Here is a 107,633-nt window from a genome sequence, read left to right on the forward strand (position 1 = left end):
GGCAAAAATACCAGTAGGTTGGCAACCTTGCTTTATGCACTGTAAGACAAGCCTCAAGCAAGGTTGCCAGCTCCTTGCTTTATGCACTGTAAGCCGAGCCTCAAGCAAAATTGCCAGCTCCTTGTTTTAGGCTAGGTTAGACCCAAAAAAACCTTGGTGATTTTTTTCGAGTAAAATATTAGCAACACTGCGAGAAAATAAAGCTTATGCCTTACAAGAAAAATCCATTAAGGCAAGCCTCAAGCAAGATTGCCAGCTCCTTGCTTGAGGCTACGTTAGACCCAAAAAACCTTGGTGATTTTTTCGAGTAAGCAGCTGGCAACACTGCCATCAAATGAGGCTCATGCCTTACGAGACAAATCCATTAAGGCAAGCCTCACTGAGCCTCAATAGAGGTCCGTCAACCGGTCCAGTACCTCTACTGATAAGATCAGCTATCAAATAAATAAGCTGCAACTAACAAGCCTACTTGTAAATAAAACATTCATTTAATTTCACTAGTAAAATATACTTAATTTTACATTTATTGCATTATAAACTGTCAACAAACATAAATTTTCACATGAAGCTAGGAAGCTTGATATGCATGATAGATTTCAGTCTTTATTGTAAAGTTTCACATGGAATACGGCATGAATATTTCTTACAACTAATATAATTTATGTATTTCAAAAGACTAATTTGGCGTGTGGTGCCAATACTGAATGCTGTTAACACAAAACTACAAGCAGCTACATTTGACAAAGCAATGAAGTCAACACACCATAAATTGCTTTAATATTGTTAGGAAAACCATACTGTTTGTTTTACAACTGATCCAAGACTAATTCACGCAAAGTGAAATTTACTGTAGAGACAATTTTTATTTGAACCAGGTAATTTTTATTTTACCTTGACTCAAAATATACTTAATTGTTTTGCGTCAGTCAAATTTACAAAATAATTGCAATTCGAAGGAAGACATTTTTGTTCTTTGTTAGGAAAACACATTTAGAAACTAGGCCAAACAATGTCTTTATAACTCTCTCAGTATGAAGGGAAAGTATCAGCCCACGGTCATGTAGATGTGAAAGAATGCTCTCATCAGGCACGTATTACTGTGCTATCTGAAATATGTTCTTCAACTGTACTATCCAATGTCTACAAGAGATATAACGGGCTGCCGACACAACACGTCTATGAACGGAACAGCATAATGAGACTTTCTCTTTGTTTCTTGAATGCAGTTTTCACTCATTACAGATTGCAATAAGAAGAAAAGAAACCTAGCATTCCCTTATGTAATTGTTGCAGAGGAAATAAGCGGCGTAATCTCTGCTCCACATGCTGCGTACATTGGTAAACAAATAACGCTTTCTCTTATATAAATTTACAAATAATATGACAACTTATACAAATCAAATAAGTTAATTACGTAGATTCACCAATCCAGGAAAATCAAGCATGTATGTGCAGTTTCAATGCATAAGAATTAATTTCCTTTGCTGCTGTATTTCGCACTATAGACTGTTCCGAATTCCAATCTGTTGATTGATGATTTAGGTTATTTTACGTCGCTTTTCTTCTGATTTTGGCTAATCGCGACGATGAGGATGAGTGGTGATATGATGAAACTGATGATGAGACCCTCACAAAGAACACCCATGTCCAGGCCGGGATTGGAACCTGGGACCCCTGGCGTCGTAGCGCGCTGTGCTAACGATTCTGCCACGGAAGTCGGCTCCAGTTCCAAGTTGTGTAATACCAAGATTTGTCAGGTATGTTCTGCATATCACCCAGAATTTCGTAGCGAGGTTGATTGCCGAAAAGAGGGGGAAGAAATGACATGGTTGTCTTTTTATCGGCAAATTAACATCAGATTTTCCATTGCATCACATATTCGATCCATCACGAAAGGTGGTCCGACAAGGAATGGTTTTCACAGCTGTCTTTCATCCGTCGCAAAAGGACACAGGTTGAAACCCATCACATACAACACATTTCGTTCCTTAACAACCCCAAAGGACATTTCAGAGTTAAACATAGAATGTGTTAGACAGATGAAGCATTGGAAAAGAGCCAACAGTTTGCCGTTTTTGCGCAAGTAACCTAGCTGGCAATAGAATCCTCAACTCGATCCAACAGGAACACAGGAATGCATACACTAAGAATATCAACACCTCAAGTAAGTGCTTTGTAAAACATCGTAGTTTCTTCGCATTGCATTTAAGAGAATTGTTTCTGCATTTTACTTAGTTCTAAGATTCGGTTCTTCAGTAAACAAGTGCTTTTTAGCGAAAATATGCATTTTTTGTATGAAAATTAGGTATTTTTTAACTGCGACTGATCCCCCCCATAAAATATTCTACCCCTTAACACCCTGCTCATTTTTTTCCGGTGCCGTCACTAGGACGTCAACATTTCTGGTTAGTTATTGTATGTCTGAAGTGGGAAGGAATCGCTTAATTTCAAACGTCCAAACAGTGTAATTGTCAATTTATTGTTATTGTAAAACTAACACAGAGGTATAGATGATTAGTTAATTTTAAACGTAATAGTGGTCGTGGTCGACTATTTTTTCATACGTCTAAAAAGATTGGAAACGATCACCGTACTTTCATGTTAGTTCATGATTACACGGTTCGCTTTAGACTTCAAGCGGAGATACCGTATCATATTTTATTTATATGTTAATTCACAATTATATTTTTAGCTGCCTCGGTTCTTGGTTCAAGTCCTGGCCTGGCTATGGGTGTTACAGTTCATCAATTTCACATATCATCATTCATCCTCATCGATGATGTTAGCCTAAAAGGGGCAAAAAAGGGATGTAAAATAAGATTAGAATTTTTGTCAGACGGCTCAAAGGTGACCGCTTATTCAGACGTAAAACCACATTAGACTGAAAGGGGCAGACGATCAACGTTTACACTTTCGTTAATTGACAATGGATTGTTAATTTTGGACATCTTGGGAGAGAGGAGGGGGCAAATGTCCCTCCACCCTATCTGGCTTGGTTCCATATCTGGTGGGAGCACATTTCTGTGGTTCGGCTCTTTTAAACTTTATATACAGTTCCGATTAGCACATATGTGCTAATGCTACAGAAATTCACAAGAAACTTTCTTCAAATGAACCTGAAACTTTACACAGAATTAGAAAGTGAATATAATGATTACATTTAGAATATATGCATGAAGTAACACAAAATAGTCCGATCATTACTGGGACCAACATGTAAAGTTTTCGTAATACCGGATCAAAAAATTGAAAGGGAAATTTAATCTTCGAAACTGTTCATCAGACATTCGAACCTTCTTTATTTTAAGAATTTGATTACTATGAAGTATGATCTGTTCATAATTGCTATTAATTTAATTCACAAAATTAAGGAGGTGCCTGATATTAACAAGACATTAAAAATGACGCAGAGTAGTGTACGCAATACAGTCTCCCTTCATAATACTAACAACGCTGTTAACACATTCAAACAGAAAGGAAGCTGTCTTTTAAACCTTTTCTTCCATGGTGGTAAATTGCACAATGTAACAAACTATTCTTCCAGTCAAGATAGCTAGACACAGGAAGCATTAATAACGGTTATATAAACATTTCTTAGTTTATATTTGCACATTGCTAAGTTCTTTATCAAAAATGCTTGGTAAATATTTTATGAGATTCTATGGCATGACGATATATTCCTGTACATGTTGCAGAAAGACAATCTACAAGTTTAATATTCACATAGTAGGCACAGATAGGTGGACCTGTTCTCAACTACACTGACACTATGACAAAGTTACACAGAAACAAACAAGCATCTAATTTATACACTGGCAACGACATCTTCCGTTTTCGAAGGAAGATTGCCTTCTTTGACTTCGTTCACTGGAATTTCTTCCTCTGTTTTTGAAGATACTTTATCCTCGCTTGCAGACTTTTCCTCTTTCACTTGTGAAGGCACGGTGCCTTCAATCTCTGGGCTCTCTTCCGAAGCACCAGAGTCTTTAATTAGCGACTCCGAAGGTGCAGGATCAGGATCGGCAGACTTCTCCTTCGATTCTGAGGAACCGATTTCATTTGGTGCAGGGTCGTTCTCTGCCTTCTCTTCATCGGCATGCGTAGGTTCATTCGTGATTTCCGTTTTGGTAACTCCAATGGATTCTTGTGTTTCAGTTGATGCTTCTTCTTCTACATGGTTATCCGTTACTTCTCCTCGAACTGATTCCTCAGGTTTCACCTCTCCGTTTTCCTCTGGAAGCTCTGTTTTGGGATTTGGTTCCTTCGCTTCTTCTTCTGCTGCTGCGACGTCAGGTTTGCTATTTTCTGTGGCGACACTTTCTGCTTCTGGTTGCATTGGTGCATTCGACTCTGATACCTGAAAGGACAGGAAAAAAATATGAATTTAGAGCAGTTGCTCACTTTTAAAAGGCTTCAAAAAATTTTCGACATTAAGTAATACAATAAAAATTAACATTGTAACAAGTTCAACTGAATGCAGCGAATCACCAGAAGTCATGACACCGAAGAAAAACAAAAGCCTCGACTATAGTTCGCTCCAAGGTGTAGTGCAGGTGTTGCACCGTGTAACCAACTAGACGCAGAGAGAGTCAAAAAGTGCAGTGAACTAGATGGGGCTAAAGAGGTAAATCGTAACCATTCGTGGTACCCAGGGTGCGAAGGATCGGGGATTGCATCGGGGAGGAAGATCTTAATCTAATACACACACACACCCATGGACACTATATACCTATATTAAGTATTTAGGAAATATATATAAAATATACATTTATTACGGTTACTAAATATATAATAAATCGTTAAATAATATCATTTAATATATAAAGGAATTCATTTCTCACTTTTATATAGGCTATACAGTAATCCCTCGGTAATCCGGCAGATATCAGATCAGAGGACTGCCGGATTAACGAAAACGCCGGATTAGTGGAGGTTCATTTCAAAAACTCATTGTTTATTGCACAAAATATGTACGTATGTACATATACGAAACAAGATAATATTGCATTTACCTGTAGTTTACATAACCTTAACTAGGCCTGCGTTAGGTTTAAGTTATAAAAAAATAAAAAAAAAACTTACATTTTTGCACTGTAGTACAGTGTATTTGTATTATACCTTTGAGGGAACAGGTCTAAAAAAAAAAGTGTCAAGGTCTCTGTAACCGACCCTTTCACGCTCCCCACTCGCTCAACGCCGGACTACTGGAGGGGCCGGATTGGGGAAATGCCGGATTACAGATATTTAAAAGGTAAGAAATTCATTCTTTGATCAGCTAGATCAAAATATCAATGAATTTCAAAATAGTTGAATTTTTTTAAGTATTATATTTTATTTAATGATTGCTTTCTACGAGTATTAATACGATCACTACGACTTCATACTTATAAAACTCTTGCATATTTCTTTCTATTGGCGCACATCTACTATTAATGGTCTCTCGAAAGGAAATATTTCCTTATCAAAGATGAAGCTAGAGATTTCAGAGCCTGATACGAGAATAGACTTTGGCGGCGCCCGGACCGAAATCGGAATATTCCCGACATTCGACGATTTTTTCTCCATTAATTATGCTAATTAAAATGCCAAGGCTTCTTTGGTATTTTGCAACTCAACATAAGATAGAATGTAAAAGAAAATGAACCTGCAAAAGCCTTAGAAGGAATAACATTCATAAATGCAAAGTTATTATAAGCTCGTTTGCTGAACTTTCTCTGCATAAGCGATCGAGCATTTTTTTTTTTAAAAAAGTGAAAATCTCGTTAAAAGACTATCTTAACGAGAAAGAACATGTAAAACAATGATAAGAGTGCACATTATAAACTGCCATCTATGGCCAATCTATGAGTGATTTTAACACCAACAAATAGTTTGAAAGCACAGTGATAAAATAGGCCTATACAATTTTAGAATTTGAAAAAGATTAATTGTTAGAACACTCAAATTTAGGAAGCAATATTTCTGAGATCATTGTTGGAAGTTTTTGAAGCGCAAATTTCAATATAAGGACATTCGTTCAAATTGAGAACTACCACTAACCCTAGAGGTCCTAGCTCTTAAACACATTATCGATGACGTTATAGTTTTGCTCTCAGTTAAACTATAGCAACAATTCGTGTACTCGTTTGTCGTCCCTTTGTGTGTAATTGTTCCTTTATCCATTTCATCTTCTCACCATCAATTCTCATCGTCGCGATTAGTCAAGCGACGCGGAATTCTAAACTATCATACATCAAACCACATCTGATAATCGCGGTGTCCTAGATTAGAGTGATGCTATTGTTTCTTTCTTTCTATTTCAGTGTGGATTGATTGATTGATTTTATTTCGCTTTTCTGCCACTTTTGGGTAATTGCGAAGATGAATGGTGATAATACGAAATAGATGAAGGCGCAATCACACACATAATACAGAATGGACGACATAACACGAACGATCCCAGCAGAGGATGATACTGGCTAGTGCAGGGTGTCCTAGTACACTAGGAGCAAGTGAGGTTCACATTTGGATGTCCCCAGGAAGGTTTCCTCCTTACAGCCCTATTTCGGTTATTTTACGTCGTTTCTCTGCCTCTTGGGTTAATCGCAACGATAAGGATGAATGAAGAAGTCGTGAAAATAGGCGATGGGTCAAACAGAACGATACATCCATGCCTGACCAAAGCTCGAACTTGGCTTCGTAGCTCTCGACACATCCATGGAGGCCAGCGATTCTATTGTTGAATATACATCGAGCGCAATAACTGGCTTATTGCTATAACGTTTGATAAATAATAGTCACTAATATTTCAGCAACGGATTTAGAATACAACATTTACAATAACAGTGCTATAGGAGAAAGTTGGGCAAAAAATCGACACTTCACGCAAGTCGCCTTGCAACACTGCTTGCCAGAAACTTATGTGCACGTGACGTAGTCAGCACGTACGTACCTTCTGTTCAGTGAATAAGTAGTCAGCCAGATGTCCTTGTTTACGCTTCGCTTATCTTCTTGCTCTACATTGACGTAATACAATACCTCAAGTTGAACGTAAACAATGTGAACATACACTTGGAAAGGTAATCTAAACAAAATGCCAACTTCCTTTCGTGAAGGGACAATGATACAACGGTTCAGTAGATAGCAAGCAACATAACGGGATGTAATATGACCGCAATTATTGATTTTTCAAATTGCGACTAGTTGTGTAATGTAAGGACACGTAAGTTCTTGCTGACGTAAGCGACAATGATTTCTGTTTGCGACGGCCCTCCTCTAAGCTACACCTTGGTGCTGTCTGTTGCAATTCCCTTTTTTTATACATCACTAGATATTATAATGAGTCATTTTTCAGATAAACTGGAATCCACATAAAAATCCACTTTCAGCACATGACTGCAGTAATAGTTGCAGCAATGGATGATATTCACAACTGCAGATTCATGTGTGTAAGGATTGATAAACCTTTTTTAAAGCGAGAAAATTTGCATTTAACCACCTTATACATTTTTCACGGTTTGTGTAGGGCTTCGGAAAAGGTAAAAAGTATACATTTCTCATACGATCACTATAATCATATCATACGGACAATGCTTACCTGGCTTGTTTTCAACGCGGGATGTGACCTGCTTGCCCGAAATATGGAGCAATGAATTGTGGGGGAAGTTGTTCACTGAATATCATCCATCCCAATATCAAGATGATTACTATTACAAAATTCAATGTCGTTCATACGAAAACGTTTTAGGTCTGACACGAGCGCACATAACAAGTGCACCATCACGTAGAGTTTCTTCATATTAGTTGGCTATAGAAGTTCAAGCACGTTCATGTCAATCTTCATACAGTTCTGTAACATGAAATTCGAAACATATTTCCACCGGCGCGTGTAAAGTTTCTCCTTTATGCGTTCCTTAAAGATATGAGTGTTTATTTAAAATCGGTTTCATTCGTTTTAAACAGTGCTCTACGCAAGTAGCTAAGAAAATGGTTTTTTTAATTATTATTTAAGAAAAAAAAACTGTTCAAAAGCAAATGTTAAGAAAATGTATCTCTGTAGATGATTGGATAGCATCTGAACATATTCCGCGAGGGAGTGGTTAGCGCAGCGAAATTCTAAGCAATGGCTCTATGTTCGTATCTTTGGAAAGGCACAGGTTTCATTGGTTGGCTCTTTCAATTAATTGATCAATTTATTTGTCTCTCTCATTGTAGTGATTAGCCAGATAGAAAAGTGGTGTAAAATAACAAAAATACAAACATATGTTAAATATCTAATTATCAAAGGAAGAAGAATTCTTATCTTCATGAGCTGTAATGTATATTCTTTAATTTTTTTTAAAACACTTAAAGTATGCTGTTTTAAACACAAAACGTCGTCTCATCAGCCCGTAAACGATATTTCTGGAAATTCAGTAATCCACCGATAAAATAAAAAATGTGCATTACGAGTATTTTATTTGAATAATTTTCACTTTAGAAGTGTTTTAAATAACTCTGTAAGCAATACAAACACACAAAAGAAAGAAAGAAACCGAGGAGTTGTTTGAAACTAGTTTTGTCGAAATTACAGGCACTGAGCATCACTGTGCTGCAAATGCATTGTTTCAGACCTGATAATGTTGACGGGATTTTTAAATTTTATTTTTTGAGTAGACTAACTTTGAGTTACTATACCTAATATTTTAAAATAAAAACCACATCTTGACGTGCTGTCCAAAAGGTCATATTCGATAAGCAGCGTCAAATAAATGCTTCAACTTGAGGAACTCATTCCAAACATTAATAAGAGTGCATGTCCGGTCGGTCTTAATGGATTATTCAGCGAACAACTTCCCCCACAATTCATTGCGCGAAATCACGCCCGATGCCATGATTTCGGCAAGCGTTTCAGAGCGCGTTGTAAACACAGTTGATAAGCATTGCGCTTACAGTTTTCGAGGTAGTGATTCAAGCTACAAATATAACGATGATATACTAAATGTAGTCTTTCGCATTTTGCTTAGTCTCGTAACAATGACCAAAGTATCTAAAAAGATGTTATTTGCCACAAAACAACACTGTATAAAGGTATGTAACATCCGAAAGACATGCAGGACTAGGGAGCCTGTTTCTCATGGAAGTAATCGGGTTATCCCATAACGTAACGCGGCTAATGCTGTCCCCTTATAATCGAGGATCCAAAACTCGATTCCCGGTGTAGGCACATTTTTAACCATACTAGTCCATCGGAGTATAAATTAAATTAAAAACACACTTTGTGTCGTGAAAACGAAAATGTATTAGAGATCGTAGTCTACAGCAAACACACGCGTTGCAAAGCACCAGGATGTAAAGAGTAGCATAAAATTCAAATAACGCTAGCCATAAACACAGTAGTTGCTTTTCAAATACGATTTATATTTCACCCTGGATTGAAAAAAATCACGCTATCTTAGCCAACGGACGAAACTGTACGCAGACGCAGGTATGACGTTCTCTCGCAATTAATACATAAACAATGGCATGCACAACACACACACACAACGCATTAATTCACCAAATGGAAACTTCATTTGAAAATCTCCAATTATACTATTATAAGTGGTAAACACCGGGTCATTTTCATGCACGCAGCATTTGCTTTGCATCCACGCTTGCTGTTGTTTGCCAGAATGCCGGACCGCGTGCGTTTGGGCCAGATTTCCCATCATGCTCGGCGCCGCTGACGTCACATTGAATATCATCCATTGGTTTATGCAATCTATAGAGTACGAAAATGTTAATACATTAATACATTCTGACAAAAAAAAAGAAGCAGTAGCAACCATGAATCTCTGTTGCTTACTTGCATAAAGATTTAAAAGAATACAGATTTTCGAATGTTCATTGAAATGAAGGACTAAAACAAGCAAAAGTTTACTAAGAAAAGTTGTACTGTACGCCGTATGTACAAACAAACAAAATACTCCTTTAACATCAAATATAGCTACATCAAGGTCTATGCTTACACATTGAACGTGATTCATAAATGGTTTGCTTGTAATTTAGCCCAAAATAAACCGAGACGAAGGCTTGCCAAACTACTATCCGTAAAACATTTGTTTTTGTTTCAGTTTTTTTTTTTTTTAAGTTAAGTAGGACCACGAGTTTCACATGCCTAATGGATGCTTAAATATACGAACCACTTCCTTCAATCGAGTTAGTCGTGCATGCACAAGAGAAGAATTCTTATGCCTGAAGTATTTTTACGCATGAAGTGCTTTGAAATATGGTGGGGAGAATTTCCCTGAACTAATTGCTTAGGAGTATTCGATACATTGAAGGTCGTTTTTCGTTTTTGTTGTTGTAGAAGCATCAAAACTCTAACGTACTTCGTTTTAAGTTCGTTTATAAACTTGCTGATGATGTACTGTACTACTGCCTATATTGAGAACATTTCCAAGTTTACTGTGATGCAAGCTAACGGTAACTGAATCTACTGCTCTAAGTGAAATCCGAAACAGAAACACGGCTGACCTCTGTGGCGAAGTGGTTATCACAGCGCGCTACGACGCCAGGGGTCCCAGGTTCGAAGCCCAGCGTGGGCATGGATATTCTTTCCGAGTGTCTCTTTATTAATTTCGTCATATTACGTATCATTCATCCTCAATGTAATTTTAACGATTCAGCTTTCAAAAATATATTTATGATACACGCGTCTGCAATTTATATTATCTAACTTTATGAATGATAAAATATAACAATTTAAATTATAAAAACAGTTACGTCTCGTTTTTTGTAAATTAACAGGCAATCAGTTAAATTTTAATGGTAGAAAATTGCAAATTTTATGGTAGCTTGTAATAGTATGCCTAAATAGCAATAATTAGTAGAACAAGCTCTTTAAGGCACGCGTTGCTCAACTATAATTAATTGCTTCACAAACAATTTACCACCTAATTCAATTCGAGGTATAACGTGCAAGCGTTAAACGCAAAAAAGTGTTAACAATCACGATAAATAAAACTATCCACGAATGTGAGTCTGCAAGTCTATGGAACTTTTAATTCTGTTTTCTTGCTACCAAGGATGGTCATTTTGGAGTTACAACTCGCATATTATTATTATTTAGTTGATGAGTCGTATTTAAACACGAAGTATGTTCTAGGAATAGGCTTAACTTCAAGTGAGTATTCTGCTAGATTATATTTCGAAATCAATCACCACTACTAAGTAGATTATTCCCAAGAAGAAAAAAAACTAACTCGTGACTCATGTCTTTGTAGCACCAAAGTCAACGTTAGGATCGCATTCTGCATGTGAACTCTATTCATCAATACAATAAAAGAGCTGTTATTCACATCTAATGAAGAATGATTAACCAAATTGTAACGTGTAGCAGTGTTCACGTTACAAGGATTATATAAACTTAATATTTTCATTTGTTTGGTATTTATAATTTTTGGGTGTTAATGGTTAATTACCAAGAAAAGTGAAACACACCTCGTATATAGACTATACATCCTGATGTTAAATGTAAGTTCAAAGAGTTTGTTTCTTTCTGCCAGCAAGCTGAACTGGAATTTCTTTATCGGTGACAACAATGCGAGAAAGCAATCGCTATTGTGTAGAAGCCAGGCAGACTCAACTTTAAGTAAACGTTGAAACCGGGGAAAAGACGAAAGATTAGGCTGTCTTCCCCACGCTATATCTGTCGTGTCCCTTGGCGGACAATAAGTTAACTAATATCATATTAATCCCTGATTCTTTTACTGCAAGACGGTGTAATCAGAATTTAGTTATGTTAAGGTAAACGAAAGTTATGCCCGCGCAAGACAAAACCTGTATTTAAAGAAATTTTGCTTAACACTTTAACGTTGTAAACTTTCTTTCTTTTCTTTGTTGTCTTTTCGCTTGGCCGTTGCAGGGAGAGAGGGGAGTTGGAAGAAGCAATACTCCCTAGTCAAGTTAAATGCTGAGTGTAACAATTAAAATTATCTTGCATATTTAATATTCACAAAAGGCTAAATATAGTAATTTCTGTATGTAGATAATTATGTTCCTCATTGATATTTTATTAATATGTATTTTATTGTAATGTAAAATTGATGTTAAGATAAAAGTTTGTAAATCCTTCACGGCACCGAGAAATCCTATATAAGCAGCGAAGCTCGGTGGCCCGTGGCCTTTTGTATTCGAACTCCAGATAAATACGAAACTCGTATTACCGTCTTTTCTTTTCACATCCGTATTTCTGCGCTTACTTCCACGTCGCTACTAGGAATTAGTTCATTCTGGATTATCGTTAGGACAATTACTTAGCTCTTCTGGTCAGAAGGCTTATGTTCTCTCGGTTCTATGCTTCTGGTCAGGAGATATAATTGAGAGGATTGTGATTGTCGTAGGATACACCAGAATTCGGGATCGGTCGATAGACTGTTAGTAGTCAACGTTTGTGTCCCTGGTCAGGGAACACCTTTTCTTATTCTGTGGTCACGGATTAATTTTCAGTTCTCTGGTCAGAGGCTGAAAAGAGAAAAGGAAGTTGGGTGCTTAACTGAATATCGACAGAACCTAATGGGAAAAAGGATTGTCGATTGCTTATAGAATCTTGGTCAAGATCTATAAGTACATTGAGAACCTTTGACCTAGAATTACGAGGGACCTTACATCGAGGATTGAAGAAGCCGGAATAACCCGAACCTTGAGCCGAGGAGACTCAAGCCCCGAAGCGATACTGAGTGTGAAGCCGAGGCTCTATAGACCCATCGAACCAAGTACGATCCAGGGCGGACCGTTACAAGTGGCGCTGCAACGTTTGGGGCTCGAAGTATATATCCGGTGGTTTTTCTGAAATTACGAAACATCGAGATGGCAACAAGAAAGTCTAAACGCAATTCATTGCCGACGATTGTAGAGGAAGACGGAAATTTGCACTTTGATTGTTGCTCCGATCAAGATGAAGATAAGGGGGCATTTCGGTGCATTTCCTGCAGCCAGTGGAAGCATTTCGTTTGTGAATTTGAGGCTGAATCCGTGGAAGGGCAAAATTTAGATGTCGTCCGGTGTAAAGGTTGCCAGGGCGATGACGATGAGAATAAGGAACCTGATATTGAACTTCCTCCGTGGTTGACAGTTTGGTCCGAAATGGAAGAAAAGAAAAGAAGGAAAGAAAAAGCCGCAGAAGAAAGAAAGCGACGTGAAGAGAAAGCAGAAGAGAAAGCAGAAGAAGAAAGAAAGCGACGTGAAGAGAAAGTCGAAGAAGAAAGGAAACGTCAAATAGAAAAGGCTGCAGAGGTGAAAGCTCGGAAGGCGGAAGAGAAAGCTAAAAAAATCGCTGAAGAGAACAGGTGGCAACAGTTCTGGAGTATATTAAGAGAAGAGAAAGCAGAAGAAGAAAGAAAGCGACAAGAAGAGAAAGCAGAAGAAGAAAGAAAGCGACAAGAAGAGAAAGCAGTAGAAGAAAGAAAGCGACAAGAAGAGAAAGCAGTAGAAGAAAGAAAGCGACAAGAAGAGAAAGCAGTAGAAGAAAGAAAGCGACAAGAAGAGAAAGCAGAAGAAGAAAGAAAGCGACAAGAAGAGAAAGCAGAAGAAGAAAGAAAGCGACAAGAGGAGAAAGTCGAAGAAGAAAGAAAGCGACAAGAAGAGAAAGCAGAAGAAGAAAGGAAGCGACATGCTGATAAATCGGAAAATGAAGAACGGTGGAAACAGCTGCACGAAACTCTAAGCAAGGAACTGTCCCAAAATAATGAGAAGTGGGAGGTACTCCACACAACGCTTACAGTTGAGCGAGAGCGTGAAATGGAAGGAATTACTCGTTCCATGGAAACTCTGGGAGTGAGTGTAACCGAGATTAAGGAACAGATGACTGCTTATCTAGGGAAAAATGAGGAAGTAAGTTCTAAGGTTGCTGAATGCTTCGAGAGGTTAGAGAATTTTGGTGAAGAACTACGTCAAGGAGAAAGTAAGGTTTCCTCTTTTTGCGAAGAGATAAATACTAGTATTTCCAGCTTCCGTGAAGAAGTAACCCACAATATAACCAGCGTTCGTGAAGAAGTGGATAACATTGCAAAGAATAACACTTGTGTGGCCACCGAGTTACGTCAGCTGAAATTAAACGTGGAACAAAATATAAGCTCCCTGAGAGGCAGGCTTCAAGGACTTCACATAGATCCATCTCAGCAGGAAACCGCTGTTAAGTCACCTTATGGCTTTGATAACCATCAGTCAGCTGGAGAGACGTCAGATTACGTTGAGTGTGAGGGTGCACGCGGATCTCCGAGTAAGAGAAAGATCTCGAGGAAGAATAATGTTAGGCCCACAGTGGAAGATCTAATTGTTCGAGGTATGGAAGAAAGAATTCATCACAGTAAAGTTGTGACCTCTATTGGAAACTCTGATGCTGGTAGGTTTGGGAAAGCCTCGAAGACAGAAAAAAATCGGAAGAGACCTTCTTGTGATTCCTCTTCCGAGGACGAAAGACCACTGACAAGGATTCGTCGGAAGAGGCGGAAACCCGGAAAGAACTCAACTCCATCTTCAGATTCGGAATTAGATAAAAAAATCGGAGGACGATATGTCAAATTACCTCGAATATCTGACTTAAATCAACTCCCTAAGTTCAGTGGTAATATTGAAGCTCAAAGTGCACAGAAGTACTTGAAGGAACTAAATGTTAACTTTGAGCTTATGCAAGTTCCAGAGAAATATCGTCTCCAGTTACTATCCAGATTGTTTACCGGACAAGCCGAGCATTGGTTCCAGGCCCATTATGAAGAGTTTAGGGACTACAATGGATTTTGTAAAAAGTTTACTGCTACATTTGCTTCAGAGGAAGCAAAACAAAGACAATTGGACGCCTTGAGAAATAGAAAGTACACTAAAGGCTCCAATCAAACCATGGAAGAGTATGCGTGGGGAATCTATGCTGGGTTTAAGAATCTTTCGCCAGTACTCATAGAAAGTGAGGTCTTGAATTTGATAATTAAACAGATGTCTTATAAAGTCAGACAACTTTGCCTCGTTAACCCACCAAAGACAATGGAAGAGTTAGCGGCATTCCTGAAGAGATATGAAGTGAATGAGGAGGCCGAAAGCTGGAGAGCAGATTGGTTCAAGAGAAATGAAGCTGGGAACAGTAATAATGGAAGGTTTAGAAATCAGCAACCAATACAGAGAAATACAGCAGTGAGACAAGTCATCCGAGAAAACCACGGACCTGCGGGAAGAAATATTAACAACAACGTCCGTAACCATGAGGAACCAAGGACAGGTAATAATGGTTACCGTCAAACTAGGGAGTTTAGAGGAAGAACGTGGTATAGAAGTCGTCCTAATAGACAAGAACCCAGATCTGATCCCGAGACGAGAGCACCAGAAGGAGGTTACGTCGAGAGAAGAAGAAACTCTGCATCTCCTCCTCGAAGAAGAGTCTACAATTCTCCTAACCGGCAATTCGTGACTTCAGGATCTCAGACATATGAATCCGAGTTACCGAGGACCTTCGAGCAACAACAAGCTGTTGATCAGACTCGTCAGTTCTATTGGAGCGCTCCAGTGGTTCCCACTAACCAAGGTTTAAATGGGAATCTTGCTTAAGTTCCGTTCCGCTTGGGCAAGGAAGTAGTAAGGAACGATTAGTATCCAATGGCGAAACTTTTAACAGGGCTTACGAAATCCATTACAGCTACTCCTTAACCAAAGTAGAAGAGAAAGCTGTGGAAGAAGGGATTAAGAGATCTGTTGAATTAACTACTTTCCATAGTACGCCCAAAGTTAAAGCTCAAGTTGCAGACATTCCTGTCGTTTGCTTACTCGACACTGGGAGCGAGGCTTCGTTGTTAAATTTCGACATTTGGATGGAACTACTTGAGAAGTACAGGGGAATGAAACTACAGAAGGATCCAGAAATTCGAATAGTTGGAGTAACCGGTTCGAATCGGATAAGGATTTGTGGGAGAAGGAATATTAGCATTAAATTTAAAGACCAAGAATTAAACACTGAAGTATTTGTGATAAAGAAGTTAGGTGTTGATGTTTTACTGGGCATGCCGTTTCTTAAGCCCTATGGAGCCAATATCTGTTTGTTGGAGAACGAGTTGACACTGCAAAGTAGCTGCACCCCGCTCACTGTTAATATAGATTACGACGGAGGCAAGGAAGCCAGAGTAAACGTCGCTGTGTTGGATAAGTGGAGTGCCAGTGAAGATAAAATTAGGGAAAAGGTTGAAGAAAATCAGTTCTTGTCCAAGAGTGAACAGGATAGTTTGTTCCATTTGCTTATGAAATATCACCATGTATTTTCAGAAAGACCTGGCTGTGCTAGAGACGTTCAGTGTGAGATATGGTTGAAGGATTTAGAGCCAGTGTTTAGGAAGCCTTATCCGATCCCTGTTGCCAAGCGTGAAGCTTTAGAAAAGGAACTAAATCTATGGAAGGAATGGGGAGTCATTCAACCTTCGAATTCTGCCTATTTGAATCCTTTAATTGTAGTGGATAAACCTCAAGGACAAATACGCCCGTGCATTGATTTTCGCCAGCTCAACAACAAAATGATAGTTCCAAGAAGTTCCGTCGAACCCATCCATGAGTCTTTGCAACGTTTCCGAGGATCCAGGTACTTTTCCAGCTTGGATCTCGCGTCTGGCTACCTTCAGGTAAAAATACACCCTAGCCACAGAAAATACACCGCTTTTTCTTATCGAGGTCGCTTATATGAATTTACTCGGATGCCTTTTGGACTTTCGAATGCGGTCAGCACTTTTGTCTCAGTCATGCACAAATATTTTGGTCCAGAGAGTGAGGAGTATCTGACCGTGTATCTGGATGATTTACTTGTTCACTCCAAGACGCTTCTAGAGCATTTACAGCATTTACAATTGGTCATAGAACGACTGAGAGAATGTGGAATGACCATTAAATTAAGGAAATGTGAATTTGTCAAAAAGGAGATTCGCTTTTTAGGGCATATAGTATCAGGAGAGGAAGTAAAACCTGACCCCGCTGGAAATGAAGCCATTTTGAGATTTCCTCGACCGACTTGTAGGAAGGACCTCCGGAAGTTCTTAGGTCTTGCTAATTGGAGAAGAAAATTTTACCCTGGATTAGCACAGGATGTAGAACCCTTAAGTCACCTCCTAAGGAAGGATGTTAAGTGGAGCTGGGGTGAAGAGGAAGAACAGGCGTTCCAGAAAATTAAGATTACGTTAGTTACCACTGGTGCATTGTCTCAGCCAGACTTTAATTTAAGCTTTTGTCTACAGTGCGACGCCTCTGCTAAAGGGTTAGGCTGCATATTGTTCCAAGAACCAGAAGGTGGCGAGAAAATTGTAAATGTTATCCAATATGCAAGTCGAAAGTTGAGAAACAATGAGAGACACTATTCCATCCATGAACTGGAGTGTCTGAGCATCATTTTTGGTGTGGAGAAATTTTCGGTTTATTTAAAAGGCCAATCATTTAAAATATACTCAGACCACAAGGGACTCGTCTGGTTAAAAAACCCTCAGGATCTTAATAGCAGGTTAACTAGATGGGCTTTGAAACTACAGGCTTACCAATTCCAGATTATTTACGTCAGAGGAAAGGATAATGAGATAGCTGACACTCTTTCCCGGTATCCTGTGTCCGATTCACCAGAAGGAGATATTCCGAAGACACTTTTTAAGGTGAACTATATTTGGCAAGAACGGGAAGAAACTGAGGAACTGGAGAAGTGGATTGAAGCTCAGAGGGAGGACTTGTTTTGTCAAAGCATCTTGAAGATCTTGGAAGCTCCAGAAGAGACTGATAACATTACTCAAGGTAGAACTAGGAAGAATTATTGTCTACATGGAGGTTTATTGTTCAGAAGAGTTCAGGGTGAATCCATTATTTGGAAGCTTTGTGTGCCGGCAATATTTGTTTCCCAGCTACTTAGAGAAAATCACGATAACCTAGGACACTTTGGCATTACAAAAACCAAAGCTAAAATAAAATATAGATATTTTTGGCCCAAACTATCCGGAGATGTTATTCGGTATGTGAAGGACTGTGAGATGTGTGCCAAGACAAAAATGGATAAGATAGGAATCCTGAGAGAGAAGCTTCACATTTCACCCAAGGATCCTCATGAGATGCTGTCTATTGATATTATAGGCCAGCTACCAACTTCCCATGGGTTCTCCTACATTTTTACCGCCGTTGACATTGGCACGAAATTCGTTTCGGCCTATCCTCTGAGGAGAGCTACATCTCAGGAGATCGTGAACTTATTGGAGAAGACGTATTTTGCTCACTATCCTCGAGTAAAAGTCATCCTCTCAGACCGAGGTACCCAGTTCACTTCGACAACCTGGAGCGAGTATATGAGAAGGAAGGGCATTACTCATGTCTGCACTACAGCCTATCATCCCAGCAGTAATGTGGTAGAGAGAATTAACCAAGAAGTCGTCCGTCTTTTGCGGCTGTTTTGCTACAGAGAGCATACTCGTTGGGCCACCTTCATCAATGATGTGGTTTGGTTATTGAACAATTCCGTCTCATCTGTTACGGGATATGCTCCTTCTGAACTTTTCTTCAATAGAGCCATCCCGGAGGAACCTCATGAAAGGTTTTATTGGCCTGTACCACAGGATGAGAAGACGACTTGGGCCTTCAAATTATATCAAGCTCAAGGGAGAGAAAAAGCCCAACAGAAGAAGAGAAGAGTGAAGAATCAAGGACAAGCATTGATCTTGAAGGAAGGAGATCTGGTCCTAGTGAAGAACCGTAAGCTGAGCTCCAGTCGTCTCCAAACCATCTCCAAACTCTTCGAGGTGTACGTCGGTCCATACATCGCTACCCAGATGAGGGACAACTCCGCACTTCTCCTGCAGCCGTCTACAAAGGAGCCTGTAGATCGGGTTAACTACCAGAACCTAAAGAAGTTCACCTGCTCCCAGGAACGACGGAGAGAAATACTCGGAGAAAGCCAGATTTCTTGTGACTAGTGTGGAACGTCAAGAGTTGTCAGTGAATTGTTTATGAACATTAAGTGAAGTTTTGAAAATTTTCACAATTTTTCTGTGAAAGAGAAAATTGTTCAAATTTTCTCGTAAGAGGCGGGGCAATTGTAACGTGTAGCAGTGTTCACGTTACAAGGATTATATAAACTTAATATTTTCATTTGTTTGGTATTTATAATTTTTGGGTGTTAATGGTTAATTACCAAGAAAAGTGAAACACACCTCGTATATAGACTATACATCCTGATGTTAAATGTAAGTTCAAAGAGTTTGTTTCTTTCTGCCAGCAAGCTGAACTGGAATTTCTTTATCGGTGACAACAATGCGAGAAAGCAATCGCTATTGTGTAGAAGCCAGGCAGACTCAACTTTAAGTAAACGTTGAAACCGGGGAAAAGACGAAAGATTAGGCTGTCTTCCCCACGCTATATCTGTCGTGTCCCTTGGCGGACAATAAGTTAACTAATATCATATTAATCCCTGATTCTTTTACTGCAAGACGGTGTAATCAGAATTTAGTTATGTTAAGGTAAACGAAAGTTATGCCCGCGCAAGACAAAACCTGTATTTAAAGAAATTTTGCTTAACACTTTAACGTTGTAAACTTTCTTTCTTTTCTTTGTTGTCTTTTCGCGTGGCCGTTGCAGGGAGAGAGGGGAGTTGGAAGAAGCAATACTCCCTAGTCAAGTTAAATGCTGAGTGTAACAATTAAAATTATCTTGCATATTTAATATTCACAAAAGGCTAAATATAGTAATTTCTGTATGTAGATAATTATGTTCCTCATTGATATTTTATTAATATGTATTTTATTGTAATGTAAAATTGATGTTAAGATAAAAGTTTGTAAATCCTTCACGGCACCGAGAAATCCTATATAAGCAGCGAAGCTCGGTGGCCCGTGGCCTTTTGTATTCGAACTCCAGATAAATACGAAACTCGTATTACCGTCTTTTCTTTTCACATCCGTATTTCTGCGCTTACTTCCACGTCGCTACTAGGAATTAGTTCATTCTGGATTATCGTTAGGACAATTACTTAGCTCTTCTGGTCAGAAGGCTTATGTTCTCTCGGTTCTATGCTTCTGGTCAGGAGATATAATTGAGAGGATTGTGATTGTCGTAGGATACACCAGAATTCGGGATCGGTCGATAGACTGTTAGTAGTCAACGTTTGTGTCCCTGGTCAGGGAACACCTTTTCTTATTCTGTGGTCACGGATTAATTTTCAGTTCTCTGGTCAGAGGCTGAAAAGAGAAAAGGAAGTTGGGTGCTTAACTGAATATCGACAGAACCTAATGGGAAAAAGGATTGTCGATTGCTTATAGAATCTTGGTCAAGATCTATAAGTACATTGAGAACCTTTGACCTAGAATTACGAGGGACCTTACATCGAGGATTGAAGAAGCCGGAATAACCCGAACCTTGAGCCGAGGAGACTCAAGCCCCGAAGCGATACTGAGTGTGAAGCCGAGGCTCTATAGACCCATCGAACCAAGTACGATCCAGGGCGGACCGTTACAAAATGCGTGCACGTGGTCTCGACCAATCTTATGATTTGAGTGTGATTGGAACGAGTCATCTTCCATTGTGTGAAGAGAACGATTGCAAGCAGAGAAGGAGAGAATGCTCTGATTTGCAGTCATTAGCGTTGCTGGACTACTTGGCATAAATGACGAAAATGCAACTGTTATCAAAATGCTTTTGTCAAGATCTGTGAGTTAAAAAAAAAAAAATCCGTTGTGGACGCAAGTCAAGGACTTGTAATACGCTTGGTTCAATGATACGTGGTCAAGTGTCCCACCGGCCCCTAAAACCAGGTTTTCAAGGGCTTGAAAAATGTCCGATTTTTTCCTCATCTGCAGAAAAAAGATTCTGTTTCCGCGTTTCTAAATGTACTATATGTTCCATTTTACGCGAACGAAGCATTATTCTAAAGAGAGACAAAATCCAGCAATGTGATAATTCATCGATATAGTTAGTATCTCTAAGTTTCTATTCTATCTACTGTTGCGTAAATTATACTCTTTCTGCAGTTAATATCAAGTAGGCCTACGGTGTATTATGTAGTCAAAACCAAAGTAGAAAGGGATTTTTATGTTTCTGGAACTAAGTAATACAGAAGGTCGTTTCACGTCCATGGTAACAAAGTTAGAACCCACCTCACCTTAAGAAAAACCGTGACGTCACGAGCGGTGGTGCTCCACGTCATACCCCTCTCTTGCAGCAATGGTCCTGCAGCGGAATTTCCATTGGAGGAGACTGTGTTGAAGAACACATTGGTCCAAACGATCATTTTCCTCCTGACAAGCTTTCCAAAGACCCTGAATTGTGCGGGCCCGTCTGCTTCCCATGGCTCGTTTCAACAACGGAAACCCACAAAAATCCATGGAAGAGGCATCGGGGGATTTCACAGGGCTGTATGTAAAGGGGATTGTATGAATGCCAGTTTCACGTGCCATCCGATCTATGTATGCCTGCTGGACTTTGCCGTATGATTGGAAGCCTTGTCCTGGTGGATGACAACACGAGATGTGTCGCTGCCATAGAGAGAAGGAATATCATGTCTGTAAAGTGGCTCCAAAATATTCCTCTGGTAATAGGCTGCATTTATTTTAGCCTTTTTTCCACTCTGCGCAGTGGAAGTTTGCCGTTATGACAGTAACCACCAACAACCATAAACCCGCGTGGAAAACTTTCAGCACATTCACGTACCCACTAAGATCGACCTCTTGCATCACGTGGACGATAGTAGATGGCCCTTTTTTTACCACATCCCAACAGATACACCCATGCTTCATCCAGGGACACCACATACGAGTACTTCCAGCGGTCCCCTGCCAGATGGCGATCGTAGAGCTTCCGATTGTTGGTCTTCCTCTCCTGGACATGTGAGGCACGCAACTTATGAACTTGAGCCTTGTGCTTCCGCACAAGTTGTAAATCTTGGTCTATGATTCGATTCACAGTTGCAGGGAAACATTGCACTGCCTGTGCAATCACTCTTTGCGTTGCAGGGTTTTCACATCGCACCAAGGATCTCACTTTCCGCACAACATCGGAGGAACGCTTGGGCTTCCGATATGTTCGAGGCCCACTTTGACTGGTTCCAGCAACAGGTACGGTTCAAGCTTTATGGCGCTTCAACACTGCATTGATGCCCTTCTTTGACACATGGAATGCTTTCATGTGGCACTGTTTAATTATCTGGCTATAACTATAACCAACGTCGGAAAGGGCACAGATGTACCCCTCCCAAAAGACTGGAATTTTTGGTGCCATATAAACACTCACTCACACACCAACCATCGTCTTTGAAAGTCAACACACAGTACTTTCGTCCTACTGGCTCTGGCTGCTCTGTGCTGTGCCTACGTGCTGCTCCCTGGTGATCGAAATCGTTACCATCAACGTGAAACAACCTTCTGTATACTGTTGGTGCCTCTGCTTCACGCATAATATATAATTTAATTTTATGTTTTGATATACTAATTGTTTTATTAATGCTGTTTGACCTAGCGAGAATGGATGAAACCCATTAACTGTGGCAGAGCTATAGGCCTATATAGACTCTAAAATTGGGCCTTTTTTTGCAGATTTCAAAATTAACGGTTCTTGTATTGCGGCATGACATTTTTAGAGAGCACTTTTTCGTGCTATTATTAGTGTATGTGGGCTACTGGCTATAAAAAAATCCATTGTTGATGCTCTGCCAGTTCCTGAAAAATAGTTTTTGCAATATAGAATTAGAGCCGCGCTGGTCTGGTAGGGTATCTGACTGCCATGCGGGTGACACGGGTTCAATTCGTGGGGTGGGTGTTCCGAGGTCGGAATTTTACCGGCCTAGTTCCTTCATAAAGAGACTCTGGGGCTCACCCAGCCTCAAATCAATGTGTACTTGGGGGCAACCATGGAGGGTAACTGATCACATCACCTCCAAAATGGCAGAGATCGAGAATATGCAGTGGGGGTGTGGGGCTAAATGTGCCTTCAAGGCATGGTGCTGCATGCAGGGGGAACCTTACCTTTGACCTTACCTAATATGGAATGTTTATTTGCGGCAGTCTATATATAGATTTTTACCTTAGCTTCATTTTGCGGCAAGACTTTTTATACTCTTGTTAGTTTTTACATATTTACGATAACACGATTTGCGATTGCATCTAATGATCTATATATAGATGATTTTTTTTGTTTGGTCGTACTTCCCTTCAAGGTCGTCACAGGGAAGGAGTTAAAACAGTTTTAGATACTCTTATGCTCACAATCAACATCAGATACAGACATTACTTAGTTATTTACAGCTGCAAACTATAATAGTTTAAGGTAAAGATTCATAGCTATTTCACCATTCGTCATTCATATGAATCAATCATGTCTTGTAGTTGAGTGTCAAAATTATATATCCAGTAAGCTACAGAGCTGAAGAAATTTTCTCTGAAATATCCACAATATAAATACTCTTGTAAGATTTAATTAAAGGTTTACAAATATAATGTGATTGTGCATAAAACTATAATTTATTTCCTACTAATCTGCCTATAAACCTGTTCTGAAATCTAACTTATCACGATTTGAATTGGTCTGGTATACTGCATGTCTATATGATGCAAAGCATTCTTCAGCGATAGCTAATCACGTTAGCAAGCAGCCGAGTTGTCTTGACAGGCGCTGGGCAACAAGAAGCATGCAGAGCGATGAGCTAGTAGCCAAGGCTAAAAAGAAACAGAAAAAATCTACTTGGCGCAGCTGCATCAGTTAAAACTGAGATCATAATTTTTACCAATGACCCATTTGGCAAGCAGAAGTGTGGGCTGATCTACCATATGGTTATATCCTGTGCCTTACTGAATTCAGTGCTGGCCATTTCCTGCTTAAAATCTGCATCCGCGATTCGGTGCTGAGAACGGACGTGGTCAGCTCCCTTGCACATTTATTCAAGGCTCGTTGCAGTACGTGCACGCCATGTACAGACGCATTTTGCTACGTCACTTCTATGTGCGTCGCATGCCGCGAAAATAGCCTCGTATCATCTCCATAGTCTTATTGCATATCATCGCTACAAGGCACTGTACTTGACAAGCCAGATAGGGTTTTATAAATCTTGTAAGGAGTATTCGAATTGAATGAATTGTTGTTTTAAGTCCACTTTATGCACAGATAGGCTAATCCGGACTGCAACTACCAGTTTAAAGTTGGATCCGAACCACTGTTCAATGTGCCTCCACCGGGTATCGAACCCGGGACCCCTTGATTACAAGGCAACGACATTACCACTACGCCATCGGGAGGAAACTTCGAATTGATTCGCAACTTAAAATGAACTCTCAATGTTCAAGAAGTCGTGAGAAAATGATCTTGTCTCGTTTCTCAGATTTATGCACACATAACTTAATCGGCTCTGGAATTATTGTTTAAAGTGGGATCCGAACCACACTGAAACTAGAACCTGATTTTTCTTCATTACAAACGTTTGGTAAAGTTTGTTTTTATGTACAGTCACCGGCAATAAAAATGGGACAGCCAGATCCTGAAATACTACCTTCCCTGCAATGCGTTATGTGTGTTGCCTAACTCTGAGGCCATAACAGAACTTTCTATTGAAGTTGGATAATTCCCGTAGAGTTAGGCAACACATATAACCCTATTTTTATTGCCGATGACTGTACGTTTATACTCACGTAGGCTAATCTACGGTTTAAAGTGCAATCCGAACCACTGTGTAATGTTACAAGGCGACAGTTTAACCCCTATGCTATCGATGGGGTACGATGGAGAGTAGAAAAACACTTCTTAATAATGGCTCATGCCACAAGTGGAGGATGATATTCCGAATTTCATCTTTCAACAGGATGGTGCTCCTCCTCACTTCCAAAACCTTGTTTGTGAGTACCTCAATGCCACCAGACCAGGTCGTCGGATTGGCCGTACCGGGAATCAAGATTTGGCAATGCTGACCTGGCCTCCACGATCCCCAGATTTTGTTCCATGCGACTTCTTTTTATGGGGGGTTGTGAAAGACACTGTGTACGTTACTCCATTACCACAGGACCTGGATAATTTAAAGCAGCTCATCTATCATGCAGTGGAGCTGATAACTGAGGATTTGTTGGAACGCGTCTGGCAAAAAATGGATTATCGTTTTGACATCTGCCAAACAACCCAGGGTGCTCATATCCAACATTTGTAATTGCCCAGGTAAATTTACAACCTTTCTCTCTTCTTTCCCACCAGAATTGCTTTTGTATCTCTTTTCACTTAAAAATAAATTAACTTTACTTTTGTACCATTCTTTTTGAATAACCCTGCTATTAACGTACTCGTATCTGAATCTATAGTTTACTTGCACAGTAAATCCACCCTAAGCCTATATATATTACTATGTCAAAATTTTGCACAGATACGTTAGCCTAAACGCAGGTCCATTAAAATAGGCGAGTGGCAGAAGTTCGCGCTGTTTTCGCGGCGGTGCGGAACCCCGTGTGTTCGGAGGTTTAAGAGATGAAAGAGTCGTTGTAGAGTTGATCTTTGTAATCCATGCGATACAAACTGACCGTATTTGCTCGAAAGGTCAGGGATGACACAAAAGTGCCCCTGAGAGAGGTCGGTCTGGCGCTCGAACTAGACAACGAAGCCCGGTCAACATTATCACACAGTGCGCGGGAACCCGTTACTTTTGTTCCGCTCTCGCTTTACATATGTGGCACCAGCGCAATTCTGCCCAGCCGCCTATTATCATGGTCGTGCGTTTAGTCAAATTCGAGTACCCATCAGGAATTGAACTGACCTCTGATAACAATGTACCTTGGGCTGTACTTGTTACGTCACTAACTTGTAACGGTTTCTTGACCGAAATGGTAAACCGTATTTTTCTTCTGTCTGACCATTCGTCATCTTGGAAGTTTCTTCAATGTCATGATTCTTGTATCATAATTCGTCGTGGTTAGTCAATGGTAAAAAAAATCGTGACAAGATATAAATTAGATAAAAAGAAACATAAAATACAGGCCTTTCGTCACGTGGTGTAACGTGTGTAAGGGGAATTAAGGAACAAAGCTCGCATTTTCTTTAAAATCTTAATATTCGAAGAAAAGGGGTGCACTGCAGAAGTGCCCTACAGCTCGATATATTGCGATTTCTTGAAGTCAATGGAAACTGAGGTTGCGATTTGTAACCGTATTACAACTTCTATCACCAAACTTAAAATTATTCAATTTTCGAACGCACTCCCCTAGCCCAAAGGATACATTAAATTTCGAACCTAATAAAAATATTTTGACAGTTTTTGGTCATTGCCATAATATCGAGAAGGGAAGTTTTTCCTATAAAAAGAAAGGAATGCATGTAATATTTTTTGTGTGGTGTGATATATTTCAGTGGTACATATCAAAATCCAAGCTATTATCAATTAGTTCTGTGTTATTACGTGAAAACTTATATTTCTCCGCCATTCTTATAATATGGCGAACTTAGCGAAAGGGTGATTGCCGGGTACTTTTGATATGTTGTTATTAACGTTATAAAGAAGGTACGTACCAAATTTCATCTTGTTATGAATAAGTTCCTTTATTTCGAGAAAATTCGTCTAACGTGACTGCAGTATGTTTAAGTTCCGTGACCAAGAGATGCCTGCTATTCTGAATTCCCAGTCCACGTGACATTTGTTCTTTGAGAGGACAGCGAGACTAAAATCGATAGGATGTCGTTACTGCCTGACCTTCAAACAACTTGCTCGGAGCTGGTTTCTTCAGCGTTGAAAGTTTATCCCTCAAACACAGAGTTTGCACTCTGTCAATACATATTCTATGGGTGGTGGTCAAAAAGTAAGACAGGGATATATTTAAATATGCTTGTTTTACTAGCCACCGTGAGTTCTGAGTTGAGAATCGTGTTTCTTTAATTATTTATAACTAGAGCCCGGAAGTTCAGGCATTTATTTTCGTTAAAATAGGCAGGCAACAAGGCATTTATAATGTGGAAAATAGGCACTAAAAATGAAAAAAAGGCAAAATATACCGAAAAAATGGCACATTTGGAAGTCGCTTACTTTTATATATAATTTCTGGCAACATGTTAAAATCTACATTGGGAAGAGCATTTCAATTTTCTCCGTCTTGATTGCACATAACTACAAGGTGTTTTTTTAAGTTCTCAACATTTATTGATAATCGTCTGTGAGAGAGAATGTTTTTCATAATAGAAAATGATCTTTCTACTTCGACAGAAGTTATTGGAGCATACATAAAACAAGCTAATGTAGCTGGACTCATTTTGGTAACAGCATTTTCATCTTTTAGAATATCACAAATTGTTTTCAATTGTTTCAAGTCCTTATTTGCACTCACTACCCGTTTGCACTTTTCCGCAACAGCTGACCCCTTTTCTCCTGGCACTTCCATCATCTGCTGCATAGATTCCTCGAAGATTTTCATGGATGCTACAAGAGTCTCGCCTCTTTTTTCTAGCTTTGTAATTGTCTCTGGCAATGCACCATAATGTGCAAAAATAAACGACAGTTCATTCTTCAGTTCTGAATAGCACAGGAGTTTTTCACTTCACGAATTGAAGCCGCTTCATTTTCTGGATGAGCATCGATCACCTCACTGATTTTTTCAAGGTTGTTAGCATAATATATAGCTGCTGATATCCAGGTTCCCCATCTTGTCAAGATTGGTTGCGGAGGAAAACTAAGCTCAGGCGTAACTTCCTGAAATTTTCGGGTTCGAGAGGGAGATTTCAGAAATATCTTCTTTGTGTTCGAAATCAACCTCTCCACTTCAGCAGTCCATCATGCACAAGGAAATGTTAACCGAAAGGCAATATCCTAACTCAGCATGAAATACTTTTTTCTCACACTTTTCTCCTTCAGCAATGTTGAAATATGCGTGAGTTCAATATTACTTAAATAAGGCGAAAATTATTCACATACTAAACGGAAGAAAAACAAATGCCAACATTTTTTTTAAAAAAAATGGTCAAATTTCATTGAAAAAGGCAGAAAAAGGCATTATAATTAAAAATAGGCAGTGGGGTCCCAAATAGGCAAAATAGGCAAAATGAAAAGGCTTCTAAAACATTCGAAACAACATAAAAAACGTATATCCGGAAAAAATTTTATCAATATATGCAGTAAATAAAAAGAGGCATTTTGCCAAACTTCCGGGCTCTATTTATAACCGTTATCTAGGCTAATCGAACGATTTATGTGTTTGGTATTCAAGAATAACCGGTTCAATAGAGATGAAGTTTCCTCCAGTAACTTATGACAAGTCAACAACCTTTCAATTATAAGAAGAAACATCTGATATCCAGTTCAATCTACTACACGAACACAAAAAGTAGTATTCAAAAGTAGCATTAAAAAATGCAGACTGTAGAGGAAGTTGTACTCTCTGTGCAGGGTGCGAAATTCTGGGGGGAAATCCCCCACCAACAATCTTGGCCTCAAAAATCCCCCCCAACAAAAATTCCCGAGGGGGGGGGTGAGTTTTTGTTATAACAAACAACAGATCAGGAATATAATTTCCAATATACTTTACTAAGAATAATATCAAAAACACACACAAAATTAGTGTAGTTGTGAGTATTGAATGCATTCTTTCTCAAGCGTACACCTTGCCATTTTATGCTTGCAGCAAGCTAACTGTGCTATCTGGGAAGTGTGATGTTACTGTCTGCCAGCAAGCAGTATGCTATTAAGCCACTGAAAATGTACATAGATCTTTCTTCTAATGTAAAAAAGTGCCATACAATGTATATCAAGCGTTAACTGAATGCTAACATTTATAATTTAATCTTGGTTTTGAATTTATAGTAAACTTATAGATCTTGGAATCAAAGTACATGATTTCAAACAGTATCAAATAACTTCATACTATCGAAGATAGTGGACAAGTTGTCTTACCTAAGCCTAAATGTCTACTACTAACGGTGAAAAAACTTGGAACTAAAAAGGCAAGAGCGGAAGTGACCTGTTGGTTTTTGTCTTTAAACTGTGGATAAGTTGGTCTCAAAGGACAGGCTTCTCGCGGAACAATTCAACTAAGTTCAGCACTTGATCCTTTGACCACTCCATCTCACTCAAAAAGATTTTCCATGATATATAAGTTACAAAACAAAACACACCTAGCACGAAACGATGCTCTCGCACTGGCTAGCTGGCTGTCACTGGCGTAATGCGTAATGGTGGCGGGAGGGGAAGCGGGGGAAATGTTGCTAACATCGAAAAGCCACGCATGTGTTTGTAACAAATGCTGCTAACATTCTTTGATCCTTACCGACTTCTTGTGGATAACAACATTTCTGTTGGCAACACGGGAAATCTGTTGCTAACATGAGATGCTGATAAGAAATTCACAAGCGTTTTTCGAAATGTTAGCAACCCTGGTGTAAACTCGGCTGAAAAATAAAAGGAAAAAACTAAAATAAATTAAAGGTGATGAAATGAAGGCAATGCGATTTTTTTTAACTTTCCACAAGCAGAGGTGAGGTGTCCCGTTCACCGCTGGCGCCCATGATTGTAGTTTGCAAGTATTGAATTGGCCCTGCATGAAAAAATGCGTATTTAAGGTCAATAGCGCCAACTTGTATTGGCAAGGGGGGCCCGAAACCATTCAATAATTTGTTGTTGTTATTATCGTTATTAATGTCGTTATTGTTATTATTATTATTCTAGGGAGGGGGATTTATGAGATTTTTTTGTGAACTTATAACTCAAGTGTTAATGTTTCATAAGCGTACGGGGTACACTGTTTTCAATTTGCAACGACATATTATTTCTTCGTTTAGTCGCCCCCCCCCTTTCCTCCTACACTTATGTGATAAAAAATATCCTAACTAGGGATAGGATTTTTATGACCTAAAAATCACCAAAATATGTAAAATAAAATATGCTCTTATTGACAGAAAATTTTACAAAATATGCATTATAATTTGAAAAATATGCCCTTTTAACTAGACTGTTTCAAACATCAATATCTAAGTTATGCTGAAATATTTTCATATAAATACTATTTTTAGTTCACTTTATGGGCCCTGATGAGTTGAAATGCACAATGAATACTTTCTGTAAATTTTCAATTAAAAATGAAAAAGATTTTACTGCAGTAAAGAAAAAAACTCGAGTGAACATGGGAGTAAGAACGAATCCACTTAGAAAATAACTGCATATTTCTTGAAAAAGCGAAAATATGCTGAATATGACCGAAAATCCATCAAAATATGCTTCACCACGTAGAAATGGCCAAATATACCAAAATATGCTCTTAAAAGCATCTTAATTCAATTAGTTTCTTCACAATATGAATTTCTATATATTTAGGGAACACATCACCCTTACCAAATAAAAATATGCTAAGTCATAAAAATCCTAGCGCTACTAATAACAAAGGTAAAGAATAAGTAGTACTTTTCTTTCACCTAAGGTCTCGTTTGCCAACCTCTTCCGCGCATAAATATCTCGGAAAGGCTAATTTTGGAGCAACGCATGTCGTAAAGAACAAATAAACAAACAAAATCGAAGGAGACTTACCTCTGGAACGGGTGCTGCCTGTGGAACACAAGGGGGTGGCGGAGGTGGTGCTTTGCGCTTCTTTTTGGGCTTCGCCCCTTGCCGGACGTACTTGTCATCTTCTGGTCGAGGGGGCACTGGAAGAAACCAAATTATATAAATTACAATTGAATCATTCTTACAATTTTATGTTTCTTTTACTGGTGGCATTGATCGCTTTTCTTTGCAATTTTTTCACGTGAAAGTTCTAAATTACCGTAAACTCTAAATAATATCGCCGAGCTACGTGACGGAGTGGTTAGCTCAGCGTGCTTCAACGCCAGCGGTCCCGAGTTCGAATCTTCGACTGGGTATGGATATTTTTTGTGAGTGTCCCTTCATCATATCATCATTCAATCCTCGCATTCGCGATTAGCCAAAAGGGCAGAAATGCCAAGTAAATTAAACCAATACGTATAAATCAATCATGCGATCAGTGTTTCCCAAACAATTAAAAATACAATCTATTTTACAAATAAAAATACGTTTGGTTTTTAAGACAGGGACTGCCAAGCAATTTTTATTTGTGCTCCCCAATTTATGATCGATTGATCTGTTGTTTTAAGTCCACTTTATGCACAGAAAGGCTAATCAGGACCGGGCCTACAGTTTAAGGTGGGATCCGAACCACTGTGTGCCTCCACCGGGTATCGAGCCCGGGGCCACTTGATTACAAGGCGACAACGCTACCACTGCACCATCGGGGAGGTCCTTTCCCCTTTTATGGTTATTCTACAAACTTTAATATAATTATTACTAACTAACTAACTCTCTAAACCCGAAGGTTCATGGTTGCAGCAACACAAGCCTTCCATCTGTCCCTATCTTGAGCAAGATATATATACTCTTTTCCATCCCTACCGATTTCCCTTAGGTCCATCTCAACGTTGTCTCTCCATCTTCGTCTTGGCCTTCCTACAGGTCTCTTACCATCAGGTTTCCCAACAAGAATCCTGTAAACTACTCTTTCCTCTCCCATTCGTGCCACATGGCCTGCCCACCTAAGTCTTCTTGATTTAATCATTCTAATAATATCTGGACTTGAATACAAATTATGTAGTTCTAAATTATGTAACCTTCTCCACTCACCTGTCTCCTCATTCCCTTTAGGTCCAAATATTTTCCTTAGGATCTTATTTTCAAATACTCTCAATTTATGTTCCTCTTTCAATGTAAGGGACCAAGTTTCGCATCCATATAATAACTACAGGCAAAATTACTGTTTCGTATATTTTAACTTTTAGTTTCTTAGATATTAAACGAGAAGACAAAAATTTATGAAGAGAGAAGTAACATGCATTTCCTGAATTAAGCCTACTTTTAATTATTACAATTAACTTAATTATAATCATAACGAGAGTCGGTCTTTCTTAGTTTTATTGTGTGGTAATTCTTTTTTTCATCATTTCACTGTTCTTATTTTTAAATTACATATGATTTGTAGTAGCATAAGAAACTAAAATAGGCCTGCTTTATTATTATTATTATATATACTACTGTAACTAATGTAGTAATATTTTTTGCTTTCGAGTCATGTTTAAACGGACCTCCCCCATGGCGCAGTGGTAGCGTCATTGCCTTGTAAACAAGGGGTCCCAGGTTCGATACCCGGTGGAGGCACAAGTGGTTCGGATCCCACTTTAAACTGTAGGTCCAGTCCCGATTAGCCTTACTGTGCATAAAGTGGACTTAAAACAACAACTCAAACCAAACTCATGTTTAAACGCTATAATAATAAAATATTCAGTTGACGCTAGTGATTTTAATTGGAAGGATTGTTTGGTAGTATATATATTTCTTGGTCAACAAAAACTTTATATATATTTATTATTTTTGTCTTTAACGCACTTGCAGTAAAATAAAATTTGAAGTAAGATGCAATTAAAAATATATTTTTATCTTCTATCACGTTTCTTACCTCCGTTGCTTGTCACCTTTTCGCCATTCGTCCGTGGGGTAATTTCTGGCGCTGCTTTTCTTGGACTTCGAAAAGGCCTGGAATGCAAAGGAAACAAATTTCAAAATGTTGTTTTCATACTTACTTTCCAACACAAGAACTGGAAAGCAACAGATTATCAGGAAGTATATCATCAGGTAGCCTTGAGTTTATCAGCTGCAGCCATTGAGGACCTTTCAGCCATGAAGCAGTCACGCAAGTCATTCAGTTTTTCAAAGGCAACCACCGTATATCTTCAAAACGGGAGCGATTTCCAAAGACATTTCTTGCGTGGAAAGAAACCCATATAGGCTAAATCTACACAACACGCTACGTTAACAGAACCCAAGTAGGTAATTATTACTACGGTTAATACTTTCTATCGCGATGTTTATCCACGATCACATCTTGAAATATTCTTGCTGCTAAACACAAAAAACTTCAAATGTTCTTTGAGTTTGACAGTCTGAAAAAGTTCCACTTTCAGATTAATATTACTATAATAACCGGGTGCGAACTTCTGGCGGGACAGGGAGATTTTCCTCCATTAACAATCTTGTCTTAAAAAAATCCCCACCAACAAAAAATTCTGGTGAGAAAGTTTTTTTGTTCTTACAACAAAATCAAATAATTAGTTTTGACTTCAAAATTTTTACTAAGGATAATATCGAAAACACACACAAAGAAAGAAACATAGTGTTCATCTCTGTGTTTGTGAGTGTTGAATGCTCTATTTTTCAAGAGACCATTAACAGATCTACACCAATAATATATACACAATATAAAAACAAGAATGCAAGACAAATACAAGTAAGAATATAATTGTTTTTAGCAACAGAAAGCAAAAACTTTAACATGATAGAACCATTTCAACTATTCTGTAATTCACTGCAATTTCTAATCACTTGCTAAAGAAATGAGTTTGCTACCTTACAAATATCTGATCTGATATACGTATATAAATTATATGTAGATATAAATATTTAGTACTTTACTTTTCTATGAAAAAAGAAAAAATATGTATAACATATAATAATTCATACAAAAATATGTGTTGGGGGGTGTTTGTGTGTGTTTTATGTAAATTTATATCTTCCATCCCCTCACTAAATAGCACTAAAGTAAAAGGAAAGTTATCCCTTGTGCATTGCATCATGTGGAGTTAGAGCTCCTTGCATTCTCGATCCCGGCCATAGTTCAATTAATGTGATTAGCCCACTTTCCTGTCGCCTTCATCTAGAACCACGGAGCCTCTATGTAAGGACATGTAAGATAAAACACCTGCCTGAGACAGAGAATCGAACCTCAATTTCCCATGTGGCAGTCAGACACCCTACGTGCCGGACCTGTTGATATCGGGTTAATCAAATTATACTTGAATTCTAAATTTTTCAAAAGGTGAACTTTATAAATCGAAACAACTGTAGCCTATAAATTTCACAAACAGGGGCCGATTAAATTATTTACTTTTTCTCACTACGTTGTATCTTTTATCTTTGGACAACCCGAGGCTCCGATTCTCTGTGACTATCGCAGTGTATAACTTAAAGATCATAACGCTGCCGGAATAGGAGCCGAGATCGATGGATAGATGAGTTCAAGCATGTACAGGTCTGCACTAAACATGCAACTTCCAGTGGGATGCACAAGTATTACCCTGCAAATTCTCCATGGATACTTTCATTATTTTTTCTCTTGCAGCTTACTTGTTTTTAAGGAATTGATTATCACGTTGCTGCAAACACTGATAGACGAACGGCTAAGGAAAAAGGGGTAAACTATACGCATGTTTTGTCAACTTTCGTAAAGCTTTCGACACAGTAAACAGGGACAAACTATGAGATAAACTGTGACATATGGGAATGTCGGCGACTATGGTGAACGCGTTAAGAGCGAGTTCTGCGTCAGATGCCAGGCTGGAGGGTGTGAGAAAAGAAGAAGCGATCAAATTAGTTGTGGAACGGAGTGCAGCAAGTGTGGAAAAGTTGGAGAAAGTGGGAATGTTTTTGGTGAAAGTGAAGGAAAAGAGAAGTGAGGAGAGGAAGAAGGAAGAAAGACTGGAAGAGGAACGAGTGGAGTGAATGAGCTGTTAGGGGAGGGGAAAGAATGTGTACATAGGGGACAAACTAAGAAACAGCATATAAGATAAACTAAATGCAATATATATATATATATACGCGACTTTGTGCCCACCCTGTATGTATGTATTGTAGAAAAAATCCAAATGTTATGTAGTGCGTACAGCTTATGGCTCGCACATGAAAGAATACATCTAAATCTAAATTACAGTAGCTTCTTTGACGTTGTGTTTCAACCCTTGAGGCTCACATTGCACGTTAAAAAGAGAATAAACATTGTGGTGGACAATTTGCTTGGTGATACTTGTGCACACCACGGTCCAGTCACCATCAATAAAAATGGGACACCTATATCCTGAAATGGTCGCTTCCCTGCAAGGCGTTATGTGTGTTGCCTAACTCTACGGCAATAAGTGGATTTTAATAGCAAATTTTCAATGGCAACTTCTACCACCGCTATTTTTATTGCCTGTGACACTACATCAAGGCAGTGGTTTATCCAAGATTTTCCACCTTGAGGAATGCGTTCGTATTCAGTAAGAGTAAATTCAGAGCCAAAATTACCAAATTTGGGCCGTTGTGAAAACTTTTTTTTGGGGGGGGGGGGGGTTGAGGATGTTAGGGTTCGTATGGATATATCACCATCTTAACGTATGGAGGCATAGTTTCCAATATTTATTTCAGTTCTGCCAAATTTGGCACAGGTATTGAAAATGGCAACTTGGTATTCTAAATTGTTTTCTCCTCACATTCCAAGTGTAATCGTCTCTCGTGGAACGATGATTTATAGAATACAAATAGAATAGAAGAGATGGCATGACAGCTAAAGAAGAACTTCCCTTTGAGGTCATACTCCCTACAAATCTCTTAAGATACGCCACTGGCCGGATACAGCAATAATGTTGCTCTTTGCTACTTTCTTTCTTCTTTTATCTTATCGTGTTTCTAAGAAATGCAATCGCAACTATGTTGGTTGTCAACTGCTTCGCTAGCTAGCAAGTCGAAACTCGCATTGTATAAAACAAGGTGAACGAACATGCTATTACACAATTTGCCTCCAATTAGCACTGTGTTCAACTGTACCCACACGGGGATGTTGAGAAGAATTCTAGGGTTTGTAACGTAATTTAATATCGAAATACGAGAAAGTAATTATGTGTAAACAAGAACGAGTAGGTATCCTGTTAGAAGACCAAGACAGTGGAAGGACAATATTGAGATGGACCCAAAAATGGAACGATTGGGGTTATCTTGACTAGAAAAGGGGCAGCTGCGGCAATAAATATTCGGGTTTAGGAATGCCAGAGAAGCATTTAAGGAATTAATTTTGGTACAGACTAATATGATGATACACGGAAGAGAGGATTTATAAGATTATTTTCATGAACTTGTAACTTAAGTGTGAGCCCATCCAATGTTTTTCCAATATTGACGCCCTTCCTCCGAACTGCGCATATCGTCGCCTTCCTCCAAAACATCCTGCGTTCGGGAACAACAGACGGGTCTCCCTTATAACACAACACTTGAGCAACCTTGTGTTCTGACGTCACGGGAGAATGCTTGTAATTTTAGGCTAATTGCCTAAGTTGTTAGGTTAGGCTTCCTAGGTGTAGTTCTCTTAGCATAAATAATATTTTTTCAGTGTATTTATGCTGATAGAACTAAACCTAACGTAACAACGTAGGCATTCCTCGTCTGACGTCGGAAAGAAATGTTGCTCAAGTGTTGTGCGATAAGGGAAACCCACCACAGACCGGACATGTAACAAGATAGCAACAAATACGCCACCCTGAGGAACAGAAGCAGTCTCTAAAACATTGGTTCATAGAGAAACAAAAGACAGTGGCTAAAAGTCCAAAACAATTCAACATGAATCAACTATCACTGTTCAGCTACAAAGAAGAATCCAACCTGTTTCCTGTCTAACGTTGTCGCTGTAAATATGTGACACATAAGAAGCGACAAAACAAACAGACATATTGAAGGAGGTCTACCCTCTGATGCACCCATGGCTCGCAAATGTCGGCTTAAATCATGCCTTCGCTGCCTTACCCCCTCCTCCACAGATTCAGTGACTTTTATGTGAACAGATGTCCCCATAAAATAAAGACTACGTATAAACAACTTCCTACCATAATCAATTTACCCATTTAAATATGTAATTGAAAATTACACGTTAACATGTACTCCCTCCGCTCCTAAGCGAAGCCGCTGAATTAGGGTTGATTGTTACAATGGTACCGCCATTGGCTTTATGTGCCATATGGGTCTTCTTGATGTGCCATACACCATCCGCCCTTAACGACAAACAAACAGCGCCCTCGAACACGCCACAAGCCCAATTCTTAGCTTCTCCTTTTCGGGACAGTTGCCGGAAGTGAAGCCCCAATGGACAATAGTTAATATTTATCACGAGGTCTGGGCGTACTTACATTGAGACTGGACTGCCAATAACGCTTCTGTGAATCCTGGTGTGAATTCTAAAACAGAGCTCCGATGCACGGCTTCCGTCCTCAGCTACAACTTCTAAAAGACGGTCTGTGCATTCAAGGAGCGTCGGAGCTTATGCTCCAAATGGTTTCGGTCATAGCAATTACGCTATGGCTTTAGTTTCCTGTTCTGTCAGGGTTGCCAATTTCAATGGGAAAATATCATTCGTCTGTTTGTCCTTTTAAGCATTATACGTTCTCATGACTTGCTGGAAATTACGGCTTAATCAGGGTTAGAGGCTAGATTCTTGACATTCTATGTCAATGCCTCACCACTGAGCTACCAAGGCAACCTCAGGCCTCCCCACAACGTTCACATATTACGTATCTGTGTAAGTGTTTTCAGTGGCGTGCCCAGGATTTTCGAAAGGGAGGGGTTATGTACAATTTTTCTAGTAGTCAGCTCTCATTTCGCCATCTTTTCCTACCTTTGATGTTCCTTTTTTTAGGAGTAATGAGCCAAAGGGGGGTTATAACCCCTCACCAACGCCCCCTTGGGCACGCCACTGAGTGTTTTGTACTGTCAATAGCATTAATTGAAGGGCTCGGATGTAAACATGGTGACATTTTGGTCTTCCTGAGTTCATTAAGAAAAAAGGTTATTAGAAGCCATACTGTAAATAAATTGTTTTCGTGTTGTGTTTACCAATTTCACAAGCCTTCACTGAGTCCAATGAAAATTGTATGAAATTGAAGGATGGTACATTTTACTTTGTAATTCAAAAATTACCAAAATGTCACTTACATATTTTACACCCCAGTCCTTCAATTATAATGAAAGCGGACCTCACGATACAAATAAATCAAAATAAATACGACAATAATTTACGAACGAAATTTATTATTATTATGTAGAAAATGTATGTTATGTAACAACATCTAACTAGTAATTATTTTCTTCATACCCGCTGCTTACAACGATTATACAAAATTCTCTGATCTCATTAAATTGTAACAATGGTGGTGGACTGATGGAAACTCAAAGCATCCCCCAGCTACGATAATGTGCATAAATCCCGCCCACATATCCCGAAACTCGACCATGCATTCCCTTAAAGTAGGAATTTCTACTTGGAAATGTGACCTAATTGTAGAAATACAGTCAGTGTCGCTGCTGTCATTATAATTGTTTGTGGGTACAATATGAAACTTATGCTATTTTAATATTACAAAGTATTGCTGTAAGGGTGTAAACTAGGATGTAAGGGTGGCCTTTGCAGAAGGAACCAAACGTTAATCTCTCTTCCACGTAGTATACCCTGAGCTGTACTCTTACAGGTTAACGAGGCTTTGGCGTCTTGTTCTACAATTAGTACATTCCTCTTTGCGAGTTTGTTTTGTGTCGTCCACGGTGGTTGCGTTTCGGGGATAGTTTCTGCACTTTTTGCCCACCTACTATGATCCTCTTACCCCCACCAATCCCTCTTCGGCACGCCACTGTGCATTCATCCATCTCATCTATGCATGCATTCCCATCTTGTCCAAAACTGGCAGAAAAGCGACTTCAAAATTAAATCAAATCTTGAAAAACTGAACAACCCCATCAATTCCCACCCTGTTCACATCCCTGGTAAAATGCAATTGCAATGGAACACTTTGCTTCGGCACTCCAATGTAACTTTCAAAGAAGCACGTGTGCACACATGAAGCATATATGACTAAGCTTTCATTAATTACGGTGTCTCTCGCACATTGTCCGAATTCTCGGCGATCCATTTGCTAATTCTTAAAAGATAAGGCGCACATTTCAGTCGGACATAACTTTCCACTGCAAGAACCGCGTCATGCTCTACCGATGCGTAACATCGTCGACGACTGCAATTTCCATTGCGAGGGTAAAGGAAAAGTTGTCTCCGCTGTTGCCTCTGCAAATATTATTTCCCCAAATTTTCTCCCAGTCAGGAACGATGCTGAATTGGAATTAGGAAACAGAGTTTAAGCTTTCGCGTGTTCATTGGCGCTAATAGTTACTTTTCCTTCTTATTTATTTTTCTTCTTTGTTAAGCCTAGGAAGAAAGTTGTGCATGTATTACATGTAAACTTTCTATTTTTTTGGCAATTATTGTTAAAATATGGCAAAAAAACTGCAGAAAACATCTCATTGTAATTGATTTGGTTTATTTTACTCCACGTTTGTAACACTTTTGGCAAGTCAATAATATGAGGATGAGTGATATGATTAAATTGATGCAGGGACACTCACAAACACCCGTGCCTATGCCGGAAAGCAAACTCGGGACCCCTAACATTGTAGCGCACTGCGCTAACCACTACGCCAAGGAGGTCAGCAGCTTATGCGTCTCGTTGGCCCAGCATCCCTCCTCCCTCTCCGAAAGAAGAATTGTTTTTGAATTATTATTTTTAGTTCACTTTATGCACCGAAAGGCTAACCGGGACTGGACCTACAGTTTAAAGTGGGATCCGAACCACTGTGCTGTGTGCCTCAAAAGGATGTCGAACCCGGGACCCCTTGATTACAAGGCCACGACGTTACCACTACGTCATCGGGAGTCCCGAAAGAAGAAATCAGATACGTGAAAAGATGGTAAAATACGACAATGACAGTAACAAAAATTAATCACTCTTAAGAAATTCCTGGCCATGCTGCTAGGCATGTGGTATGTGAACGCCCATACAACGAGAAAGTGAAAAGCATTTTATTATGACACCGATAAATCACGGAGATTGACATTCACACCTATTCAGTGCGTAATAAATTGCTCTCTCAGAACGCTAAAACTTTATCTTTGGACATCAGCACGCAGGTGAACATAATTTATATTTTCAAATTCATTTTAAAGAGAAAGATAAAAAATGCTTACATGCCCCTCCATCTCCAGCAACGCCATCTTTCTCCTCTCCCCAAACTACATAATAATTTCCTTCCGCCTGCATCGTCTGGCACTGGCGTACGCAGAATTTTTTCGTGAGGAGGGGTGAACTTGTAAAATTGGATATTGCATAGCTGCGTTCAGTGGCGCAGAAACTTTTCTTCATTTGGGAGGTACACAATTCAACCTCCATGGCACTAGGCATGTTCATGACTCAAACGCAGAACTTAGGAAGACTCATAAACATGACTCCCATACCAGAAAGTGGCTTCCCCAGGATTTTGCAAAAGGGAGGGGGGGTACGTATACTCTTTTCAATAGCCAGCCCTCATTTTGCCATATTTTCCTGCCTTTGACGTTCTTTCTTTTGGAAAAGTGAACCACTGCTATACATTTTCAGAAATCTTTCCATGGACGTCCTATAATTGTGTGGTCTTGCATTTGGTATCTTCAATACGATATGGCAATTCAGTTTCTTGCAACTTTGTTTCATGGTTGGAGACAACAGCGACAATTCTCAAGTCTTGCGAGCTTCCCAGTGTCTTCCTTAACTCCGGCCCCGACCTTCACGCTAACCGGCCATTACTGCAAATAACATAATGAGAGTATTTAATTAGAAGTAACCAAGCAGGAAAACGTCTCGTTAATTGACAACTCGAACAAACAAGGTTTTAATTGGATTAAAGAGAACGACATTTTTTTCTACTTGGTTTAGTTGCCTTGATTAGCGAAGGGTTCGTCTTGCCTTTGGTCTCAACTGTAGTTTGGTTGTGTTGGTTGCTTGCAAGTTGCTTTGCCTTGCAACAATGGCTAATTGGATCTAAAATGCACGCCGCAATTGGTAGAACAGTGAGTGCTGTGTTCTGGATGGCCACAAAAAGATTAAGCACTTAAGAAGTAATTTTGTACCGCTGGTAGACTGGATCCTTTCTTCTCCTCACAACAAAATGACTGTTACTCCTTGTTGACTGCAAATATTAGGGTACATTAAGATTTATTTTGATGAAACCAGCTCCGAAATGTAGACTAGAGTGCCACAAGGCTGTCATTCATTTTTAGATCATGGAAATCTTAGCCCCATTTATTAATAGTTTTAGACGGACTCTGGGGGAGGGGTGATCGCTTAATTTTAGATGTAAAGGAGATGAAGGCAACGAAAGGAAAGCGCTATTTACACATGTGCTAATTCGCGATTTATTGTTATTTTTAGACGCCTGGAAAGGGGATCGCCATGTTTATTATTCCGATGTTTTGGTAACATATAATAAAGCACATTTCGTACTTAAATCTTTCATTATCATTAATGTCATGTAACCTTAATGCACTTTATTTAGCTAAGAAAGCCGTTTGATTAATGAAATTGTCACAATTGTAAGTTCATATTTAATTTCATATTTTGATTAAAATAATTGAATGGGGCATTCCATGTTCAAAGTGTCCCTGAATCTTGTGAATGAACAATCTAAAATTGTCATTTGCATAAGAATTCAAGTATTGTACATAATTGGTTAGAATTGATTGATTGATTGATTTGGTGTTTTAAGTCCACTTTATGGCTAATCGGGACTGGACCTACCGTTTAAAGTGGAATCCGAACCACTATGGGCCTCCACCGGGAATCGAACTCGGGACCCCTTGATTACAAGGCAATTAAGTTAGAAGGTATAACATAATTTACATATTGTTCGTTTGTATTAACTTATGTTTTCTATTGTGTCCCACCCGTGACACCAAAAAACAATTAATTTATCCTTTAACTATTACATTTCCCATTCAACTCCACTAGAATATTCAAAAGGTCAATTACCCTCTCTCTTTATGTTAAATAAGTAATCATTTGACAATTCACAGAAATTAAAATAGACATCTTATTGAGTGAAGAGGCAGTGTTTCGTCTCTCCCACCCGTGACACAAAATTGTACACTTGTAACTATAAATCTGTGAAAGTATTTTAGTTATGTTTAGTTTCATATTTCATTGCATAGAATGGGCCTTCCCAATGGCGCAGTGGTTGCATAGTCGGCTTGTAATCGAGGGGTCACGGGTTCGATACCGGTGGAGACACATAGTGGTTCGGATCCCACTTTAGACTGTAGGTCCAGTCTCGATTAGAATTACTGTGAACAAAGTGGACTTAAAACACCAACTCAATAAATCAATCAAGTCAATCAATACATAGAAACTGGAAGAAAAATGTAGCTTAACTATTAGTAGAATAGTTACTTTAATATAAAAAATGTAGTTCGCGTGTCCCACCAGTGATAATGGAATGCCCCATATATATATTTACATATCGATAGATAGAAAAGTTGTTGGATATGTTTGAAAATGGGCACCTTGATAGATACTGAACATAACCAATTTTGTAATTCAATATAATGAGTAGGGAGCGGAAGTTGATGACCTAAAAGGGGTGTGAGGGGTACCTTCCACGTAGGCGCCCAAAAGTCAACCTCACTTCCACGTAGTACACCCTGGACTGAAGACTAACGAGGCTCTGGCGACTGGCACTGTGGCTAGTATAATTTTTTGTGTTGTCCTGTTTTTTGTCCTTGTGTGTGCTGAGTGCCCGTTTACAGCCTCAGCTTTTAACAGAAGTCAGAAGATTTTAAGATTTTTAGTTATGCAACGTTAGAGTTGTTATTTGTAATGATAAGGGGCTGGCCCCCGCATAATGTGAAGGGTGCAAAATAGCCTAAGCCAAATTGATGGCCTAAAAAATATAGGTATATGACCTATAGATTGTTCTAAAAAATTGGAAAAAATGACGTAAAAAATTCAAAAAATGACCATTAAATTTGTTAGTTTCAGGTTAAAAATTGAAACGGAAAGGAAATTAAACAAAATGCAATCTTGCTTTCAAAAAAAAAAAGGGGCACCAAATGATACCACATGCACATTCAATTAAAATATGCAACGAGGATTTCCAATTGAAAGAACCGAATAATTTTAAAACAATTTAATGAAAAAGTCTTATACACTGAATGAATTGGTGTAAAATGCATTAATTTCCCAGTTTGAATGAATTGGTGTAAAATGCATTAATTTCCCAGTTTGCACCTGACGGACACCTGGTGGTTTCCCCCGACACAACAAAGACTGTCACCAGTTCAGCATTTCTTTTGCTCGTAAATTGCAATCCTGGGATTATAGGCCTATGTTCACCTTGGTGAAAAGACTCAAGTATATTACCAAAGTGACAAAATATGAAACAATACATCGAATATTGAGAAAAATGCCGAAAATCGGGGGAAATAAACCTAAAACCTGAAAATTGGAAAGAAAAATGCAAAAGAATGCACTTTAAAATGACCTTTTTTGGGTTCTAGACGAAGTGTAATATTGTGTATATTTAATGGCCATCGTGTCCGAGATGTCGGAAAAAAGATGACATTTCATCAACTTCCGCTCCCTAATAATGAGCATCGTACAATACAAGTGGCACATCCGAAATGAAAAGATACACAAATTTAGAAACTTTTATTAGTGGCCCGTAGTTCTTGGGTTTTAACCTTCAACATCTGCTTATTGCTCTTTGTTAATAAATGCGAAATATATAAATTAATTGTTTATTAATCGTAATAATGTTTAAATTGTGATCATAATGAACAAAAATTTCTCATTTCGTAATTCTAAACAAATGGGGCATATTTCGTGGTAGTTACTGAAATAAGAAAAATGGTGCTGTTGAAACAATTATTTGTTTGTTGCCTTAGCTACTTCATTCCTATGTTACGTTATTCATGTTACAGAGACCACCTTCGAACTGCAGTCGTCTTCGAACAACTTTGACCTGCTCCGTAGGCCGAACTAATTTTCAAATCTTGCCCATGTGGAGGGTTGAAGGGTTAATATGGAGGCCGGCTCACGGAATGGGGTGTGACGGGTGTTGACTAATGGATGCGGCCAAATGGAAGATGGGGTTTCGGGATGAGGTGAATTAACCATGGATGTCTGAGGCTTTCACTGTCTCGCTTTTGGAAACGGACGAGAGTCTGTGTCCTCCCCCACCTCTCTCTGTCCCTGCTCTTACGGACCGTGTGACAGGATTCAAGAATGAAGCAGAGACGGAATAACAAACGGGAAGTAGTAGATTGTTCCCTGCTAAGGAAGGAATTTCCTCCCTCTCGAAGTAGTGACAAGCAAATCCGGAAAGTTTTTTGACAAGACTCGTGGAGTGCACGGAAATAAGGCATTAGGTAATGGAGACCTCCAAATCCACTTCCTTTGGTTGTATTGAGAAACAAATCTGTGTGCGAGAGAAAGAGAATGTGGGTGGGGGGAGGGAATATAGAGAGAGATACGGAGAAAAAGAGAAATTGAAAGAGAGAATGAGAGAGATAGAGAATAAAACTAGGGCTCAGCCGATGCAGCTTGAACCGACCATATCAATTCCCACGGATATTGATACTTGAAACTTGTAATAATTAAAAACGTTTTTCAAAATATTGATCAATATTTGTGTAAGTATTCTTCCCCGATTATGTGCATCAACTTACCAAGTAGCTTACTTTAAAATATTCAAGAATTACAACAGAATATTAAAATAGATGTTACGTAATCACAAAATCAATTTTTCATGAAAAATCGGTGCAAAATAAAGTTTGAATTTTGCACAATTTCCAGGATAATTAGGCCCGCGAAAGTGTAGCGCGGCATTTTTGCGGACTCTGTAAGAAACCAAAATGACGGAAAAGTATAGGCTGGTATCGGTGAATTCGATAACGATACATCGGTATCGACTCAGTCCTGTATATAAAACCATTAGGCAGCTTTCAAGCTTAAGTGAGAAGCGACACATATCCTTTGGAAACGAACCTTCAGAAAGATATCAAAACTTTCGTACCGGAATGACACGACGTGTACGTGTATCTTGTCGCTTGCGTGTTGCTCGAACTAGGTCGTTTTCTCAATATCGTGCAGTGTGTTGCCTCAACCTGTTGCGAATGCGCAGTGCATCTTTTATTTTTACAGATTGCGAGATTGGAGTAATCAGTGTCTCTTCCGCTTGCCACTTCGGTGCGAAATTCTCACGTCGTATGCCACTTGTCGCCTTGGATCCAGAATAACGCTTAAGAGGGACGAATTTCAGTCCGGCATTTCATGGAGCAGAGAATATACAATTAATATGTAAAGTTATCCCTGTGCATTTCACTGCCCCGTGAAGGTGCATAGTGGGTGTGGAGGTAGAGCCTCGATCTCGGCCATATCAAGGGGAATTCATTCATTAGAGGCCGGGTAAGCTCGAGACCCGCTTTGTGCAGGCACATTGTATGAGAAATTCCCACCTCAGATCAGTTATCCAAAGAATGGTTTGGTTTGGTTTGAGTTGATAAGTCCACTTTGTGCACAGTAAGGCTATTCGGGATTGCACCTACAGTTTAAAGTGGAATCCGAACCACTATGTGCCTCCACCGGGTATCGAACCCGGGGCCCCTTGATTACAAGGCGACGACGCTACCACTGCGCCATCGGGGAGGCCGTTATCCCAGGAATGAAATGTAGACATGGTAGTCAGACGCGCACTTTGCCCTTATTGCAATGGCATATTTCTCATAGACGTCTGTTTGGTTGATCAGATAACGCTAAGCTGCTCGTCAAGTCAACCTTGCAGCAGGTTTTCGCATATGTAGTTCCAAACGTGCGCGCAAGAACATAGTTCCACTGAGACGGGTTCTATTCCGACACAACTGCATACTTGCAAGAAAACAGTTATTTAATTTGTAATATACAGACAAAATAGTACATCCATTAGCAGGTATGGACTTAATTGGTTGCAATCACTGTGCAGACGAACTTAGAACCGTAGATTCGCCAACTGCAATGTGTAGTGCGTTGAAGAGACACTGAAACTTTAGAGAGAGTCGAGCGAGACTGAATGCGTTGCAGAACGCGTGCAATCGGCGATACCAGTGTTGCACATCCCACTATTTTAACCCTATGTTTATTGTAGAGCGGCGAGAATGGCTGAATCTACTGTTCAGCGCGCGGTTTTACCCGAATGTTATTTTGGACTTCGTCCGAAGGGAAATTTTCTTCAAAGACAAGCAAGTTGTTTTGAATGCATAATCCTCCTTGCGGATACATTCCACTTGACATGCATGCGGGTTTTGATGTATTGTGCGGTTGGCAATACTGTGGATTTTCTCAGTGTCTGCGATGTAAGCAGTTCGGCGGTTGAGGAAAGACTGGCACGGAAGATTCTGAGCTCAGTTCTCGCGCGGATTGATACATACAACCTGCTGCAAGGTTGACTTGACGAGCAGCTTAGAAATATCTGAATCAGCTCCCTCAACTGCATTCTCTTCCATCAGAACCCTGGTGATAAACTGAGCATGGGAAAGAGGGAGTAGGGGAACAGGTAGCATAACGCCCGCATTAGACGAAAGCACTTTCCTCAGCATTTTTCTTAACATTTACGCCATGACCAAAATGCTACTGTGTAATGTGAAAAATCTTATGGCATTTCAGATGCCATGGCATATTTCATGGCATTTTGCAAGGATAGAACCCGTCCCATTTTGATTTGATTTGATTTGATTTGATTTATTTCGCTTCATGTGCCACTTTTGGCTAATTTGCGAAGATGGGGGTGAATGATGATTGATGAAATTGATTAATAGACATCACAAACGTCCATACCCAAGCTAGGATTCGAACCCGGGACTCCTGGCGTCGCAGCGCGATGTGTTAACCACTCCGCCCGTCCTATTTCCAGTAGCATTTTTTGTAGCATAACCAATCCATTTTAAAACACGATAACTATTCAACCAAGAGGAATAAGGTTTTCTTAAATGGTTTTAGGTACAAATCAATGGCGCTACTTAAATACAGTATATGCTTTATATCGTTTACTAAACACGTATGGAAGAATATTTTAGTTGTTTCAATTGTAATCAATGTGAACTCACTATGGTGTAACTCGACGTGCCTTTCGCCAGCCACTGTGGTGGAGTGGTTAGCATATCGCGCTACGACGCCAGGGGTTCCGGGTTCGAATCCTGGCCTGGGCATGGATATTTGTGAGTGTCCATTCATCAATTTCATGATATCCATCACTCATCCCCATCTTCGCAAATTAGCCAAATGTGGAAGAAAAAGCGAAGTAAAATAAAGCAAATCAAATCAAATCGACGTGCCTTTCGTGCTGTATATATTATACATTCTAATCGCAAAAGCTCACCGAAATTTACATGAAATGCTTTCCTTGTAAAATACTATCTGCTATATCTGCTATAAGATTTTTGGAAGCATTTACGTAGCATTTATGCCAGCAGAAATGTTAAAGGAAATGCTTTCGTCTAGAGCCGGTCTAAGAGAGGATAGAAAATAAATGAGAGAGACGGAAGAGAAGTGGCAAGGAGAGTGGAGAGAGAGCGAGATAAAGGAACAAATAGGGGGAAGGAGAGGGGAAGAGAAAAACAGGACATTTCTGCCGTAATGATGTGCTTAAGGTTTTTATGAGCACATTATTGTTGGCCGACTGTGCCAAAGGAGAATTGATTGATTGGTTTATTTTACTTCGCTTTTCTGCCACTTTTGTCTAATCGTGAAGATGAGGATGGGTAATGATATGGTTAAATTGATGAGGGCTCACTCACAATTAACACACACGCCTAGTCCGGGACCCTGGCGTCGTAGCGCGCTGTGCTAACCATTCTGCCACGGAGGCCAGCGTGCCAAAGGAGAAAACGCAGTATTGAAAGGAATTAAATTTTCGTTATTTAGCGCCATTTTTCTGGCACTTTTGGCTAATCGCGAAGATGAGAATAAGTGATGATATGATGAAATTGATGAAGGCACACTCACAAAGGACACCACGGCTGGGATTCGAACCCGCGACCCCTAGCGTCTTAGCACGCTGTGAGCTGCCACTGGGGTCTGTTCTTTCTTTTCAAGAGCAGATAGAAATAATTATCGATGAGTCAGTTGTTGCACGTACCCGTGCAACTCATCGTAAGATAAGTCACTTCTTCGACCAAAAGCGTCTGTTTTCCACTCGAAGAAGGAAGAAGTGCGTGACATTTTGAAACACTCTGACGTAACAAACGCCCACGAACGGAAGTTCAGATACCGTATCTCTTATTTATAACGCAAGACGCGTTTCCAAACACTTAAAGAAAAAAATAACCTACGACTCTTATCTTAAATAGGATATAGTTTCCGACAGTTTTAACAATCAAGGTAATGTTTTCTTCCCTTCTTTTGTTATTTCTTATCTCATGTCAAATATGTGGAGCATGATGGAGGCAATCAACCCGAAAAAAATCTCTAGATACATAAACGTGAAGACGAAGAAACCGCCGAGTAGCTAAAAAAGGAATTCTTCTGGTCATATTGCCGGACCCTGTGGCCGAGTGGTTAGCACATAGCGCTGCGACGCCAAGGGTCCCGGGTTCAAATCCCGCTCGGGCTTGGTTGTTTGTGAATGTCCATTCATCATTTCATCACTCATCCCAAAATCTTCGCAAATTAGCCAAGAGGCACAAAACGCGAAGTAAAATAAACTAAATCAATCTTCTGGTCATATTCTACCGGCTATGAAATACATAACTGGTTGTTGGCGTTTCGAATGTGTTAGATGCCATTCTAATCAGAATATGTCGGAAAACAGCAATCCGCATACCCTCAAGCATCAAGGCTTTGCATGTGCAGGGGCGGCTTAAGGGCCATGGGGGGCACAGGCCGCCCCCCTTGATTGGCACCAAAATCTTATTTCTGAATACACAAGTGTGTATATTTGTTTGTCTTGAGTTTATTTTTAAGTGTACTTTATACACAGAGAAACTGGTCCTAAAGTTTAAAGTGGGATCCGAACCAATATGCGCCTCCTCCGGGGGTGTGGTTATTTATATTAATAAAAGTTGGATTTATTGTTAACGAGAATTAATTGAAGTTGCTGCTGCATAACATAATAAGCATATTGCAAAAGCATGTAGCAATTTAAGGTAAGAGATTACTGTTATTTTGATGACATTACGGAGGTATTAAATAAACCCATACCTACATCAAACATGTTCTTCAACAGTAACAGTCGAAGTATTTTAAAAGTAAGGCTATTATTTATCGTCATTAAAACTGTAAATATGCAACATGGTCCTCTTTTTTATTGGAGGAAGGTGGAAAGTAGGAAGACGAGAAAAGAAAGATGGAGGGGAAGGAGGATAGGGTGGAAAGTAGGGGTGCGCCAAAAATTCACCTCGCCCATGCGAAAATTTTATCTTTAGCCCTCCATGTGCATATGAGGCGTTGCGGATACGAAGGGCGAACTCAACAAACGAACATTTTGAGAAAAATGTGTTTCACGTTGTGAGGCACAGGGCAAACTTAACAAAAAAGTTTGGAAATCACACTGGAAAACTTTCCGATATGATGGTATGACCTATTTGTTGAGTTAGCCTGCGTCTCGCAACTTGAAACGCATTTTAATCAAAATGTTCATTTGTTGAGTTCGCCCTTCGTATCCGCAATGCCTCATATGTTACACTGAATTTCTGCTTAAATTTTCTCAAGTGTCATATTTCCATAAATTATTGGTAAAGGTAAACGCAACGAAGGACAAATGAATGCAACCTTTCACTTTATATACATACAGCATCTAAAATTCCACTTTCTCCCTAGTATCGCCTCGCTGCTTGTTAATTTTAGCTGGAAGAACATACTCTTACTTGGTGCAAATATGCGAATGAAAGGAACAGTGCAAAAATTCAAGGCCTCCATTATCCTAACGGGCGCCAAGAATTTCCGCAGTCCGGCCAAATCTCCCTACAGTCAACGCAACGTATTTTCGGAAGCGCCGAGTCAACACTTTCTTCCCCGTGACGTGGCACCGGGTGTCCATTAGCCTTGTCATCTTTCCATGTTGTTTCAGTAAATATGCTTAGCAGCAGAGAAGCAGGAGCTTAATTTCTTTTTTTCTTCGTGGAAAACGTAGGATGCAAGTGACTTCCTTAGTTGCCCTTCATAACGGCATGAAATACAATCAGAATCGAACGCTATGTCTCATGGTTTCAAAGGTTGTAAGCAGGGGCGGTGCCAGGGGGTTGCACAGCACCTCTATATGATTAATCCTGGCGCCGCCGCTAGTTGTTAACAAGTGATATCAGGTTCCTGTACAGGTGATTGTATTCCACTTTAAACAATTTAGGCAAATTAGTGCTGAAATAACATTCACTTATGTATATCAACTGTAAGTGCTCATTTCATAAAATACCATTTTAACTAGAATACTGTAGACAGGACACGGGTTTATATATAACTACCAAAAAGTGTTCGATATGTAAATATATATTTACTTCTCACTGAATTTTGACACTAGCGAATTTGCATAGTTTCATACAAAATGATATTTTCACTACATTATATCGTTCTATAATTAAACGAATAGTGTATGCATATTAACAATTTTGATTGACATATTTGAGTACTTTCTTCAGAATATGATTTCAATAATTTTGGATATTTTTAAGCAATTGTTGTTATCTGAGTGTCCTGGAGTGTCCGAGTTGCTCCTCCCTAGGACCGGCTCTGTGAAATATTTTATTTAAATTTACTAAATCAATTATAGGCTACCATATATATTTGCAAATTAATTTTGTTCTGTGTGATGCTATACAGGGACTGGGTCACAAGAACGATTTAACTGCTTCAAATACTATTATATAGAAAATATCTCAATTAGACCCTGAACATAAGGTGGATCAAATTTGGTCTCAGGAAGTACAATAGTATATCCCAGTACCAATATGCAGTTTGATCTTTCTGTCTGTCCAGCCGTATCAAGTTCTCACTTCCTATGAACATCTGGGTCATTCCAACGTTAAGTGTGTTAAACACAAAATTTAAGGTTCTAGGCATGAGATTGGATTAAAATATTCATAATGAACTAATTTCATAGAATTATGAAGTACTTCATGATGTCGGCTAACAAATAAAAAAAAAAACTTGAGCATAATGGCATGGGCTGAATGCATGAAAATCATTAACAAAAGTGTGTTACGTGTCTGACGCTTTAAAAATGTATCAAATTCTATCTTGATTTGTGTGTGAAGCATATAGGCTGGAGATGTTAGTAACTTTCATTGGTGAAATGTGTAAATTATATGCATTCACAAACATCTAAACCATAGATCATAAGCTTAAACGCAAACGTAAAAATTATTGTCGCATTTCTCATGTATAATATTTACGCAAAATTTCACGATAACATTTTTATTCACTTATTCTTTTCTTGAATAAAAAGCACGTTGCCTTGAATTTTTCTATTTCCCTTGACTTTCCACTCCCGATTTTAATAAGCTAACAATAAAGCACCTCCAACTGCCAAGAGGCAAGTGTGAGGCATTTAAATGCTTGCGTTGTTTCCTTCCTTCCTATAGCAGGCCCATATCAAGGATTTTTTTTTTTTTTTTTTTTTTTTTTGCGGGGGGAGAAGATTCGAAAATGTGGAACAAAGGGATGATCCGAAATGCTGTTCGATTGATTGAGTTAGGTTATTATACGTTGATTTTCTGATACATTTGGCTAATCGCGATGATGAGGATGATGAAATTGATAAACGAACACTCACAAACAACACCCATGCCCGGGCGGGACCCATGTCATCGTTACGCGCTGTGCTAATAACTTCGTCACGGTCATCAGCGAAATGCTGTTGGGAGTCCACAAATTAGCAATGTTTTCATTTTATAAAAAATTTTCTTGCACCAGCAGCATTGAACAGCCATGATGATTCTATGGTTAGAAAATAACATATTTATAAATTAAATGATATGTATTAGCAACGATTATTAAAATAAAGAATATGTGTAAATGTGAATGAACCCTCCCAAAAACGAAACATTTTTGCGACACGACTGCATTTAGAAAAAAGTCGGGACAGGGATTAAAAAGAATGGACTGTCCCGACTAAATCGGGATGTTTTGCATCAACAAAAATTACTCAATGTTGCAGACTGCAGACTTCTGGAGCCTGCGTCTCTCACCAAACACCCAATTCATATAGGCAAGGACGAAATTAAAATTCTTGCACAATCTGAAAAATCGTCAATGTTATTTTCGTAGATTTTTATACCTTCACATTATAATATTTCATAGTTCGAGGAGGGGCATGGCCCCCATTGTGTCCGCTGGACATGAGCCTGTCCTACAGCTTCAGATTCCAGCTCCCGGAAAACAGAGAAATATATTTTTAGGGTGAATGAAATTATTAAACAATTATTAAACATGACTTTCGTCATTAATTTATTATCATTATTTATATAAAAAAAATGCTGACGTATCCATGAAGATTTTGTATCGATTTCAAATTTAAAGAATGGATGGGGCCTCGCGATATGTTGCTACGCCACTGGCTGCAAGAGGGACAACTTAATAAGGCACTAAGTGCACAGAAACGAATTATTGAGAAGAGAAAATGTTTTTTTAAAAATAAATAAGCATGTTACAAGAAACTAAGGAAATCTTCAAGTGTTTGGAATCTGATTTGTCTGAACAGCTACATAATTTATCTGCAAAATCTTGTGAATTCCTCCACAGTGTAATGTTTAATTCGCAATTGAACTATATAAAATTAACTGTCTTGTGCCAACCTCCGTGGCGGAGTGGTTATCACAGTGTGTAATACGCCAGGGGTCTCGGATTAGCGTTCGTCAATTTCATCATATCATCACTTATCCTCATCGTCGCGATTAGCCAAAAGTGGAAGAAAAGCTACTCTAAATAACAAAAATCGAATCAAGCGTCTTTGAATCGTGTTTTCTGATTTTAGATAGTAAGCAGTATTCCAGCAGAAAAATCATATTTGTGATTTCTTCCTAAAGTAGCTTTTCTACCTCTTGGGTCGATCATGACGATGAGGGTGAATGATGAACAGATGAGATGGATGATGGAACAAACACGATGATGCCCATGCCTTGGATAAGGACGCAGTGTATTCAAGTTTCTTACGCTATGATTATTCTGGGTATACATTCTGTTAATGACAAAAGACCCTTCATCCTGCATTGACATGAACTGAAAGGTTTTGTTCGGAGATAACCAAACGCCCTCCTGATGACCGCGTGTAAAAAACTTTGAGGGAAACCGGATATATTCCAGAAAGGTTAATCTCCTTGTGGGAATTAATGGTAAGCTGTTGACCTTCATCCTCAAAAATCAATGAAGTTGTCCGGACTCGGTCTTGACTTTCTGGCAATACGAATTCGATATCTTCGTTCGGGGATTTACCAATTCTAAGGTTTATGGAATGAAAATGGGTGATTTCCAAGACCATAGAAGTAGAATTCTGTTTACTGTAACCAAGGCCCGTAGCCAGGCAGGGACCAGGTGGGCTGAGCCCCCCTTGGAACTGGAGTCAGCCCCCTGGCACTGCCATCAGCCCCCTTTGACACCAGGTAAAAGTATTTTGTGTAATTTGTTTGCAAGAGTGAAAATGTACAGTTCACAACTTTAAGGATAAATGCACAGAACATGAGCAGCAGCTATTCGTTCATCTTGTTTATGATCTGAAGTCTAAGTAACTGCAAGTATTTAGAAGATTATCTAGACTTTCATAGGGGGGCTTCTTTATCTGTACCTCCACTGTCCCTGTTGCGACCTCCCGTTTAGACAGAAATCTGTGACTTTGATATCATCATGCAAATTCCCTTCGCATCTTGATTATCAATGTGGATTTAAACGTAACAGATCAACAACAGATCAGTTTTTTCACAGACACTTGAGAAAAGTGGGAATAGCTAAAATCAAAACGTCCATCAGTTTTTCATTGATTTTGAAAAAGCATATGATTCAGTCAAAAGAGATAAATTATATAATATATTAGTTGAGTTTGGAATACCTAAGAAGCTTGTTAATATGATAAAAGTATGCACCAGTGAAACAAAGTAAAATTCGTGTGGGTATTAATGTGTCTGACAAATTTACAATTCATGATGGGTTAAAACAAGGAGATGCATTATCTCCATTGCTCTTTAATTTTGCCTTAGAATATGCTGTTAGGAAGGTAAAAGAAAGTAACGAAGGACTAGAATTAAATGGTGTGACTCAGCTGTTAGCATATGAAGATGATGTAGACTTACTTGGGATGATGTAAATACAATTAAGAATAATGCTAAAATATTTTTCAGAGCAGCTAAAGAGATAAATTTGGAAGTTAGCAAAGAGAAAACTAAATATATGCTTACAGGCCGAAACCAAGTGTTAGGTAATAATCAAAATCTAATTATTGATAACAACTCGTTTGAACCAGTTTCCAAATTCAAATACTTAGGAGTAATATTAACAAATTAAAATGATATTAAAAGGAAATAAAAAGCAGGCTAAATTCAGGAAATGTATGTTACTTTTCTCTTCATAAACTTTTGTCTTCTCGTTTAATATCTAAGAAACTAAAAGTTAAAATGTACAAAACAGTAATTTTGCCTGTAATATTATATGGGTGTGAAACTTGGTCCCTTATATTGAAAGAGGAACGTAAATTTAGAGTATTTGAAAAGAAGATCCTTAGGAAAATATTTGGCCTAAAAGTGATGAGGAGACAGGTGAGTGGAGATGGTTACATAATTTAGAAGTACATAATTTGTATTCATGTCCAGATATTATTAGAATGATTAAATCAAGAAGACTTAGGTGGGCAGGACATGTGGCACGAATGGGAGAGGAAAGAAGAGTTTACAGAATTCTTGTTGGGAAACCTGATGGTAAGAGACCAGTAGGAAGACCAAGACGAAGATGGACGGACAACGTTGAGATGGACCTAAAGGAAATCGGTAGGGATGGGAAAGATTATATAGATCTTGCTCAGAATAGGGACGAATAAAAGGCCTGTGTTGCTGCAGCCAAGAACCTTCGGGTTTAAGAAGGCTAGAGAGTTAGTTAGCTAGTTATCAGCATCAAAGGTCAACAGATCACACATTTTGTGAACTAAGGGGAATTTCATTGCTACGGCCAGGGGTTGAATGTACTGTACGCACTGTGATTGAATATTGTGCATTTTGTTCTGTATGATATAAATATCTGTCATCTAAAGTAGTATGGAGTGCGTAAGGGATAATTTCAGTATCAGTCAATTAACACCTCAAGAGATGTTTTAAAAGATGTAGAAACATGTAGTATTTCTATGATATTTATAAATTTTATATAACTTCATGACCACCCTCCGACACACACACACACACATAATTTACCTTCATTCAATACTGTTAAATTTTTTAAAAATGGGCTTGGTTTACAAAGCCCCCCTGATAACCCGTGAGCCCCCCCCCCCCCCCCTGGAGATCAATTCTAGCTACGGGCCTGCTGTAACCTCTAACAATTCATTCATATTCTTTTACCTTGTGCTGCCATCTGAGTTTCTTTTCAGAAAACTTATTTCTCTCCATCTCGTTTGTTACAACTCTTTTTTTAAACAAATAGCCAGACACGCCTATGTAATCAAAATTTAGGATTTTGGCGCTACCCATGGAGGACCCTCTGGTTTGGCGACCCGGACGGTTACCCAGGGCGCTCGGCCGTTAAGCCACCCCTGTTCCTATTAGTATATAACCGCTTTATGGAGGGACGGGATACACAATAACATATTTTAAATATTTAGAACTTTCTACTCTCAAAAATGGCAAAGGGGGGCATTTTAAGGTGAGTCTTCATTTATCATTCTGGTTTCTCCCGAGTTCTTGGCTACTTTTATTTCCTCTCAAAGTTTTGGAGGGGGCTGTAGCGCCATCAGCCCCTCCTCTGCATACGCCAGTGGCCTATTGTGACCAAATAATAATTACGCCATCCGGATGGAAGAGAAGCTGCAATCGGGACAGCTGGAGGCAACCACTTTATACGTTTCTATTCTTCAGCTTCCTCTTAATAATTGCTTCGTTCGCTCAAACTGCTTCGCTGTATGCGGGATTGAGCAGTTTGGCGTTAGCGGCGCTCAAACGACCCAATTTCTCAGGATCTCACTTATCGCACAATACTCTAGCAATGCGGAATGCCCTTTTGATGTTAGGTTAGGTTTGTAGGTTTAAATCTCTTAGCATAAAATACACTCCAAATGTACTGTATTATTTGTGTTAAGAGAACTTAACCTAACAAGCCTAACCTAACAACGAAGGAATTTAGCCTAACAATGGTTCTGTCCGAAAGGTACAGTCACCAGCAAAAGAATTGGGACACTTAGATCCTGTTAGGTGTGTTGCCTAACTCTAAGACGGCTAATAATATCCACTTATCGCCGTAGAATTAGGCAACACACAGCGCCTTGCAGGGAAGCCAGTATTTCAGAATCTAAGTGTCCCATTTGTATTGCCGGTGACTGTACAAAAAGCAGTTTTGAAGTATGGTATTGTCGGAAGTGACGTCACCTAGTGCAGTTCGAAACCTCCAAGTAAACGAGCAATCGAGCCCATTTCGCGCTGCACGCGAGATTGTAGTATTCTGTACTAGACTTCTGCACTAGTTCTTCATTTGTTTGAAATCGTGGAAGTCGAAAGTCAGTCAGATGTTGGTTGTAGTTCTTCTGATGTGTGGAAATATATATGTATAAGAACTTTTTAAAATTCTATGTGATTTCTATGGTGAAAAACAAGTGTCGTATTTAGAGGGGGGGGTTAGGGTTCAACCCCCCCCTCCAAACTTCTGGCATGTTGGATTAGTGGAAATTCAGAAACCAAAATTTGTTACGCATTTTCAAAAAAATATTCGAAGCTTCACAAAAATACATCAGGGAGACAATCTAGGACGATAGAGATAGAATTTTCAAAAATTTGGAATTCCTGAAACTTGAGCGAAACAGGAATCGCAGCCCACCCTCGAACCTTCCATTTTCACTACTGGTGTCCTCTTTACAGTATTGTTCCTGGGTCAGACTGACAATTCCTTTTCCAACTGTTAAATTCTCTGTTCACGAACGTTTTAAATCCTTACTGATATGATTTCAAACTTAGGATCTTCAACTTCGTAGCGCGTTATGTTCACTATGCTTCACCCAGTGGTCGATCTAGTACATACAATTAACCAACATGCGGTCTTGTAAAACACATACTTGTATAGTGCATAGTGGTTGTATATAATGCTGTTTGGTAAGTATAGGAACAATTATAAGCGTCGAGAAGTGGGACTGAATCAGTTCGTAGACCCCCTCCCCTTTCCCTGGAATTGTCATCGTTTATTGCAAGTTGCAAGATAGCAGAACGTTTGTTATCAGGGTTGCTACTCAACTGAATTTCCATTCCTAGAATTATGCGTGAATTATTGGCTCCAGTTATTATGCGTGAATTCTGCTTGAATTTTTCTCCGTAGACATGAAAAAGTGCAACTTTTATTAATTCAAATCCCTTTGAATTTATACATATTAATTAATGTCTTGAGGCAAGTTTTTCACAGATTAGCATTTATTTTTCTCGAGGAAGGATAAAAGAAAGCTGTGTAGAAAATAAAATAGAATTCTCTCAATTCGTTTCGTTTGTTAGTCTCCTGTGCAGGACATTATCTATCTGACATGCGGAAGATTGTTCCAAGATAAAATGCCTTGAAGTTGATTTGTTAAATTGGAAATTCTCATACAATTAACAATTTCTCGTAGATTACTATACCCCGCGACAGGTTAAGTTTGCAGCAGGTTTTATGTATTAATCCGCGCGAGAACGGCGCTCAGCATCTCCCGTGCGAGTCTTGCCTCGACCGCCGAGCTGTTCATATCACAGACATTGAGAAAATCGGCAATATTGCAGCGGAACTATATTCTGAGCGCACGTTTGGGTCTACATGGGCGAAAAGTTGCTGCAAACTTAACTTGTCGCGGGGTACATCCCGTAACATTTGTGACTTGTGCCTGTAGATGTATTTCTAGTCTTGAGTATGTGAAATGGCAAATATAAACTTCTCATTTGATACATTGGAATCGCACAGACCCTTTACGTTGTTCATATATTTGTGTGTGTATGTGTGTGAGTGGTGAGAGGCGATAGTACGCAAATGTTGAAATAGAGAAAACATCTGCTTGTACCGTTGAATTTTTGGGAGGTTCGCCTTGAAAACTGGGAATTATACTTGAATATTATGATGGCCCTAGAGTGGTCACCCTCGTTATTTTTATTGTTAATAACAGAAATAAAGTTCATCTAAGCTCCGCGACAGGTTAAGTTTGTAGCAACTTTTCACATATATAGACCCAAACGTACGAGCAGAATATAGTTCCGCTGCAATACTGCCGATTCTCTCACTGTCTGCGACGTGAATAACTCGGCGGTTGAGGCAAGACTGACACGGGAGAAGCTGAGCGCCGTTTTCGCGTGTATTAATACATAAAACCTGCTGCAAACTTAACCTGTCGCGGGGCTTAGTTAGTATTCGAACCGAATAATCAAAGAAAAATTGCGTTAGATCGAAAAATTGAGGCTACAGTACAGGCACCAGGTTATGTTTTTTTTCTTTTTTAATATTCTACTATTTAATCAAGAACACAGTTTTCAAAATTCCAAAAATTAAGTTGTATGTGACAGGTGAAACAACATTAACTTTATGACTAAAATTTCCCTCTTAGAGTGCATCACACATAAATTTGCCGTTGCGTAGAAACGAATTTTCGTTTCGTCTCCCTCTCTCTTAGCATCACGTGTTCTACCCTGCTCGAAAACCTTCGCTATTGTTGCCATATTGTCATTCCATTCCTGGACACACTCGCGCAAACATCATTGAAAACAATTGAAGAGCGCTCCAGCTCGCGGTTCCCACCGTTCGGCAGGGACGGTAATGTGGCAATATAGCACGGCGTAGTGGTTGCTTCTTTTATGCAGTGCATGTTCATTGGATAGCTAGTAACTAGTGTTGCCAACTGTAATAATGGAGGACTATTTCTGTCACGGAAGGGGAAAGCCAGGTAAAGTGGCGGTGAGTTTTGTTGGATTGGTAAAAAGGTAAAAAAAAGGTAAAGTATTCCCCTGTGCGTAGCACCACGCCATGAAGGCGTATAGGGGGTGTGGGGGTAACGCCCCACACTTTCTTGATCCGGTCGTGAGTGGGGGTGATGTGATCAGCATCACGCCCCTGACCGCCTTTACCCCCCAGGGTTTCCCCCAGGTACCCATGTTATTCGACGCTGGGTGGGCGCCGGAGCCGCTTCCATCGTTAGAAAAGTTCCCGGATTTGAACCGGCCGGGGATCGAACCCGGGACCTTAGCATGGTAGTCAGACGCGTTACCGACTGAGCCACTGGAAGCACCATATTTTTATTTTATACTAAGTATTTGACCGGTTTGACGTTGTGTGCGTGTATTGCGTGTGTGTATGTAAAAGTGTGTGTTTGCTAATGAACGTTAAATTCCATAATGCCTCCAGTTCTGTCGAAGTTGAAATCAAAAACCTTGCATAGCTCGGGAAATTCTAAGCAACGTGCACGAGTTCATGAAGGAGGAAGCCAGTCATGGTGTTAGCATCCCAATAAAGCATTTTGGCAAGAGAGCAGCAACAAATTGTTCATATTTCATAATTTTGGAATTATTCAAAATAAATAAATTATGTGGCTCCAACATCATTTCAACTCTGGCTCCGGCACGTGTTCTTGTAGAAATTCCATAGAGGAGGCTGTCATTTTTGCTGCTTAATGCGATACATATTGTTTTCTGTGTTAAAATTGCCATGCTTTGATGGGTGACCAAGTTCATAGCAGGGCCGGCGGAAGGGGAGGGCGAAACGTGCCATCGCCCAGAGCGGCAAAATTTGAAGAGAAGAAAAAAATAAGCCTATTGAAAACTGTGATCGAGCGAGATATTCTTTTGCGCTGAATAGTATTGAAATAGCATAAGAAGTCTCATTATTTATTTTATATTTTGATGTTTTAGTTAGGAATATATTGATTTTCAATTTTCCGTTGCTGCGTAATGACCGTGGGGGGGGGGGTCGAAATAGAGCGGCATCTGCCGCCACCTCCCAGGGAGGCAAAATGACTAGCGCCAGACCTGGTTCATAACAAAAGAAAAAGCCGCGCAGCTTATCGTCTAGTGGCAGTATATGTACTTGTTATTGTTGTGGAAGCCGGCATCCTTTGTAAATGTACAACAAAGGCAACCGACTGTCGCCGATCTCAGAGAGGAAATAATAATACTGCTTGAGGAGGACTGTTATGGTGCAATTGTAGCGGTTTAACACGTCGGCATGTTATTATCTGCCGTTGCAGTTCCATACCAGTGTATACGGGTTTTGGGAGTGAAAAGTTAGAACGCCGACAGTGCATTAATGCAATGAAAAATAATATATATATATTTTTCTATTTTGTTTGAAATCACTCAAATAAGGAATCGTATGAAGAAGTCTTCTTTGCAGCATTTTTGGTAATTTTACTTATGTGTTAGTTCATATTTTGCGATTTTTTAGTCCATATGTATGTAGCTACATACAAAGCCACTTGTTAGTACATATTAATCCTAGTCCTGGTATAATGCATGACGTTTAAAACTCAACGTTAGATAGACCTGAATTCTCTAATTTTATTGTTATACGTAACAGCTGTGCATCGGCGCACTGCAGCGATTTTTCTATCTGCTCCATTAGCAACACTGCTTCTTTAGTTGTTTCGCGCATCGCACGGCAGAAATATCTGCGCTGGACTTTAACTCTTAAAGCTTTTTCTTGAAGGTATCTAAAATTTAATAACAAAATATAATAACGGTGCATTTCTTTCAGTACACACTGCATGAAACGTAAAAAAAAAAAGAAAGAGAAGCAGTTGTGCATATTCACTCATCTGATGGATTGAATAGAAAAATATTCTCAAGGATATAATAACAGCAATAATAATAATTAGTAATAATAATTATAATAATAATTTTGGAATAAACTGGTTCATTATCATGAAATTTTAAGTATTATTACATGATAATAATTACTGTTATTTTATCTATTATTCACATTTCTGGGAATGCCCATGGGAACACTTATGAGTGCCCCCCCCCCGATTTTTTTTATAGCTACGGCCATGTTTAAAACGTTTCTTAGTTTATCTACCGTATTTCATTTGGCGCTGCAGTCGAAGTTCAATTCGAAGACTTCGAGACAACTGCGAGACCATTTTCGAAATGAGTTCGCCTGCCTCCGTGTCGGAGTGGTTAACACAGCGCGCAGCAACGCCAGGGGCCTGAGCATGGGCGTTTGTGAGAGTATCTTCATCAATTTCATCATATCATCACTCATCCTCATCTTCGCGGTTAGCTAAAAGTGGCAGAAAAGGGAAGTAAAACTAAATCAATCAATCGAAGGGTGTTCGCTTCAAGTACAGTCTTGCACCTTTCGGACACGGCCAATGAAAGCATTCCTCGTCAGAAGGAGAGGTTGCTAGAGTCTTGTGCGATAAGTGAAACCCGGTTTTCTCCTCGACCTCGCTTGACACTGTCACGGAGAGAGAGGCCTGACCGGCGCCGACGGAATAAGCACTTGAAGAGCCGTAGTGGCGTCAGCGCTGGTTCGAAATCCATCGCGAAACGGCAATTAAAAACGCCCAACGCAGGAAGTTGAACAGTTAACGAAGGTGTACTCCCGTTTCTCCTGCGTAATGATGCTTCGTCAAAGGAATGCACTTTACGTGACCTGGCACGGTAAATAGGTGCGGTAAGAGGACGAAAATAGCATGGAAAAAGTGAACGTTCCGGTTCTGATTTTTGAACAGAATAAAACATCGACAGCAGTGTTGTCAACCCACACTACAATTTGCTACCATCAGTTACAACAGAGGAGAAACCAGAGGGTGCCAGGCTGAGTTTTAGCCTGGATGCCGGAACCTACTTAGTTTTCCTTGTGGTTACCAACAAAAGTCATGCTGCATAAATCAACTTACTCATAAATCCCCACACCACATGTTACACTAATTAAATAATCACTTGTCACTTCATGTTCTTCCGAAGGTTCAACTTTAAAAGGGACGATTGACAAAAATATTGTATTTTGAAATAAAGTTAAAATCACACTGACTCACACTATGTATGTGTTCTAAATAATGTTTTCACGTTGTCGGATATCTTTTATGTGTTTTACAGCACACCCAGTGGATATGTATGAAAAAATTATTCTATATTCTCAGATTAACTCGTTCATATTCGGCAGTCTAGAGCCCGCATGCAACCTATTATATTACAATATAGAACTTTTCAAGAAATGAAACTTGACACCGATATTCTTGACGGGTTCATATTGTGATAAATGCTTGTAAATGGAAAGTGACGATTAATATTATTATTTTTGTTGCAGCTATTATTATTTAATAAGATAGGTTGGATTAATTTACTAAATATATATGAACTCATATGCGAAGTTGGATGTTTAAAAGTCATAATTATTATTTAGACATTCACACGGGTCCCCTTCATATTGGGACATCGGGCCTGTTGGGATCTGCTTCCATAATTCATGCTCACCATCTACAATGAGGGCCTGTCATAAGAGCCGTGATAGTCAAATCAGTAACTCATCTGACCGCCACACAGTTACTTGGGTTCGATTCCCGAGCTGGGTGACCTCAAGTGGGCATTTTTTTAGCGGCTCTTGGGTTCAGCCAGCCTCTAACAAATGGATACCTGGGGGGTAAACCTGGATGGTAAAGGCGTGATACTGATCACATCACCTCCATAAATGCCAGGATTGTGAATGATCCACCACCATAAAGCTTCAGGGTATGTTGAAATGTGCAAAGGAAGAGGGGGGGGGTGCTTTATCTTTTGTCTTTACCATATACAATAGATTTCTTTCGCACAGAACGAGTTGTTACGAGTATCTCGAGTTGTTATCTCCGTATCACGAATGGGAGAGGAAAGAAGAGTTTACAGGATTCTTGTTGGGAAACATGATGGTAAGAGACGTGTAGGAAGGCCAAGACGAAGATGGAGGGATAACGTTGAGATGGCCCCAAATAAAATTAGGAAGGATGGAAAAGATTGGATTGATAGGAACAGATGGAAGGCTTGTGTTGCTGCAGGCATAAACCTTCGGGTTTAAAAAGCTAGAGAGTTAGTTAGTTAGTTCCAAGTCTTTCATTGTTCTTCCCAATTACTCGTTAACATGCCGAGTATTGCGTAAACCCTGCTCCACTGAAGACGTATATGCAATCATCTTTACATACAATCTTTATTCGTTTTAGCTGCATATTATGGCCTCAATAGCATGTTACAAAACTTGGTAAGATTCATTTGAGTGGTCGGTGTGAGCTGTTGGTCCATACCTCCTGCTTGCCACGTTACTGTTCAACCTCTTCAAGCCTCAGGGCAATAAAAAGTTGGGCCAATGACACGTACACAACCCGCAAAAAACAAGTGAAGACAACCTGTATATAATTCAGCGGAGAACTGCTCAAAAGAAACAGAGCTATTACAGAGACGACTCCGAAACCAAAAGAAATGACGTCGAAATTCCAATTTGCTCAGCACGTCACGTGACGCTTGGTTAATGAACACGTTAAAATTACACGGGGATATTAAGTGACAGGGAAAAATAAAAGAGTAGGGTGCCACTCTACGGAAGCCCAGGGTGGTGTTTTTCTCATCTGCTCAAGGTCAAGTCGATATTGGCAACTAGATGCTAAAGAAAGCCAAACATTCGCACCTCCATGCCACCGGTTGGGCCTTGCGCAAGCAGGAATTTACTTGAAGTAAGCAGTGGAACTTGTTACACGGTTTTGTAATATTTGCATAACACTGCAATGGAGATATTTTGTCACAGCACGTTGCTATTTGCAAGTTCGCTCTTCAATAAGACCCGGAATATAGATTTGTTTCCTTGAGTTCTTGTTTGAAGTCCACACAAGCCTATGGGACCGGACCTACAGTTTAAGGTTGGATCCAAACCAGAATGTGCCTCCACCGGGTATCGAACCCGGTGATGGTCAAATCCGGATAAAATTGCATCCGGATATAGGGTAATTGAGGACTACAAGTGGTAAACGTTGTAAGTGCCAAAAGCGAAAGTGTTGGGAAATCGCAAAAAAACAGTTTTTCCACATATCTGGCACTTACAACGTTTACGATTTTCACTTACCCTCAACGTGAAACCTCTTTTGATACCTGAAATAATAAATTACGTTTATTTTTATGAAATGTTCATTCTTGTGTATGGAAAAACATGTTTCATTACCTGTTCCTGTTTGTAATTTTTTTATCTTGTTAATATTGTTTATTTAAATTACACACAGTGGTCTCTCTCTCTACAAACGTAAACACAGACTGCTTTGAGGCAGTTCACGAAGAAATATGGCTGCCACCTCGCTTGGCACTTGCCCGACCCTGTGGCCGAGTGGTTAGCACATCGCGCTGCGACGCCAAGGGTCCCGGGTTCGAATCCCGGTCGGGCTTGGTTGTTTGTGAATTCATCAATTTCATCATTTCATCACTCATCCCCATCTTCGCAAATTAGCCAAGAGGCACAAAACGCGAAGTAAAATAAACTAAAATCAAATCAAATCAAATCGCTTGGCACTTCCATCGTTCACCAAATCAGCCCGCAGGGACGTTCACACTAGCGTCCTCTCTACACGCCCTTTTGAACTAATTACTTAGAGCAGTGGTTTCCAACTTCAAAAGGTCCGAGGGCCAAAATTATATCCAGCAGTTGATTGGCGGGCCGCATTTTTGGGGGGGGGGTGGATTAAAAATTACAAAAATTGTAAGTACTGAACTGAAGATGTAGTACTTTCGCATGACCTAAATTTCTAAAATGAGGCAATAGAAATAATGGAATCACAGATCAAAATTGTATAATTACAATTTATTTCACAAAAACCCAATACTTATGGATGAATTGAAAGAAATTAAAAACACACCATACAAATAAGAATCCTTCATAGTAAGTGTTCAATGTGAAAATTGAGTTCGATCTGCTTATTTTATTAAAGTTGTTATGTTCACTTCAATTTGTCTCAGAAGGTGAAGCATCTGGTAGTCGGCTTCTGTAGCGGTTCTTGATGAACTTCATTGAAGAAAAAACACTTTCACACGTGTATGTGCTGCCGAATATCGATGTCATTCTTTGCTCAAAACTTTGAAGGTTTGGAAAGCGTTCTTTTGAAAGGTATTTGAAAAACTCTGGTCCTTTTTCTTGCCATTGTTGTTTGTAACGAGGTAGAAGTTTTCCCAACGTTCTTGATAGGTTCTATTTTCATTTTGAATCTTACGTTTTTTGGAGATATTGCTCATTTCGATATTTGCACAAACTATAACAGTCACAGTACAATCCGAGTTGGAACACTGGAAATCTCTTCGTACTTCGTGCGTAGTAAAACAGATCTGTATAGCGCCGCTCTGCAGTTTGTTTCTAAACACAAAGAGTGAAGCCTTCGCTGAAGCGGGCGAGTTCATTCCGCATAGCGAAGGAGTAGAATGCATGGTGTGAAGCGAAAGTTATGTCACTTTAGATTCTTCTGATCATCATTATTGACTGCAGAATCAATTCTACATGTGATATTTGTCTTTTTTCACAGAGCTTCCGTTCATTCAGTAAAAATAGAACGTATTTTAATAAAAATACATAAAATTAATGTATTTTGCAAACTGCTTTCGCGGGCCGCAAAAAAAGGCATCGCGGGCCGCATGCGGCCCGCGGGCCGCCAGTTGGAGACCCCTGACTTAGAGGGCTACCAGCCACTTTTCACGTTTACCGCATTGTAAAGCATGACACAGTTGACAGTTTAACGTGGAAAACGGTGTTTGAATTTTTCTGCCACTTACATCGTTTACAGATTTTAGTCTTCAATTTTTATCCGGATTTCTAAGATATCCGAATTATCCGTTTATTCGGATTATCCGTTGCATCCGAAACGGATATAGGATAATTTGAAATCCGAATATCCGTTATCCAGATTTTGTTGTCATAGTTACCAATACGCCACCGAGGAGGCGTTGTGTTTTAGGCTTGATGTTAGATAAATCATGCTACATTAAAACACGAAGGTGTGAACTGAAAATACGAAGTTCTAAAGTTCCGCCCCTGTACAGGCGCCAGCAAAAAGGGGGGGGGGGTCAAACGAGTCCGTGGACCACCATTCATTTCAAGTTACAAAAAAGCATAAAAAAATATTTTTGTTATTAATAACAGAAATAAAGTTCATTTAGGTAGTATTCGAACAGAGTGAAAATTACATTAAATCGAAAGAATACACGAATCAGGCTATATTTTCATATTCTAATCATTGAATGCGAATAATAAATGGTTCTACAGTTTACAAAATTAAAAAATGAGTAATTTTTTCCCCTAAATTTTCAAGTCTTTTCTTGAACGAGATGTGCAAAAGTTAATAAAAACACAATACTAACTGTACGAAATGTGAAAAAATATACTGGAAAACAGTAGTGCTCGTCTGGAGGATTAAGTAGCAAAGTCTCCCCGTTTATATAATAATAAATTGGTTTATTTTATTATTTATTATTGTAAAATGATAATTATATCAGTGACAATGATAATTATTATTGTTATTATTTGCTATTATCAATTACCCCGCTCCTTCACAAAATTTCGGGCGACACCCTTTTGTTTCGTGCAGCGGATCTACCACCAAGTTATCGGGGACGTTCGTTGGTACAGTTAGAATCGCAAACGAAACCTACTGGTCTGTGAATGCAAGAGAACTTTTATTACCAATTCAAGGCGCGCAAAATGAAATCACGATTGGAGTTGCACCAATCTTCTTCAACTGGACTAAATTGCCAGTAAAGTTCCCCGACTGTTTGTGACGGACGCACTGTTCTTGCATTTTACTTCATTGGCTATAAACACGCGCATTCTTCAGCGGTTTGTGGAAGTGAAATGTCCAGAAAGGAGAGGCAAACGGAATCAGCCGAGCGTTCTTCCTTTCCGTTTCCATCAGTGCAAAAACGAAAACATCCTTATTTTTATGAGGTCTTAAAATCAAATTGTTTATCATAATAACTAGGGTAGGATTTTTATGACTTAGCATATTTTTATTTGTAAGGGTGATGTGTTTGACATTCATATTGTGAAGAAACTACCTAATTGAATTAAGGTGCTTTTTAAGGGTATATTTTGATGAATTTTCTGTCACATTTATTTTCACTTTTTCAAGAAATATAGTCATTTTCGAAGTGGATTCGTTCTTACTCTCATGTTCACTCGAGAGTTTTCTTAAAAAAATTTTTTGGGCTGCAGAAAAATATTTTTCACTTTTATTTGAAAATTTACATAAAGTATTCATTGTGCATTACAACTCAGGGCCCATAAAGTGAACTAAAAATAGTACGTTTGTGAAAATATTAAAGCATATATTAGATATTGATGTTTGAAACAGTCCAGTTATAAGGGCATATTTCTCAAATTATAGTGCATATTTTGTAATATTTTAGGCCATAAGAGCATATTTTATTTTGCATATTTTGGTGATTTTTAGGTCATAATAATCCTAGCCCTAATAATAACGTTAATAACTTCATCACGGTTGGTGCTGGAGCAACAAAAAGCATACCATTGAACTCGTGAGAAAATTTAATTCATGATGGCGGGTTTCAAGATGGTGGGTTTCAAGATGGCGGCCATCATCGTCATAATATGCTCTATAACATTTCCTCCACTCCTATTAGAAACCTACAGTGTCAGTTTTGCGGAATAGTATGTCATTCAAGTTTAATTCGGCGTCTCCATACTTTTGGACCACCCTGCATATTGTAAATACAATAAGGGCGTTATGTTATAGTCGGGAGGATATTATTAAATTCTCCCACAATTAACAAAAGGACGGATAGACAGGGAGAGCCGTTCAATACAGCACTGCGGGCTTTTCAGGAGAAGCCTCACCATTACATTTGATTGATTTTTGTTATTTTGACTAATCGTGACGATGAGGATGAATGATGAAATTGATGAAGGTACACTCACAAGAAAGACCCATGCCGGGATTCGAACCCGGAATGCCTAGCGTCGTAGCGCGCTGTGCTAACCATTGCGCCACTGCGGTCGACAAAAATATTTTAGATAGTGTCTATCACAAATAGGGTGATAATGAGAAATAGGAATTCAGTTTATATTTTTAGTTTTGTATACTTCCCCACGTCAGTCGCGACGATGAGAATGTTTGATGACCAGTTAGAAATGGAGCAAGAGTTCGAAAGGGTTCGAACCTAGGACTTCCGGCTTCGCAATGCGCTACGTTAACCACTCCTCCACCGCGGTTTATTGGAATTATGGTTATGTAGCATGTATTGAATTTGCATGGCCATGAGGGCTGAAATTCAGTAAGCTCCTGAGCTTAGTTCCGGAAAAATCAAAAGGGTAACATTTTATCAAAACTCGATAAATGAAGAAGCGAGAATAGTTTATTGTGGTTAGGCACGCTGTAATCACAATAGTTATGCAAGGAATTAACCGTTTCACATGCGTGAAAACTGTAAAACATGCTGCCAAAATGAATGGACTTGCAAGAAGTGAATGTTTTGGTTTTAATGTTACAAGGCAAGATAAACGGGACCTGAGTTTATGTACACTCACCGGCAATAGCATGAGACACCTACATCCTGAAATGCTTGCTTCCTTGCAAGGAGTTACTTGTGTTGTCTAACTATACGACAATAAGCGGATTTTAATAGGAAATTTTCAATGCCAACTTCTGCCACCCCCGTAGAGTTAGGCAACGCACACAACGCCTTGCCTTGCAGAGAAGAGAGTATTTCAGTATTAAGGTCTCATTTTTATTGCCGGCGAGTGTACCAATAGAACAATGAATTCTGGCATTGATGAAATTAAATATTCGCAGGGATGTACAAGAGGAAAGTGAGACGAGAGCAGGGTGCGAAATTCGGGGGGGGGGGGGGGTTCCCCACCAACAATCTTGGCCACAAAAATCCCCCCACCAAACATTTTCGGGGAGGACAGTTTTTCTTATAACAAACAAAAGATAAGCAATTACTTCTAATTTCAAATATACTTTACGAACGAAAAAGGCAGAAATTAAGTGTAGTTGCGAGTATTGAATGCACTCTCTCTCAAGTAAAGCAAGAATGCAAGAAAATAATAAGTATGAAATATAATTGATTTATATTAACATAATGCACAAACTAAACAAAAAACTTATACATAATAAAACTACTTGAACTATTTCATAATTTATTAACACCTTTAGCCAGTTAGTAAAGGAATTAATTAGCAGCTTTGCAATATCTGATATGCATAAAAGTAAGAAATTATTTTCCTTTATGTAATTAATAATAATAGTAATATATTTCAATTGAGTAATTTATTTTTAATTTTAATAACATTACAAATATGTATATCGTATGATTTACACATATGTTTGTGGAGGAGGGAGTTTTGTAGATGAAGAACTTTCTCCCCACCAGTTTTCAATGATTTCGCACCCTGGACGAGAACTTCCCGATAGCCTAGTGGTCTGGGAATCAAGGAATTCTGAGTTTAGTGATTGGAATTTCACTAACGCCAATCTCATGTAGATATAAAGTATGGCCAAGCCGATACCACTTTGAAACGATGCCCATACTGATAACTATACTCTTTCCGATTCACGCCGATAAAATTCAAGAATTGCATCAGAATGTTAAAATACCTGTTATGTAATAACAGTACACAGATTTTCGCACAGTCCTGGTGCAAAATAAACTGAAACTTCGAATTTTGCATAATTTCCAGGACAATTATACCCCGCGATAGTGTTGCGCGGGCCCCAGAAAACGTATTGGTCGGGATCGATAAATTAAATCCAACCTATACTTCCCGCCTATATAGCGGCCCCGGCGCCTACCCAGCGTCGAATAACATGGGTACCTGGGGGAAACCCTGGGGGGTAAAGGCGGTCAGGGGCGTGATGCTGATCACATCACCCCCACTCACGACCGGATCAAGAAAGTGTGGGGCGTTACCCCCACACCCCCTATACGCCTTCATGGCGTGGTGCTATGCACAGGGGAACACTTTACCTTTTTTTTTACTTCCCGATACCTATACTACTGGTCAGGGGTGCCCATCCCCCACCCCGCCATCCCCACCAAAATCGTTAATCAAAATCCCACCCAAAAGAATTGTTCATCATGACCTCCCACCCACACTTACAGTTTTGATGCAGTAATTGATCGATAATTTGATTTCATTCTTTAAAAAGGTCAATTTTCGAAATACGTAAGTTTTAGACAACGAAAACTGAAGTATGTTACAATTATCCAGTCAGTCGTAGCACAGGAACACATTCAAGTGAATCAAATCGTGCCTGAAATCAGGTAAACCTAAAACCGAAGGCCGCATGTCGGAAGTTCTCAGCCGACTCGGAACTACCACAAAGAAACACCAGACAGTTTACCACTGGCCGAGATGCCAATTAAAAGGCGCATGAAATTAGAAAACTTTCATTGCAGTTGAAATTAAAAGACTAAAGAAAGAAAAGCCATGACTCATTTTCACGTTTGCTAACATAAAACGTGCAACACTGCTTAGGCTCACTGCCATTGTTAGCAGGGGCGGCGAGGGGGCTTGCACAGCCCTTAATTTTCTTCCGCACCCCCTATCCAAAACCTATATTCTACCAAAAACATTACCTCCTACAGTGTCATATTATGTCATGTCGTTGTCATATTGACAGCCGAATGTTAGGTACTGAATTGAGAGTACTGTTGTTATTTACAACAGGCAAGCATTGATCTTACTCTGAAATAGATTCCGCATTTATTTTCCTGTGCTCTTGGCAATCTACGTATAAAGATCAGCGCCCCGTGTCTTCATTTCTTCAGAATTGTTATTAAGTTTTGTTGTCCGCCTACTTGTTCTTCCTCTTTCTTCAAGTCGCATTGGAACAAAAATTCCAGTTGCTTTCAAGTATCATCAGATGGTTCTCGGGAAATGATTTAACGCGAGTTGTATCGTGACGGTAGTTTCCTTGTTAATTCGTTCTATTTGTTCTAGTAAACACGTACCATTTCAGACGTTTTCAAAGACTGTTACGAAGAGGCCAAAAATTGACGAAGAAATGTTGTAGTTCGTTGATGATAACAGGGATTTTAATTAAGAAGTTGCTGTGCACTTAGCGTTTTGTCACAACACCACAGCATCTGGGCAGACGGAAGGTAGGCTATGTATTATGTAAAACGAACGCATATTAAAAGAGGGGTAACAAAGCAACGGAACATTTTCAGAAAAGTGAAGCAGTCCGAAAAAAGTGAATTGATAATTATTCATACATGACAGTGACTACATGATTTCGTATTTATTGCTTATTTTCTTTTTCACATTGCAGAACTTTAGGTTTTGTAGTAACGATTTCTTTATTTTACCCAATGTACAGAAACTGAACACTCAGAAGTTGTTGTCATCGATACCCGTTGGATGTACATAGTGGTTCGGATCCCACTTTAAACTGTAGGTACAGTCCCCATTAGCCTATATGTGAATAAAGTGGACTTAAAACAATGGATGTAAATCTAAAAGTGTACATTTCAGTCACGGTCATTTATGTTGCGTTGCACGAACATGGTAACTTCAAACTGAAGGATTTTCTGTGAGAGAGTGAGCAACACTATTAGGGGGGGGGATATACATCGACTTCTCTCCGTGGAAAAATGCCTTGCCTTGCTTGCCTCTCCATGGATAAAAAATCCTCCAGTCGTTCAAATATATCATTGGCTTTCCTTGAGAAAGCTGTTCTTTTCAAATTTCCAAACGTCGTTGTTGTGCTAAAATCAGCCTAAAATGAAGCAAGTCGCTGGTATTCTTCAGTTTATTCTATGCATATTTCATGTTTTGTTTATTTTGAACATAGCACCCCCTTACATTTCATTCCGCACCCCCCAGCACCCCTAGGTGATTAATCCTGACGCCGCCGCTGATTGTTAGTGTACTGAATCAACCTTATTCTTAATAGTTTGTCTGCTTAACTAACCTTGTATTAATTCCAAACCGATTCTAAAGGCATGAGAGGTGGTGGTCCATTTCAACTCAATTGCCGCGATCGCCCACAGGAAGGAAGAAAATATAATAACCATCACTAAAAATCGATAAGAAGTCAATCAAACGAAACGATCCCCCCACTTTTGTGTGAAGATATATAGAATTGGTATTAAAACTATAAAATTTTGTCCCCGCAAAAAATTCTCATGACGCAGGCGCGTCAAGAATTCCCCTGTGGGCACCCCTGATATTGGTATCGACCAATTCTGATACATCGGAATCGGTATCGGCTCAGCCCTAACATAAACTTATTGATGCCACGTAAGGATTCGGACGGCGAAAGGCAAAGATAATAATAAGGAACTTGTCCATTCCTTTCCTTTCGTATTCTGCAGCCTGTGTTGCTTTAAGGAATGAGTTTGTGTGTTTTCTAACTTTTTAAGTCCACTTTGCACAGATAGGCTAATCGGGACTGGACTTACAGTTTAAATTGGGATCAAAACCACTGTGACTCCACCGGGTATCGAACCCGGGGTCCCTTGATTACAAGGCGACGACGTTACCACTAAGCCATCGGGAGGTTGTGAAACAGATGCTCTTCTGACGTTTTTATGTTTAAGTCATGATCCAGCGGCGGCTGCTGGTTTTGAATTAGGTGAAGGATTAGTAGGGGAAAAAATGGGGCAATAGAGTTAATTAGATCAATAGTTAAACATACTTATTATAAAATGAGGTTTCTAATAAGTATGTGTAACTATTGATCAAATTTCCTACATTACCCCATTTCCACTTACTAGCACTTCACCTAATTCCGCTGCTGTCATGATCAGGGGAGGCGCCAGGGAGGTGCAATAGGGTTCTTGCGCATCCCTTAATTTTCTTCCTCACTCCTTTTTTTTCAAACATACAGTAAAACCTCGTTTATCCGGACTAATGAGGGGGATAAGTTGACCTGTTTAACGAATGTCCGAATTTAAACTCAGTTTATAGCAACAAAACATGCTTATTATGGTGTATTTAAAGGGCATAGGCCTAAATACACTTTACAGTACAGTACAAAGCCTGCGGGAAACAGAATTTCATCAGTGGTCGATGGCCTTTTTCTTTTGGGAAGTTCTCTTGTTGACTTCTAGCCACATTTAAAACCTTGCATTCTTTTTTTCCCCCTTTTGCCTGTCCGGATTAAGCCAAGTCCGGCTTATCGGGGTCCGGATTAACGAGATTTTACTGTACTTTCATCCGAAATTGCTGTTAACTATGGCAGTGTCGTGCTAAGTTACGACTTGTTAATGCTGTGGTGTCATTTTTTTCAGCCTAGAATGTTAGATATTATTGTACAGGGTCAACGAAGTTAGAAATAATGTGCGTTTTAGACTGGGTATATTAATGCACTTGTATGTTGAATTGTATCTTCTGCAAATATACTGTATAAAGAAACAAACTGCCGGAGTACCAAGTGAGGGGAGTGTACAACAGGCAAGCCACTGTGCCTAATCTGAAAGGGAAGCCGCATTTACTTTTCTGTACATTGCCCACTATTATCTTTGCTGTTGACTGTGCATGTGGTTGTTGTTCCAAAGCAAGCAAAATTGAAGCAAGTCATGGGGTATATTTTAGTCTCCTTGGCATATTTTCAAAAGTTGATTGATGTTTCATGTAGTTACTAAAGCATGTTTCATGGTTGCTTTATTTTCAACACCACACCCCCTAAATTTCATTCCGCACCCCCTAGATAATTAATCCTGGCATCACCGCTGGTCAGGATCATCGCATTGTGGAGAAAAGACTGAATGATAATGTTGATGAACAATTTACCTACTAATACTTTTGCCGTTGGGTGTACCGCGTCGCGTTACTGCACCTGCAAAACAAATCCCGACCGAGTTAACTCCCCAAAACTTCAAATCACTCTTCTGAAAACGGTACTTACGGTGTGGGCGGTGTTTCGTATTCCGGAAATAGTTTTATCTTGTGTCTCCGTCCCCAAGTGGTCCTCCCGCAGTCACTGCCACGGTCCAGCCCATTATCTTCTATTTCACGAAAAGGATTTAAATGTTCGGGGTAATCGTATATGCTCACGACACGTCTCCGGGTCATAATTGTTCTTATGCACGAACTCCTTCACTTCACACGCGGCACATGATAGCACTCGCACAAACTAACACACAGCACAAAACACGTCTTGATTCTGTAATAAACCGAAAGAACTTCCGCTCGATTAACTTCCGTCCATTCCGACGGAATGCTGCCACAAAAACTATATATGATTCTAGCAGGCAGGCATCGTCTGCCTGAATATGAGTTAGGACATGCGCATTCCGTTAGATGGCAGCACTGGACACTGTGTGACGTTGTCTGCCGTATAAGGGTTGCAAGCGCATGTTGTTTTTCCGTGCTGCGCTTGAGTTTTTAGTCACAGTCTAAATAAACATTTCCTTGTTCAGTTTTTTTAAAAAAATTGGAAGTAACGATCTATTTGGAACAGATTGTTGTTATAATTTTGGCTGATGCATTATTTCTTTCGATATGGGACATCAATTCGTGGTATGAGAACCAGCGGAACGTAACTCCAAACATGCGGTTTTTAGTTTGCATATACTCCTTCGATGAACTTTTATTACCAGTCAGATCGTCATATATACACTTCTAACCGTTAGCAGTAAGGTGGAGTCAAGTATCTTCAATTTACTGACTCTGTTTTGGAGTCACACATTTCCTCTCTCCTGTAAATTTGATAAATAGAGTTACGTCTCTTCTCACGTGAAGAACTTAGTTCCAAAAAATCAGTTCGTATTGTTATTATTTTAATCGAGCCTACCCGAATATGTTGTGGCAACGCTGCCGACTTTTAATCAAGGAGTCCTTGGTTCGATCCTCGGTTGAGGCGCATTGCACGGTGGTTCAAATACCTCCGTGACGGAGCCGTTATCACAGCGCGCTACGACGCTAGGGATCTCGGTTCGAATCCCGACCTGGGTGTTCCTTTTAAGTACCCCTTCATCAATTTAATCATATCATCGCTCGTTCTTATCTTCGCGATTAGCCAAAAGTGGTAGAAAAGCGAAGTAAAATAAACCATATCAATCAATCAGATCACTCGACATGCTTGGCCACTTTTTGTGTGTGAGAATTTTTCGTGCAACTTAGGTTGGGAAGTGCACAGATTCCAGTCTTGCCCCATATGAAACCGTCATTGCATCTCTTTTTGCTTTTGTAGATTTCTGAATTTCAGAGAAAATTTTAGCTTGACTTACACAATTAATTAATTCCTAGACGGAATTACACAACGTTGTCAAAGTAGGTAAAGAAATTATAAGTATCTCAATTTGTAAGTATACTTTAAACACGGAATGATTCAATATTAGCTGTACAATAATTTACAATAGTTTTTTAGTGCGAGAAAACTCGGAGTGAATAACTCTTAGAGTTGTATGTAATAAACGATCTAAATCATGGTACAGTTACTTTTGAATCATTCTGTGTTTAAGTTACAGGGAGAGGTATGCATACCTTATGCTTATAAGGTCAAGGTACAGCAAATTTCGTACATTATATTTCAAAGCACTTTTTAACCCGCATCTTTCGGAAACTTGAAACACTTCGTCCTTAATAGCCTCTTGCGATATAAATTCCTTTGAAATGTATAACCTTTTTAATGTACATATTGACAATTGTATTGCCTCTACATACGTTCTTGCCCAGCTAAATGTGATGGAGCTTGTATCCTTCTTTCATCTTTAATTATCCGTTATTTCGTCCAATCTTGACATTTCTCCAAAAATCTCTTGTTGGTGCTCCATGGCTTAAATCATTAGCTCTCAGCCGATCCAGCCTCCTGCTAAACTTCGAAACATTGGTTTATCTGCTTAACGAATGTTTACACTCTGCACAGTTAATATTTGCAGCAGGAGGAAATTATAATCTTGCGCAAGACAGCGTCTTCTCGGCATTCGTGGGCAACCGATAATCACTAGGCATTTATTTGAGATTGATCACTGCATTTTTCTTTTTTTTAGAGAGAGAGTGAGAGAGAGAGAGGTGACAGTGACTCAATTTCCCTTATTTGAAATTTGAACTGCGATCCACGCGTTTCGCAACCCCCTTCCCCACCTCTCCTCCCATGTTGTCAGAAGTGACAGTGAGTTCGATAAACGAAGCTAGAACTCCTCAAAAATTAAAAGCTTTGCCATTCTACTTCTCGGGATGTTTGATGGTCTGGAAGTGGAAACCCTTGTATCGATTCGCTCTCATTAATGTTTGAATTTGCGACTGGTTCGAAAATCCATTTTTGAAAAGCGATATTGATCACATTGCTACCACTTACCGTCTCGAGTTGCAAATGTAGGTCTCGAAGCGTAAGTTGCTATCTTATCTCGAATTAATATTCATAAAAAATAAACAATAAACATCATGCTGTTTACAGTTCTTTAGAGACATCAAACGACATAAACTATCGATACATACAGAACCCGAAGTGTGTCAATTGGCAAAAATACGTTGACTCCAGATATTATTATTATTATTATTACGTCAGGGATCCCGAGTTCAAATACAAGCCTGGGCATGGGTGTTCTTTGTAAGTGTCCCTTCATCAATTTCATCATCACTCATCATTCACTTATCCTCATCGTCGCGATTGGCCAAAAGTTACAGAAAAGCGTCGGTAATTAACAAGAATCAAAGTATTATTATTATTATTTGAGGTTACAGTTAAGCTTACAGTTTACTTTGCACTGATTCTCCAACTAGTATAAAAGAAAACAGTTTTTACCCTACATACATACATTAATGTGTTAGCTATACAGTTATGCTAATTGTTTATATATATATAGAATATACTAAATTGCAAATGTATACTTGTATGTACATAATTTAAGAATAGCTATATGAAAGAAAAGTACATAAACACTTTCACAACTTGCATAATAGATAGGAAGGAGGGTACGATGAAAATGAGACACGGTGTCAGTATTCAGATTAACATCTTAATTTGTCCTTTAAATTTGGCCAAATTCTCTCCTTTCTGCACTTTACAGGCATTTGATTCCATGTTTTACTTGCCCGAGATGACAGGGATTTTCATCCGTATCTCGCCTTCTTACATTTCGGTACACCATTTTCAGAGGATGCGCGCTTCTTTCGGACACGGTCTAAGTCGCTTAAGTAAGTGGTTGTGTAAGGGTCAATTCATACCAAGTGTTCAGCACTGGTTGCCCGAATAAAAACTTTTTTCCTTTGAAGGCCGTACTAAAGGTGATTTTGCGGTAATTTTTCGATAACAGATGGCAGCACCATTTGTCATGGCAATCGAGTGCCATGTTGCCAGATCTACGCGCATAATCAAGATAAGTACATACAGGTTTGTCGATCAGGGTATTTACTGATGAAAGATGGCGTCAGGTTGATTAGTGGAATTTAGACAAAATTCGTAGGTGTGCAGCAATGTTATTGATTTTTATGAGATCAGTTAGATACTCTTATCAGAAAAAAAGAAGGAGTGTATCTGCAATGGAAAGTAGTAAAAGTTCAAAATAATCCAAAATACCAAGAAATATAAACAATGGTGTGGTTAGTTCATACAACAAACAGAGCAAGTAAGAATAATACAATTACGTTTAAAGCAACTGCTGCGTTGACTACGAGATAATAGGCGTGTTTCACCTATGTCACCATACGGAATTCAAGCGGCGGACAGAAGATACTAACACAGACATTCGTGATTTAAGATAAACGTGTAGTTGGTGCAGATGTAACGAACGCTACGTGGTGGATATTTCCTTGCAAACGAAAAATAAAATTGGCTGCAAACATGGCGGTTGTGCGCATCCTGACGTCACATGAAACCCACCTATTGAAGTTACTTACACGTTCCAAGGGACGGATGGAGGGGCAGAGAGGAGCATGTTCATTCCCTACCAACTGTCTCTCTCTCTCTCCCCCTCTCCCCTCAATTTCTCTTTTCTCTTCAGAGAGAGAGAGAGAGAGACATGGAAATGTGAAAAAGGAAAGAAAGATACAGAGAAAGAGTCTAAGAGATAGAGGTCTCTTCTCTCTCTCTCTCTCTCTCTCTCAGGGGGGTCAAGGGGATAGAAAGAGCGAGGAGATACACCCCCCGGTGAAGAAGAAAGGAGAGACACCCGATCTCTGTCTCTCTGTAGAGAGAGAGAGAGATGGGAAAGAAAGAAAGCGGAAAGAGAGAGAGAGAGAGAGAGAGAGAGAGACATGAAGAGAGGGAGGTAGAGAGAGAAAGAGACAGGGTGAAACAGATAATACATTTTGTACAACACTACTTGATGACATTTCTCGCTTTTATCAGAAATCTTTACCATATTTTCTTCATAAATTTGCAGCAGGAAGTTCCATCTTCAATATATCAATATTTCTCATAGTTACTCTCTAGTCATTCTCCAGACCTTTGCCTTATAAGTGACTAAAGATTGAGTTCTTTGGACTTAATATTTCTGGAGTTATGTTTCATTCTTAAAACAATTTACAGAAATACAACAATTTTGGAAAAACTTAAAACATAAGAGTCTTGGGTCTACAATAGAAGTCAGTAAGACGTGTTTGTTCTAGGAATTTCTTTGCTTGCGTTTGATGGTGATCGTTAGTATTACCTCAAAATTTTCTTGGGTAGACATTTCAGGTTTAGATGATTTCCCGTAGAAAAGGAGGCCAGGGAGCACTTGCTCCCCTGAGATATCTGGAAAACTTCATGTAATTCGAATTGTGAAATTCTAGCGTAAAAACATGATCGAGGGGTGCCACGAAAGACTGAAAATTAAGAGGCATCTTATAAATAATATCTCTAAAAGAAAGTGCAAAGAACAAAGAACTGTTCATTAGTAAAGTGATTGATGTTCATGGAAAGGAAGCAATTCGAGTTCAGTTTGCAGTTCGATAAGCGGACTCAGGTCTGAAGTTCAACACCATGGTATATTAAATTGAATTCCAATTCTATGATTTGTAAAACAATAGTAGTAATAATAATAAAACGTAAAATGTGAGCTTTTATAACTGAAGGCAAAGATAACAAATCTTACTCTGCCCCACCCCAAGAGCTCGAAGTGGAAATTCCTATCTGGGGAGGATGGAATCTATCTAATTGGTAACTATATCTACAATTTAATGTTGTTATATTTTCATCACCAAAAACCAACAACTGCACGTGTTCCTACCATATTTATATTAGTACACCTAGGACATGAGTACATACACATGCAATCTCCGACAATTAACTTGGGAATACATAATTTCTTGGTTGATCAGCATTCATACAAAAATATATTTTGCCAAACAAAAATAAAAGCCTGATCTTCATTTTTAAGTAACAGAGAATTAGTTTAAACTTTATTACCCATATATTTTTATGTATAAACATATATTAACTAAATTATAATTTGATGGTCATCGGTGAAAAGTGTTATCGTTGTTGTGAAACATATTTAACTAGTTTTCTCAAATACAATACAATAGTCCTTAGTTTAAAAAGTCAAAAGTACGTAGCTACAACAAATTCTGCTTACCGAGACTACTAAAATTAGATACTTAGGATATCATCAACATTTACGCTAATATTTTGTTTCAATGTATCTTGGTACTTTTTCTCCTCGTAACCTGTAAATCATTATCTGGTTCTCTGAGAGGTATGCTTCTTACTGTGCGAGACTCATCCAGTTCAGGACGAACTGAATGTCCTAGGTTTTGGTTAAAAATATCCATTAAAATTGCAACTAACAAATGTCTCAATGATTATGAAAAAATAAATTTTGTACTTGATACAGAGTCTGAAGAAGACCTTGCTAGAAGGTTGAAACGTTACGTTTAGTTTATGTTTTTAATAAAATAAATTACTGCCTTGGTCAGCATATTTAATTTTTCATAATCATGGAAACAAGGCTTAATGGTATTATAATCTCAATGATTATTTGCCATTCATTAGTACACAAGACAAACAAATCACAAGATCTTCTATTTGATTTCCTTGCAATCTTACGACTGTTCAGATCTTCTTCTAGTGAACGTGAAGCCAGTACAAACCCACTACTCTTCTGAAGCTAAAGATCTGAAACTAGCATGTTTGTGTTACTCTTACGTTTGTGATATTATGGAGCGCGTGAATTCAGTTTTTGAGATACAAATCTTATTTGTCCTAATTGCCATTTTCATGGATATGATATTAGGTATATATTATTTAATATACATGGAGCAGAAAAACTTTCCTTTACCGGCCATTCCTCTATGGTGTATTTATTCTGCTTCTAATATGCTAACTTCTGCTGCTGTAGGCGTTACAAATGAGGTAAGCTATTTATATTTTTCTAACGAGAGAGTTGATCGGCTCGGTATGCATTAGTTATAATGAAGTAGCGTAGAGTTTTGAAATTATTAATTTCCGTGAAAGAGTTATTATGAAAGTGCACAGTTTCGAGTTTTGACTATTTAGCGTATTGATACGATTCAGTCCCGTGAAAAATAGAAGTGTTTTATGTAACGTTAGAACGCCACTTCTCCCTTGTGGATCTCTTTTCGAATTCCGGTTTACCATAGAATAATCTATGTTATGTGTGCATTTTCTTTGGAATTTAGTTCATGGATTTTGTTACAGTAACAGAGTAAATCCTTTTCTCGAGACGGTGAGGATTATTATTATTGTTATTTTTATTACCTGTAACTCTTATAATGTTAATTGCCGATTTTGGTTGTACAAGTTTAGACACTTCTCTAATTCTAACGTTTCATGCTCCGTCCAGCAGCGGTTTTACGGTAAACTCCTTTTTGTCACTGGTGACAAAAAATAAGTATTACCAGGAGATATGAGTACAGTAGTTAGTAGTAAACACTGTAAAAAGTTGCATGTTGATTGATGTATTCGAATCTAATCATGTATCTTGTGATTTCTAGGTAGTAGTTTTCTCTCAGTAGAACATAACTATTTCTGATTTTTTCCATTTCCAAATAATTTAAACTGAAGATATACGAACGATGGCAATAATTTGAAAAATTTAGTTATAAGACAACACTGTGGCCTTGTGACTGTAATTTTTTATTCAAGAAGATACACTTTCTTACTTCTTTCATCAGCTAACTCGCATTTTTTGTACCATCCATCAATCTGATATACCCTCATTTCGTGCTTCCCCTACTCACTACCAACTCAACTTTTTTTTTTACTTCGTCGTCATGTTGGGTTTAAGGTCAGTGTCATTTAATATTTTACTGAAATCTCATTTTTCAATACAATGGTATTTACATGATTTTCTGTTGAACATTTAATCCCTCCCGCAACTGTCGCAGGGAGGAAAGATCTGAGGCGTTCCCAGACGACACAAGTCAAACACAAACAAAAAACATATAATCGAGTCAGATTGCCGATAGTAGCTCTTGGAGAAGCTGCAGTCTGGCCTCTGGGTCATGCGTACGGCGGAGGGCTTGAAGTCCATCCACCATTCTGCGTGGAGTCTGGAGAAATGTTGGTTCCAGACGTAGAAGTAGTAGCCGAGGCAGGTCCTCCATGTGGTCGGTGATCCTAGGTGAGGGTCTCCACGTGGAGACCTGTGATTGGCTGGGAGAAGGAGCAGCCACGTTTGGACTAGGAGTAGGGTTCTGTGGTTGAATGGCGTTATTCGTCGAAGTCGAAGATGGTTGAATAGGTGTCTTTGTTGTTTGAAGTGTAGGCAACTTCTTCTCCTTGATTTTGGCGTTCCTATTTGACTTGAGCGAGCCTGTAGAACGTAAAGCCTGAAGTATCCGTAGATATAAGGGGCAATATATGACTCCCAGCGCAGTTGGAACACTTTGCTGGGAAATCTTGAGATCGGTTTGGGCATTCCTTGGTCCAATGTTCTTCCGCGCACTTGACGCACCGTCGGGGTGTGTGACAGCAGCGTTGGCCGTGACCGTACCGCTGGCACCTGTGCCATTTAAGCAGCTGTCGCGATCTGAGTTTTTCTACCGTAACATTAAAGTTTGCGATGGAGACGAGTCCATAAATATCCGTAACTGAGCGCTGATTTTCACTACGACGCAAGGTTACGGCTAATATGGGTGTGGGTACCTTGGTACTGGACGAATTTTCTGGACGTTGGTATAGTCGACTAACAGATTCTGGTACGAATCCTAAATCCTGAAGAACTTCAAATATTTCCCGTTCCGAGTTATCCGGGGGGTACTTGACGAAAAATTACTTTTAGAAAGTTTTTTGACGCTGATCCTATGGCGAAGTTGATTGCTGGTTTCCTGTCACATCGCAGGAAGTGATTGACGATGATTATATTCTTCGGTGGTTTTACAAAGAATCTTAAAGTAGTTCTGGTTGTAGGCGAACGTTGGTGGTTCCGAGGTTATCTTATTCACCTCCTTACCAAGGGGGGGGGGGGGAGGGTGCAAGATGTCGTGTAGACGAAATATGGTGGAATGTGGTTTCCGTAAAATATGGGAGAAATCCCATAAGTACTGCACCATGCTTGGTGTTGTAATATCCTTTGGAGCCGGGGCTCCTGACCAATGACTCCCTGCGTCTTTTCCCCCCGATATGGGGTGTCGAAGAACGAGAAGAACTAGACATCCTGTCTCTATCAGGTCCGAGGCTTGGAGTTCAACTCAACTACTAACAATAATCAATATAATGTTCTGGTTACCCGAACACCGGATCTAGTATACGAGGGCTATTCAGAAATCAACTTCCGATTCGCTCGTAAAAAGCAATACATAACCGCAGCAACATGGTGCATGCGCAGTGATGTGTAATCGAACTCTGAACACAACCACAGTCCATTTGCTTTAACAGTGCCTGAGTAGGAACTGACGAACATGGACGCTTGTATTACTGCTCCGGCCAGTTGTGAGGGGCGTGGTTTGATTCGATTCCCTCAAGCAGAAGGAGCCAAAGCGGCCGAAATTCATCGTCGATTGTGTCGTGTTTATGGCAATGACGTTATGAGTGATATAGTACTGTGAGAGACTTACTGGTGCAGGAAATTTAAGGCTCGACGTGCATGATGCAGATGTGCATCATGAGGGAGGTCAAAGAAGACCAATTGTGACCGATGAACTCATGTGACAAATTGAAGAAATTGTGCAATTAAAATGCCAATTCACAATTTCACAACGCTCCGAAGAATTTCCTAAAATTTGCAGGGCACAATCGACGATGAATTTCGGCTGCGTTGACTCCTGCTTGAAGGAATCGGATCACACCATGCACTTCACAACTGGCGAAAGCAGTAATACGAGCGTCCATGTTCGTCAGTTCCTACTCAGGCACTGTTGAAGCAAATGGAGTGTGGTTGTGTGTGAAGTGCGATTACACATCACTACTGGCTACTGTGCATGCGCCATGTCGCTGCGGATATGTATTGCTGCTTACGAGCCAATCGGAAGTGGATTTCTGAATAGCCCTCGTATTATATTGTTGGTTGGGCTACTTCGGGGGTTCTCCTTCCTTTCTTTGATTTGATTTGTTGTTTTAAGTCCACTTTATGCACAGTAAGGCTAATTGGGACTGGACCTACAGTTTAAAGTGGGATCCGAACCACTTGTGCCTCCACCGGGTATCGAACCCGGGACCCCTTGATTACAAGGCGACGACGCTACCACTGCGCCATCGGGGAGGCCTCCTTCCTTTCTTTATTTGCTATTCTAACTGTATTCTAGTGATACATTAACTTTGCCTCCAAAACGTCATTGTACATAACAAAGGTAAAGTTTCGCCTTGGAGGTTGGTTCTGAATAAACAGATAAAGATAATTCGGAACGAAGCGACGTGCGATGATAATAGGTAGCACCAAAAGAGGACGACAGAAATGTAACAATAAATGTTAACCTTGGAATAGAAGATCGGCGTTGGAGTTTAAGTAACAAAAATATATAACACGCGATGAAAAGTTTTAAACTTGGAAACAACAAATAGAGGTGAGAATAGAAGACCGAAATTGAAGATAAGCGATAAATTAGATTTTAATGATAAATGCTAAGATCTCCAGAACAAGTTTTAGTAGTGTGTCCATTATGTTTGAGAGTACTTTACATCCTGTATGCACTTGTGACTTGCCAGGTGTGGGAGCCAATTGCACTGGGGGAACGATAAATGCTGTTAAGTGCGCTTGTGACTAGCCATTTCTGTGGATCTAATTTCAGCCTGCTAACAGGGCTGTTTTCCTTGTAACGTTAGAGACATAATGCGTTATGTAGCTATGTGCAATCATTTTGTAGAATTTTGCGTTGTCGAAGCTTGCAGCAAAATAGACTCATCGATTCAGATATTTAATCAACTTCCCATTTTTGAAACATGATAGGTGTGGTGTAAAAGTGTACAACAATTACATGTTGCTTTGGGATGTGAATGACTAACTGAGAATTCTTTCCGAAAACACAACTTTCTGATTATATGAATATTAATATGTCAATAAAGAGACCGAAAGATTTCTTGATTAACTTTAAGGCCCTACATCTGTTCATTTGCCCAGAGATAATAATTGGATCCCTAGATGAGTTACATAACGCTGAAACGAGTGTGACAATTCCTGGTTGCAGCTGGCAGTATTAGTGGTGAATTCAAGAGTTCATAGTGGTGCGCATTTGCTTTGAAAATGTTTTTCCGCGTTTTTTACCAGTCTGGTGTGTGTCGTTCTTGTCAGGAATTATGCCTGCGACTTTTTCTGTCAGAAATGACACCAGACGTGCAACATTTTGCAGGATTGCGGTCTTCTACTCATTCTTCTTCTTTTCTATTTCCATTTTCTCGTTTTGTCGCCATTTCATCAATATAATCGAATTTCTTTTCTGGTTAAACGTCCATAATTTTACAGCATACGTTAGCACAGCAAATGCTCTTCTCTCATTGTTTCTTTCATTTGGAACACTGGTCAGCAGCCAACATTATAAAAGGTTACGTGTTGAGTGATGAGTTCGAACCTAAATATTTATCTTTGATTTTTAGGTAGTTGTTCCTCTTATGGTCGTGTGCACGAACGAAGATCAAATTTTAAACTCGGATCGGGAAAGGATCACTGGAAAATTCCATTGCACGAAGACGGTTCAACACTTGATCGCGATCTAGGAACATCAAAACGAGTTTATCTTCTGAACGGCCATTCGAGACCGTTTTGTTGGCCGATCCTGGTTCACGATACTGACGCTTCGATTGCAGGCAGTTGTTTTTGAATATAAACAAAGCGGAAAGTGATATCGAGGGCGTGCAAACGCTAGAGATGTTGGATGTACAATGCTGATAATTCGAGAGTTGTGTAAAGTAAACTAAAAACTGCCAAAATAATAATAATAATTTGTGGTTCTGTGGTGCAAAGTCGAAATTTTTCTAAATACTGTACTTTCTATCCCAGAACACAAAACATGTGCAAGTGCAAGGTAAATTAGAACAGAGCAATGTTACGATATTGCTACATGGTGTTGCTACACGACATGACAATATAAATATATAAGAATTAAGAAATGAAAAATTCAAATACTTACCACAATACAGTAATAATAATAATAAAATATCTTTATTGAGCGGGCGAGTTTCAGCGTACGCTGTTCTCTCGCGAATGCATTTCGTAAGGCATTTAATGGCCGAGTGCACCAACGCCGATTATTTCGAAGTTCAGATGAGCGGGATCAATTTTGATCCACTCTAAATGAACTTGGTTTAAAGATTTGCATTGCACCAACGAAAAACGACGTTCAAGAGATTCCGTTCAAATGATCCGAGATTAATTTGTAAGGCTATACCTGATTGGTTGGCTAAAACAAATGACAATCAAGAACCCCACCGAATAGTGTGATGTGTTAAAGTATCAACGTGTAGGAGAAGAAAGTAATTCGGGCTGCAAACTTATCTGAATTTGAGAAATGTACTGATCAACCTTGTCGACGAGTACAAGGATGTAGTAGGGTGTAAAGAAATAATAATCTTAAAAAAGAACTGACGGCATAAGACAAAAGAATAAGGAGAAAGCATGGAACCTTCTTCTACGGGACTTCAATGCCTTACGAAATGCATTCGCGAGAGAACAGCGTACGCTGAAACTCGCCCGCTCAATAAAGATATTTTATTATTATTATTACTGTATTGTGGTAAGTATTTGAATTTTTCATTTCTTAATTCTTATATATTTATATTGTCATGTCGTGTAGCAACACCATGTAGCAATATCGTAACATTGCTCTGTTCTAATTTACCTTGCACTTGCACATGTTTTGTGTTCTGGGATAGAAAGTACAGTATTTAGAAAAATTTCGACTTTGCACCACAGAACCACAAATTATTATTATTATTTTGGCAGTTTTTAGTTTACTTTACACAACTCTCGAATTATCAGCATTGTACATCCAACATCTCTAGCGTTTGCACGCCCTCGATATAACTTTCCGCTTTGTTTATATTCAAAAACAACTGCCTGCAGTCGAAGCGTCAGTATCGTGAACCAGGATCGGCCAACAAAACGGTCTCGAATGGCCGTTCAGAAGATAAACTCGTTTTGATGTTCCTAGATCGCGATCAAGTGTTGAACCGTCTTCGTGCAATGGAATTTTCCAGTGATCCTTTCCCGATCCGAGTTTAAAATTTGATCTTCGTTCGTGCACACGGCCATTGGTCCCGTAGAAGAAGGTTCCATGCTTTCTCCTTATTCTTTTGTCTTATGCCGTCAGTTCTTTTTTAAGATTATTATTTCTTTACACCCTACTACATCCTTGTACTCGTCGACAAGGTTGATCAGTACATTTCTCAAATTCAGATAAGTTTGCAGCCCGAATTACTTTCTTCTCCTACACGTTGATACTTTAACACATCACACTATTCGGTGGGGTTCTTGATTGTCATTTGTTTTAGCCAACCAATCAGGTATAGCCTTACAAATTAATCTTGGATCATTTGAACGGAATCTCTTGAACGTCGTTTTTCGTTGGTGCAATGCAAATCTTTAAACCAAGTTCATTTAGAGTGGATCAAAATTGATCCCGCTCATCTGAACTTCGAAATAATCGGCGTTGGTGCACTCGGCCATCGGTAGTATAATATTTATATAACAAAACAATATATTAATTTCGGGGTTTCAAAATGATTTGAACTGAATATATGGAATCGCAACTGTATCATACAACCAGATCGCAATTTTTTAAAAAAATATAGATATATGATTAGTAGAGGCTGGAAGTTTTGTCAGGACCTCCCCGATGGCGGCTATGGTATGGTCGTCGCCTTGTAATAAAGGGGTCCTTGGCTCGATACCCGGTGGAGGCACATGGTTCGGATCCCACTTTAAACTGTAGGTCCAGTCCCAATTAGCCTTACTGTGCATTAAGTGGACTTAAAAACATCAAATCAATCAATCAAATCGGAATTGTGGGAAAATGCCATGCTTGTCTTACTGTATTTTGCGAGCGCCGTTACTATAGATGTTGTTTCAGTAATCCGAGGATTTTCGCAGAACCTTTTTTCCTTATCCTTTCAACCCCTATTTTTCCACTGGACTTGCCCACTCAGTGCATGTGTCTATAGTTGCAACAGGCCCGCGGACTGTATGAGCAAGTTCAAATTAGTTGTGATTTATTTTCGGATAACAAATACCCGCACTTTAGAAAATATATTTCGACCGCATTAAATATTAACAATATGGTTGGATTTACTGTGAAACCAATAAATCAGTGTTGTAATTAAGCGAGAGTATTGAGGGATGCACAATTTCAAGAATTCTTTAACGATTGTTTCCATCAAGTCTTCTGTGAAACTGGTCCGTTTCATAACTTGTGATCCGATGTAGAGGTCATTCCTTCGAGTACAGTACGGAGGAGTGAAATATATTCAGGAATATATATCCATTGTGTAAGGATCCGCCCTGGATCGTACTTGGTTCGATGGGTCTATAGAGCCTCGGCTTCACACTCAGTATCGCTTCGGGGCTTGAGTCTCCTCGGCTCAAGGTTCGGGTTAATCCGGCTTCTTCAATCCTCGACGTAAGGTCCCTCGTAATTCTAGGTCAAAGGTTCTCAATGTACTTATAGATCTTGACCAAGATTCTATAAGCAATCGACAATCCTTTTCCCCACTAGGTTCTGTCGATATTCAGTTAAGCACCCAACTTCCTTTTCTCTTTTCAGCCTCTGACCAGAGAACTGAAAATTAATCCGTGACCACAGAATAAGAAAAGGTGTTCCCTGACCAGGGACACAAACATTGACTACTAACAGTCTATCGACCGATCCCGAATTCTGGTATATCCTACGACAATCACAATCCTCTCAATTATATCTCCTGACCAGAAGCATAGAACCGAGAGAACATAAGCCTTCTGACCAGAAGAGCTAAGTAATTGTCCTAACGATAATCCAGAATAAACTAATTCCTAGTAGCGACGTGGAAGTAAGCGCAGAAATACGGGTGTGAAAAGAAAATACGGTAATACGAGTTCCGTATTTATCTGGAGTTCGAATACAAAAGGCCACGGGACACCGAGCTTCGCTGCTTATATAGGAATTCTCGGTGCCGTGAAGGATTTACCAACTTTTATCTTTACCTCAATTTTACATTACAATAAAATACATATTAATAAAATATCAAAGAGGAACATAATTAGCTACATACAGATGTAGCGATGTATGGACCGACGTACACCTCGAAGAGTTTGGAGATGGTTTAGAGACGACTGGAGCTCAGCTTACGGTTCTTCACTAGGACCAGATCTCCTTCCTTCAAGATCAATGCTTGTCCTTGATTCTTCACTCTTCTCTTCTTCTGTTGGGCTTTTTCTCTCCCTTGAGCTTGATATAATTTAAAGGCCCAAGTCGTCTTCTCATCCTGTGGTACAGGCCAATAAAACCTTTCATGAGGTTCCTCCGGGATGGCTCTATTGAAGAAAAGTTCAGAAGGAGCATATCCCGTAACAGAGGAGACGGAATTGTTCAATAACCAAACCACATCATTGATGAAGGTGACCCAACGAGTATGCTCTCTGTAGCAAAACAGCCGCAAAAGACGGACGACTTCTTGGTTAATTCTCTCTACCACATTACTGCTGGGATGATAGGTTGTAGTGCAGACATGAGTAATGCCCTTCCTTCTCATATACTCGCTCCAGGTTGTCGAAGTGAACTGGGTACCTCGGTCTGAGAGGATGACTTTTACTCGAGGGTAGTGTGCAAAATACGTCTTCTCCAATAAGTTCACGATCTCCTGAGATGTAGCTCTCCTCAGAGGATAGGCCGAAACGAATTTTGTGCCAATGTCAACGGCAGTAAAAATGTAGGAGAACCCTTGGGAAGTTGGTAGCTGACCTATAATATCAATAGACAGCATCTCATGAGGATCCTTGGGTGAAATGTGAAGCTTCTCTCTCAGGATTCCTATCTTATCCATTTTTGTCTTGGCACACATCTCACAGTCCTTCACATACCGAATAACATCTCCGGATAGTTTGGGCCAAAAATATCTATATTTTATTTTAGCTTTGGTTTTTGTAATGCCAAAGTGTCCTAGGTTATCGTGATTTTCTCTAAGTATCTGGGAAACAAATATTGCCGGCACACAAAGCTTCCAAATAATGGATTCACCCTGAACTCTTCTGAACAATAAACCTCCATGTAGACAATAATTCTTCCTAGTTCTACCTTGAGTAATGGTATCAGTCTCTTCTGGAGCTTCCAAGATGTTCAAGATGCTTTGACAAAACAAGTCCTCCCTCTGAGCTTCAATCCACTTCTCCAGTTCCTCAGTTTCTTCCCGTTCTTGCCAAATATAGTTCACCTTAAAAAGTGTCTTCGGAATATCTCCTTCTGGTGAATCGGACACAGGATACCGGGAAAGAGTGTCAGCTATCTCATTATCCTTTCCTCTGACGTAAATAATCTGGAATTGGTAAGCCTGTAGTTTCAAAGCCCATCTAGTTAACCTGCTATTAAGATCCTGAGAGTTTTTTAACCAGACAAGTCCCTTGTGGTCTGAGTATATTTTAAATGATTGGCCTTTTAAATAAACCGAAAATTTCTCCACACCAAAAATGATGCTCAGACACTCCAGTTTATGGATGGAATAGTGTCTCTCATTGTTTCTCAACTTTCGACTTGCATATTGGATAACATTTACAATTTTCTCGCCACCCTCTGGTTCTTGGAACAATATGCAGCCTAGCCCTTTAGCAGAGGCGTCGCACTGTAGACAAAAGCTTAAATTAAAGTCTGGCTGAGACAATGCACCAGTGGTAACTAACGTAATCTTAATTTTCTGGAACGCCTGTTCTTCCTCTTCACCCCAGCTCTACTTAACATCCTTCCTTAGGAGGTGACTTAAGGGTTCTACATCCTGTGCTAATCCAGGGTAAAATTTTCTTCTCCAATTAGCAAGACCTAAGAACTTCCGGAGGTCCTTCCTACAAGTCGGTCGAGGAAATCTCAAAATGGCTTCATTTCCAGCGGGGTCAGGTTTTACTTCCTCTCCTGATACTATATGCCCTAAAAAGCGAATCTCCTTTTTGACAAATTCACATTTCCTTAATTTAATGGTCATTCCACATTCTCTCAATCGTTCTATGACCAATTGTAAATGCTGTAAATGCTCTAGAAGAGTCCTGGAGTGAACAAGTAAATCATCCAGATACACGGTCAGATACTCCTCACTCTCTGGACCAAAATATTTGTGCATGACTGAGACAAAAGTGCTGACCGCATTCGAAAGTCCAAAAGGCATCCGAGTAAATTCATATAAGCGACCTCGATAAGAAAAAGCGGTGTATTTTCTGTGGCTAGGGTGTATTTTTACCTGAAGGTAGCCAGACGCGAGATCCAAGCTGGAAAAGTACCTGGATCCTCGGAAACGTTGCAAAGACTCATGGATGGGTTCGACGGAACTTCTTGGAACTTCTTGGAACTATCATTTTGTTGTTGAGCTGGCGAAAATCAATGCACGGGCGTATTTGTCCTTGAGGTTTATCCACTACAATTAAAGGATTCAAATAGGCAGAATTCGAAGGTTGAATGACTCCCCATTCCTTCCATAAATTTAGTTCCTTTTCTAAAGCTTCACGCTTGGCAACAGGGATCGGATAAGGCTTCCTAAACACTGGCTCTAAATCCTTCAACTATATCTCACACTGAACGTCTCTAGCACAGCCAGGTCTTTCTGAAAATACATGGTGATATTTCATAAGCAAATGGAACAAACTATCCTGTTCACTCTTGGACAAGAACTGACTTTCTTCAACCTTTTCCCTAATTTTATCTTCACTGGCACTCCACTTATCCAACACAGCGACGTTTACTCTGGCTTCCTTGCCTCCGTCGTAATCTATATTAACAGTGAGCGGGGTGCAGCTACTTTGCAGTGTCAACTCGTTCTCCAACAAACAGATATTGGCTCCATAGGGCTTAAGAAACGGCATGCCCAGTAAAACATCAACACCTAACTTCTATATCACAAATACTTCAGTGTTCAATTCTTGGTCTTTAAATTTAATGCTAATATTCCTTCTCCCACAAATCCTTATCCGATTCGAACCGGTTACTCCAACTATTCGAATTTCTGGATCCTTCTGTAGTTTCATTCCCCTGTACTTCTCAAGTAGTTCCATCCAAATGTCGAAATTTAACAACGAAGCCTCGCTCCCAGTGTCGAGTAAGCAAACGACAGGAATGTCTGCAACTTGAGCTTTAACTTTGGGCGTACTATGGAAAGTAGTTAATTCAACAGACCTCTTAATCCCTTCTTCCACAGCTTTCTCTTCTACTTTGGTTAGGGAGTAGCTGTAATGGATTTCGTAAGCCCTGTTAAAAGTTTCGCCATTGGATACTAATCGTTCCTTACTACTTCCTTGCCCAAGCGGAACGGAACTTAAGCAAGATTCCCATTTAAACCTTGGTTAGTGGGAACCACTGGAGCGCTCCAATAGAACTGACGAGTCTGATCAACAGCTTGTTGTTGCTCAAAGGTCCTCGGTAACTCGGATTCATATGTCTGAGATCCTGAAGTCACGAATTGCCGGTTAGGAGAATTGTAGACTCTTCTTCGAGGAGGAGATGCAGAGTTTCTTCTTCTCTCGACGTAACCTCCTTCTGGTGCTCTCGTCTCGGGATCAGATCTGGGTTCTTGTCTATTAGGTCGACTTCTATACCACGTCCTTCCTCTAAACTCCCTAGTTTGACGGTAACCATTATTACATGTCCTTGGTTCTTCATGGTTACGGACGTTGTTGTTAATATTTCTTCCAGCAGGTCCGTGGTTTTCTCGGACGACTTGTCTCACTGCTGTATTTCTCTGTATTGGTTGCTGATTTCTAAACCTTCCATTATTACTGTTCTCAGCTTCACTTCTCTTGAACCAATCTGCTCTCCAGCTTTCGGCCTCCTCATTCACTTCATATCTTTTCAGGAACGCTGCTAACTCTTCCATTGTCTTTGGTGGGTTAACGAGGCAAAGTTGTCTGACTTTATAAGACATCTGTTTAATTATCAAATTCAAGACCTCACTTTCTATGAGTACTGGCGAAAGATTCTTAAACCCAGCATAGATTCCCCACGCATACTCTTCCATGGTTTGATTGGAGCCTTTAGTGTACTTTCTATTTCTCAAGACGTCCAATTGTCTTTGTTTTGCTTCCTCTGAAGCAAATGTAGCAGTAAACTTTTTACAAAATCCATTGTAGTCCCTAAACTCTTCATAATGGGCCTGGAACCAATGCTCGGCTTGTCCGGTAAACAATCTGGATAGTAACTGGAGACGATATTTCTCTGGAACTTGCATAAGCTCAAAGTTAACATTTAGTTCCTTCAAGTACTTCTGTGCACTTTGAGCTTCAATGTTACCACTGAACTTAGGGAGTTGATTTAAGTCAGATATTCGAGGTAATTTGACATATCGTCCTCCGATTTTTTTATCTAATTCCGAATCTGAAGATGGAGTTGAGTTCCTTCCAGGTTTCCGCCTCTTCCGACGAATCCTTCCCGGTGGTCTTTCGTCCTCCGAAGATGAATCACAAGAAGGTCTCTTCCGATTTATTTCTGTCTTCGAAGTTTTTCCAAACCTTCCAGCATCAGAGTTTCCAATGAAGGTCACAACTTTACTGTGTTTAATTCTTTCTTCCATACCTCGAACAATTTGATCTTCCACTGTAGGCCTATCATTATTCTTCCTTGAGATCTTTCTCTTTCTCAGAGGTCCACGTGCACCCTCACTCGCAACGTAATCTGACGTCTCTCCAGCTGACTGATGGTTATCAAAGCCATAAGGTGACTTAACAGCGGTTTCCTGTTGAGTTGAATCTACGCGAAGTCCTTGAAGTCTGTCTCTCAAGGAGCTTATGTTTTGTTGCATGTTTAATTTCAGCTGACGTAACTCGGTGGCCACACAAGTGTTATTCTTTGCAATGTTATCCACTTCTTCACGAACGCTGGTTATATTGTGGGTTACTTCTTCACGGAAGCTGGAAATACTAGTATTTATCTCTTCGCAAAAAGAGGAAACCTTACTTTCTCCTTGACGTAGTTCTTCACCAAAATTCTCTAATCTCTCGAAGCATTCAGCAACCTTAGAACTTACTTCCTCATTTTTCCCTAGATAAGCAGTCATCTGTTCCTTAATCTCGGTTACACTCACTCCCAGAGTTTCCATGGAACGAGTAATTCCTTCCATTTCACGCTCTCGCTCAACTGTAAGCGTTGTGTGGAGTACCTCCCACTTCTCATTATTTTGGGACAGTTCCTTGCTTAGAGTTTCGTGCAGCTGTTTCCACCGTTCTTCATTTTCCGATTTATCAGCATGTCGCTTCCTTTCTTCTTCTGCTTTCTCTTCTTGTCGCTTTCTTTCTTCTTCGGCTTTCTCTTCTTGTCGCTTTCTTTCTTCTTCGACTTTCTCCTCTTGTCGCTTTCTTTCTTCTTCTTTCTCTTCTTGTCGCTTTCTTTCTTCTACTGATTTCTCTTCTTGTCGCTTTCTTTCTTCTTCTGCTTTCTCTTCTCGTCGCTTTCTTTCTTCTTCGGCTTTCTCTTCTTGTCGCTTTCTTTCTTCTTCGGCTTTCTCCTCTTGTCGCTTTCTTTCTTCTTCTGCTTTCTCTTCTTGTCGCTTTCTTTCTTCTTCTGCTTTCTCTTCTCTTAATATACTCCAGAACTGTTGCCACCTGTTCTCTTCAGCGATTTTTTTAGCTTTCTCTTCCGCCTTCCGAGCTTTCACCTCTGCAGCCTTTTCTATTTGACGTTTCCTTTCTTCTTCGACTTTCTCTTCACGTCGCTTTCTTTCTTCTTCGACTTTCTCTTCACGTCGCTTTCTTTCTTCTTCTGCTTTCTCTTCACGTCGCTTTCTTTCTTCTTCTGCTTTCTCTTCACGTCGCTTTCTTTCTTCTGCGGCTTTTTCTTTCCTTCTTTTCTTTTCTTCCATTTCGGACCAAACTGTCAACCACGGAGGAAGTTCAATAGCAGGTTCCTTATTCTCATCGTCATCGCCCTGGCAACCTTTACACCGGACGGCATCTAAATCTTGCCCTTCCACGGATTCAGCCTCAAATTCACAAACGAAATGCTTCCACTGGTTGCAGGAAATGCACCGAAATGCCCCCTTATCTTCATCTTGATCGGAGCAACAATCAAAGTGCAAATTTCCGTCTTCCTCTACAATCGTCGGCAATGAATTGCGTTTAGACTTTCTTGTTGCCATCTCGATGTTTCGTAATTTCAGAAGAACCACCGGATATATACTTCGAGCCCCACGTTGGGCGCCACTTGTAAGGATCCGCCCTGGATCGTACTTGGTTCGATGGGTCTATAGAGCCTCGGCTTCACACTCAGTATCGCTTCGGGGCTTGAGTCTCCTCGGCTCAAGGTTCGGGTTAATCCGGCTTCTTCAATCCTCGACGTAAGGTCCCTCGTAATTCTAGGTCAAAGGTTCTCAATGTACTTATAGATCTTGACCAAGATTCTATAAGCAATCGACAATCCTTTTCCCCACTAGGTTCTGTCGATATTCAGTTAAGCACCCAACTTCCTTTTCTCTTTTCAGCCTCTGACCAGAGAACTGAAAATTAATCCGTGACCACAGAATAAGAAAAAGGTGTTCCCTGACCAGGGACACAAACGTTGACTACTAACAGTCTATCGACCGATCCCGAATTCTGGTGTATCCTACGACAATCACAATCCTCTCAATTATATCTCCTGACCAGAAGCATAGAACCGAGAGAACATAAGCCTTCTGACCAGAAGAGCTAAGTAATTGTCCTAACGATAATCCAGAATAAACTAATTCCTAGTAGCGACGTGGAAGTAAGCGCAGAAATACGGGTGTGAAAAGAAAATACGGTAATACGAGTTCCGTATTTATCTGGAGTTCGAATACAAAAGGCCACGGGCCACCGAGCTTCGCTGCTTATATAGGAATTCTCGGTGCCGTGAAGGATTTACCAACTTTTATCTTTACCTCAATTTTACATTACAATAAAATACATATTAATAAAATATCAAAGAGGAACATAATTAGCTACATACAGAAATTACTATTTTTAACCTTTTGTGAATATTAAATATGCAAGATAATTTTAATTGTTACACTCAGCATTTAACTTGACTAGGGAGTATTGCTTCTTCCAACTCCCCTCTCTCCCTGCAACGGCCACGCGAAAAGACAACAAAGAAAAGAAAGAAAGTTTACAACGTTAAAGTGTTAAGCAAAATTTCTTAAAATACAGGTTTTGTCTTGCGCGGGCATAACTTTCGTTTACCTTAACATAACTAAATTCTGATTACACCGTCTTGCAGTAAAAGAATCAGGGATTAATATGATATTAGTTAACTTATTGTCCGCCAAGGGACACGACAGATATAGCGTGGGGAAGACAGCCTAATCTTTCGTCTTTTCCCCGGTTTCAACGTTTACTTAAAGTTGAGTCTGCCTGGCTTCTACACAATAGTGATTGTTTTCTCGCATTGTTGTCACCGATAAAAAAAATTCCCAGCTCAGCTTGCTGGCAGAAAGAAACAAAATCTTTGAACTTTTATTTAACATCTGGATGTATAGTCTATATACGAGGTGGTTCCACTTTTCTTGGTAATTAACCATTACCACCCAAAAATTATAAATACCAAACAAAGGAAAATAATAAGTTTATATACTTCCTTGTAACGTGAACACTGCTACACGTTACAATTGTTGCTCATTATTGCATCTAACAATAAATGAATGGGTTAGACGAGATTGCCATGGTTATTGTACGATTTGTTGTTGCGTTTAAGCGCATGAAAATATTTAATTACAGTTCAGGCCTCTAAAATTCTGTCTTTGTAAGTATATAGGCCTATACGTATTAGAGCTAGATGTTATACTTTTGTGGGAGGAGTGTAGTGCGTACGGTCATTGGCACTTTCAGGAATTTCTTGGGGAAGGGGGTCATAATTCTTAAGAAAAATGTATTGATGCAATTTTTACACTCAATTATGACATGTTTTAAAGAAGAGAGAAAGGAAGAGATATGAGTGAAGCCATAGGGAACGAGAGAATGGAAGAGCATTTAAAAAGCCAAACTCACACGGAGAGAGAGGGTGAGAGGGGGGGAGATATTATATAGGGAGATAGAAGTTAATGCTGGCCAAAAGAACGACACGGAATATTGAAAAATAAAAGACACACCCACGTCTAACATTATTTCTATAATAACAATCAAGTGGTTGTTTTCACTGAAATTATTGCCATCCTGTTTTAAGAGTTGAATGTGAATCAGTACTTAGCATGTACGTACAAATGCTAAGCAATAAGACATGAAAACATTAGATTTTTACCTAAAATAATAAAGGTTACAGGTAAAAATAATGTAAGCCCAGGTCATATTCTATGCATATATGTTCATTTTTAAAGTTTTTAACATCATATTAGGAACTGGAAAAAGACAATCGTTTACTAATCTGGTGATTTGTTTCAGAATGTTCTGACATGAAGATTTGCGAAATTAACGGTTATAAATGGGAAAAATATGACGATTTTTTAGTCAGATCAAAACGTATCAAAACACCCCAACTTCAAGAAGTCCTTCATAAGAAATTGATAAAAATGATCACCCTGACATGCAGAGACGGATTCGACCAGTTACCTAACTTTGAAAGAAGCAAACTACAGCTGAGAAACTATTTTTCCCAACTACCTGCAATTGTCCGAACTTCTCTCTTGGATGAAATACTCAGGAGGGGCATGTGGGAGGAAGTACATTGTCACGAGAATTATCCTCGTAAGCTTTACTATTCAGAGGTGTTCTTCTCGACGGGTGTTTCCATGCTACATTTCAGGAGTTTGTACAACATTAAAATATGTCATTTGAATTCACTGCTGAAGCTTCTGTCCGAGCAAGGAAACAACCTTCAAGTTCTCATATTACATGGTTTATGGCAAGAATACGAACCGTTAGACGAAAATCTTTTAGCAAAGGTGTTGCTAACTGCTGCCAAACTCAGTACCTTGTCCCTTCCAAAGTTCTGCAACGATTCCGTTCTGAAACTGATTGGTGAGAATTGCAAACGTTTGCAGAAGCTGGATATTAGCTTCACGAGTGTGTCACACAAGGGACTCACGTTCCTGACACAGAACATTGTGAAACGTGATGTAAAGCAAGACTGTTCGAGTGAATACTGGAACAGCTCATTGTGGCCATTTCCAAACATTTTTCTCCCTCTGCAGGAACTTATACCTCGTGGTGGATCTGTGGAATGGTACACGCGACAGAAAAGCCCGCTGTGCGACACACTGAAAGTGTTAGAGATTGGATTATACACTATGGATAAGGACAAGTTCAGAGGACTTTTGATGGTGTTGGAATTGGTTCCGGGTTTGCAAGAATTTAAGCATGTCGATTTGAAAGCTTTCTTCCAGATGCTCGGCAAAAAGTTGATAGAGGACAAGATGAAAAACATTCAACTACCCACATTCAATCTGGCACGCATCTTCACGTGGACCATGGATGATCAGATCTACTATTTGGTGAGACGAATGTGTCCCAAACTGCGTTCCCTTCGGAATCATGAGTTCACTGGAGGTGACACATCTTCAGTTCCCATTTCAGAGCTTAATTGTTTCACGATGCTTGACACCCTGGAGAGTTACGTCACACCTTACCTGAGTAAGGATATTGCTAAGCTGGCGCCAGAGATGAGAGAGAGATTGACACTGCTCATGTTAGGTAATAGACTGTCGGAAATTCCTTTCAATCTTAATGACGTATTGCAGTTGCCTTGTCTGCAACATTTGATACTTTTTTACAATACTTTCATGTGGGAATCACAAGATGACAAATATTCAGAGAAATATCTTTTTATGTTAGATCACGTTACTCTGGGTGGCAAAGTTAGCCAGAAGGGTCTCATAAAACTCCTTGAGAGCGCTCCCAATTTGGAAGAGTTGTGGATTAACAGTATATTCGACAGAACCGCAGACTTTGTGAAGCGACTGTGTAATATCAGGAAGTCTCCAAGGCTTAAAGTATTCATGATGTCTAATGAATATTTACTGCAGAAGAAGGAAGAGTTGGTAATGTTTCTCACCTGCTACACCAAGTTAAAGAAATTAGAAAAGATTCCTCTTACGCTGAACTAAGTGTCCACCACTGCCGAACAATCATGTTATTTTCGAAATTTCTCTAAATCTGAACCTGTATAATTCGTGTAATGTTGCGATATCAGATTACCCAATATGAATTACAATTGTATAATCTTTTAAAATATACAGCAGATCTACAAGTAAGGTGATGGTTTATACTCTAAAATAGAAGTAGTGCGACTTTCATTTCTCGGAAAGTGGCTTTCATACAAGTAGATCGTATCTCTATCTTGTTACTAATGATGCTTTGTTACGGCTAGCATTTAAGCGGGAGGCTCATCACCTGTAATAAAACAGGGTATCTGAGGATGGATTAAGGGAAAAAGTATCGTGGTAGGAAGGAAAATAGTTCTATGGTTACTCAGCTTCCCTGTTGTAACAGACATAGACATACGAAACATAGTTGATGGCCAGCGTAGAGGAACTTCTTATCAACTGTGAGTTCTCAGAAGTCTTCCTCAAGTGAAGAAAGAGAAGGTGCCTGACTGCTTCTTCACAAGAAAATTCGAGTGGTCAATAGGTATCGGCTGGTTCTATTGTTAGCTGTAAGAAACCAGTGAACGATCCGATGGCGAATATTTTAACCAATGAAGTTAGAACTTGATATGTCCCTCGGTTCAGCAAATTATATATTTGTACCTTTCGTTTATTCTTAGGCATTCTAAGGTTCGCGATGTATCGATTGTTAACTTTCGATTGCTTGGTTCCAATAGACAGACGGATATTCCGATCGAAACTATATTACAGCAAGTTAGCACTATACACATATTTTCAGTTTAAATTATATCTCTAGTAGTTTCAGTAATAGACATTTGTGGATTTTGTTCGATTTTTTACTGGAAGAGATCCAGAGGCGTGGCGTGCATGTAGCCGCTGTTACCGCAGATAACAGCAAAATATAAAGAATTGAAGAACCCGTCTTAAAATATTATTACGTACATAAACTGGTAATATTGTCGTAAAGTAAACATTGCAGACTGACATTTTTTCTGACACCGGCAAAAGCGAAGAGGAGGACTGATCCGGTACCCTCCTCAGGCAACATGAGGAAAGGGCCCTGAGCCCACGCAAGGAAGACTTCGCGTTGCGGCAAAGACTGACCGCGGGAGGAGGAGGCGGGTTTTTTGCATGCCTGTTTAGCCGGCGCAGTTGCCAGTGATCCTTACCGGAAACATACCAGTGTTGCCATATTCAATTGACAGAAAATAGCTAAGTCGCCTAATCGGGTCTATCTTACTCTGAAGGTGTCCAGTCACACTGGGGAACGATGGCGCAGTGGTAGCGTCGCCGCCTTATAATCAAGGGATTCCGGGTTCGATACCCGGTGGAGGCACAAGTGGTTCGGATCGAACTTTAAACTGTCCCGATTAGCATTACTGTTCATGAAGTGGACTTAAATCGTCAAATCAAAATTTTAAAAAATCAAATCACACTGGGGCAAAAGCAAACTACCAAGTGATATTTTGTATTTACACTAAATATCAGCGATTATGAAAGTCCTCTTTGTCCTTCTTCGACATCATGGGAGAGAAGGAGAGGAGAGGGATGGGTATGGTCAAGGGGTCCGCTGTCCTTCTAAATATGTCAACCTAAAATTCTATTTCACACATATAATATTATTTCGGTTACAGGAATTTGTGATAATTGTTGATAATACTGATTGAGATTGACATACGTTGTCGCAGGAATGCAATAATTTCGGATTAAAGCAATGTTTTTGAGGTGGTAGAACTGTTTTTGGGTGAAAACAATACTTACAAGCATAATTTCCCGATTGTTATCTTAGCACGCTCTGAAGTGTCAAGTGTCGCAGGTTCGAATCCTCAGCAAGAAATGGTTATTTCAATGTTCGTTGTTATTGTTTTACTTACATAATTATAAAAATTAATAATTACATACACAAAGAAATAATAATTTTATTTCAATAATTCACCATGCATCCTCATCGTCACGATTATCCTATAAAGCGAAAGCCTTAAAGGTAGCAAAGGACGTAAAATATACGAAATAGTAGTGGTGTCAGAAATGAGATTTCAGTGGATTTAGCGAAACATGGGAGTGGGAGTAGTTAGGAAACAGATGAAGACTACATCTACTCTACATACGTCTTATTTGAAACGAAAAGTTTCGCGATTTGGGCAAATCTGGTTTCAAAAGAACTAAGATGGCAACATTAGTAGAACTGGACTTCTTGCAGGTTCCGAAGGAAATATTGGGAAAGGGCCGATGCTGAGAGGGGAGGGGGCAAGGAGGGTGCTTCACGTGTTACAAAAGTAAACAACGGTTTGTGGGAGGGACTGTGCAGTGGGAGTTTTGTGACTGATGTCTTTCGTCTTTATGTTGTTTTCGGGCATTGCCAATTAATTAATGAAGCTTGCTCCGAGTTCCGAGGTGGCGGGTTCATCCTATCTGGACAGTGTGTGTAATCGTGCGATAGAAGATATTTTGAAGCAATCTTTCGGTTCGTTATTTTGCAGAAAAAATCGAAATTGTGGCGAAAGGGAGGCCAAAGCCTATTTTGAACGATTTAAAAACCAAGTCGTCTGCTGGATATGACCGACATTTCAATGTTTCGTGGTATAACGACTATCCGTGGTTATGTGGATGTGTGCAGTTATCGAAACTCTTTTGTTGGCCATGTACTCTATTTTCGGGTGAAAAAAAAAAAAACGTGTCGAATTCAGATGTGGATAACATGGACCATGACCATGACGCACCCAAAAATTCAAATTCAAATGAAAAACGTCTCTTTATGACAGCATCATAGAAGTTTTTTTGATTTGATTTGATTGATTTTGCTTCGCTTGTGCCACTTTTGGCTAATTTGCGAAGATGGGGATGAGTGATGATATGATTAAATTGATGAATAGACATCACAAACGCCCATGCCCAAGCTAGGTTTCGAACCCGGGATCCCAGCATCATATAACTATTTTCAAAGTCGGATTGATCTGCTCTATAAGTAGCCTTCGATGTTTCTGTAAGTATCAAATTACGTATTATTGTGTCAACAACCAATGTTTGCGAATTCACTTTAGTCCTTACGTCAACATTTTTTTCCTGATTAATAACTTTACCAAAATCTAGTATTGAATTGCATACGTACCAGATTAATATTATATGAACTACTTGGAAGACATTGGGGGGGGGGGCATGAGGTGGGGAGGCGCCCAAGTCTCCCTTAAATGTCCTACTGATAACGGGTAACACTTTTAAAAATCCACGCCACGCCACTGAAGAGATCAATATACTTTTAAACGGCTATACTCTGTCACAAGATTCCGGTGAGCAAGAGAAGTGAGCAGGAGTCTGTGGAGGAAGCGAACAGAAGTAAGTCCTTTGCGCAAGTAGTGCTCAGAGGACCAGTGAACGCGTGAGAGAAAAACGGATTTTACTGAGATGGTCAACGCGGCTGTAGCTACCAACCGTTTGCAGCAGTGCGCACTGCTTTGCTCCGCCAATTCATTTCTCCATTTCTCTACCGTTATGTGCGACATTGCTCCACAGGCTCATGGAACAGATTGTAGTTGCACGAATGGAACACCAACTAAGGCACTGGTTGGTCATCCGATGGTAGTGACAGCGATACGTTTTTCAAGAGAATGTAGTTCGCATCAAGCCAAAAGAAAAGGTATGGAGTGTATCCTTTAAATAACGTCCTCGCTAAGGGTGTTATCGCTATTTATATAAATTGAAGACCTTCCAAGACAGTATGTCGTAAACTTACTGAACTGAAAGGAGTGACCGGGAAATGGATATAAACATTCACGGCTTTCATTGGAGAATAATTCTAAATATTCTTGAAACAATGCTAATATACATATACAATCATAATAATAACATAATAATAGTAAAGTATTGGCACCTTCGAATTTTGTAGTGATTCCGTGCCGAAACTTTGGTGAGCATTGTAAGTGCTTGTAGAAGCCAAAGCGTCGCACAAGAGCGTTTCATTTTGGCTATAAAACATACTGAGCGTTGATGTAAGTCAAGGCTGTGAGAGTGAAATTGGGAGACAGTATTCTGCTCACTTGTAAACATTTTCTGCCTCTGCGCGTATTTCCAGCATGTATTAGTCCGTTCGGAGACATAAGGGATTTTCCACATTGAAACATAGGATGTGATGGGTAAAACTGTACAACAATTTGAATCAACATGTATTGTGTTAGAGTTTGCTTAGTGATGTAAATGACTTCAATTGAAAATTCTTGCGGAAAAGACATTTTTCTGATCTTATGAATATTAATGTGTTAATCGAGAGAGTGAAAGATTGCTATAGGGTCATTCCATGTCGAAGAGACCAATTTCAGAAAAGTTTCCAGGTCATGATTTTTTGATTTGGATGAAATTTGGCATGAAGGTTCAATCATGACTGGAAGGCTTGTATTCCAAATATTAGGTTCCTTCGAGGAATAGTTCTGGAGTTATAGTCTGTGGAAGAAGGTGGTGCGCAAAAGAAAATGTGATTCAAATATGAGAAATGAGCCTCAGAGCTATCTTCAGGACTCAATAACTTTGGAACTATTGATCACAGCCTAGTGATATTTACACACCAAACAAACATCTCACCAAGGAACACGCGTATTGCATTAAAATATCCTCAGCTTGTTTACGTTAGCAAATAAAATACTCCAAAATATGCCTTAAATTGCCTTACGTGTCATAAAATTCATATTTTGTGTGCCTGCTGTTACAACAGTAATCCAACCAGGAAGGTGGCATTAATTCATCTAGTAACCTTGATGTGAGCTCAGTATGCACACGTTATGTAGTCTCCATATATATCACCCAATCCATATTATATGTAGTTGAATATGCAAGAAATTGAAAAATAACCGGAAAATGGTGGATTTTTGAAATGGTGTAACACAAAAGGGGACAAGAGATATCCAAGCCAAGTTGCATATACTACATAACTAGACCTTCCTCTAATGTGTGTCAAAATTTCAACTTGTTATTGCAAGGCCCTAGTGTACAGTAAAGGTAGACCCTTAAACGCCCAGCGCGTTTTCAGTGGGAAGTTTAAAATTGCGCAAGCTTTTAAATGAAGATTTTTATCTCCGTAACTACGAATGTTATAGTTACAAATTATACGAGTAGCTTGTTTCTTTCAGTATAGTCTCAGCTACACGCCTATTGTTGAAAAGATCTAATTTTGACTATCCAAATAGAAGAAGAATACGAAAGTTAATAATCTTATTTTTTCTTTACAAAATTTCAATTTCGTCGGGCCCCCACGTAGACAACGCCAGGACGTGAGGGTTAAAAACAGTTCCTGCGTATTGCCTAATATGTGTTTCATTCTCGTGGCAAGAATTGCGGACTTGCTTCTGATACTTTCGGAGAAAAAATATAATTTTTAATGTAAATGCAGTAAATGTTTTTCTGGGAAAATTGCACCCACTCCCTCCCCCCCAAAAAAATATTCAGAATCAAATTGAACTTTACTAAATACTAATAGGATGCTTAAGGCTCTTTGTGTAGCACTCAAGACATGTATCTGTTAACATTGCCTGAAGCGCAGTATGCTCCAAAAGTCGAAGAAACCAAATGTGACGTATTTCATCTCAGCGTTTATTGTTTGAAAACATGTATTGGAACAGATGACCACTTTTCTGTTAACAACCACAAAATTGGGCTTTCACCTCGCAAAAAATCACTAGAAAGGAAGTAGACGATTATTTACAGTTCTTTAGACATATATTAACAGGGTGAATTGAAAATCACAGGACACCCTTTCATTTCAGAAAAGGGATGGATAATTAAATATCCGAGTACCACAGGTAAGAAGGTGTGAATGAAGAAAGAAAGGATAAGGAAAAGAGCATGAGATAGGGAGTCCAACCACGTTCCAGATGAAAGGAAATGTTTATCTAAATCGCCCGTCAGGTGAAACAACAGTTAATGGGGAAAGGCCACCTGCTGGAACACTTTGTAAGGAATGTTCCAGATAAACAATTTTCTAATAATCTTGTGTATGGAGGGGAATGATTTTTGTGTATATATATCTTCTGTTTTGTACCATATTTCGTTTGTACTTGGTACAGAGTCTGAAGAAGACCTTGCTAGAAGGTTGAAACGTAACGTTTAGTTTATTTTTTTAAATAAAATAAATTTAGCCTTCGTCGGCATATTGAGTTTTCCAATAAATCAGTCTATTAATTATGCTAGAGGATCGAGGGGATGCAGAATCTCAATATGAATTCTCTAACGGTTATTTCCATCGAGTCATGGATCTCTCTTGTGAAACTGGTCCGTCTCTGAACTTGTAATCCAATCTAAAGGTTATTCCTTCGAGTACTGTACAAAGCGGTGAACTTTTTTGAGGCATATCTGCCCATTGTTGCTCATTATTGCATCTAACAATAAATTAATGAAGTTAGAAGAGATTGCCGTGGTTATTGTACAATTTGTTGTTGCGTTTATTCGCATGAATATATTTAATTGCAGTTCAGGCCTCTAACATCGTATGATTTGTAAGTGTAGATTTTACACTTTGTTGGGAGGGTGTAGTGGGTACAGTCATTGGCACTCGAAGAAATTTTCTATAGAAGGGTCATACTCCTCAAGTAAAATGAATTGACATCATTTTTACACTCGATTATGAAATGTACTCGAATCAAATGAGACTAGAATTTCACGAGGGAGATCCGCGGTGAGTGATCTAAGATAGGAATTTTTCCGACCTTGTCCCCGGATAAAACGGCTCCAGGTCCCACCCAGCCTCAAATCAAATGGTACTCGGTGGGGAAAGGGGGGGGGGTAAAGGCCGAGGATGATGGCCGACTTCGAAAATATGTGGGGCTCTATCCCCACATACCCTAAATGTGCCTTCATGGCACGGTGCTATGTGTACAGGGAACTTTCAACTTTATCTTTACCTCTAATAATTGTATTCGTTTCTGTACCCTTGAGTACCTACGTTTATTTTTTACATACGCGAAGCCTCTACTATGTCAATGACTGAGATCCCCCCCTAAAGACTTACTTGCCTCCGGGTCCCCCCGCACTGCGGGGTTTTGCGGCTTGTAGATCCGGCACTGAGCCCATGAATTTCTCCCACACCTATCAAGTGTCAAACATTAGCAAGGAGAAGGGAGATCCAGAAACCAGAGAAGGAATTTCACCCTCATCCCCCCTTGAAGTACCACATTGTGTACATGTGTGTGAATAAGGAAATGCAGTGTGAGTGTCGGGAACAACTTTGAGAAGGTTTGGTTTAGAGAAGATCTACATATACTAAAAGTTAAGATAATTGGTTAATGTTCTTTAGTAGGCGTTAAAAGAGTTAACATAAATTAAAAGCATTTGAAAATAAAATCCTTAGAGAAATATTTGGACCTAAAAGCGATGAGGAGACACGTGAGTGGAGAAGGTTACATCATAATTTAGAATTGCATGATATGTATTCATGTCCAAACATTATTACGAGTAGAATAATTAAATCAACACGACCATATGGAACGAATGGGACAGGAAAGAAGAGTTTACAGAATTCTTGTTTGGAAACCTGATGGTAAAGAGACCAGTAGGAAGAATAAGACGAAGATGGAGGTATAGCGTTGAGACGAACCTAAAGGAAATCGGTAAGGATGGAAAACATTGGACTGATCTTGCCCAGGATAGGGACAGATGGAAAGCATGTGTTGCTGCAGCCCTAAACCTTCGGATTTTAGAAGGCTAGAGAATTAGTTAGTTACTTAGTTCTTTAGTAGTCAGATATGTCTTTCTTCATTTTGATTTGATGTTAGAAAGTTAGAATGGAACCATTTTCCTTTTCACAACATATGAAATCTATCTTCTTAATTTTTACAATAGTAATAATATTTTTAAATTACTCTTTTTGTTTTTTCAGCAAATTAATACTCCACTAAGATAGGTAACTCTGTTTTCTTTTCTTTGCTCAGATATTTATTGCTTTAGACTCAATTTTAATGGATTTCATGAAATTCAAGCTTAAAATTGTGGTTCTCAGAAGCTAGCATCCACCTGACATAATTCCTTTACGAATGTCGACTAATAGCCATTAACTTTTGTCTCTCCCTATTCCATAAAGATTCTGAGAAATTAAATTACATATTATTCATTCTTGGTTTTGGACTTTTAACCACTGTGTTATTTTTTTTTAAAAAAATGTAACCAACATTTCGGAGGCTGAATCTGCCTCCGTCTTCAGGGTAGCGTGTAGTCTGTTAAATCATATGGTGTCTATAAATGGTTGCCTATTCTCGGTGGCCTAGGCTCCACCTTGTCTGTCGGTCACAAGGACCTCTATATACATTAAATTGCCAGGGAGGATTATCATTGGCCCAGGTTCCACTTCGTCAGGTGGTCACGTCAAGACCTATTTTTGTACGTAGGTTGGCAGGGAGGATTATGTTGCTGTGGCCCAGGCTCCACCTTGTCAAAGGATTGATGCTGTAGGATATAAACCCCAAAAAAATGAAAAATGAAATAACTCCTTCAGTGTCGCTTATGTGCTACTGTCAGACCCTGAATGGTTCAGACCATACTGTCAGAAGCCACATACTCCACATCTGAACTAGCGGGAAACATGGTGGGAGACATTGGCGTTGACCCCGGGTGAAATTGGGGGACGGGGCGGGTGGGGGTCGAGAAACACATCGTAGTCAGGAAACGCTTCATTTACACGTTACAGTTCGTATGCTACATACTACACACCACCCCATACCAGAACATGCAGTCCGCGTGTAATGTAGTAGACGTTCTGGTGAACCCCGGATGAACGTACGGAGGAGGGGAAGGTCTGAGATGCTGAGAGTCTTCGTGTCCGTATTCTGGACGATTGCGATACGATATGGAGTTCTCCAGGGATTCACGAGAGCATCCGGGAGTGGATGCAACGGTGAGTTTGCTGCATGTCTCCGTGCACATGACAGACATTTTGAGCATTTCTTGTGAACCTGTTTGTCTGTTACCTACAGATCTGGTGTGCAGCGTTCTGGTATGGGGTGTTGTGTAGTATGTAGCATACGAACTGTAACGTGTCAATAAAGTGTTTCCTGACTACGATGTGTTTCTCAACCCCCCCCCCCCCCAATTTCACCCGGGGTTAACGCCAATGTCTCCCACCATGTTTTCAGCTAGTTCAGATGTGGGGTATGTGGCATCTGACAGCTTTTTCGACATTACACACTATACCGCTTTCGCCTCATACACAGTGTGCAGCGTTTTCGAAAATGTGCTCTAACGCGTCGATGACGCATTTCAGGACCCATGTCCATATAACATTATTTCATCGTCTCCATGTGAGGAATATGACCCCCAAGTATTGACATATATTTTTGTTACACCCTGTATGTATATATATATATATATATATATATATATATAAACACACAAACACACACAAGGGTCGTTCAAGGTTGGCAGAGACTTTTATTTCTAGGGAAAAGAAGCA

General features: G+C 39.5%; 1 protein-coding gene across 1 annotated transcript; it reads right to left on the reverse strand.

The window, feature by feature from the left end:
• Window positions 1-509: 509 nt before the first annotated feature.
• On the reverse strand, window positions 510-73,942 carry LOC146001687 (uncharacterized). The gene is made up of 4 exons (XM_083139337.1): window positions 73,592-73,942; window positions 32,388-32,464; window positions 30,452-30,567; window positions 510-4,357 (listed from the first exon to the last, which is right to left on the reverse strand). The coding sequence occupies exons 1-4, from the start codon at window positions 73,756-73,758 to the stop codon at window positions 3,806-3,808; spliced, it is 912 nt and encodes a 303-aa protein (XP_082995463.1). The 5' UTR covers window positions 73,759-73,942; the 3' UTR covers window positions 510-3,805.
• Between the last annotated feature and the right edge of the window lie 33,691 nt (window positions 73,943-107,633).

This window comes from Lepisma saccharinum, chromosome 17 (assembly GCF_977018435.1).
Source record: "Lepisma saccharinum chromosome 17, izLepSacc3.1, whole genome shotgun sequence".
In the NCBI taxonomy this organism is placed as follows: domain Eukaryota; kingdom Metazoa; phylum Arthropoda; class Insecta; order Zygentoma; family Lepismatidae; genus Lepisma; species Lepisma saccharinum.

Bases quoted from the DNA above. Each gene is read 5' to 3' on its own strand.
- LOC146001687 (XM_083139337.1), bottom strand. From the start codon at position 73,758: ATGACCCGGAGACGTGTCGTGAGCATATACGATTACCCCGAACATTTA. The intron at 32,465-73,591 runs GTAAGTACCGTT...TTTGCATTCCAG, and splicing joins TACGAAACACCGCCCACACC to GCCTTTTCGAAGTCCAAGAA. The intron at 4,358-30,451 runs GTAAGTCTCCTT...CTGTCCTTTCAG, and splicing joins AGGCAGCACCCGTTCCAGAG to GTATCAGAGTCGAATGCACC.